The sequence below is a fragment of the Odocoileus virginianus genome, chromosome 7 (genome assembly GCF_023699985.2).
Source record: "Odocoileus virginianus isolate 20LAN1187 ecotype Illinois chromosome 7, Ovbor_1.2, whole genome shotgun sequence".
NCBI lineage: Eukaryota > Metazoa > Chordata > Mammalia > Artiodactyla > Cervidae > Odocoileus > Odocoileus virginianus.
Window position 1 is genome coordinate 43,993,732 of NC_069680.1, and position 121,896 is coordinate 44,115,627.

The window sequence follows — 121,896 nt, forward strand, 5'->3', positions numbered from 1 at the left end:
AATTTACACAAAATGTATTTAATTACTTGCTAGATGAATAGGTCTTTTGGGGGCACAGAGTCCATCTCCTAGGATTTTTTTTCCGCGATGTCAAGCATTATACCTTGCACATAATAAGGTTCAAAAATATTTGTGGGCTCAATGCTCATTTTAGGATATATTGACTTTAAGTGTTAAAAAGGCATCATTTTTTCTGGGGCACCGGTTGATGTCATTTAGGTCTACTTACTTACTGGGATGGTTTTTCCATAGAAAGAGATATTTCCTGATTTCTGATGGTATTAAGATTTTGGCCACATTATTTCTTCTGCTTCTCTAGTTTTGATTTCCTGTGTATTTTTATCTTGGCGTGGTCATTCTGACAGAATTGGACGATAGGAATTCTTTCTTCCCTAGCTATCCTAGAGATCAAATCACTTTGCTGAGAATACACCCACTAGGTGTGTACATATTTAACACAATCTCAAAGCTGTTTGGTACCAACTCACCACAAGACTGTGTAAAGCACCATCTCCCAGAAAATATAGAACATGTAATTGGAAAAACCTTTTACCAATGACACAATTTCTTTTTACCAGTGACCTTTATGTTTTTTTTCTTTCCAAAATTAGGTAAGACTGTCTTGGCAACTATGTAACTGAAATGATTACTCTTAGATATCAGAGATGAGACATGTTGTAGCATCTTACAGCTGTAATCCATAAAATTTATAGAAGGTGAAGATAAAGATCAAAATCTAACCCCTCATTGTAAAAATGAAGACTCAGTCTCAGAAATGTCAAGACTAGCTAGGGTTCAATAGAAGGTCACAGCTAAACTGAGAGCAGAACCCTGTTAGTGTGGATTTCAAGATTGACACCTCTACAGGAGGAGTTTAGTTTTGGAATGGGACATCCAAGATGCATTTATAGGGCAGTTTACAAAAGACTCCGAAAACCAAACAGTACCAGCACCCAAACAGTAGGGGATGCTAATGATGGATGGGGGGGGCGGGGGCAGTGTTTTAACTCCCCTAAGAGATTCCTTGACGCCCTACTTGACATAGATGCTAATGCATATTTAGTTTTAAACACTATATTTCAATGCATCTGTGTCATGTGTAAATGAGTGCTTCTATTGAGATTATTGAAACTCTTATCGACCTGTTTGAAATATAAAGGCATACAAAACCATCTCTTTAAGAGGCATACCATTGCCTATAAAGCAGAGAAAATGCTCCCCGCACCTATCAAACGGGTTGTTGTAAAGATCAAAGCCCTATGTGAAGGCTTCAAAACCCAGGAAGGCACAGGGTAAAAATACAAGGTATTTGTTTTAATACTATTAAAACAAGTTGACAGAGAAAGACTTTTACTTGCTTAGTTTGAAACAGACCTTGAAACCTGCACAGTACAATAAATACTCAATAAATACTCTTGAATGAATCACTAACAAACTTCTTAAAAATCAGTATTATTATAACCTGATGTCTTTCAGGAGTCACATTTTGAAAATCTCTCCATATATTAAAAAAAATGAGTTACAATTATAGGGTAATTTAAATGTTTAACATTTAACAAGTTAACACCTTTCATACCCACAAACACAAAATAATCATTGCTTGAAGATAATACCAACAGTCTTATTAAGTGTGAAGCCTCCATTAGAACCTTCCGTGCTTCTTCCCTCCTGTCTGAGTCTCTGACCACTCTTAACTATTTGTCAAGTTTTTATTTTCATGTCCCATTTGGGACACAGTTATTCTTTGAGAAAATTTTTCATATGTTATGCATTAGGCAAGAATTAGTTGTAATCTTGGACAGAAATGACCACAAACATGGTTGGTCTGTTAATAACCAGTCCTCAAATTAACAACTGGCTCCTAAATCCACAAAGTTCTCTGCCTAGTCCACAAAAAGTGAGGAAGCAAAGGCAAGAGTGCCCCCTTATGGCGAATGAACAACAACAAAAAAATACTTCATTCTCAATTGTGACTTCATGCACATGCACATGGGCTTTGCCCAAGCACACACAAGATCTTGGAGTTCCAAGCTGACAGAATATTAACTAGTCTTTTCCTTGCCCTAGAGGTTTCTGGAGATCTTTGTGTTCTTCTCAGAAGAATATGTATCAAACACAGTGGAAAACAACAGTCAGAACTCCTCCCAACCTGTTACAGGACTTATCAAGGCACAATGTCCAACCTTGTTCTATACTTTCAGCCAACAGTGAAACAAAGCTGCATGAATACAGTAGGGCTGTAACGATCTAAGAGCCTACACGACCACATCAGGAGGAAGAGGCTGACAACAAAGGCAAATGCACCATGGCCCCCAGTCTTTCTGGCACGGGGACTGGTTTTATGGAAGACCATTTTTCCCTAGACTGGGGGTGAGGGGATGGTTTTAGGATGATTCAAAAGCCTTTAATTTATTGTGCATTTTATTTCTAGTATTATTACATTGTAATATATAATAAAATAATTATACAACTCACCATAACACAGAATCAGTGGGAGCCCTGAGCTTGTTTTCCTGCAACTAGACAGTCCAATCTGGGGGTGATGGGAGATAGTGGCAGCCGCCCCCTCCAGCATTAGCATCACCACCTCAGCTCCACCTCAGATCAGCAGCGGGCATTAGATTCTCATGAGTGACAAAACCTAGATTGCTCACATGCACAATTCACAGGCCGGTTGGAACGCCTAGATTTGACAGGAGGCGGAGCTCAGCCTGATAATGCAAGGCTCAGGTAATGCAAGTGGTGGATAACAGCTCTAATTACAGATGAGGCTTCGGCTCACTCACCTACTGCTCACCTCCACTGTGCGGCCAGGTTCCTAACAGGCCATAGATGGTACCGGTCTGTGGCCTAGGGGTTAGCGACGCTGCTGTAACTCAGCTGTAGTAAGAACCACCGTGCAACATCTCCACCTCTGGCTTGGCCCATGTACTGATGAAAAATCCCCAAAGAAAACTTTGGCAAGGAAGTGAAGAGCCAAACGATAAAAGGTGGACTCTACAGAACCTAGGCCCTGTTCATTCACTCTCATGTTCTGGGCAGTGGCAGATTTACTCCCCACAAGTTCACCGGGAGACCTCCATGATAGCAACCAAAGAAGGGAAACCAAATCACCTAAAACCCGGAAGCCGTTCTCTGGCCAGCTCTCTCTCACTACTGGTGGGAAACAACAAAAATAGTTATGCTATTTCTGGCCCTGTACTTAAGGATCTTGTACCTGGTCAGCAAACCAGTTTGCTTGGTCAAAGGAGAAAGTTTTCTTTCTTTAGGGGAACATAAGGCCAGCAGGAAGAGTGTCATCCCCCTGGGGTCATATATCCTTCACATCTAACACAATTTTACTCTTTTCTGTACAATTTTACTTTATTTGCCATGAAAAATCAGAGTGCACTTCAGACCCTCCAGGTGTTACTTGTGCATCTAATTTCATTCAGCTCAATGACCAAGTCTGCCATTTTTCACACATTCTGTCAGTCCACATATATTTATTGACTCACTGATAGTCCAGGCTGTGTTAGATTCTAGGTATACAGAGGTAAGACCTTAAAGCTCACAGAGTAGCGAAAGAGATCACACTAGACCCCCAAATCTATGTTTTGGGAGCCCTGTGACATTGCCTCTACTAGCTTTGGTTGCTTCATTTGTTTAAGGAGAGAGGTTGATGAACAGAGCTTGAATCTAGGGTCCCGTCTGCAGCCACTACCTACAGACGGGGTTCATCAGGGTTTAGTCCCCACTCACAGCCTCGCTCAGCAGACCCTGAAGATTTCCAAACCACTCCCCACTCCTTAGGTTTAAGACCATGCTCCTCCCTATGGGAGAGGATCAAAGGTTCATGGGCAGTATCAATGAGGTTTACGAGGAGTAGGAAGGAGTGAGGGGAAAGACAAGAAAGAAAACATAAGTCCTGCTGAAAGAAGGAGTCCAGAATGACTATTAAATAAAGGCAAACTCACAGCTGCACACAATGCTTCAGGCCTGGGAGGCTGAGTTTTATTAACAAGTTGAAATAAGATCATTTGAATGTTATAAAGCAGTCTCACGTTGTCTGCACAGATTAACCAATACCAAGTATTGTTTATTATCGCAAAGCAGCTCTATCAGAAAACCAGCGCAATTGTCACTGTTCATCTGACAGCACTATAAGGAAACAGGGCTGCAAGAAAAGCAGGTGAACGTGGGTGTCCTGACATAGGTATGCAAATCAGGAGTATTAAAAATCTGAACACATACAAAAGAAAAAAAAATCCCTGAGTTTTAATCTGAAAACAACCATGTTCACATTCACATTTCTTTTGTGTGAAAACGAAGCAGGGCACTCCACCTGAGTGGCCTCAGGGCTTCTGCTCTACACATGCCATTGCCAGGCTCCAGCAGCTAGTGAAGTGAACAATGTAATTTCTGGAAAAACAGTGCTATCGTGTCTTCACAGGACTTTTCTTCTGAAACAAGTGGATTTATTGCCTGCCATACAATGAAGAGTTCACGCATATCAGTGGTTGAATCTATCAGTCAAGTTCAAGTATAGTGGTGATGGTGGTTGTTGTTGATGAATGAATTTTTTTTTTTTATGAATGTAATTTATTTTTTGAAGACTCCAGAAAATTATTTCCCTCAGTCTGAGCAAATTAAACATTTGCTAAATAGCAGCTCTCGCAATTAGGCTTGATAAAATTCATCATAGGGTCATTATAACCGGCACTGCAGAGGTGTCACTGAAGTTGATTTCATACCTACTACATGAGAGCATGAGGAGGTGTCACTTAGATCTCTAAATACAAGGCCATTTGATCGAGAGCCCCTTTAAGGCAAGCAGGTAAGAACTGGGTACTTATACACTGAGCTTCTTTCAAGTCTGTGTCAGATTGTTTACTGATGAACAAGGCATCCTGAATATTCCAACATGGGTCAATGTGTCCTGTATTGAGAGTAAAAAGGCAATACAGTATATTCTAAATTGTAAGGATAAGTGGAATGGTCATGATCGCTTATGAATCAGTGTCATTTTTAAGACTGGTTGAGGCACCACCTTTGTATTCGGCCATGATTAAATGAAAAAAGCAAAAGCATTTCTGATCCTAACTGGAGAGAATCAGGCATCTTCAACAGAATAATTTCCTTGGTTATAAAAATATAAAAGGCCTGGGAAAGGAAAACGAGTATTTTGGAGAAATTAAGCGAACACACTTAACATGACTTGACAGTAAATGTCTCCAGTCTAGTGTTCAATGGTACTTCCTCATTAGATTTATAATTTCATTATAGAGTCTCCACGGGGCATCCAAGCCCCAGATAAAGTCAAGATGATCCCACTCAGGAATGCGCTTGTGGTACACCAGGTTGGAGATCTGCATCTGTAAGAGGGCGACGTCCTTGTCGTCCGCGAGCCAGTCCCGACCTCCGCTCCAGACAGCAGTCTGCACCAGCATGTCTTTCACATTGTAAAGGGGAGGGAAACTCTGTAACAAAAACCCACAGAAAGCTCTGTCTCTGTTGTTTTAATTGACAAAAACACAATCCCCTGAAAACACTGATTAGAAAATCTGATCCAAGAATAAAAGACTAAATTTTTAAAACTGCTCTCAGGTTACTTTTTAACTTACTACTGCCAGATCAAAAAAGAAGCCTAACCCAGAAGACAAAAATACTATAATGACTGCTGGCTATCGAATTGTTACCCTTTGCTGGTAACATCCCTGGGAGGAAGGCATAATTCTCCCAGGTGGTTTATGCCAAACCGCAAAACCAAACCAAGTGGTTTGGAAGGGATTTTGGAGTCATACCCTAAACCTCTCCTCCCTCTGGGGTGTGACACAGTCATAGAAATTCTCTAAGTCTCAGTTTCTTTCACTTTAATAATAATAATAACATCTATGTCACACAGATATTCTGAGAATTAAGTAAGAAAAACATGGGCATAGGGCCTCACACTTTAGACTCCTTAGCACTCAAAAAAACAGGTCAATTTATTTGTATATGGAAGAAAAGGTTTAGGCAATGTAATTTGGCCAAATACCCCCACCACCACCAGCCACCAGCTAACAGTCCTAGATTTGTCTGACTCTAATATCTGTGCCTGATCACTATCCATGACATATGAGAAAGACGGTTGCACACGTAGAGCCAGAGAAAGGACAATGCCCAAAGAATGAACCAGGAAGCTGAGGCTGTTCTAGAATTGACTAGGAGAAAACAAAGGCTACCTAGTCAACCCTCTTGGACATTTCCCCAGCGCCTGAGCCCAGCCAAAATTCTCATAACTCAGGCTGGCTTCTTTGATGAGTTTTCAGCGCCCATTTAAATTCTGAAGACTTTGAAGACTTTACCTGGTTGTAATGAAAATAATTCTTGGCACTGCTTCCAAAGTCAAAGGCTTGAAACTTTTGCAATTTAACAACCTAGACAGAAAATAATTGGGGGTGGGGAGAGTTATCTAACACAGAAATTTGATTTAACATCATAGGTTGCAAGAGGTAGCCGCCTCCCCAGATAACAAATTTATTAGTTCAGTTCAGTCACTCAGTCAAGTCCAACTCTGCAACCCCATGGACCGCAGCATGCTAGGCTTCCCTGTCCATCACCAGCTCCTAAGTTTATACTGAAACCCAGGTTCATTTCCAAACTGATTTAAAATAAAATGGCATTATTTTTCTCTTCATTCCTAAATGACTCAATTTCGTACTGTATGATTGGAAAGTAGCCATTATATGACACAATAAAGCAGCTACACTTATGTGCTGTGAACGATACTGGATCAACAGTGCATCCACTGGATGAACTTTATGATGATGTCCTTACTGAAATTTGAATCTTAAACTTTTCTAAAGAGTTAACTATCTTACTTGGGAAAGGAATACATATTACACATAATATATAGATTAATATACATTTAAACATGATGAATGTATATATATATGGGTAATAGGAGAAGGCAATGGACCCCACTCCAATACTCTTGCCTGGAAAGTCGCATGGACGGGAGAGCCTGGTAGGCTGCAGTCCATGGACTCGCTGGGAGTCGGACACGACTGAGTAACTTCACTTTCACTTTTCACTTTCATGCATTGGAGAAGGAAATGGCAACCCACTCCAGTGTTCTTGCCTGGAGAATCCCAGGGACAGCAGAGCCTGGTGGGCTGCCATCTATGGGGTCGCACAGAGTCGGACACAACTGAAGCGACTTAGCAGTATATGGATAAATATATTTATATTAGTATATAAATATATTAATTGTATTAGCAAACATATATAGCCTAATATTAATACTATATACTTATATATATGTTAATATATTTATATATAATTACATACAATCTCCATCATATTTCCTATATCTATTCTATTTGATTAGTCATGTTCCTTAACATTTTAATAATTTTATTTAATATTTTTCTTGAGTACCAGTACCAGTATAATCACCAAACTGTACTGCATACCAGAACATTTCTAACCACTTGAGATTGGAGCCATGAAATGATGTTGTATATATAAAATTTAAATGTATGCTTATTTTGAATAGCATGATATGAAATATTAATAAAAAGTCACTTATTCATAAATTTTGAAATAATGCAAATTCATACTTCCTCTATATCGCCCAATTAAAAATATGTGGAGAAACAAATTCAAAATGGGCGAACTAAATGAACTGGAAACTGTTCACATTTTGGCCAGAGGGTGGTGCCTAGCAAATGGAAAAAATCTAAAGATATCTGCTGAACTGCTTTTGATTTATGAGAATACTAGAGTGGATAGCCATTCCCTTCTACAGGGGATCTTCCTGACCCAGGAATTGAACCTGGGTCTCCTGCATTACAGGCAGGTTCTTTACCATCTGAGCCACCAGGGAAACCCCAGGAGAAGTTTTTAGCTCTTCTCAACTGCATAAAATTCTACTGTTTCATGCAACAGAAAACAATGTGAGATGAGGTACTACAGGGGAAATATTTAGCATCTGCTTTTGTCATGACAAATGACAGATATTAATATCTGAAGCACATTTCACAAGGAGAATAAGATATGAATTTACAGCACCAGTTAGTGCATCTGTTCCCCAACTCTCATTGTCAGTGAAAATATATGAATGCAAGTTGTTCTGCCCCTGGAGACAGACATCAGTTTGTCCCTTTCTCACATATGTCTCGAAAGGGCATTTTGGAAGATGGGAAATGTGAAGATTATTTATAATAACAAAAATCTGTTAATAAGCTAACATTCAATGACAGATACTTAGTTAAATATATTATGTTACAATATATACATAGTATGCCACTGTTGTGAATGTATATATAATAAAATAGAAAGACAAAACTGTTTATAAACAATATTAAGTGGAGAAAAGTCAGAAAATAAAATTGAACATGCATTATGGTTATACTTAGGGTCAACCTTTCTAAAGTATCTGTAAGTCTTAAAGATATACTTATCTTCTGGTCATTAAGTCTACTAAGACCATAGCCTAAGAAACTCATCTCTCTAAGGTATAGGAACAGATCTCTAATTCAAGAATACTTATCCTAGGATGTTTTATTGCCCAAAAAACACTATCATTGTAATAATTTAAAAAATAATAAATTCAAGCAATAAAAAGCTCTTCTCAGTTACAAATATTTCTAAGTGTAGTTATTGACCTGGAGAAGTATTTTTGACTATGGCACAGACTGCTATTTGTCCCCCCAGGACCCATTCTTGCCTTCTTCCTTTCAGTAATAAAATTTCTAGGTTTTTTTGCTAAGCACCTAGCTGCCAGAGTAGGAACAATATCCCTCATGGGCTTCCTTCATGTGGGCTGAAACTGCCATGAACGTGACCCAGTTTCAACCAGACAGAAAAGGCCAGTGTCCCGGAGATGGGGAGCGACACTGCAGGGGGCACTGGGTCCCCGCAGGACTTCCTGGAGCGGTCATGCCCCCGCCTCCACAACCACGTGCCACTGATGTCTGGACTGGATTCTGAGGAAGAAAACTATTTAGATGCTGTATTTTAGAGTCTCTGATACAGCAACTTAGCCTGTACCTAAGAAATACAATGCTACTTAATTCAATAAAAATAATTAAAAAGTGCATGTAGCATAGTTCTTCTTTTGTAATGGAAACAACTATACCAAAAAATTGTAAGACTACACTGAAAGAGTTCAGGACACGCCAACCCAAAACAGGCCGCTTTGGCATAATGATGGTTTGGAGTTAAAGGCACTTGGAAAACAGCAGATGCCAAAGAGGACACTGACCTTTTTTCTTTCTAAAAGGAGACAACAAAACTTGCATGTGAAAGAAGCCCTCCCTATATCAGGGGGAAGAAGCATGCACAACACCAGAGCCCAAGAGAGGAGGCTGTGGGAATCTATACAGACAGACCTTGTAAAAATAACTCTCCTATCTTGTCAGTCTCTTCAGATAGCTTACTTTTCCACAACTGCTACACTTTGTTCAACCCAGTATATTAGCACTTCAGCAGTTACTTCCTTAGGTCTTCATTTTTTCTTGTGAGGGCTCCCATGAACACAGAAAAAAATCCATATGCTTTACCCCTGTTAATCTGTCCCACAGCAGTCCCAGTCAGAAACTCCAAGAGGGTAAAGGAAAAATTATACCTCCCCTATAATACCCAAATACTAGTAGTAGTTATCATGGGTGGTAGACATATGGCTGATGTATTTTCTTCTTTGTACTCACATATTTTTGAAAATTTCATAATGAACATATAAATGTAATAAAAAATTGCTAAATGTCTCCTACAGTGTTTTGAGGAGCCTAACTAATGCATATTTCTTAAGCAGCAGGTTTCAAACAATAGAGAACATCAGATCTTACAAGGTACTTACTAAAAAGCAGATCCCAGGGCCATATCCTCAGGAATTCTGATTCCCAACAAGTCTTGGATGGACCCAAGTTATCTTAGAGTGCCCTAAGTAATTCTGAGGGCTTCCAGGGTGGCTCAGATGGTAAAGAATCTGCCTGCAATGCAGGAGACCTGGGTTCAATCCCTGGGTCAGAAAGATCCCTTGGAGAAGAGAAAGCCTACCCACTCCAGTATTCTGGCCTAGATAATGCCACAGACAGAGGAGCCTGGTGGGCTACAGCCCACTGGGTCGCGAAGAGTCGGATACGACTCAGCAACTAATACACACACAAGTAATTCTGGACAGCACTGAAAAGATACATTAGGACTTGCCTTCTTCAAAGAGGAGCAAGGACCTGGGCTCTGGGCACAGCCACCAAGGAGATTAGAGATTTTGGAAGAAATCTGAAACACATGAGGCTTATACAAGAGGATAAGATTTTAAGCTCAATTTAAAAATCCAGTAAAGAACTACGTTTAGAATGACTGAGAAGCGAATGCTAATTAAACAAAAGATTCATTTCAAAAGGTACTATGAATACAATGGCCTGTAAGGGCCAAAAAAAGCAACTCTCTTCTTGACAAAGGGATGACACAGGGAACAGAAGAGCAAAGGGCAGGGCCACCTTCTGCAGGGAATCTGGACTTCAGGAAGATTCTTGGGGCACATTCCAATGCAGTCAGGACCTAAAACCACATGGTCACCCCCGGGCCTGAGAGCGCTGCTCATATCCACAGCCGGCAGCTCTGACTCCCACGAGCTGTTTGAGAAAAGGGCTAGACAAGAGCAGGAGCCTGGCTTACAGCCAGTCCAAGAGCTCCAGGCAAATCCAGCACACAGGGCAGGTGTGCAGCATGAAGGAATGCCAACCTTGGGGGCGAACGGGGGAATCTGCCAGCCGTGGCCGCCACACTCTGAGCTCAGCTCAGTCATCCCCTGCACAAGGGAGCGCTGACCTCTGAGATGACAAAAGCTGGGCCTTCCTGAACAATGTCCATTAGGGTTGAGGGAAGAAACGCTCACGCAGATCAGCATATGTTGATGGCAGGGTATACAAGGAAAACCACCTACTACACAGAGATGTGGTTGAAGAGAAAAGCAGGGGCCTGAATGGACACTTAGCAGTGAACATCTGAGGACTTTTGAAGGTTGTAGGACATTACTTCAGAGGTGAGTGTGTGCTCTTCTGCCTGTCACAAGCTCCCTGCCTTGCAGATGCCTCTCTTCTAAGCCAGACTCTGACACCGAGTCACTGATGCTTAGCACTGGGCCTCACAGTCACCATGGTGCTAAAAGCCTCACGCCCCATACCGCCTGGTTTGTAGGGACAAGCCCAAGGGGAGGTGAACCATGGCACTCCCACCAGCCAGGGTTCCTGGGGCATGAACGTGCCAGTAATGTCCTGAAGCAACGGGTCCCAAATCCTGTTGAATAGTAGAATCTAATGGGCAGAATTTTTAAACAATATTTAAATTCTCACCACTCGGCACCAAAGGCAGTCCATCCTGAAGGAAATCAACCCTGAATATTCATTGGAAGGACTGATGCTCAAGCTGAAACTCCAATACTTTAACCACCTCATGTGAAGACCTGACTCATTGGAAAAGACCCTGATGCTGGGAAAAATTAAAGGCAGGAGAAGGGGCTGACAGAGGATGGGATGGTTGGATGGCATCACTAACTCAACGGACATGAGTTTGAGTAGGCTCTGGGAGTGGGTGTTAACAGGGGCCTCTGGGGCTGATAGACATGTTTATTGTCTTGACTGTGGTGATTCTTTTGCAGGTGTATATGGCAAAACAGACTACATTGTACACTTTAAATATTGTATGTCACTTATACCTCAATAAAGTTGTTTTTTAAAAACAAAAGTTTAGCCTTTTCAGTCCAAAGGAACTGTAATCTCTAGGGATGGGACACAGGAGTGTTTGTGTTTTAAAGAATTGTTGTTGTTGTCATTAAGTCAGGTCCAACTCTTTGCAAACGCACAGAATGCAGCATGTCAGGCTTCCCTGTCCTTCACTATCTCCCGGACTTTGTTCAAGCTCATGTCCACTGAATTGGTGATGCCATCCAACCATTTTATCCTCTGTTGCCCACTTCTCCTCCTGCCTTCCTTCAATCTTTCCCAGCATCAGGGTCTTTTTCAATGAACTGGCTCTTCACAACAGGTGGCCAAAGTACTGGAGCTTCAGCATTAGTCCTTCCAATGAATGTTCAGGGTTGATTGCCTTTATGATTGACTGGCTTGAGCTTCTTGCTGTCCAAGGGACTCATAGAGTTTTCTCCAGCACCACAGTTCAAAGCATCAATTCTTCGGCAGTCAGCCTTCTTTATGGTCCAACTCTCACATCCGTACATGACTACTGGAAAAAATCATAGCTTTGACTAGATGGACCATTGTTAGTAAAGTGATGTCTCTGTTTTTTAATATGCTGTCTAAGTTGGTCATAGCTTTCTTTCTAAGGAGCAAGTATCTCTTAATTTTGAGGCTGTAGTCACCACCCACAGCAGTGATTCTGGAGCCCAAGAAAATAAAATCTACCACTGCTTCCACTTTTTCCCTATCTGTTTGCCATGAAGTGATGGGACTGGATGCCAGGATCTTAATTTTTTGAAAGCTGAGTTCTAAGCTGGCTTTTTCACTCTCCTCTTTCACCTTCCTCAAAAGGCTCTTTAGTTCCTCTTCACTTTCTGCCATTAGAGTGGTATCATCTGCATATCTGATGTTGTTGATATTTCTCCCAGCAATCTTGATTTCAGCTTGTGATTCATGCAATCTGGCATTTTGCATGATGTACTCTGCATATAAGTTAAACAAGCAGACAATATACAGCCTTATCGTACTCCTTTCCCAATTTGGAACCAGTCTGTTGTTCCATGTCCGATTCTAACTGTTGCTTCTGGACCTGCATACAGGTTTCTCAGGAGGCAGGTAAGGTGGTCTGGTGTTCCCATCTCTTGAAGAATTTTCCACAGTTTGTTGTGATCCACACAGTCACACAGTCCGCACTTAAGTGCAGTCAATGAAGTAGAAGTAGATGTTTCTCTGGAATTTCCTTGATTTTTCTGATCCAATGGATGCCAGCAATTTGATCTCTGGTTCCTCTGCCTTTTATAAATTTAGTTTGTACATCTGGAAGTTCTTGATTCATGTACTAATGAAGCCTAGCTTGAAGAATTTTGAGCATTACCTTGCTAGGATGTGAAATGAGTACAAGTTCAAAAGCCTGGATTGTAGTTAATCCAATGTCCAAGTGTGATCTGTCATGTCCGACTCTTTGTGACCCCATGCACTGTGGCCTGCCAGGCTCCTCTGTCCATGGGATTTTCCAGGCAACAACACTGCAGTGGGTTTCCATTCATTTCTCCAGCAGATCTTCCCAACCCAGGGATTGAACCTGTGTCTCCCACATTAGCAGGTGAATTCTTTACCACTGAGCCACCTGGTAAACCCAGCTAATCCAAAAGCTCTACGACAAACCTAATCCACTTTATTTTTTAAAAACAGTATTCTATTAAAACGTGTATTTTTAAAGGCAACTCACATGATTCTGATGCAGGCAGTGACTGCCAGATGTTTGGAAACCGCTATCCAAGACACCCACTGCATCTTGGTTTGGTACTTAAATGGTGAGTTATTTCATATTTTAAAAGAGTCTGGGGGGAAAACTGTACAAAAAAACATGCCCCAAGGTAGAAATAAGTCCTTGGCATATTGTCAGGTGGGAAAAAAATCAAGCTATAAGAGAGTAAGAAGAAAATAAATCAATCTATTTCTATAATTATGATTTCTATCTATATCTTTACTACTTTCTGAAATGATATGCAGCCAGAAATGGTACAATGCAGAGACATTTCATATTCCTGCATGTACATTTTCTCTGTGGGGGATTACAGAATGATATTATCTTTCACCTTAAAAGAAACTTTATTATTATAGCCATATGTAATTTATACATTTTCTAGAATAAACATGCATATTTTTGTGATATGCGATCATACAATCAAAACTCTATATTAAAACTCAGTGACTCATTTATATCCATGATTGATTTAGCTGCTCATCCACTGATGTTTCAGATAAACTGTGTTCATGGGTTAATGCTGAAATGCTCCGTGTGCTTAGTCGCTCAGTCGTGTCCGACTTTTGTGACCCAGGGGACTGTAGCCCAGCAGGCTTGTCTGTCTATGGGGGTCCTCCAGGCAAGAATATTGAAGTGGGTTGCCATGCCCTCCTCCAGGGGATCTTCCCAACTCAGGGATCGAACCTGTGTCTCCTGCAACAGCAGGCGGATTCTTTACCACTGAGCCACCAGGGAAACCCTCAATAGCTGTTTGGTGAATTTGCATGTAATGCAGTCTGCCCGAGGAAGGATAACACAGACAACAGTGACAAGAGCCCAGGGCACTGGAAGGAAGGCAGCCCAGATGTGTGAGCAGATTTTCTGTTTCTTGGAATGCACAGAACTTTCCAAAGCTGATTTTCTACAACCTCCCACCACGCTCCTGAAATGCCTACCTGGCTCCAGTGTATCATGTTTTGCACAGAAGTTCCGGCAGGATTGTGTGTTGCATACACAGGCACTCTAGACTGCAAAATAAATATGTGGGAATAAAGAATGAAAATAGCATGAAGGAGGCATTGATAATAAACATAGTTTACACTGGGAAGCATTAAAACTACAGAGCCATAACCTCAAATACATGAGCTTGAGAGCCGGAAAAAATTCTTTGACCACAAATATTAATACATCCTATAAAAATGTGTATAACCACACACACACAAAGGAAATAACAGTAACACAGTAACTGTGGGGCTGTACCAGCTGAGATTACTGGTCATTTCTGTTTTCTTCTGCATGTTTTTCTGAATTTCCAAAGTTTTCTATGACAATCACACCTTGCTTTTTATTCATCAGAAACAAGAAAAATCAACATCCCTTAAACATTTCCTAGAGCCTTCATTTCAGAATTTTAAAACTTATTCTCAGACTACAACACAACAAATTACAAATGTAATTGGTAATTACCATACATCAGCACCTTGCTGGCCAAGGGTTTACATTTTATAAAATAAATAAGTAAACGTTTATAAATGGGTGTTTGTGTGTCAATGCACATTCCAAAATTTAAACACTCCTAAATGTGTCTATTATTTTAAAGAAAAAATTCCTTAGAAAATATAAATATCAGAATTTAAATGATGACCAATCTCCTCACTGCACAGTTTTCACACAGGTGCAATGTAGAAAACTGACAAGCGCTGGCCAGAGGCTAGCCACAGATGCTGTTTCAAGACTTGCCAAGGTGGATTCTTGTGCCTCTGAAATGAGATTCTTGAGAGCTCTACTGAGGTCACTCCTGCCTCTCCCACATCCTCCAACACAAAGGCACATATTCACAGATAAAATAAAATCACTGAAAGTTTAAAGCAAGTGTTACTGTAAACATACATACCATATTCAAATTTCTCTCATTAAATCCACACAGAACAAAAAAGATATTTCCGCAAAGCTCCTTCAGAATGACATGAGTGCAAACACGTGTACTCAGCCACTTCAAAAACGCACTCTGTGGAAAAAATTCTTTGACCCCAAATAAATCCTATAAAATAAAAAGACTCTCTCAGCATTTCATTATGATGTACTGGCCTCCATGTCCCACCTCACAAGCAGACACATACCACCTATCTCCACAGAGGGACAGATGAGAAAGGGCAACCAACAGTCATTCAAACCAGGATACCTGTGTGATATGCTTACTAAGGCAACAGCAGATGTCACAGATGTTAAAGTCTCAAATGCAAAAATGAAGGCAGCAAATCAAATAGGTCCACAGAAGGCTTTTACAGTGGGAAAGGGCCTGAATGATCCCTCATCCCAGGGCCATCCCCAAAAGGTTTCATCTGACGTTGACAGATGGCTAGTGACTTCTGAGAAAGAGTTGAAACTCTAATTGGTCAGCAATGTGTCTCCTCAGAACACATATGTCTAATCCAATTCTACTGGCCAGTGTGCCAAATCCTGCCCACTCCTTTTTGGAGCTTTTTAATACTTGATATAAAATTTACCATTTGAACCATTTTTCAGTGTTCAGTTCAGCATCAGTACATTCACACTGTTGTGTGACCATCACCACTATCTATCGGTCTTCAGAACTCTCTCAGCGTCTCAGACTGAAACTCTGCACCCACTAAGCAATAAAGCACGATGCCTCCTCTGTCAGCATGCTGTTTTTATAAAGTTTTATTAGAACACAGCTAATAAAACACAGTTTTATTAGAACATAGTCTCCTGCTGTCCTCACATGATAATGGCAGAGTTCGGTGGTTGCAACGGCAATGATGTGACCCACAAAGCCAAAAATATTTACAGAAAATGTTTGCCGACTTCTTGTGTACACCAGGCCTGATCAATGGCCCCTGGACCCGTGCTCAAGTATTTCTGGGGTAATCACCATGCCTTCCAGGCAGATCTTCACATATGTACATAATATGAAACAGGAAAAAGATCTTCCTTATAGTGAACTCAAATTATCTCCTTATAATTTACACTTTTGCTAATGCCTATCCACAAGGATAAGCAGAATGAAAAATTTAAACGCTTACAAAGGCAGTTTTATGGGTTGAATTGTGTCCCTTCCTCAAAAGACATTCCCTTTATCTCCCCATGTGACATATTTGGAAATAGGGTCTTTATCAATGTACTCAAGTTACACAGTTGGATACTGTCTATGTTAAAAAAAAATGTTTCTCTCTGGACCTATACAGGTATGTAAATTCACCCACAAGGTCCACAGGAAAAGACCCCAAACTGAGCACCATGAGGAAGGTACTAGGAGAAAACTTGGTAGTTGAAGGTACTGTTTGTAATCTCTAATTGTTTATAATGAAAACTGAAGCTTCTATTACCCAAGGTATTCAAAATAAATCTGGTTAGAGGGGCCCATATCTTATCTGCCTGTCTGACCAGTGGTACAGAGAATCTGGATTCTGAGGTCAGAGAAGGGTCTGTACGTCCTGTGAATATATTTCTTAAATGACCAAGAGATATGTATACATGAAGTATATATTCCTGTATGGGGTTTCCAATGTGTGTGTATAAATGTATCATGCCCAGAATATAGATAGTGCATCTGGCCTCAGCTGGTTCTCAACTTCTCATAAAAATTACTGCCTCCTTGAATACAGCCTGGAGGCTTCACACATTGATCTCTGATGATGTTATCAGCCTGTGCTTAGGGGTCATATAATAAAATATAATAGTAACTGTGTCTTTAGATCACCATCGGTGTGGCCAAGGTCGGGCACGGGGAAGCTCCTGTCTCCCATCTCCTGCCTACTCCTCCATGCACAGGCCCATCCTCCGGAATAAAGGGCAACCTCAAGGAGGTTTACGCTGCCTTTCTCCTGGCCTTCCTCGTGCTCTCTTTCTTGGCAGGTGGGGCGCTGCACTGATGTGTGAACCATGAGAACTGAAGGCTCCAGTGTCGAGTTAAGGATACCTTCACGGACTCCCCAGGATCTGGAAGTAGGGGTGAAGCAGGGAAGAAAAACCATGGAAAGAAGGAAACTCACTGCTCCATTGGCAGGGGAGGAAGGCACGCATTCTTCCACTAAAGGCCAGTTCTTCAGCACCAAAGGACATCTGTGAAGGAAGGGAGTGGGGGTGGGGTGGGTCCAAATACCTTGAAAACAAGATCTGGAATCCGTGCTAATTTAACTAGAGGACTAGTCATGAACTCAGCTGAAGCCACAGGAGCCAGGGCAAAGAACATTTTAATCTTTTTGGCCAGCTCAGGGATCCGTGAAAACGCTATAAAACCTGTGAGAACAAAACGAAAAGAACAGAATTCCATCTTCAGGACTTCCCTCCGCAGAGGCGAGGGTGGGGCGGCGGGGGTGCATGTCGCCCTCTAGTGGCAACTGGAGAACCATGCAAACAATACGAAAGTCGTTCAGGTTCAGCTGTGCCTGACTCTGCCAAGCCATGGACTATGCAGTCCATGGAATTCTCATGGCCAGAATACTGGAGTGGGTAGCCGATCCCTCCTCCGGGGATCTTCCCAACTCAGGGACCAAACCCAGGTCTCCCACACTGGGCTTCCCTGATAGCTCAGCTGGTAAAGAATCCGCCTGAAATGCAGGAGAGCCCGGTTCAATTCCTGGGTCGGGAAGGTCTGCTGGAGAAGGGATAAGCTGCCCACTCCAGTATTAATGGGCTTTCCCTGGTGGCTCAACTGGTAAAGAATCTGTCTGCAATGCAGGATAGCTGGATTTGATCCCTGGGCTGGGAAGATACCCTGGAGAAGGGAACGGCTACCTACTCCAATATTCTGGCCTGGAGAATCCCTTGGACTGAATGGTCCATGGGGTCGCAAAGAGTCGGACACGACTGAGTGACTTTCACTTTCACTACATATTGAGTACAGTTCCCTATGCTATACAGTAGGTCCTTGTTGATTATCTATGCAAGAGATGCCAGGAAGCAAAACTAGAAATGAGGGCCTCTGAATGCCGATGTAGCTTCCCAGGTGGCACAGTGGTAAAGAATCTGCCTGCCAACGCAAGAGACTCAAGAGACACAGGTTCGATCCCTGGGTTGGGAAGATCCCCTGGAGAACGGAATGGCTACCTACTGACTCCAGTATTCCAGCCTGGAAAATTCCATGGTCAGAGGAGCCTGGAAAGCTTACAGTCCATGGGGTTGCTAAGATTTGGACAGGACTGAGCACACATGCACACACAGAACGCCTATGTGTGTGTACTGAGTTTGGTTAAATTAGTAAATCAAGTATTTGTTAAGTGCTTGTTTCAATTTGCAACCTAGATATACACTGGAAGAAATCCAAGTTGCTAGAACCAGGAGACGCTTCCCATTCCTTTATGATGTAAGTCAGAGACTGAAGACTGTATTCCTAATAGATCCACCCCACAGTCTCCATCCCTTCATCACTAAGAACGATGTACAAAGGTATTCAAAGCAGTCACCATGGACTCAAAAGGAACTTACACATTTAGAATCCTCTAGCTCTAAAACCCACTCCAGTGTTCTTGCCTGGAGAATCCCAGGGACGGGAGAGCCTGGTGGGCTGCCGTCTATGAGGTTGCACAGAGTTGGACACGACTGAAGCGATTTAGCAGCAGCAGCTCTAAAATATCTTTTAGCTTCCTCTTGGGTCACTTCTTGCCTTAATCATGGCCCCAGAACGTCAATTTTGAAAGCAGTGGGGCAAAGGACACAAATAAACAAGTCAAGGAAGAAGGAATATAGATGAAAAACTGGTTAAGTCCGTTAATAAGAAGGGCAATTATGTCCGTGTCACTTCTTGCTTGAAGGCTCTCAAGCTGGCAGAGAGGGGAGGGCTGGTAATGAGAGCAATGCTACTTGACCACATATCTGGAGACACTTTAACGCATTTTTACCTTTCATATCATAGTTTCCTTCTAGGAAAGTATTCTAAGGAGATTGTGTGACAGGAACACAAAGATATGAGTCATAGCTTACCCTTAAAGAGGGAATTAAACCAATTATGACACAGGTCTCTAGTCCCTATTCAGGGGAACTCGTTTGCTCAAATTATGGGCAATTTTTTTTTCTTGAAACTTTGCTAAATTTTGTTTCTATTACAATGAACACATATTACTTTTATCATCAGCATAAATTAAAAATACTTGTGAGTTTTAAAAACTGTAAATAAAGTATATTATGGCATCCTTAAAATTAGCTTTAGTCTAGTTCACTTAAAACAATCAGCATATTTCCTTGTTTTCTTTATAAAAGTCCCTACATTTATAAAACTTCTTATCATCTATCTACCCTCTCATATCCCCATAGTATTTAACTAGGAAGATATGTAACAGGCTGTGTGTCTGTGCATGCTCAGTTGTGTCCTACTCTTAGTGGCTCCCTGGAATGTAGCCCGCCAGGCTCCTCTGTCATGGAATTTTCCAGGCAAGAATACTGGAGCGGGTTGCCATTTCCTACTCCAGGGGATCTTCCTGACTCAGGGATTGAACCCACATCTCTTGTATCTCCTGCTTCTCCTGCATTGGCAGGTAGATTCTTTACCACTAGTGCTACCTGGGAAGTCCCATAATAGGCTGTGGCTTACATTAACTCCTTCAATCAAGAGAACCATATACAGCATGTTTACCTATTTATGTTTAAGTCTGAATTTCCAGAGAAGACTCAATTTTACAAAAATTCTTTGCCCTTTTCATTATTTCTGCTTGGCATGAAAAAACAAACACAAAACTCCATCTAAACTAACATTCTTTAATATTTCACTTTTAAGGGCAAACACAAATTTTGTTACAAGACATTTTATCAACCTTCCATTTTTACTATATACATACCTATTGTGGTGCCTTGAGAATGACCCACATAATACAGTTGTTCCTGGCCAGTTTTATTCAGAACGAAGTTAACTGAAGCTGGTAGGTCATAATTTGCCATCTCATCAAAACTGTAATCCAAAAAAAGGAAATCTTCCATGGAGACATTGCATACAAATACAACAGCATACAAATAACAAGTGTGTGGGTCTGATAAGTCATTACATGCTGAACACAGCTGGGTACACCAGTCCTGAGCGCACGAAACAATATTACCAGGATTGCAGAAGCCTCTCTGGGCTTCTTGATAACCATGCCTCCTGAAAGAACCGCTTTCCTCATTTTTCATAAAACAGTGTGATCCATTTTTGAAATTTTCTATGAATGGGCTCAAACAGCATGTATCTTTCTGCATAAGACTTCGTCTCTGTCATTGCATATAGCTGTCAGTTGGTTACTGTGTCAATACATCACACTTTATTTGTCCATTCACTGCTGATGGGCATTTGGGAATTTCCAACTTTTTGCTATTACAAGTAATGTAACAACAAATATATTCCTGGCCAGGCCTTTGGTAAAAGCTCTCATTCTTGTGTTTTACGGCCTTGGGTGGGTTCTGGGAAGCAAGCCCGAAGGAGTCCCTGGTGCTGACTTTCTCCAATGCCTGGAACAGGGACACAACACTGAGCCCGTGTACACGTGTGCCAGCTCCCAACGTGTCAGGCTCTCTGCCAGCCTCTCTCCAGCTTCCTCTCTGTTAAGCCCCCAGTGATCTTACGAGACAGGTATTTATTATCCCCATTTTACAGACACACAGGGCTTCTGCCATATGCATCCCTAATGTCATGCAGTGATTAACTGGTCCAGCTGGAATTAAGAGAGAGAAGAGACCTTCTGGAAATAAGAAAAGTGAACAACATTTGGAGGACATGTTTATGAAGGAAAGGAGAAGGTTATGGGACACAATTTACTCAGCAGAACCCACACCACCAGGAACGCCAAAACAAGAAAAAATTCCTTATTGAATCTAATCCTTCAATGTAACCATTTATCTATAATTTACCTTACTGCTATTTATCAAATTCCTAACATTTGGACTACATGTCTATGAAGGAAGGGAGAAGGTTAAGGTGTAGAACCTTCCATAAACCATTGGTTTCATGTCATGTGATCTTGAATTCCCCATCTATTTGCCTCCCCAATGTTTACAATGAGGGTACCAAGGAAATAGATCCCCTATAATTGACTCAAAAGATACCTAAAGGCCCAGAATTCATCCTGAGAAACTGAAAGAGTCTTGTGTTTCCGAGACCAGGTGTTTCCCCTGCTGTTCCCCATCCACACGTCAAAACCAGCATCTGCCAGGATGAAGCCCAGGCTGTTGTTGGGCAGGTTTGAGACCCAGTTACTAGAGTCTGCCAGCAAGCCATGCTGCAGGAACACCACTGGTTTGGGACCTGGAAGGCAATCATGTTTAGGAGTTAGCAGCACAAAGCGTCAAAACTGACATGATATCATGCCAACCAGATAAGTCCCAAAAGATCACAAATCAAATGATGAAACAGAAACAAAAGACCGAGGTGGTGTTACCATTGAGGGTAACTGTACTGTACATAATGTGTGAAGAGAGCGTGGGGGCGGTTTTTCTTGGGCACATGAAGACACTTCTCACCCATCAAAGGTGTTTTGGGACTGAGCCACGGGAAACGTGAAAGTGGAAGTTGCTCAGTCATGTCCGATTCTTTGTGACCCCTTGGACTATACACTCCATGGAATTCTCCAGGCCAGACTACCAGAGTGGGTAGCCTTTTCCTTCTCCAGGGGATCTTCCCAACCCAGGGATCAAACCCAGGTCTCCCACATTGCAGACGGATTCTTTACCAGCTGAGCCACAAGGGAAGCCCAAGAATGAGTAGCCTATCCCTTCTCCAGTGGATCTTCCTGACCCAGGAATCGAACCAGGGTCTCCTGCATTGCAGGCGGATTCTTTACCAACTGAGCTATCACAGAAGCTCATGGGAAAGATGATTGGACATTAAAAGACCAGGAAGTCAGGCTGACCAAGGAAAGACCTTAGGGGACCAGTGGGGCAGGGCTGCCTTGTTCCAAGAGGCTCTGGGGCTGGTCCTCACTAACAGAAGGCGCGTCTGCGCTCGGTGGTGTCCGCTGGGGAGGGTTAAGCAAAGGCAGGAGGTTAGCACACAGGAAGCGAAACTCCTAGCTGCTGGTTCCAACCTGTGCCTCTTCAGACACTTAATGGAAAACCTGAGGCTGTGTAATAGCCAACTTTGCAGGGCAGAGTCTTGAGAAAGGCGGACGGGTTCCAGGGGGGATGGGAGAGCCAAGGAGGGGAGAGCAGGATAAAGGGTGGGGCAGCCAGGACTGAGTGGGAAGGGGAGGCAGGTGCCAGTTTGTGGGGGACCAGGAGTCAGCTCCCTACCTTTTCTTGAGGGAATATTTCAAATGCCTCTGAAATCTCTCTACACTTCCCTCCCTATACCCCCAGAAGGTTCAAAGGAGAAACGTGGGAGTTGGTGGGTTGAACATATACCAGGAAACTCTTTAAACGCCACCAGTAAATAACTTCTGGATTCCCACAAGCAATTAGGGGCCACGGATGCTTTTGCAAGAGGTGAGCATGAAGCCCAGGAAAGTGCAGGCGGCCAACTAAGGCGTGTACCCACCACACACGGTGGGCTGAGGGGCCAATTATGGCAGCTAAGGGGCTTTCAACAACATCTGCAAATACCTCTACTGAACCCTGAACCTGCCATTTACCCCTGCATGAGGCTTAAAACATTCCCAGACCCCTTGCTCTATAATCCATGGAAGGGTTTCCCAAACCTTTATTTGGTTTGTTATTTACGCTCCTGTATTTACCCCACATGTTGAATTTCCATGGACTTGGCTTTGCCTAAAACCTCTATTGCAATCCATGGTTAAAAAGAGTCTGTGTGTAAGAGAAAAAGAAGCAAAGAAAAGTGTTTCAAAATGAAACAATCCATGTACCTGGATTGCAGTAGTGATCCTTTTAAGCAGGGCAGGGTAGGGTAGAGAAAATTCAGTGACTTGCTAAGACACCAGTCATAGGGGATGGGAGTGGATCAAAGTCACGTTTTTTTTTCTAATTCTCTTTTTGTTTGTTCGGGTCCCCCCACCCCTCACTTCAAGCTGGATCCAAAAGCTCAATGAACCACAGATACAAAAGGTGACACCAGACAGGAAGAAAGGAGTGAATCTGGTCTTTCAAAGTCAGGTGTTATCAAATCTGGAGGATCTGGGCCAAGAACTGCAAAGGGGAGGGCAGACCCCAGGGCTTTCTCCTGGGAAATCCCAGCAGGGGAGAAAAGGGGCTGGCACAGAGAAGCACGTGGCTGAGAAACGGCTCCGCCTGACAGCAACCTCAAGCCTCTGAGCTACGTCCTATTCAACCATCTGAGGAACGTTTACTGAGAGCTTCACTGGATACTAAGCAAAGCACTGGAAGTTAAAATAATAATAATAGTCAAGTGATTCAAAACACACATTACATTTTCTGTAAACCCGTCCTGGTACAAACTCTGTGTCAGTCACTGAGCCAGATTCAGGGATAAGAAAGTGGGTAAGCAGTGCTCCCCATGGAGCTTCATTCTAGTCAAGGAGACAGACACGATTACTTTCCAGCCCGGTGTGGAAAGGGCTAGACCACCACACAGTAAAACCCAGAGGAAAGAGAAAGTTCACTCAGCCAGGAGAGGAAGAGTTGAGACAAATCTCAAGTGACAGACAGACTCCCCACACAGGGCTCGGCAGCCTGGCTCTGCAGAAACCTGGCACTGTATCCCGCGCCTCAGCCAGACGGGACCCCAGAGGGCACTGTAGAAGCTCTGATGCAGAGCGGTTTGGGGAGCCCCTGGCAGGGCGTGGTGCCTTGTCTGATCTAGGCACAGAGGGGATATGAAGGACTTTCTTCAGGGGCATACACCCTTGCAAGTGGGGCCAGCTCCCCTTCCCCCCAGAATGAAAGAGGCCTCTGAGGAAGAAGCCACATAGAATATAACCCACTCAGCTTCCCGTGCCCGTGACTCCACGAGACATGATGGGCCACCAACAAAAAGAAAATACTAACAAATCCAGGCCTGGGTGGAAAATGGGTGCTAAACTGCTTGTCCCTTCCCTCTGACCTTTAGTGAATGCAAAATGGCAGCAGAACAGACAAGGGCACTGGGACAGTCTGCCAGCTGCTCCTACCTGCTCCTACCTGGCTCCCATGAGATGGGGCAGGGGGAGGAAGGAAGGACTGTGTCATCTCTCCCAACCTGCCACCAGTCAAGGATTTGCTGGAAAAAGAAGTTTCTCTCTAGGAGGGTTAAGCCTACTGTCATTCACATCTTCCAATGAATTACTTTAATCAGATTTCTCTTCACCCTGCTGAGAGAAACTGATTGAAGTAATAGCTAGCTATTACTGTGCACCCCTGTGTTCTAAGGCACTGTGATGAAAATCCTATGAAGTCACTACTATTTCCATTTAGCAGAACAAGAAATTATGGCTAAGAGAAGTCAAGTCATTTGCCCAAGACTGGATCAGAGTTAGTAAGTGGGGGAGCTGGGATTTGAACCCACATAAACTAATGCCAGGGTCTGTACTCTTAAACTGTTTTGCTACGGGAAAGGCTAACTGTAAGGAAGCATTTAATGAGAGGCTTCCTGTGTGCTGTTTTGGATCTGTCAGGAACCCTCTGGCCCTTATTGGTTCCTGAATATTCAGGAATTAAGAGGAGAGGCATGCCTTTCCCAGGGCTGAGGAATCCAGGCATTTCTCATTACAGTGATAAGTACCCGCTTCCTTTTTATGAGCCAAATGGTAAAAAATGATTGTTTGCAACTCTCTGTTTGATAGGGGTCATCTTATGTTTTGTAAGTCTGGAATTTTAATCTTTATCTTTGCTGAGAATTACTACAGTATATATGCCCACGCCATGTTGATTAAAACACCTTTGCTCCATCAGAGCATTGGTCCCCGTGTCTTTCTTTCTTTCCTTCTTTCTTTCTTTTCCTTCTCTCTCTCTCTATTTCTGGCTAATTCCTTGGAGCACGGAGGCCCGCTGAGCTCACTTTCTTGCCCGGGCTTCTAAGACCCTCTCGAGAAGGGGCGCTGCGCCTTCACCCGCTCGAGAGGGCGCCGGGTGCCTCCGTGCAGCAGCCCGAGCCCTAAGCACAGGGCTCTATTGGATTTCTGCGTAAACCAGGGGATAGCAGCCTCTTTCTCTCTCTTACTCTCGGAACCACGAGGTTCCGGTCCATTAAAGGACCAACAAGCGCTCTCTCCTACTTTCTTATCGTCTACTCCGGACCACCAGGTTCCGGTCCATTACAGGACCAACAGCTAACAATAGAGAGTCATTCTACAACACACGGAGGCCCTCAGGCAACGACAAGCAGAAGAGGGAAGTTATTCTGGAGGGAGTCAGACCAGGTGCTTTGAAGAAAGAAATCTCCAGTGGACGGACAGAGGAGACAGCATGGCAGGCAGGACCACAATATTCCACTTTGGAAAAAGAAGTTTCTCTCTAGGAGGGTTAAGTCTACTGTCATTCACATCGTCCAGTGAATTACTTTAATCAGATTTCTCTTCATCCTGCTGAGAGAAGCTGACTGAAGTAATAGCTAGCTATTACTGTGCACCCCTGTGTACACAGGCGACTGTCCCAAGGACCAGCCTAGTCCACGCATGCCAGCACCTGCATCTGGTCTGTCTGGGCAACAGACCAACACAATGGGACAAGGGCTGTCTTTCCTGAAGAGCCCTACTGTGAGTTTGTCCAAACTGGCTGTATGAGGGCTGCAGGCTGAGGAAAAGGCCTATGGGCACCTTTAGCCCAGAGAGGGTGAGTGACTTTATCAGTTGCCTACATAGTCAGCGCAAAGCCAGCAAAGAGATGCAGTCCCGTGATGGTCCTAATAGGGCCAAACATGGGTGGGAGCCAGGAAGGGATTACTCAGGCTTCAAAAGTGAATCTGCTGAGCCCACAGCCTCACAAGAGGAAGATGACCGGGTGTCTACAGAAGTTCCTCCCACCTCCCAAGGCACTGGCCTTCTCTACCAGGGCAGTGTCCGGACGGGCCTCCACCACACTGGAAAGCGCTGTGAGAACTCAGCTGAGGTCCAATGAAGAACCGAAAGGAGGAGGTGGAAGAGCAGACCACAAAGATCAGGACATTGGCATGAAACAGTCTTTGGTTCTTACTGGGTGTGAAACCCTATAGGATTTACTCAGCCTCACTGGAATATAGATTTCTTGTCTAAAGTGGGGGATGACACAGTGGTTGATAAATAATAGTGACTCACAATAATAATAATAAAGGTACTAGAGTAATTAATTATTATTAGAACAGCTCTGTGAAGAAAGACGACATGAACAGGCATTCTTTAGCCCCAGAAACATAATCTCAGTTACAGTAAGAGCACTAAGTGTTGACTGCGTCACGTACCATGCTAAACACTCTACCTGCACCATCTCAGATAAGAAACCACACATCTCGCTGAGCTGGGGCAGTAGGCTAAACAGTGGCCCATCAACGATGTTGTGTTGTTTAGTCGCTAAGCTGTGTCTGACTCTTTGAGATCCCATGGACCGTAGTTGACCAGGCTCCTCTGTCCATGGGATTTTCTAAGCAAAAATGCTGGAGTGGGTTGCCATTTCCTTTTCCAGGGGATCTTCCCAACCCAGGGATCGCACCCACATCTCCTGAACTGGCAGGTGGATTCTTTACCACTGAGCCACTGGGGAAACCCATTCCTAGTTCCTGGAACCTGTGAACATGTTACCTTATATGGCAAAAGGAACTTTGCAGACGTGATTAAGAATTTTAAGATGGTGTATCATCCTAGGCTATCTGGTAGGCCCAATGTAACCACTTGTCCCTCTAAGAGGGTCAGAATGAGAAAGAAATTGGAAGATGCTACTGGCTTTGAGGATAGAGAATGGGGCAGGTAAGGTGGGTAGCTTCCAGATGCTGGAAAAGACAAGAAAAGGGATCTTTCCCAAGTGTCTCCAGCAGGCAGCCCTACCTTGATCTTAGGACTTCTGACCTGCAGAACAGTAAGATAAAAAAATCTGTGCTGTTTTAAGCCACTAAGTTTGTGGTGTTTTGTTATAGCAGCAATAGGAAATTAAGGGAATAGTTGGGTGCTAGCTTTTACCCTCACTTTTAGATAAGGGCTCTGAGGTACAGTGTAGCTACGTCATCTGTGCAGAGTTACACAGCTGGCAATCCTAGATCAAGACCCTCTGCAATCCCATGGACTGTAGCCTGCCAGGCTCCTCTCTCCATGGCGTTTTCCAGGCAAGAATACTGCAGTGGGTTGCCATTCCCTCCTCCAGGGGATCTTCCCAACCCAGGGACTGAAGCCAGGTCTCCTGCATCACAGGCAGATTCTTTAAAGTCTGAGCCACTAGGGAACTCCAGATCACTGCACTCACATTTCATAATCACCCTTCTAGAAAGGTCATGACCCTCAGCAGGAAGGAACACAACAGTACTGGGATTGCAGAGCAGAGAAGAAAAATACCCCGTCCTCAGGGCACCTTTCTCCCCAACAGTAGCCATGGTCACGATGATTGCTAAGCAACAAGAAGGCAGCAACCATTCTGTCTCATTCACTGCAGCATCTGTGGCACCTGATGCTGAGTCTGCCTGCATCACTGCAGGTAAATTTGATAAATAAATGCAATAGTGAAGGAATGAAGAAAGGAAAGGAAAGAAAAAAAAAAAACAGTGCATACTCAAAGCTACAGATTTTCCAGTAGTCACATACAGATGTGACAACTGGAACATAAAGAAGCCTGAGCTCTGAAGAAATGATGCTTTCGAATTGTGGTGCTGGAGAAGACTTTTCACATTCTTTTGGACTGCAAGGAGATCAAACTGGTCAATCCTAAATGAAATCAACCCTGAATATTAACTGGAAGGACTGCAGCCGGAGTGCCAATACTTTGGCCACCTAAAGCGAGGAGCCAACTCATTGGAAAAGACCCTGATGGTGGGAATAACTGAACGCAGGAGGAGAAAAGGGTGACAGAGGATGAGATGGTTAGACAGCATCACCAACTCAATGAACATGAATTTGAACATACTCCAGGAGATAGTGGAGGACAGGGAAGCCTGGCATGCTACAGTCTATGAGGTCGCAAAGAGTCAGACACAATTTAGCAACTGAACAAAAACAACAAATCGACACACACACACAGATATATCATGTGCATTTCCCAGGGCACAGCCTTAATTAGAGCTTACTATGTACCCACGATGGCGCCAGACCATTTATGTTACTCTTCCCACATTATAGATGGGGTCTCTGAGGCATAGAAAAAAAGCAACAATTTGCCCCAGGATGCAGATACAATTAGTATATGGTGGAGCTGGGAACCGTGTGATCACGTGACATTAAAGTGCCCATTACCTCCATGCCAAAGTGCCTTTCTGCTTTCCATGACCTTCTCTGTTATCACAGCCTGCCTTTAAACAGAGGTGCCGTGCCTCTGAGCTCAGGAGGATCCTACCCTGCTGTGGTCATCATAAAGTGTAGATGCTTTGGTCAACCCAGGCCCCAGGAGGACCAGGACTGCATTATCAGGCAGATGAAAGCCCTGGACGGGAGAGATTATCAAGTAATCTAAAAAGGTCTGGGCCCTCTGAGAGCTCATAGTCTAGTGGGGAAGCCCGAGATTATAAGCATCATCACCCACATAATACACTATTATTTATTGTCTTAACTGTCTTAACTGCTGTGAGGGAAACACACAGACAGCTATGAGAATGTGTGGCCAGAGGCCTGACTGGGTGTGAGTGGCTGGGGAATTCCTCCCTGATACAACACTGAGATCAAATAGGAGCAAGACAGGGCGTACAGAGGAAGGAAGGGTGCTGAGCCAAGCATCTCCTCTCTTCACTCTGACTCTCTGCTCCTGGCCCCAGTCTGCAAATACAAAAGAAACTGCTATGCAGCTGACACTGCCTCACAGCACTCAGTTAGGCAGAAGGTCTGAACACAGCCCCACACCCAGCGCGTCATCAAGGCCCAAGGGCATGAGCTCAGAGAGCCAGAATCAACAAGTCCAGGCATGGACTAAAGGCCCTATGTCTGTCCAGTGCCACCCCGGGGGGAGGAATTGCATCCCAGTTGATCAAGGCCTCTGTTTAGCTTGGGAGGGCACTGCATTTTGAAAATGGTTTCCTTAGGAATCACATATAAGAACAGAAAATTCAGAAATTGGCTGGAATTCTAAAACATATAATCAAAATTAATTTAAAAAAAAAACCCACAGGCTAATGGCCTTTTCCTGAAAAACCTAACTCACGAGTCAGGTTGTGAATTTCCAATTATAACTCAAAATTCCACTATTGGCGCTTCATCTGATGACCGCTTTAGTTTACAGTTTATTTCGCAATTAAGCAGGAAGTAAGTCTGCCTCACTGATAATTGTTGCTGTTTTACCTATTTGGGACAAGGCCTTTATTCCTGTGTTTTAGCCAAATAAAATAAACATTTTGACTCCCATAGATTCAACTTGCTCAATGCTTATTCAATACACAAGGTCACACACTCCGGCTCAAGGAACACTGAACCTGGAGTCAGACTGGCTGGGCCACTAGCCTTTGATGTAAAGCAAATTCTTTTCCCTCATTGAACCTAACTGTCTTGCCCAGTAAAATGAGGGTGCGCTGCTCGAGAACCCGGGTTCCCAAACCCTAAGATTTTACCTTGGAATCCACTAGGGAGTTGTGTTAAAAATGCAAGCTCTAAATCCTCGCTTCAGGCAGGAATCTGAGATCCTTCCAGTGCCAGCATCCCGTGACTTTCTGAAACAAGGCTCAGCAGATGAAAATATAATCACTTCCCTATGAAGGATGAATTTCTGAATTTCAATTCCCTTACAGAATTAGTGTAAAGGAGGGGGAGCTCAACACTTGAGGGAGAAGGTTGTGTAACACAGAGAAACAGCTCACATGCTCTACGGGTCACCAAGAGCTTTCTAAATACACATTTCAAGCCGCCTAATTCGTAGAGGTCTGACTAGACCAGTAAATGATGGTCTAAATCAGGGGATTCTCCACGGGGTCCATAAACTCTCTGGATCCGAATATAAAACCTGTGTGTGCACAAGTGTCTATTTTATTTTGCTTGAGAGAGGATCTGTTGCCTTCGTCTCCTCCAGAATCCCAGTTCTGATGACTGCCAGACACACCTCTAAATGAGGCCAGCCACACAGACAATATGGCCATGCTGGTTGCTGTGAAGAATACAAAGGTGACAAAGACACAGCCTCTGCCTTCAAAAAGTGGCTGTGGGAGGGACTGGGGGGCAGGGTAGGGAGGACTACACACCTAAGTCAACCCCACAACAGTGAGGAAAGGACCTCAAGAGGGTTGTCAGCAAGACGTTTGGGAGTTCAGAGAAAGTGGTCTCCTTCCTGCTCAGGCAACCAGGGACAGTGGGCAGTTAAGCTGGGTGGGGCTGCAAGGGTGGGGGGAAAAAAGTGTTTTTAAGGAAGTGTAGAAATGAAGACGGTAGGCACAGTGATCACCGTTCCAGTGGGTTGAGTCACCAGCTGAGGCCCAGAGAGAAATTAGCAAAAGGGGAATAACGCATTTGGATTTGAGAGTGTGAAGGAGAGGCTCTTTAATACTTATGAACTGATACAGCTTCAACGATACCATTTGCAATTTGGCTATGGTGCCAATTTAAATCTATGCCAATGAGAAATGAGAAATGTTTCTTAGATGATGGGTAAACATCAATGGTTCTCAAGCACTCCTCATAAACCAGATGAAAGAGATAGTCTATCCCATTCTACCGAATAAGACACCATAGACATCCTATCCTATGACTGTAATCACTAACTTGGGGAATCATGAAGTTCTCTGCACATACCCAAGGTGAACTTCAAAACTCCACTGCTATATAAAATGAGGGTGAATAGTACAGACATCAGCCAGGACACAACATTAAGGAATGGTGTTATCTTTATTTATCATACTCATGAAGATTGTTGAATGCCAGTATCATATGATTATACTTGGGCTCTAAGAAGCTTAATCCTGCAGAACTACGTAAGATGGATGAGAGCAAGGAGGTTGGTAGAAAGGAAAGCAGTTGACATGGTAGAAGAGCCATGCAGCCAAGGCCTGTGATAAAAATCTTCTGATGATCCCCAAGTGAGGCTGTACGTACAATCAGAGGGGGCCACTGAGACAGGGCTGAAAGACGCTCACCACGCAGCTTTAACGAAGGTTCCACAAGGAATGTGGTATCTATAAATAAGTAACGGAGGTGAATTGGCAAGATGGAGAAGGGACAGGCTCCCCACGCCAGGATTCTTGGGCTTCTCTGGTGGCTCAGCTGGTAAAGAATCCACCTATAATGCAGGAGACCTGGGTTTGATCCCTGAGTTGGGAAAATCCCCTGGAGGAGGGCATGGCAACCCACTCCAGAACTCTTGCCTGGAGAATCCCCATGGACAGAGAAGCCTGGCGGGCTACAGTCCGTGAGGTTGCAAAGTCAGACACGACTGAGTGATTAAGCACGGCACAGCACAACCCTAGTCCCCTCACAGAAACTCCAACTTTGCAACCATCTATAGAAGGGTTGTTAGCACCCCTGAACCTAGGAGTAAGGTTGTAGCATCACAACAGAACACAAAAACTGAAAAAAAAAAAAAAAAAAAACTACACTAAGAAGGGCAGGGGCTTCCCTGGTGGGTCAGTGGTAGAGAATCTGCATGTCATGCAGGTTCAATCTCTGATCAGGGAATATCCCACATTCGGCAGGCAGAGCAACTAAGCCCGTCTGACACCACTACTGAGCCTGTGCTCTAGAGCCCTCAAGCCCCAAGTACCGAGCCCACTCGCCACAAATACCGAAGTCTGCCCCCCTGAGCCTGTGCTCAGCAAAAAAGTGAAAGTGAAGGCCACCCAGTCGTGTCTGACTTGTGACAGCATGGACTATACAGTCCATGGAATTCTCCAGGCCAGAATACCGCAGTGGGTAGCCTTTCCTTTCTCCAAGGGATCTTCCCCACCCAGGGATCGAACCCACATCTCCCACATTGCAGGCAGACTCTTTACCAGCTGAGCTACAAGGGAAGCCCAAGAATACTGAAGTAGGTAGCCTATCCCTTCTCCAGGGTCTCCTGCATTGCAGGCAGACTCTTCACCCACTGAGCTATGACGGAAGCCCACAAGCCACTGCAATGAGAAGCCTGCGAACCACAGCTAGAGAGCAGCCCCTGCTCATCACAACTAGAGAAAAGCCCACACAGTAACGAAGACCCAGGACAGTCAAAAATAAATTTTAGAAGAATTATTTTTTAAAAAAAGAAGAGTGGGGAGAACAGCTTCACTTCATTCTCGATAAACAAATTTATGTTTTAAAGGATCATGTAATGACTTATAAATAGTACAGATATATGGCATTATTTTCTTATGCATTAAGAACATTAATTTCTTAAAAGATAAGCAGAATGAACTGCCCTATTCTTGTTTTGAAATTCTTTCTCTCTCTCAGGATTCTGAGTTTATTTATTTCAGATGGCCACGTAAGCAGTCACAAGAGCTTAAGGCAGGGTGGTGGCCTGGCAGAGAGGAAAAGGCTAAACGGAAGGCATGTAACGTGGGAGCCTAGAGAGGACTTGTGAGCTCCTGGAGGATGGGAGTCAAGAGTGACTGCAGTTTCTGGTCCTGGTCATTAGGATAATGAGGGTGTTATTAACAGAAGAGGAAGTCAGGAGAGGAAGAGGCATGGATGAGCCAGCTTCCAAGTTTGGGTGTGAAGGATTTTATGTATTCTTTCTGTCTATCTGGCTTAATAAGCCAAACTAGCACCACTGACAATGCTGCTCCAGGATGGGAGTGAAGGAGAGGCAGAACCTCAGCTCCATGCTCGGCCTTGGAGCATGGAAACGCAAACGGTCAGAGAAGCAGCTATGCCATTCTGAGGAGAATCACAGACTCCTTTAGATAACTGACCACCTTCATAGCCTGCTTCCAGACTTGTCTCTGAGCTTAGCTCACAGCAGGTGTTACATACACGTCACTGATCGTCTCCAGGGAGGCCTCTGCAGAGCAGAGGAGAAGGGTTGGGGCTTGATGCTACTTCCAGACTTAGAGTGCCTTCGATCTGTTCCCCATTCTGAAGACCAAAGATATCCACTGCCCCAATCCACATATCCCTGCCAAAAAAAAAAAAAAAAGGAATCTAACCCATACAACTAGGAAGAAATAAAGACTAACAGGGAACTTTGAGATCATCTCAGGCAATCGACTGTTTTTAAAAACAAAGAACCCAAGGCCTACAGAGGTGAAAGCACAAAAGTACTTATGGGCAGGCAGAATTCCCCCATCTCTTCTTCCTATCACCTGAGAGCAAGTCAAGAAGGATGCTCACCTCCTAGGGTACAGCAATTTCACCTGCAGTGGTTGAGATAAATACCACAGGAAGGTACCTGGCACTATTTGCTTTAACTGCTATAGGAGAGAAAAGCTTGGAGGTGGATATGGAAAAAGGAGGCACATTCTCTAAGCTTGTTTTCACTGAGGTTTCCTGTATCTTTTAACAATAGCTCACATTACTAATTATATTAGTCAACTAGCCACTTTTAAGAGCAAGAGTATCAACACATATCTTTCTTTATATTGAATCTGAAATCTGTATACAAGGTTCACTTTAAAAATAAAAAAGAGGAAGGAAATCAAGATCATATGTTCACTCTGAAATGTTTTGTGTGTTTTGAGCAGAAGAAAAATAGAAGCCCTTGTTGTAACTCATTTCTCATTTTGTAACATACATTTAAGAGGATCTATAAATCATAAAACTCTCAAGAGTCAGAAATTAAATTTCAAAAACAGCACTGGCTGTCTTCACCAGGTAGCATCATCAAAAGACTCATTATGGCTAGAATTTATGGGAGAAAAACATAGATGAATCAGATTTTATTAAGAGAAAAATAGACAATGATATAAAGCTCAATTAACACAGAGGGCTTTTAAATTCACTTTGAATAAAAATTTTCTACTCACATAAAATTTTGAAGAAGACACAGTTATCCATTTACCTTAATCTCACCTTGGTAGCCTAAGGAAAGTTTCTAAACACAAAAAGTGTTTTAAAAAAAAAATCTATATCTACAGAGACAATTGACTAAGGCTCAGATCCTTATTCTGATGTCTGTTCAGTGATTACAAGAAGTCTATCTAGAAATTCCTCAATCTGCACTGAAAACCACAGTTTTGCTTGAGTTATGAGACACAGAAAAAATATGCATATATTTTAAGCCAAAGCTATAAGAACTTTCAAGTATTCCTAAGAAGCATAGTTACCAGTACAAGACCACATGGAAAGTAATTTAACAATATCTGGGTCCTCTCTGGTGGTTCTGATGTTAAAGAGTCTGCCTGCCAATGCAAGAAGACTTGGATTTGATCCCTGGGTTGGGAAGATGCCTTGGAGAAGGGAATGGCAAACCACTCCAGTATTCTTGCCTGGAGAATTCCATGGACAGAGGAGTGCTGAGGGCTACAGTCCATGGGGTCACAAAGAGTCAGACATGACTGAGTGACTAACACACACATGTCAAAATCACAAATCCACATATTATCCTCTGACCCAAAAATTCTATTTCTGAAAGTGTCTTATAATAAACTTGCACACAAACAAGGTTATTTACAGAAGCAGTATTTGTTAATAGAAGAGTAGAAATAGTCCAAATGCCACTAAGAGAACACTTGCTAAATAAATCATGACAGTTATACAGTGGAATACTATGTATTGGCAGAGATGAATGATAAAGTGCTGTTTGTACTATATGAAAAATAGTCAAAACATTAAACAAAAAAATTCAAGAAACAAAAATGTGCGTTATATGCCACATTCTAAATTAAAAGGCAAGCAGGGAAAATAATAATTTATGTTTGTCTCTAAAGACACTTTTTTAGAGATAGAGAAATTTAAAATAAAGAAATTTTGGAAGGATACATAAAAAAACTGGGAAGGTAAAGAATGAAATAGGAGGGAGGTATTTTACTGCGAGCTTTTTATTCTCTTCAATTTTTGAGCTATGTGACATTACCTACTCAAAAAATTAAGTAATTTTCAAATAGCAAGAGCTATCTACTTAATGTTCAAATCACTTTGTTAAATAAAATGCTTTGTTATAACGATGACATATTTTAGCATATTCTCAAGCAAACCTGACCTTTGAATCCTTAAGTGAAAATGAAATTAGATGATTCTTGTCCTTGCTTCTTTAAAAGAAGTGTTTTAATATACCTTGCATAGATGAAATATGTTGCGTACTTTGGTCTAAAAGACAATCCCATTTCAATGTTTTCAAGTTAAATCTGAATTTGTGACTGATATAAAAACCAGCCAAATTTCAGCAAAGCAATTAAAATTTCAGAACTTTCCTATCTCACCACTGAAAACACCCATACCTTTGTCCGAACGGTTTTTCCTCCCATGGGGAATTCGATTAAGGCAAAGAATATACCCATCTGCTGTCACAACCTGATGTTCCTCACTAGGGTATCCCCAGTGCAAGATAATTTCACTCTGTGGAGCAAAGGAGAAGATAAAAAGTCAATGACCAAGTTTTATTTAAGAAACCAATCATTACTGAAATTTTAGTCTGCTCAATCTAGTAGCCAATCTCCATCACAAGAGTAAATCCTCCACTTGTTTTACCCCTGCATTCTACTCAGAGATGCTTAGTTAAACCTTGGTTTCACCATTCTAACATGTTCTGCACCAAGCATGCCTTATTTTACCATAGCTTTGGGCTTCTTTGGTTCCATCCTGGCTCCCAGGCACAAATAAACACGTCTTTCTTTCTTTTCTAAATATGCCAGTTAATTCTGTAATCTACAATTTTCCTTGTTTTAAGAGATCCCATCCTGGGAAATGAAGGATAAAAAGCATTAATCTGTTTTTAATCAATGGAACAATAAATCTACACTAGAATGTCAAGGCAGAGTTGAACAAGATAAAATGATACAGACCCAGAGCAAATCACTATCTTATACATCTTAAACTAATGCAATGCTATATGTCCATTACATCTCAATAAAACCAGGGGGAAAGATGAAAAGAAATAATGATCAAATTCACATAAAGAAAGATCTATGGGGCAATTAGGTTTCCTTTCTTTTTTTTTTTTATCGAGGGGATGCTCAAACTACTGCACAATTGCACTCATCTCACACACTAGCAAAGTAATGCTCAAAATTCTCCCAGCCAGGCTTCAGCAGTACTTGAACTATGAACTGGGTTTAGATGTTCAAGCTGGGTTTAGAAAAGGCAGAGGAACCAGAGATCAAATTGCCATCATCCACTGGATCATCGAAAAAGCAAAAGAGTTTCAGAAAAACATCTACTTATGCTTTATTGACTATGCCAAAGCCTTTGACTGTGTGAATCACAATAAACTGTGGAAAATTCTGAAAGAGATGGGACTACCAGACCATCTGACCTGCCTCCTGAGAAATCTGTATGCAGGTCAAGAAGCAACAGTTAGAACTAGACATCGAACAACAGACTAGTTCCAAATAGGGAAAGGAGTACGTCAAGGCTGTATATTGTCACCCTGCTTATTTAACTTATATGCAGAGTACATCATGAGAAACACCAGACTGGATGAAGCATAAGCTGGGATCAAGATTGCCAGGAGAAATATCAATAACCTCAGATATGCAGATGACACCACCCTTACGGCAGAAAGCGAAGAAGAACAAAAGAGCCTCTTGATGAAAGTGAAAGAGGAGAGTGAAAAAGTTGGCTTAAAGCTCAACATTCAGAAAACGAAGATCACGGCATCTGGTCCCATCACTTCATGGCAAATAGATGGGGAAACAGTGGAAACAGTGACTGACTTTATTTTGGGGGGCTCCAAAATCACTGCAGATGGTGACTACAGCCATGAAATTAAAAGACACTTACTCTTTGGAAGAAGAGTTACGACCAACTTAGGTAGCATATTAAAAAGCAGAGAGAGACATTACTTTGCCGACAAAGGTCCACCTAGTTTAAGCTACGGTTTTTCCAGTAGTCATGTATGGATGTGAGGGTTGGACTACAAAGAAAGCTGAGTGCCAAAGGATTGATGCTTTTGAACTATGGTGTTGAAGACTCTTGAGAGTCCATTGGACTGCAAGGAGATCCAACCAGTCCATCATAAAGGAAATCAGTCCTGAAAATTCATTGGAAGGACTGATGCTGAAGCTCAAACTCCAGTACTTTGGCCACCTGATGGGAAGAACCGACTCATTTGAAAAGACCCTGATGCTGGGAAAGATTGAAGGTGGGAGGAGAAGGGGACGACAGAGGATGAGATAGTTGGATGGCATCACTGACTCAATGGACATGAGTTTGAATAAACTCAGGGAGTTGGTGCTGGACAGGGAAGCCTGGCCTGCTGCAGTCCATGGGGTCGCAAAGAGTCAGACACGACTGAGCGGCTGAACTGAAATGATAGTAGATGTTTAATGTAAGTTTCAGGTATACAACACAGTGATTCATAATTTTTAAAGGTTAAATTGCATTTATAGTTATTATAAAATATTGTCTAGATTCCCTGTGCTGTACAATATATCCTCGAAGCTTCTTTATTTTACATATAGCAGTTTGTACCACTTAATCCATCGGGCAATTGTTAATTAGGAGCTCAGTGGCATACAGCTAACTCAGTTATCCAGAACACAATGTAAATAAGTGCTCGTGATTCTCTCTACCATGAATACTTGAAAGGATTTAAGTTTATCATTCTTACAGTAAGAAATTAAAAAGGAAAAATGTTTTTAATTTTAAAAACCTTAAAAAGAAAAAATCAGGAACAAGAGATAAAACGTGACCTTAAGACCCTGATAACAGGTTGCACTCTCTTGACTGACTATAAATTTATCAAAATCTCCAAAGCCGCCTGATTCTTCAGTTGTGTCACTGTTTTAAACCTGCTGTTTTCTGTAGCAATCTATAATTTCCTGATATTTTATGCCTAAATAAAGTATCTCCAGATTTAATTGTCTGCTTAAGATTAATAACTTTGAAATGCTTTCATTACTTGAGGGATTATTTTTGCTTATTCGTTCTAATAAAATTGTTTTCAGATACTTTGATTTTTGGACTGAACTATGAACACTGTCATCTGTCCTTGTTCAACACATTAAGTATTAACATTCTTCGGAAGTTTTAACACTTTTTTCTTGTTGTTTAGACAAATTCAGTGAGATTTAAAAATGAAATGAATGTCTAAAAAATCACTTATCTTATTAAGTATGATTAACTACTTATGATTAAGTACTGATTTCATCAGTAAAAAGAGGTTTGTAAAATACACATTACCTAGTGGGTAAAGTCCAGCTAACTGAACTGGAGATTCAGAGAACATGAAAAACATAATGAGATATAAAGAGAATGCAGTTTGTAGCTTCATGTACCTATGTAATTGGATTTCAGAAAATAACATTGATCACAGATGTGTTTTAAGAAGGAGATGCCTTTAAGAAACTTACCACATTCATATTTGTTTCGGGATCCACAGGTGTCTGCTTCCATCCAGATGCCTGGGAAGGCAGGGTCCCAAGGACCAAACAGACCAGCAAACCCCAGAGCCACATTTTCATTCTGTATAAGACAGTCTGTTGTTATTTGCCTACACCAATTTTACTACACAAAATTACATTGGTAAATAATGCTCCCATACAAGGTTCTTAACCAGTTTACGTCAGGTAAAAGGCAAAGGACAAATACGGAACAAATGACTCAAGCCACACCTCAAAGAAAAAATTCAGGAATTCTCTTTAACTAGGAAACCTCCCACCCACCACCCTCAGTTAATTTGTGACACATGGTACCCACAACACCCACCCACCTCCTCACCAAAAAGTTAAACGTAATGTTCCTGGAGCAAGAGTGGAAGAGAGGACTCAGAAGAGAACATGTTGAGAAAAGGGAAGATCACCAAAATTCCAGAGCCTGTTAGCCTCCCATCTTTTCCTCTCTAACTGTGATTTAAATGTTCTGAAGTTCAGCTGATATTAGCTCCTATTCTCGCTAGTTATTCACTTCCCTTCTTGCACAAAGTTACACGTTAGGATTTGAATTTGTCACCCAAGGGGAAAAAAGTGAAATGAAAAAGATAAGAGAGCCTGCACAAGAAATAGAAGGAAAGAAGATTGCCCCTCTCCGCTTCCGAGACCCTCTCCAGGGATCAACACAGACTATATAGTTCTAACAGTGATGGCACAAAATCACAGCACAGCAAAGACCTCAGGGATGGATATTAAAGGCAAAATGAAGTGACTCTTCCAAGGACACGCCGATGGTTAGAGGCAAAAGTGGGACTACAGTCCCAGCCTCCCACATATTTTAAAATAAATATAGTCCCTTAAAGATATGAATGATGGCAGATGAATGGACAAGGAAGCTGTGGCACATATACACAATGGAATATTACTCAGCTATAAAAAGGAACACATGTGAGTCAGTTCTAATGAGGTGAATGAAACTGGAGCCTATTATATAGACCAAAGTGAAGTCGCTCAGTCGTGTCCAACTCTTTGCGACCGCATGGACTGTAGCCTACCAGGCTCCTCAGTCCATGGGATTTTCCAGGCAAGAGTACTGGAGTGGGTTGCCATTTCCTTCTCCAGGGGATCTTCCCGACCCAGGGATCAAACCCGGGTCTCCCACATTGTAGGCAGACGCTTTACCGTCTGAGCCACCAGGGAAGCCACACAGGCCAAAGTAAATCAGAAAGAGAAACACCAATACTAATACAATATTAACGCATAAGTATGGAATTTAGAAAGACGGAAACAGCGACCCTATATGCAAGACAGAAAAAGAGGCACAGATGTAAAGAACAGACTTTCGGACTATGTGGGAGACGGAGAGAGCGGGATGATTTGAAAGAATAACATAGAAACATGTATATTACCATATGTAAGACCAGTGCAAGTTAGATGCATGAAGCAAGGCACTCAAAGCCAGTGCTCTGGGACAACCCAGAGGGATGGGGTACGGAGGGAGGTGGGAGGGGGATTCATGATGGGGGGACACACGTGCACCTGTGGCTGATTCATGTCTATGTATGGCAAAAACCATCACAATATTGTAAAGCAAGTATCCTCCAATTAAAATAAATTAATTAATTTTTTAAAAAGATATGGATGAGTGCATCCCAATACAAAGACTTGTATAAAGATGTTCGTAATAGTTCTATAGGCAACAGCCAAACACGAGAAAAACCCAAATGCCCTGAACGGGTGAATGGATCAATATATTATGATATATACTTACTATTCAGCAATAAAAAGGAATGTACATAAATAACATGGATGAATCTCAAAATAATTACGGTGAGTGAAAGTCCACAGTCCCAAGCACATGATGTGTGCAGTTGCTCAGTCGTGTCCAACTCTTTGCGGCCCCATGGACTATATAGCCTGTCAGGCTTCTCTGCCCATGGAATTTTCCAGGCAAGAATAGTGGAGTGGTTTGCCATTTCCTACTTCAGGGGATCTTTCTGACCCAGGGATTGAACCTGCATCTCTTGCGTCTCCTGCATTGGCAGGTGGATTCTTTACAAAGCCAGATCAAATAGATACATATGATTTCATTTCTATAAAACTCTAGAAAATGCAACCTAATCTCTATTGACAGAAAGCAGATAAACGGCTACCTGGGGAAATGAGGGTCAGAAAGTAAGGATTGCAAAGAGGTACCCAATGCACAAGGAATCTTTTGGGGGTAATGGACAGGTTAATGACATTTTAACAATCATAGTTTCACATGTATAAACATATTAAAATGCATAAAATGTACATTCTAAACATGTCCTGCTAGTATTGTACGTCAGTAATTCAACAGAGCTGTTTTTAAGACGGGCTTAAACCCAGTATTCCACAAGTCTTAAGAAACTGGTTCTCAGATGATGGCAAAAGAGAACTAGCTCCCTTCGGCTGATGCATCTCCTGCTGGTGATGGAGTGATTTCTCCCAGAAGTGGTGAACCTGCAATTTCTAGACAGGAATGGATATTATCTTGAATCTGTACAGGCAAAGTCACAGGTTTGCATTTCTTTATGGTGGTTAGGAAGGGCTGTACAGTTCAGGTCTACCTTTATCATAAATACAACCTTCAGAAAGCCCATTATTACTAGGGAATACCAAGTAGATTGAAAAAGAAAAGTAAAAGTTTGTAACCATAGCTTCAAATAGTAACGCCTCCAGTGGCAGCTGCCTTTCCACTCAGTGCCAATGCTCCCGGATCTGGGGCAGCTGTCCACAAAGAAAGCCCCAGAAGGATAATATCTGAAGCTACTCAACTAGAAAAGTCATCCAACTGATTTTTCATTCCAACAAAACACTAGACAGTTTCTCAACCTATCAGTCAAGTAACTGTCATAGGATGACAACTAAGAAATTCAAGAAGAAAAAGTCTCCTCCAAGATGGATTCAGTGGGCTCTGCAACTTTCTCTCAATTCTTTTGGTACTGTTAACAACCCAACTAAGTACTTGTCTGTCTTCATTTTACACCAGCCTGAGGGCAGAGCCAGTCTCTGGGTCAACTCTGAACCCCCCAGGACCCAGCAAAGGGTGGACACACAACAGATTCTGAAAAACAGGATTGGGGCAGTCCAGAGTTCAGTAGCTAAAGAAAAGATAAGCTCCAAAGCAGCTCGTTATTCAGCTAACAATAAAAACAACACTAATAATTTCGACTCCCATTTAAGCTCTTGCTATGCTGCAGATTTCGCAGGCAGTGCTTCGGTCCTACTATGTTCATTAAGCCTCCAACAACTCTCTGCAGTACCGTTCAATTCTTTTTCCAGGAAACTCAGGCTCACCCAGGTTTATTACTGGAAGTAAAATGTCCAGTGGTTAAATCGTATTGCCGGGATATTCACCAGGACAGGCATCAAGCCGTTCCTTGACCACGCCTTTGGTTAAAAAGTAAGCGAGGTTTGGGGGCTGCCTGGCGGAGCTAATGCGAGTAACGGACGAGGAGGAAGTGGGGGAGCTGGGAATCAGAAATCCTGGGTGTCACTGCAGCCCAGGGAAAGATGAGCAACGTCAAGAGAGCCCTCAACTCCCGGGTGCCCTCGGGCGCTCCGGGGACCAGCGCAGAGGGATCCTGCAGAGGATCACAGGCGGTGTGACTGAGCACCCGGGAGGGCGCGGGGCCCTGGTCTCGGAGCCCGCGGAGGAAGGCCGATGCTGCGGCGCCCTCACCCCAACAGTGCAGCAGGGCCGGCACTCACCTGCAGCCGTCCTCCCGGGCCGCTGTCCAGAGCCGCAGTGCCGGCTCGAGAGGCTGGGGCGGCCGCAGGGAGCCTGGAGGGGGCGGAGCCGGCTGGACCCGGGGCCCGCGGCCGCGCCAGGCTCAGGCAATCTAGCGCTCCCAATCAGATCCGCCTGCTGCCGGGAAGTGCAGCGTAGATTCCTTCGCTTCCGAGCGGGCTCGCGGCTCCCGCGGAGCATGCGCCATGGGCGCGCTCGAGCGGTGCGGCGTCCCGCCGCCGGCTCCCGGGCGGAGCGGACCACCAGCTCCACCCACAGGCCGCGCCGGCCGGATCTCAGAGGCTGCGCGGGCTCCACCGCAGGAGCTCCTGCAGAGCCGCTAAGCTCCGCGCCTGAAGCAGAGAACCTGGGCTCTGTAGATGTAATTATATGCTACTTTTGAATTCCTCAGCGGTGTGCCTAAGGCAAGGCAATCTTGCTGTACATTTTATTTTTATTACTAAAATGCCTAGCATTACGTGGGTAAAGAATTTGCCTGCAGTGCGGGAGAACCGTGTTCGATCCCTGGCTTGGGGAGATCCCCTGGAGCAGGAAATGGCAACCCACTCCAGTATTCTTGACTGGAGAATTCCATGGACAGAGGAGCCTGGTGGGCTACAGTCCATGGGGTCACAAAGAGTTGGACATGACTGAGTGACTAATACTTTATACTAGGGGTATAGCAACCAAATAAGAGCCTTCTTCTCCTGCTTACATTCTAATGGGAAGACACACCATAAATAAATATAAAAATGAAGTGGTGAAAAGTGCCATGATGAACAATAAAGGGATAATGAAGGTGGGTGCTGTTATGTTTAAAGTAACCAGGAAAGTACCCTCTGATGACACTTCGAGCACAAACAAAAAGAAGGTGATTTCAAACCATGTGGATACTGGGAAGGAGCATTCTGAGATGAGAGGATAGCAAGCGCAAAGGTCCTGAGGCAGGAATATTCTTCAGTTCAGTCGCTCAGTTGTGTCCGACTCTTTGCGACCCCAAGAATCGCAGCACACCAGGCCTCCCTGTCCATCATCAACTCGCGGAGCTTACTCAAACTCAAGTCCATTGAGTCAGTGATGCCATCCATCCATCTCATCCTCTGTCATCCCCTTCTCCTTCTGCCCCCAGTTCCTCCCAGCATCAGGGTCTTTTCCAATGAGTCAACGCTTCACATGAGGTGGCCCAAGTATTGGAGTTTCAGCTTCAGCATCAGTCCTTCCAATGAACACCCAAGACTTATCTCCTTTAGGATGGACTGGTTGGATCTCCTTGCAGTCCAAGGGACTCACAAGAGTCTTCTCCAACACCACAGTTCCAAAGCATCAATTTTTCAGCACTCAGCTTTCTTCACAGTCCAACTCTCACATCCATACATGACCACAGGAAAAACCATAACCTTGACTAGATGGACCTTTGTTGGCAAAGTAATGTCTCTGCTTTTTAATATGCTATCTAGGTTGGTCATAACTTTCCTTCCAAAGAGTAAGCGTCTTTTAATTTCATGGCTACATTCACCATCTGCAGTGATTTTGGAACCCCCAAAAATAACAGTCTGACACTGTTTCCACTGTTTCCCCATCTATTTGCCATGAAGTGATGGGACCAGATGCCATGATCTTAGTTTTCTGAATGTTGAGCTTTAAGCCAACTTTTTCATTCTCCTCTTTCACTTTCATCAAGAGGCTTTTTAGTTCCTCTTCACTTTCTGCCATAAGGGTGGTGTTATCTGCATATCTGAGGTTATTGATATTTCTCCCGGCAATCTTGATTCCAGCTTGTGCTTCATCCAGCCCAGCATTTCTCATGATGTACTCTGCATATAAGTTAAATAAGCAGGGTGACAATATACAGCCTTGACGTACTCCTTTCCCTATTTGGAACCAGTCTGTTGTTCCATGTCCAGTTCTAACTGTTGCTTCCTGACCTGCATATAGGTTTTTCAAGAGACAGGTCAGGTGGTCTGGTGTGCGCATCTCGAATATTCTTAGTGGTGTCTAATAAGTGGAATTTGGTCAGTGTGACTGACCAAATCTAGGCAAGGTTGAAAGCAGTAGACCATGATGTCCCAGAGGTAATTGGAGGTCTTGGGGACCAATTGTAATGACTCTATTACTTCTTACCAAGAAGAGAAGCTATTGGAAGGTGTTCAGGAAAAAGCAACATAACTTTGTTGGCCATGTCGTTTGTAACTATTGCCACCTGTTCCATACATTGTCCTTTTGTCAGTTATGTCCTTCGTTGTGCAAAAGTTTTAAGTTTTATAAAAATAAGGTCCCATTTTTTAATTTTTGTTTCCTTTGCTTCAGGAGACAGATCATGTATATAAAATATGATGTTATGTATTATATATCTATATATTGCTGTGATTTTATGTCAAAGAATCTTCTGCCTATGTTCTCTTCTAGGAGTTTATGGTTTCAGGTCTTACATTTAGGTCTTTAAACCACTTTGGTTTATTTTTGTATATGATATGAAGGAAATGTCCTAATCTCATTGTTTTGGCTGTAACTGTTCAGTTTTCTCAGCACCACGTGTTGAAGAAGCTGTCTTTTATCCATTGTATGTTCTTGCTCTCTTTGTCATAAATTGGCCATAGGTGTATGGGTTTATTTCTGGTCTCCCTACTCCATTTCCTCTTAATAGTTTAACTCTTAAGCAGGCCATTTTTCACTTTATCACAAAGAAGGGGACGGTTGAGTCAAGCTGAAGGAAATAGGGAGCTTGCCCTGACAATATCAGAGCAGCGGCACATACCAGGTAGAGATTCAGAGAATGGCAGTGATGGGGGTGAGGATGGGGGAGCCCATCATTTATGTATGTGAAGGGAAGTGAAGTGAAAGTCACTCAGTCATGTCTGACTCTTTGTGACCCCATGGATTATATAGTACATGGAATTCTCCAGGCCAGATTACTGGAGTGGGTAGCCTTTCCCCTCTCCAAGGGATCTTCCCAACCCAGGGATTGAACCCGGGTCTCCCACATTGCAGGCAGATTCTTTACCATCTGAGCCCAAGAATACTGGAGTGGGTAGCCTATCCCTTCTCCAGGGTCTCCTGCACTACAGGCAGATTCTTTACCAACTGAGCTATGAGGGTAGATTGTATTCCCACGGGAATATACAGCCTTGACGTACTCCTTTCCCAATTTGGAAACAGTCTGTTGTTCCATGTCCGGTTCTAACTGTTGCTTCTTGACGTGTGTAAAGATTTCTCAGGAGGCAGGTACAGTGGTCTGGTGTTCCCATCTCTTGAAGATTGATTCCCATCTCTGTGAAGAACTGATTCATTGGAAAAGACCCTGATGCTGGGAAAGACTGAAGGTAGGAGGAGATGAGGATGGCATCACTGACTTGATGGACATGAGTTGAGCAAGCTCCGGGAGTTGGTGATGAACAGGGAAGCCTTATGTATGTATGGTCACATAAATCCTTGTGAGAACTTTGACTTTTATGAATTTGGAAACGTTCTTGTTGTTTTAATATTGGTTATTATTGAGTTTGCAGTTGTTCTATAAAACATGATAATTTTAAGCAATGAAATTGTGCTTATCTTATATCTTTAACATTTGTCTGCAGCTTCTTCAATACCCCCTGTAACAGTATAATCCACAAATTTCTGTTGGAGTTCTGTAACATATTATCATTTTTAAAATGATTCATGGTTCAAAGCAAAAACCAGACAAATGAAAAAAGGCAATATTAAAGTAGAGGGACAGTAGGCAATTACATTTTTTTGTCTGTACCATTTATTTCATTATAGAGAAAGAATCTTCCAAACAAGAGAAGAACCAGGCTAAATCCGTGGGATCCTCAGGAGAAAAAGAGTGAAATGGAGCAGATTGAGACCTGAGTAAAGACTACAGTGGTCAGCAGTCCTGGATTCTTCAACAAGATTCTGGTTAACGGTAAACCCTGGGAATATGGAAATCAGTGTCAATTCTAAGTGCCAATCAGTTCCAGACAAGCCAATCTCACAATTACACTCATGAAATTTGTCTTTTCAAGTATTGCAGAATTTATTTGCATTTTATAGAAAGCACAGATCTGAATATAGTTAAGGAAGCAACTACAGACAGAACTAGCAGATGCAGTGTTAGCTTTAAGAGATGATCTGCTGGCTTTTTCCTTATTTGTGTAAGCGACTTTCTAGAATCTCTTACTCTCCGCCTCCTCCTCCCAACCCTTTCCTGTGTGAGTCAGAACTCAGCTGTTAGAGCAGAGAATTAAAGGCTGTGTCCTTGCCTCAAATTTCAAAAAAAAAAAAAAAAAAATATATATATATATATATATATAGAGAGAGAGAGAGAGAGGGAGGAAGGGAGGGAGAGAGAGAGAAAACTTTTGTATATTATCACCATCAATCATGTTGGGTACAAATGAAGAAGGCAGATGCCTCAAGGGAGAGGAAGAGTGACCAGGTCATGACTTGTGGTGTTTGGCTATTGACTTCTCATAAGTTGCAAGTCTTCAAACGTCTGTTCTGCTCAGACTTGTAAGAGTTCAGTAGTTAAAAGAGAAAGGCCTCAACATCAGAGGACTGAGGAAGCAGGGAAGGAACTGTGTTATTATAGCTTTATGTTATCTTGAGTAGAAGATGAGTCCATAAAACATTTTGATTCAAGTCTGTCTCAGCTTCCATTTTCTGTTTCTGTTTCTAGAGAGATCCTATCTAATGACCTTGTAAATCTGTTCCAGGTGAAGAGCTGTCTATAAAATGCTCTATGACTCAATGTCCATGTGTGTCACAAGCTCTGTAAATTGCTCTGAAAACCACTGTGAGAATTACTTTGATATAATTACTTTTGACACCGAGATTGCAAAACTTCAAAGCGCATCTTGATCACCATGCAGCATGCTTTACAGACATCTCTACAGCTAGTCTGTCTAAAAGAGGAAAATAAGAATGGAGAATAAGATGCAGGTGGCCAGGAATATGCAACTTAAAACACCTTAGTTTGTAACCATCAACCTTACTCCTACAGATGATCTCTTTTTATAGTCTTCGGCTTTCCTGCTCCTGAGGTATATGCCTCAAGTACTCTATGTCAGCTTTTTAAAAACAGGGATCACATCTTGTATCAGTTTGGATTCTAACTAGGACACTTAAAATGGGATTGAGAGAGCTGATTTAGAAAGGGACAATTTAACTGTGGTTGGATAGGGAACACAAGATAGCACAGCTGTTAGCCATCCCGAGGCCCAAAGAGATGAGATAGTTACTGGAAAATGGAAGGAAAGAGTCTCATAGAAGCCCCCGTGAAAGAACAGAACCCTTCTTCAGAATGATACAGGCCTTAGCCTCTAGTAGGGAGAGAAATAAACCCTGTGCCATCACTATTTCCCTCCCTTCAGTCTTCTGCAAAGCATTCCCCATTGACAAAACCCAGCCAGTAGCTGGAGGATCAAGGGACCTGTTAATATAGTTCATCCCATAATCTTCCCACTTTACAAGGCTAGATGGAAAAGGATGAAAAGTGGAGTCAGAGAGGGAAATTCAAGATAATGTTCACATGATCTTTCTACATTCTATGTTGGCAAAGTAGGAGAAAGTCCGGAATTGTGGTCAGGAGTGCGGACTCAGGGGTCAGACAACTCAAGTTCAAGCCAATATCAACAATTTGTTAGCTGTGCAAAATTGGGCAAGATTTTTAACTTCTTCTTCTCAGTTTTCTAACCTGCAAAATAAAATTATAAGGGTCTAAGACTATTTCAAAGTTTAGACAGGATAATATGTGTAAAGCACTTATAATCAGTCTGGCATATAGCACTCAATAAATGCTGGTTAATTTTTTTTTAAGTTTTTTTCTTACAGTAAATTCCTTTCTATAAATTCAATTTATCTTATTATTAATGGCTTTTAGTTATCATATAGGTTCAATATATTTCCACTTGTGTGTATACATCTAACCCTATTCTCCTCTGCATACACAATTTTACAAAACTGGGCTCAGACCACATATATTATTTGTCTGCTTTATTCCCACTTAATATTGACAATCTTTCTATGTCATTCAACATTTTAAAAATCGTTTTTAATGGCTCCATGTATGATACTGTTATTTGGAGTCACAATAATTTACTAACAAATCTCCTTTGTTGTATGTTTAAGTTATTTTTACAAAGATTGAAAATCTAGTGTAGAGGTTAGACTCTTTGAAATACAATATTTAAAAACAAAAACACACAAAAAAATTTAGAACTGTATATGAAGTTCAGTTTAAAAATAGGGTTTCTCTCTCTCTCTCTTTTTTTTTTTTTTTGTGGCTATAGTGAAATGAAAATGAAAGTTAAGGAATAATAGAGGAGTATTAGAGGACTCTAAAAGGAAATAGGAGAGAAAAACAAGGAAAAGAAAAAAAAAGAAAGAAAAGAAAAAAAAAATTTTTTTTTCCCAAATAAAAAAATCGTAAAAATATATGAAAATGAAAGTTGAGGAGTAATGGGGGAGTAATAGGGAATTATAAAAGAAAATAAAAGAGAAAAAATAAAAAATTTTTTAAAAAAAAAGGGAAAGAAAAAAAAATTTTTTTTTAATTAAAAAAAAAATGTACATATATATCTAGGAATTTCTCTGAGGTTGTTGCAGTCAGCGTAGGTTCAGTTCAATTTCAGATAGCTCCTCTTTCCAGCTTACACTTCTCAATATCTGTAGGCCCCTTCCCGTGTAGTCGGTGTTACCTTCAGGGATTTTAATCTGTTGCACCGGTCCTTTCTGAAGCGGTTCCCTTTGTTTATTTGGCTTCTGTTTGCCGTCTCTTTGGTGTCTAATTTCCGCCCTGACACAGGCGGGCAGAGGTGATCTCTTATTTAGGTTCTCTAGTTCAGTTCAGTCCTGGTACGGGGAGGGCGGGGCGCTGCAGACAGACACCGCTCTGTGTGGATAGCGCTCACCGTGTTCCGGCCACACTGGGCTTGCCCCGCTCACGGGTGTCAGCGCTTTCCCTGTCTACACTGCTCAGGCTCCCGGCTGCTCTATATGGAGCGGGCCCTGCGTTGAGTGCGGTTCCAGTTTTCGGGTACTCCACAAAAGCGCAGATTCGGTTGCTCCTGCGTTTTGTGCCTTCCCCGGCCTGAGCGGTTCAGGCAGCCAGAGGCTTGGGCGTACTCTTCCGGGTGCAGCGCGCCTTTTCCCTCCGCGGCGAGCGGCCCAGGCAGCAAGAGGCTTGGGCGCACTCTCCCTGGGTACGGCGCGCTTTTCCCCTCCGCGGCCCCAGCACGCACCGCCAGTCGGGTCTCAGGAAGTCTTTAGCTAGAACCCGGAGGCCTGTTTGCAGTGTGGGAGGGGGTGGCTTCTCAGGGGCTGAGTTTGCCCTTTTCCCCTCCCCCCTGCCTCCTACCTCCAGCGGGGATGGGCCGGCTCTTCTCTGGAGATTCTCAGTCCCTTTGTTTTGCGAACCGCCGGCAGTGTGTTCGGGCCGGTTAATTTTGTCCCTTGCTATCCCACAGTTTAAAAAAGCTCCCTCCGATTGCTCTCAGGGTCTTCGGGCCGGACCTCACCCTAAGCAATGCCGCCCGCTCCTCTCCGTTCCACCCCGCTTGTTGCTGGCGGGTACGGGCGTCTGGGGTTCTTTTCTGCTGGGAGTTGCTTTTAGGCACGTAATCTGTGGGCCTTGTTTAATTTTTCCTCCCAGTTAGAATGCAGAAAACTTCCCCCAGTCCCGCCAGTGAGAGGGTTTCCTGGTGATTGGAAACTTCCTCTATTAAGACTCCCTTCCTGGGACGGGTCTCCGTCCGTAGCTCTTTTGACTCCCTTATTATCGTTTATATTTTTTTGTCCTACCTCCCTTCGAAGACAATGGGCTGCTTTTCTGGGCGCCTGATGTCCTCTGCTAGCGATCAGAAGTTGTTTTGTGAAATTTGCTCAGCATTCAAATGTTTTTTCGATGAATTTGTAGGAGAGAAAGTGGTCTCCCTGTCCTATTCCTCCGCCATCTTGGCTCCTCCTCCTAAGTTATTTTTAAAAACCAATATCACCTACTTATCCATGGTAATTCCATTAGGATAAAGTCTCTGAAATTAAACTTGTAGGTCTAACATAAGCTCTCCTTTAAGAATTTTTCTTATTCTAATTAATATTTTACAATTCTTTTAACATTGTTCAAAGGTGCTGACATATTAGATAAAGAAATCTTTGGTAACATAAGTGTTACCTTCTCTGGAGACAGCCATATAATCCATTAAGATGACATGAAAGTGTGTATAAGTGAGACTGAAGTTTCTGTGGCCTAGATGTGTCCCCCCTCTTTGGGGAAAATTTAAAATGATATATTGGCAAGATGACAGTTCAACTGTAGCTTTTGAAAATATTTTCTTGCCAAATGTTAACATCCAGTAAATGAACATATTCCCTGTTAGATCAAAGAACTTAACACAGGAAAAATACAAGCTTGGGTATTCCCTTCACCTCCATTCACCATCTAAGACTTTTCTTATACTCCTGGCCGCTTTAGAAAAATATGATCACCTAGAATGATCCTTCACCTCTAGCTCCTATTGGAAATACTCCTTATTCCCAACAAGATGCAAGATGACATTCTTCCTAAGGGAAAGCATATTTGTTAATATGTCTTATGAGTGTCTTCCTAAGTACCTCACATCCAGTATTTCAATAACTCCTTGCAAATATGCATACAATTCTCTAGACTGCTCACTTCTTTATGCAGAAAAGAAGGATGCTATCTTTCTAATTCATCTTGGGTGACACATGGCACAACTAAGTATTTTACTGAAAGGTAAGTAGCAAGTTTTGGACTTACTTGCTTTCATTTGGCTTACAGTAAAAAAGAAAATACTCTATTAAAAGCAGTACTCAGGACTTCCCTGGTGGCTCAGTGGTAAAGAATCTGCCTCTTAATGCAGGAGACACAGGTTCAATCCTTGATCAGGGAAGAGTCCACATGCCACGGAACAACTAAGTCTGTGCACTGCAACTGTTGAGCCTGTGCTCTGGAGCCCAGGAACTGCAACTACCGAGCCTTTTCTCTGAAACTACTGAAGCCTGTGCACCCCAGAGCCTGTTCTCAGCAGCAAGAGAAGCCACACGCAACTACAGAGTAGGCCCTGCTTGCTGCAACTAGAGAAAAGCCCACACAGCAACAAAGACCCAGCACAGCCAATACATTAAAAAACTAATACGTAAAATTATGTTTAAAAAAGCAGTATTCAGACCAATGCATGATATGGCACAAAACTTTAATACACTACTTAAGGACATGAAAGTCATCTTCTGACTGATGAACTGGGAATTTTTTTCAAGTTTCCTTAGTGTGACCTTATAAAATTCTTACTTTCAAAAGTATCTGACACCGATCTTGATACTTGCTGAAAAGTCTGAGATACATCTCTACAGTGATTTAGGAGATTATCCTAAAGCCCATCTTCTGAACACATCATCAGAGTGTAACAGAGCAGGATGAGCACAGTCCTTAGCAGGCAGCCATTGCTGCGCCTCATTGCCGCCCCCCTCATCTGTTACTAGGCAACAGGACTTGCTCAGCCATTGGTCAGTGCCTCACTGGCCCCACCCACAAGCAACCAACTATCAATGAGACGCCCTGTTAGTTGTCCTGCTCAGCTATTGTTCAGTGCCACAGTGGGCTCTGCTCACAAGGAACAGTCAATGATGGACCATTAGGAAAGTGATTGAGCCAAGGGTCAGTGGTGTAGTGGTCATCAGGTGGAAGGTAAGAGGCAGATTCAGGCCTTTTCCAGGAAGCCCTCCAGCTCACCCAGGTTTGGGCCAGCAGGTGAGCAGGAGGGCCCAGGGAACAGGCTGGACACTATTTCCTGCAGGGCTCCAGAGCCCTCACTAAGGCCTTCTACTAGCCATAGCCCAGCCCTTGAGGTAGCGGTGAACCTCTCCCCCATCCCTGTCTCTGTGCTCTAGTAGCAATGAGTAGCAATGGCTGTCTGCATGGGTTGCACTCTGTGAGACCTGGTCTCACCATTCGGGTGGGCCTGAGAAGACTGAGGGCCAGTTGTGTTGGGTGCGTGGCTCCCTCAGGGATGGCAGCTGAGCAGCATGTGGGAACCTGGCCCTGAAGGAGCTGTCAACTGAAATCTGCCTCCTCTTAGCCAGGACTGGGACCTTGGAGGGTGAAAGTTGTGTCTTGGGACCTTGCCCTTTCTTGTCAAGACAAAGAATAACATTCCTTTAGTAGAGATTTATGGGAACATTATTATCTGACCATGCAACGACTCAAGAGCAAAAGATCTGGCATCAAGAAGTTTGCAACAACTAACCACGCCCCTCCCTCACGTTTTGCTTTTAACAGGGATTGCTGAAAGCTTTCTGTAACATCGGGGTTCTTAGTGCATGAGCCACCTTGTATGAACCTGTAATAAAACCTTTCTCTGGTCCAGACTCCAATGTTCTAGTTTTGATTTGCCTCACAGTGCATCAGGCACTCGGACTTGTCATTTGGTAACCAGAGAAGTGATCACCGTCTTCATCCCTTCTTGGGATTTCCCCCACAGTCTGATTACAGGTCTGCATTTTAATATCCGATCTTTCAGCTAATCTTTGTCCTGTGAGCTTGGTTCTCATCTCCACATAACTATTTTTGCTCTTTCCGAAGTGCCAAAGATCCTTCTAGAAAAGCAGCTGAGCAGGTGTGTGGTGAAGTGTTACAAATCCGGCTGCTGCGATGCCATCAAGATGCTTCTTCTCCCTGTGCCCTTCTTCCTCAAAGGAAACAGGAGTGCCCCTTCTCGCATAATGGCAAAAGGTGAATACATTTGATTTAAACGTATGCGGAGGGGGCATTGCGTGTGGGGTTCAAATTCCTAGAACTTCCACGGATGAGGCTTCTTCTGGGCCCCACTATGAAGGTAGAGTACAGGCAAGGTAGAGTGCTTGTGCTTTCTGCCTGGTGATGGTCACCTCATGATCCTTTGTAACCCGTCAATACAGGGGCTGTCAGAGCTGGAGTCACTTCCGCTTCGCTTGAAGGTGAATGCTGAGGGAGGTGCTCACCGGCTTCAGAAGAGGAAGGCGCCTGGGTTCTGCAGCGGGAAGGTCCGCGCTCGCCCTCGGGGACTCGCCTCTGAACTGTCTCCACCGCTTGTGAAGGGGACCTGCAGCCCTGTTGTGTGAGGATTTTTTAGACGACCTGCTGTTCCTGCAGAGGAACAACCAGAGGCTGTAACGAAAGTCTCGAGTCGCTGTCAGCGCCCTGGGCCTTCTCCGTGTCCACATCCCCCCTCAATGGCTCTCGCCTCGGCGCACCGTCTCCAGGGTGAAACCCTTCGCTCTTCCTCCGAGCTCCTCGCCTTCTGCAGTTTGGCCACAGAGTCGAAGCTCTTCCCACCCTCAGTGGGCAGCTTGTAACTGAATTTGTCGTGGTCACAGTCTCCCCTGGCGCTTCAGTGCCTCCCGAGCTCTGCCGGGCTCCGCGGTCCGAGTCCCTGGAACTGAGGCTCAAACGCGGCCGGCGGACCCGGGGTGATGCCAGAGGGCAGTGCGCCGTCTGAGCCGGTAAGGATGGTGATTCGTTACCCAACCGCCGGCTGGGAAGCCGGTCACGATTCAAACATCCATCGGAGATCAGTCAGTTATTGAAGGATTGTATCATATTTTGGGCACCTACTTTTGCAATCTCTTAATATTTCATATTGGAAAGAAGGTGAATTTTTAAAATTTTCTTTACCAAAAATTGAGAAGTCCTTGTAATGAATCTGGAGAAGGAAATGGCAACCCACTCCAGTGTTCTTGCCTGGAGAATCCCAGGGACGCGGGAGCCTGGTGGGCTGCCGTCTATGGGGTCGCACAGAGTCGGACTTGACTGAAGCGACTTAGCAGCAGCAGTAGCAGTAATGAATCTGCAGGTCCAATTTGTGATGGCAACTGGATATGATTACAGAATTACCGAGGTCTTATGATGTAAGGACATGGGCTTAGACTTAGGAGCCATAATTCTGGTGGGAAATCAAAATGGGGCAGGGATGGTCTTCTTCCCTGCAGGCCGCTGGCTGTCTGTGGTCCTCCACCCTGGCCCTGATCCTCCCCCAGATCTGCCTCTTCCTCCAAGTGCTCTTGGTAGCAGTTAGAGGTGGGGATGTGGTGCTTGCCGTTGGCTGGGACCCTGTGCAGGTGGGTGGGCAAGGAGGGCTGCTGTTGGTTAGATTGGCCGATGGCTGAGGCTTCAGGGTGATGGGGCAGGCCTCTGGCCTCAGATCTTTTATAACCTGGGAGCAATACTGGAATATTACCTCTTATTTCTGGCCTATCAGTGAGTCCTGGATCTCCAACTCCTCGTGAAACTGTGGATGCCAAGAAGTCAGTCTGCCCAGTCCTGTGGCTCCATGTAAAGCTTTAGTTCCTCATATCCATGACCCACAATAATCCTCAGATCCTTCACAATCTGCTTAAAGGGCCTCTCTAGTTGGGATGGAGAATGAGAAATTTCCCCAGCAGATTTTTCATTCCATTGACAAGAATGGAATGTGATATGTTCTGCTCAGACCCTGCGTCCATAGCTCCTTGAGTTTCCATACTTTTAAAGGCAGGGAATCTCTTGCCGGGGTAGACAGGATGACTTCCTATGGTTCTTCCCTGAGAGAGTTCTGGGGCAGCGTTAGGGGGACCACCCCAGAAGGTGTCCAGTTTGTTGTAAAAGGTGGATTTGCTGCTGAAGCCAAAGCATGATGCTTGTGTTCACATCCAAGAGCAAGTTTTCTGCTTCTAAGTCTCTGTAGCACCCTCCTGGTGACCAGTCACACAGAGCACTCTACCGGTGGACGCTGCCTTCAGCCTCTCTGCTTTCCTACTGCCCTGAGCCACGGGTGCTCACACACCTCTCCTCCACTAGCATCCTCTGAAGGCAGGGAGTTTCCTCCCCCTCTGTCACTTCAAATATTTCACTATGTTGGGATGATCCAAGCCTTCATGATTCCTGCTTTGTGGCACAGTCAGCAGAGATTGGAGAGTTCTGCAGAGATCAGTGATCTTTATGGCTGTCGCTTTCCCATCTAGGACACGCTGGCCAGCTTCACTGGAGCCCAGTCTCCCTTGCCGACAGTCTTGAGGGCCTGGAGGAGACCGTGTGAATCTGAGTGTCTCCTCAGCAGAGAAGGCTCAAAGGGCCCTTGGCATGGTGGACTCGCTGCTGTGCTTGGAGTCAGTCCTAACATCAGCTTATATTTGGGAAGAGCTGGTGAGACACCTGGTCTAAATCAAAACAAAGTCAGTTCAAAATTCACCCCATGAACTGGTCTTTATGATGAGTCAAAACACAATGCCAGACAAGAATAAAATAAGAAACACGGGAGGTCCAGTGACTAAGACTCTGTTCCTAATGCAGGGGGCCCAGGTTCGACCCCTGGTCAGGGAACTAGATCCCACATGCTGCAACTAAGACTTGGTACAGTTAAATTTTTTTTAAAAATTTAAAAAGAAAAAAGAAAAATGGGAACAGAAGTAAAAGAATAAAGAAAAAAAGAAAAAATAAGAAGAAAAAAAAAGAAACAGACAAAAATGCCAAAGAAGAAACAGGGTACCTTTGGTCAAAGTCTCTCAGGTGACTGAGAAGCAGCTACCTGAGCCAGAGGACTGACAACTTAGGCCCAGCCAGGGACTTAGATAAGTGCTAGGAACTCCAAAGCAATAGTTATCATATGAGGTCATGGAAAGACATGAACCTATCAACAAGGCTGGGCATAATCCATTGTGATTGTCTCACTGTTTGATTTCAAAACCTCCTTATTGTTAAATATTAAGGACCTTGGAGAGCTTTTTACCTGGGTTAAAGTGACATTACCTTATTAGAAACTGAAACATATAGGATGCATCAGTGGCCTTTTCTAGTTTGGAAAGATGGTATTATTTTTGGCTTTTGAAAGCCTCATAAAGGTCTACACTTAAAATATTCAATTTCCTTTAAATTCTGAATGACTGGGCTCAAAATAACATCACAACCTAAGTGACATTATAAAACTGTATGAAACACATGTGATACTGTATGAAGTGCATCAGACACAATACAGAACATTGTTAGTATCTCTAAAGCCAAGGGGGAGCTAGCAGACATCATAGTTTAATTTCTTCTTCACAGATCTGCCCGTTTTCTTTGAAGTACATTTCTCTTTTCCCACCGTGCAACCTCAAGACTCTGCACTAGCTCCTACGTCTTCCTGAAATGTTCTCAGAGATCCATGTGGCTGCCCCCCCCCCCACCTCATTTGCTCCCGTCACTTTCTTAGACTCTGGTTACAGTAGGAGTATGAAACCAGTTACATTTACTGAAAGCCTGTCATTGATGAAACTCATTGAAAACAAGCCTATTTCACAAAGCCAACGAAGAACTTGTAAGAGTTGTTATAATTTAATGAAATTGATCAGTACAAATAATCCACCTTGAATAGATGTGAGGTTTTGTTGTAACTTGAGTTACAAAACCCCCAGGACTGGAACCCATGACGGACATCATATACTTTCTTCTATTTCCATCATAACCTTGCAGTCGTATGGCCCTCCTCTGTCGCTCCTGTCTCTCTCAGCCATCTCAGACCTGTTAGTCAGAAGGTGTCCAGTATCTGGAAACATTTCAGCCTCCCAGGCCTCCACTGACCCAGCAGCTGCTTGCAAAAGAGCAGCTGGGAATCCTGGGGATCAGGGACTCTCACTGGGTCACCATGAATTATGAGGAAATGTTCTGGCTTTTCCATCAAGTGCTGTAGTTACCATGATCAAGGCGCTGTGCTAGGCAGAGTGGGGAACTCTACGTCTCCACACACCACCTTCCACCTTTAGGAGTGTTTGGGGAGAAAGAACACACACTGAAATTAGAAAGGAAGAGAGGGGCATCCCCGGAGAGCCAGTCTTTAATAATCCACCTTCCAATGCAGGGGATGCTGGTTCGATCACTGGTCAGGGAACTAAGATCCCACATACCACAGGGCAACTAAGCTTGCATGCCACAACCAAGACCTGATGAAGCCAAATAAATTAAAAAAAGAAAAAAAGGAGAGAAGAAAACAGAAGGACAATGTCAGGTAGTGTGTATGTTCTGATGTAGTCTCAGTTGTTTACTTTTGCTTTAATGCTTGTGCTTCTGGTGTCATTTCCAAAAAAATCATTGTTAAGACAGATGTCAAGGAGCTTTTTCTGCAAGGAAAATTTCTAAGAGACGCTGGAGGGGTCGAGGGCGCTGTCCGGTTTGCCCACTAGGGGGCGGGCTTGGTTGACTCACTGGAGCCTTGTGAGCTGGGCTGTGACGGCCAGTCCGTCTTTCCCCACAAAGGATTCCACACGCCCTTTCCAGAAGCAAGTACTTGGAAAACATCGCCATTTTTCTTCTGTAATTCTTACTTGAAAATGCATACTCAGAAAAAAAAAAAAAGAAAATGCATACTCAGAAAATTAAGAAAATATAGAAAAACATAGAAATAAAAATTATCCACAGTCTTAGGACACAAGGATTCCAGTAGCATTTTAGTGTGGAATGAGTTGAATTTTCTTTTTTAAAGTAACAACTGGCATCACAATCCTTCTTAGCTGGGGGATTCCATTTTCTTTTTCTTTTTTTGAGAAAAAAAAAAACTGGCACATTTTCTGAATGCAGGTGGGAGGACATCTGTGTCCCCGGGTAAAGGAAGGAGAGAGATGCGGTGTGGGGGCTGGGTGTCCTCTGACAAAGGGGATTCATTCAGAGGTGGGAGTTTGATGACCTGGCTTTTATTGCACCAAATGCAAAAAGTGTTGAATCGTGTGAATGCATATTTTAGGGGTGCTGTGTGGAGGTGATAACTTCACATCTAGATCAAAACAAACAGTATAAACACTATGAACGTGGCATCCTGGAAGTGGGGACTCCAGATGCCACGAGCACAGAAGCCCACATGAAGTTGCAGAAATCTGGAGCAGGGCGTTTGGACTTCTACCCTCCGTGGAAAACTGACAGGTGTGAGTCACTATACCCGACATTTGGGGAAGGAACACATCCAGTTGAGTTATTCAGTGTCGTGCTAGAAATACAGTATTAGGTTCATGCTATTATTTTATTTGGGATCATGCTGTTATTATATACACACACCACGATTCCTTCCTGTGACCGTGAGAGACATCACTAGCTGATTGCAGTGTTTTTTCCCCTTGTGCAGACACGAGTTCAGAATCCTTCCCAGCAAACCATTCTAGTCCCTTGCTACCAGTTCATGGGAGTTGATGCTCAAGAGGAAATTTTCTGCTCAGCTTGGCTTAGCCATAATATACATTCTATTGAGGCCAATTCTCTTACAATGCCTTTGATGGATGATTCAAGGCTTCCCACATTTGCCTCCAACTTTTCTCTCTAGCTCTAAACAATGACATGCCATCAAATGGAATGCTTTCTGGTGGCCAATACAGTTCTTGTATTACTGTGTAAGTCTTTGGAAGTCTCCAGCATTGCTCCCATCTCAATAACATTCCAGAATCCTTCAGCCAGCATTTAAGAGCTGCTTCTGCAGCAAAGTCTTCTAACCATTTAGGTCTCACAGAATTTTATGTGATCACATCATTTAAATATTGACAGCACTCCACACCTTTCAGTAAACGCTAGTGTTTTGCCACCAGATTTCTTCCTTGGTTAATGCTTTTTGTTTCCTATTTAAGAAACCACATCTGCCCCCAATTTACCTAAGTATCAATAAAAATGCTAAAAAAAAGAGATGACAACTAATACATTTTTGACACCCAGGAAAGAGGTCTGCTAGGAAAAATATTGTAAAGTGGGGAGCAGCGAGGAGCCTGCTAAGGAGAGGCTCAGGTCACAATTGTCAGGACTATATTGATCACTTGGTCAAAAGATTTAGCCGATGTATAGATGGAGATGGTATGCTTGGAATGTTCAATGACATTTTCCTGAGCTGTAGGTCATTTGTAGTAATAACAGAAATTTGAAGCCAAAGGAGGTAGAGTGGATAATTGGTGCTGTGCTGTGCTCAGCTGTGTTTGACCCCATGGACCACAGCCAGCCAGGCTTCTCTGTCTGTGGAATTTCACAGGCAAGAATGCTGGAGTGGGTTGCCATTTACTTCTCCAGGGATCTTCCCAACCCAGGGATCTAACCCATGTCCCATGCGTCTCCTACACTGGCAGGAAGATTCTTTACCACTGAGGCACACTAGGTCCCATTTCCTCAAGATGCTCTGTGACTATGAACAACATATTGGGCCACAGAGCAAGGACTAACTCCCAACAGCTAGTGGACTCAGTATAGTCAGCCACTTGCTTATGTAAACAAGTTTTACTGGAACATATATTGTCTATGACTGTATTTTCACCTTAACAACAGAGTTAAGGAGTTGAGGCTGAGACTGTGTTGCCCACAATGCTAAAAATATTTACCATCTGGCCCTTTAAAAAAGTTAGAAATCTCTGCTAGAGAACATTATTATAGCTGTGATTCCCATTTCTGGGATCCTTGAGACTCGCCATATGGTAGAAACTGCTGATGGTGTGCTAGTAATCCCTGGACAAAATACAGGCACTCACTGAGGTACTTTTTGGCTATTTGAAATGTTTCAATGCTTTCCATGAGATATAATTTAAGTAATAACAAGAATCTAAAATAGAGCAAGGGATTATCCCTGGTCTTGCACTCTACTGTAAGAATATTTTCACATTTGTTGCTTTGAATTGTCTTTGTTGAGACAAGGGAATGAAAACCCAAATGAAAATGAGAACCATATATGGCTGTAGTCATTGTCAGTCATTTGGGGATAATTAAGAGAAGTGGACATGACCTTGAGGGAAAGGACCAAATTCATGGACATAGGATACATTCATGGTACCTGAGTCCAGATAGCCTTTGGTGTTGGTCCTCTTAAAAGGGGGGATATTCAAGTCTCTGCTCTGCTCAGTCCTCAAAAGCAGCTCACAAATTAAAAAGAGAGACCTCTGCATTGAACAGCTAAGAAACCAGAGCAGGTCATTGTCTATACTATCTTGATTAGGAAAAGAGGGATTAAAAAATTTTTTTTTCTTTGATTGATGTCTGCCCCTTAGCATCCTAGATCTTGTATTCACTGACTCATCCAACAATACTGTTTATGCTACTGAAATCTGGCAAGATGAATATTTCTCCTGGTCCTTGGACCATGACAAGAGACTATGGATAAGCGTGGGGACCAGGGCTCCCAGGAGCAACTGTCACTTCTGTGTCTGATGGAAGGTAAGTGACTTCATTGAGGACAGACTTCCTTGGAGTTTTCTTCCGCTCAGAACCCACACAGATGCAGAATAATTGCATCTGTTGGTGCTACGGCTATCATTAGAAGAGGCGTCTGGTGCTACGATTTCTTTTCATCATCCCATTGCTCAACAGTGATCTTTCTTTCCCTATATTTTGTTTCACTTTTTTTCTGAAGTTCAAAGAGACAAACGACTTTCTTTCTCTTAGGTTTCTTATCTCCTTCTCAGCTGTAGATCCTCTCCATATGTTCAAACACTAGGTAAGCTGTCATTTTCACCTTTCGTGGAAATCACTCACAGGACCCACTCCTCTCTACACTGGTTGCTTTCCAGGTGACTGCAAAGTAGCAGATATTTCTGTCCCTTCCCCTCCATCCAGGGTTCTCCCTCCACCTCCCTTAATTAAGGTTTTAAAAAATATTTATTTGACCACATCAAATATTTAAATATTTAAAATACTTATTTATTTATACTTATTTATTTAGCTGTGCCCTATGGGTCTTTCTTTGTGGCACATTGACTCTCTAGTTGCAGTGCCTAGGTTTAGTTGCCCCAGAGCATGCAGGATCTTAGTTTCCCAGGACCAAACCCACATCCTCTGCATTGTAGGGTGGATTCTTATTGTATGAACATTCTCTCACACTGGGTCTTGTGTCTCCTAAATTCTATTTCTTTATTCACTTGGGTTTACGCCTAATTTTGATGGGACAATTCCTCTCAGCTTCCTGAAGAAGAGGGCATGGAAAGGAAATTTTTATTTACATGTATAAAAGTATATTTTCCCCTCATATTTAAATAATTATTTGGCTATGTTTAGAATTCTAAGTTAGAAACTATTTTCCCACAGTATCTCTGAAGGCATTTCTCCATTGTTTTCTAGCTTTTAGTAGTTGTTGAGAGGTCCAAAAACATGTGGATACTTGCTTACATTAATCCTTTTTCCCCTAGAACTTGTACAATTCTCCTTGTCACCAGCATGTTCTAAAAGTTTACAATCATGTAGTTGGGGACAATTTATTTTTATCCATTTGGCAACATATTGCTCAGCTCAGGGAAATTTTATTGGATTTTTCTTGAAAATTTTTTCTTCCTTTCATTTTCTTTCTCCTCTCTTCCTAGAACTCTTTTTGGTTAGATGATGGTCCTCGTAGTCTGATTCTCTAATTTTTATTTTTATTTTATTTATTTTTTTTTTCTTCCATTTATTTTTATTTGTTGGAGGCTAATTACTTTACAACATTGCAGTGGTTTTTGTCATACATTGAAATGAATTAGCCATGGATTTACATGTATTCCCCATCCCGGTCCCCCCTCCCACCCCCCTCTCCACCCCATCCCTCTGGGTCTTCCCAGTGCACCAGGCCTGAGCACTTGTCTCATGCATCCAACCTGGGCTGGTGATCTGTTTCACCCTAGATATACATGTTTCGATGCTGTTCTCTTGAAACTTCCCGCCCTCGCCTTCTCCCACAGAGTCCACAAGTCTGTTCTATACATCTGAGTCTCTTTTTTCTTTTTTTTTTGCATATAAGGTTATCGTTACCATCTTTCTAAATTCCATATATATGTGTTAGTATACTGTAATGGTCTTTATCTTTCTGGCTTACTTCACTCTGTATAATGGGTTCCAGTTTCACCCATCTCATTAGAACTGATTCAAATGAATTTGATTCTCTAATTTTTAAATTTTATATATGTTATTTTCCTTTTTTAGTCTGTTTTTCTATTTGAAAGAAATTTTTTCTGTTTTGTTCTAATCTTTCTTTTGAGCTTTTCCACTTAATTGTTGCTTTAATTTCCAAGAGTCCCTGCAAGTTCTTTAAATGTTCGACTTTTTTCATAGCATTCAGTTTTATTTCATGGATGCAATGTCTTCTCCAGTATCTGAATTTATTGATGGTAGTTTGTTGTTGCTGCCTCAACTCTTCTCCCTTCAAATCGCTTGTGCTTGGCCACTGTCCTCTATGTTCGAGGCTTTCTTAAAATATCTGGGGATCCTTTCATTCCAATTCGGAATTAAGAGTGGAACACTAACAAACTGGCCAGAAGCATGTGTGTGGGCTAGATGACTGGGCTTCCTTATGAAGTGATCTCACTGTGCCATTTTACTGAGGTCACGCTGAGACCATGATCTTTAGGCTTTTTCCCCGGACTTCCCTGATTTCCTTCATTGGTTCAGTTCAGTTGCTCAGTCGTGTCCGACTCTTTGCGACCCTATGGGCTGCAGCACACCAGGCTTCCCTGTCCATCACCAACTCCCGGAGCCTGCTCAAACTCATGTCCATCAAGTTGGTGATGCCATCCAACCATCTTATCCTCCATAACTGTCTTCTAATCTCTTGCCTGGAGGGAATAAGTCTGGATGCAACATCTGACTCGGGAAAAAGATGTGGTCTCAAAATTCGATATGCAAACATATATTTAGCACTCTTGTTTTCAGTATAGTATCCCAGAGTTTCAGTGCCTGTAACCCTAGTCCAGGCCCCTTCATTTCATCTTCTATCTAGAATAAACCTACCATCTTCTACATAAATTGGGGAGTGGGAGTTGCAAAGACTAGAGGGAGAGTCTTTAGGTATAGATTCTTCTTAAACTTTTCATCAGTCCTCCTATTCTTAGTTTCAGTTCATCCCTACACATACATACACATTCGATTGATTGAAATGGCAGTGTATTTGCTTTGTGATATTGTGTAAGCAACTAGCTCTTTCAGTTTCACATCTGAAAATGGGGATACTGACCACCTACCTCCTGGGGCTGCTGTGAATATTAAGTAAGATCAGCCCCGTGTATGGCCTCATTTGATTAACATAACTTATTGTTACCCATAGAGATAACAATACTAATAAATAACATTTTCAGATGCATTCTATGTGCCAGGCAATGTTAAAGGCACTTTTTATGTATCTCATCTCATCCTCACAAAAGAGATGAGAAATCTAAGCTAAGAAAGGCTAAACAACTTGCACAAGGTCACGAAAATTTCATGTAATTTCATCTGCGAATTAGTTCTCAGGTTCTGAGTCCTGATTTTTAAAGTTTCCTTCCTTTTTCTAAGTCAGATTCCTGGCAAGAAACTGATAAACTCAAACTGAGTCATTAAAGAAAGCTGAATAAGGAAGTCCATTGAGAGTCCCTTGGACTGCAAGGAGATCCAACCAGTCTATCCTAGAGGAAATCAGTCCTGAATATTCATTGGAAGGACAGATGCTGAAGCTGAAACCCCAATACTTTGGCCACCTGATGCGAAGAACTGACTCATTGGAAAAGACCCTGATGCTGGGAATGATTGAAAGCAGGAGGAGAAGGGGACGACAGAGGATGAGATGGTTGGATGGCATCACCAACTCAATGGACATGAGTTTGAGTAAGTTCCAGAATTTGGTGATGGACAAGAAAGCCTGGCATGCTGTAGTCCCTGGGGTCATAAAGAGTTGTACACAACTGAGCCACTGAACTGAATAAGGAAGTGGCTTGGATTTAGAGATAAGAAGAGGTGACATAATACCCTGGGGCTACTAACAAACTAAGCCCCACCCCAGAGGGTCAAGAGGAAGGAGAAGTTATAGGAGCCTAAAGAAATAGAGGAAAACAACAGAATGGGAAAGACTAGAGATCTCTTCAAGAAAATTAGAGATGCCAAGGGAACATTTCATGCAAAATGGCTCAATAAAGGACAGAAATGGTTTGGACCTAAAAAAAGCAGAAGATATTAAGAAGAGGTGGCAAGAATACACAGAAAAACTGTACAAAAAAGATCTTCACAACTCAGATAATCACGATGTTGTGATCACTCACCTAGAGCCAGACATCCTGGAATGTGAAGTCAAGTGGGCCTTAGGTAGCATCACTAAGAACAAAGTTAGTGGAGGTGATGGAATTACAGTTGAGCTACCTCAAATCCTAAAAGACAATGCTGTGAAAGTGCTGCGCTCAATATGCCAGGAAATTTGGAAAACTCATCAGTGGCCACGGGACTGGAAATGGTCAGTTTTCATTCCAGTCCCAAAGAAAGGCAGTGCCAATTATGGTCAAACTACCGCACAATTGCACTCATCTCACACGCTAGTAAAGTAATGCTCAAAATTCTCCAAGTCAGGCTTCAACAATACGTGAACTGTGAACTTCCAGATGTTCAAGCTGGTTTTAGAAGAGGCAGAGGAACCAGAGATCAAATTGCCAACACCCACTGGATCATCGAAAAAGCAAAAGAGTTCCAGAAAAACATCTATTTCTGCTTTATTGACTATGCCAAAGCCTTTGACTGTGTGGATCACAATAAACTGTGGAAAACTCTGAAAGAGATGGGAATACCAGACCACCTGACTTGCCTCTTGAGAAACCTGTATGCAGGTCAGGAAGCAACAGTTAGAACTGGACATGGAACAACAGACTGGTTCCAAATAGGAAAAAGAGTATGTCAAGGCTGTATATTGTCACTCTGCTTATTTAACTTATATGCAGAGTACATCATGAGAAATGCTAGGCTGGATGAAGCACAAGCTGGAATCAAGATTGCCGGGAGAAATATCAATAACCTCAGATATGCAGATGATACCACCCTTATGGCAGAAAGTGAAAAAGAACTAGATAGAGCCTCTTGATGAAAGTGAAAGAAGAGAGTGAAAAAGTTGGCTTAAAGCTCGACATTCAGAAAACAAAGATGATGGCACCCAGTCCCATCACTTCATGGCAAATAGATGGAGAAACAGTGGAAACAGTGACAGGCTTTATTTTGGGGGGCTCCAAAATCACTGCAGATGGTGACTGCAGCCATGAAATTAAAAGACACTTCTTGGGAGAAAAGTTACGACCAACCTAGACAACATACTAAAAAGCAGAGACATTACTTTGCCAACAAAGGTCTATCTAGTCTAGGCTATGGTTTTTCCAGTAGTCATGTGTGGATGTGAGAGTTGGACTATAAAGAAAGTTGAGCCTCGAAGAATTGATGCTTTTGAACTGTGGTGTTGGAGAAAACTCTTGAGAGTCCCTTGGACTGCAAAGACATCCAACCAGTCCATCCTAGAGGAAATCAGTCCTGAATATTCATTGGAAGGACTGATGTTGAAGCTGAAATTCCAATACTTTGGCCACCTGATGTGAAGAGCTGACTGATTGGAAAAGACCCTGATGCTGGGAAAGATTGAAGGCAGGAGGAGAAGGGGATGACAGAGGATGAAATGGTTGGATGGCATCACCGACTCAATGGACATGAGTTTGAGTAAACCCTGGGAGTTGATGCTGGACAGGGAGGCCTGGAGTGCTGCAGTCCATGGGGTCGCAAAGAGTCAGACATGACTGAGTGACTGAACTGAACTGAGAAAGGGAATTGTAAACTGATGGCATCAGTGGGCTTCAGGAGAGGAAAGTTCTGCAGTGTGGAAGCCCCAGAAGTAAATACTCGAGGATACCATTCCCTCTCTCTGAGATCTTGTTGTGCCTCCCTTTGGCCAAACCCATTGGGAAGCCAGAGACCGTAGAGCTCCTTGTCTGATGGTGACAGTCAGGTGGAGAAGGATGCAGAGTGGAGCTGTAGGGGCAAGTAGAATCTATCATGTCCCAATTCCATGGACTCATAAGACCTACATTACTTATTTTTCAGAAATGCATGCTCAAAAGCAAAAACTTAAAGGTGGAGGAGAAAAACACAGAGAAGTAAATAAAGATGAAAAGTATCTTCATCAAATACTTTCATCAAAGTACTTCACCAAAAGTATATTTTGGTGTGAAGCGAAAGTCACTCACTCATGTCCGACCCTTTGCGACCCCATGTCCATGGAATTCTCCAGGCCAGAATACTGGAGTGGGTAGCTGTTGTCTTCTCCAGGGGCTCTTCCCAACCCAGGGATTGAACCCAGGTCTCCAGCACTGCAGGCAGATTCTTTATCATTTGAATCACCAGGGAACATTTTGGTGTAGACCTTCCCTAAGAAGCAGACTTAGAGAATCACCCTCATGTATCACTACCAAATCTTTTGCCTGTGTAAATCTGTGCCTTCAGCCTGCCTTCCCGTCCATAATTTGGATGAATTATCCCTAGTATTTTTTTTTTTAAGTCAAGCATCATAATTTTGTTCTAGTTCACATCCCATTTCACCTACTTAAGGACTCCTCTCCAGCAATTATCAGCTGTTTAGTATCCCAGTTTTCCATCTCTGTGATCAGCACATATACATTCATTAGTATCACCTAATTCAAAAACAATCTCCCCTCAGTCCTCTCCAGTTTTACCCTCCCAAGTTTCTGCTTTTACAGTGAAACTTAGAATTGTCTCCTTACTTCTTGTTTTCTCATTTACTCATTCCAAACAAGCATTTGCTTCATCACTCTTGATTTACACACAGTTACCAATGACCAATGTGATGCCACCTTTCTGTCCTTGTTGTGGTTCTTTCTCAAGAACTAATTCTGCAGCTTCCTCTTTGGAACTTCTCTTTTTAAACTGGTTCTTACAGCAGCATCACCTTCAGGTCTTCTTCCCTCCTCACTGGCCACTCCCTACCTCATCTGCAGTTTTTCATCCTCTATCCAATTTCTCTGACTGTCACTGTGTACCAAGTCTCCATGTGGGCCAGCCCTCTCCTCTACCTCTGCAGTCTCTCTATAGGTAATGGCTTGCAGACGCAAGGCTTTCAGAACTACCCACATGCTCAGGAATTCCAGATTTATCACTCCAGCCTGGACCTTTGAAGTCTTCTCTCAAACATCTAGCTATTGCCTTAATAGTTACACTTGGATATCCAATAGACATCTCAATTTGATGATTTCAAAACAGAACTCTTAAATCTACTCCCAAAGTCTACTCTTCTCCCATAAATCTGCTATTCCTGTTTTCTTCATCTCAATGTTATCAGGGCCCATCAAGTTGCCCAAGTCAAAAACTCACTATAATCCCAATTTCTCTTTTTACCTTATACCATATAACATCAGTTCAGTTTAGCTCAGTCGCTCAGTCATGTCCGACTCTTTGCAACCCCATGGACTGCAGCACTCCAGGCCTCCCTGTCCAGCATCAACTCCCAGAGTTTACTCAAACTCATGTCCATTGAGTTGGTGACACCATCCAACCATCTCATCCTCTGTCATCCCCTTCTCCTCCTGCCCTCAATCTTTCCCAGCATCAGGGTCTTTTCCAATCAGTCAGCTCTTCACATCAGGTGGCCAAAGTATTGGAATTTCAGCTTCAACATCAGTCCTTCCAATGAATATTCAGGACTGATTTCCTCTAGGATGGACTGGTTGGATGTCTTTGCAGTCCAAGGGACTCTCAAGAGTTTTCTCCAACACCACAGTTCAAAAGCATCAATTCTTCAAGGCTCAACTTTCTTTATAGTCCAACTCTCACATCCACACATGACTACTGGAAAAACCATAGCCTAGACTAGATAGACCTTTGTTGGCAAAGTAATGTCTCTGCTTTTTAGTATGTTGTCTAGGTTGGTCATAACTTTTCTCCCAAGAAGTGTCTTTTAATTTCATGGCTGCAGTCACCATCTGCAGTGATTTTGGAGCCCCCAAAAATAAAGCCTGTCACTGTTTCCACTGTTTCTCCATCTATGTGCCATGAAGTGATGGGACCGGATGCCATCATCTTTGTTTTCTGAATGTTGAGCTCTAAGCCAACTTTTTCACTCTCCTCTTTCACTTTCATCAAGAGGCTCTTTAGTTCTTTTTCACTTTCGGCCATAAGGGTGGTATCACCTGCATATCTGAGGTTATTGATATTTCTCCCGGCAATCTTGATTCCAGCTTGTGCTTCATCCAGCCTAGCATTTCTCATGATGTACTCTGCATATAAGTTAAATAAGCAGGGTGACAATATACAGCCTTGACATACTCTTTTTCCTATTTGGAACCAGTCTGTTGTTCCATGTCCAGTTCTAACTGTTGCTTCCTGACCTGCATACAGGTTTCTCAAGAGGCAGGTCAGGTGGTCTGGTATTCCCATCTCTTTCAGAATTCTCCACAGTTTATTGTGATCCATACAGTCAAAGGCTTTGGCATAGTCAATAAAGCAGAAATAGATGTTTTTCTGGAACTCTTTTGCTTTTTCGATGATCCAGCGGATGTTAGCAATTTGATCTCTGGTTCCTCTGCCTTTTCTAAAACCAGCTTGAACATCTGGAAGTTCACAGTTCACGTATTGTTGAAGCCTGACTTGGAGAATTTTGAGCATTACTTTACTAGTGTGTGAAATGAGTGCAATTGTGCGGTAGTTTGAGCATACTTTGGCATTGCCTTTGTTTGGGACTGGAATGAAAACTGACCATTTCCAGTCCCGTGGCCACTGATGAGTTTTCCAAATTTCCTGGCATATTGAGTGCAGCACTTTCACAGCATTGTCTTTTAGGATTTGAGGTAGCTCAACTGGAATTCCATCATTTCCACTAACTTTGTTCTTAGTGATGCTTCCTAAGGCCCACTTGACTTCACATTCCAGGATGTCTGACTCTAGGTGAGTGATCAAACCATCCTGATTATCTGATGTTACCATATAACATAGGGAACTATATTCAGTATCTTGCAATAACCTATTAATGAAAAATAATATGATATATACATATATTATATATATAACCGAATGCCTTTGCTATATACCTGGAACTAACACAATATTAATTACCCCCAAAAAATGTGGGCTTTCAAGCTAGACTGCCTAGATCAAATTCTACCTCTATCAGTTAGTAAACTATATGACCTTGAACAAGTTATTTAATGCCCCATCTGCAGATAGTAGCTCCTTCCCTACAGAGTTGTGAGGATTACATGAATTAATACAAGTGAAGTCCCTAGAACAGTACCTGGCATATAATTAGTGATCAATAGATGTTAGCTCTTATTTTCGTTATCATTATCTATCTTCTTTCTCAAAGTTCTATTATATTTTACATACAGTAGAATACATGATATCCTGCATTTGTTTTAGTCATGGACTTTGACCATTTCTGCACACCAGTTAATGCACTTCTGCATGTTTAATAAATATTCTTAAACGCCACCTGTCTTGGTGTGAAGAAGGTACACTGTGGGACTTTAGGAGGTGAAAGAGTTCAAAATCAGTATAAAATAGATTTGAGTATAACATTAAAAATCCAGGCTCTTTAAAGCGGTGTCTGCTACGCCGCAACAACAGGCAGGAAGAGTATGACGTGGCAGCCTCTTGCCTCAAGGAGCTAAGGAACAAGGCTTGTGACATTCTGGCCGTTGATAAGTCCCTGGCACAGGTCACCCTGCCTGGCAGAGAGTATCACCACAGTGGATGACGATGGTTACTTCTGTGTCTTCCTGCCAACACTAAGTCTGTGGCTTGGCTGGGAATGAGAAGTGGACACGCAATTCAGTTGGAGGTACAGCTTGGATTACACAAGAGTCCTTCAACAGAGATGAAGGGTTGAAGTGGAAGAACGTGGCCAGGCAGCTGAAGGAAGACCTATCCAGCATCATCCTGCCATCAGAGGAGGAGCTCCAGATGTTTATTAATGTCCTGTGTTTAGAGCTGGCTCAGGAACTCCTCCAAAGTCATGTGGCAGTCCAGGGGCTCCAGAACACCCTACAGCAGGGGCTTGACCAGAAAGAGGAAGCCTGTCAGTCCAGGCAGCTCCTGGGACTTTACCCCCAGGCTTTGGAGAAGGAAAGTGGCATCTTGTTGAAGCAGCAAGAGTCCAGAGCTGACCTCAGGGACAAGAGGGACGCGGTTGACACCGGTATTAGAGAGAGCTCCTCCGAAGTTACACCTGCGAGCCAGATCCTCTTAGTGCTGCAGGAGAAACCTGCCCCAGAGCTGAGTTTGTCCAGTGAGGATCTGGAAGTGGACGAGCACCAGGGACCCTGACCTTTGCAGGGAGACACTTGTATCGGGGTTTTTTCACCTCTGCAAACCCTGAATCATAGCTGCCAATTTGCCTATTATTATGTGCAAAGCTTCCCTTGTAGCTCAGTTGGTAAAGAATCTGCCTACAATGCAGGAGACCTGGGTTCGATTCCTGGGTTGGGAAGATCCCCTGGAAAAGGAAATAGCAACTCACTCCAGTATTCTTGCCTGGAGAATCCCATGAATTGTAGCCTGTCAGGCTTCTCTGTCCATGGGGTCGCAAGAGTTGGACATGACTTAGCGACTAAGCCACCACTGTAACACTCAAAATAAAGATCATTCTTTGGGCACAGAGTGAATTTGTGAGCTAGTCCTCTTCCTGGTAAATGTGCTTGTCAAAAAAAAAAAAAAATGTGCTTGTCTCCCTTGTATGGTCACTTGATAAAGCAAACACTTTTCTCTCCCCCTCTCCCCCTTTGCTTCCCCTCTTCCTGACTCTGTAGATATGAGTTTGTCTTCCTTTCTCTCTCTTTCTCTCTCTTGTCCCTAGACTGATATGCATGCATTTAGAAAGACTAATGGAAAGAATTCAATCAAATCTAGGAATGAATCAAATCTTGGTGAATAAAATGGTCTCTCGCACATGAATTGATCTGGGAAGGACTGCTGAGCTAATTTTTAGCCACTGTTGTCTGGAATGAATGCCAGCTCCCTAATTAGTACAAGAATTTATCCTTGTTCAATGTCTGGTCTATCAGGTAATATCTTAACACTATCTCCTCCAAGACAAGTTGAAACAGCCTGCAAAAGAAACCACAAGGTTCATGGTTCACCTTACTACTGTGTGAAGGTAGCTAAAAGACTATAAACTGGTACATCTTCTGTATATTTAACCTCTTCTCAGAAGTGGCCCAATGCCTACACTTTAAACCTGTTACTTTGTACATCTGCTTACTCACATTCCTAAATGTTCACTTCCCTTAGCTACTGTGAAATCACCACACATTCCTTAGAAATTATCTTTCTACAACTGAAATGCCATTTTACCTGGAATGTACGTGGTGAAGAAAGCTCCTTAGATGATTTAGAAGACAGAGGATATGATCAGGTAGAGTTTCTAAATACAGAATTCAAAGCAATCATGTACAATCTGTTTGCCTGTATTAAACACTACAGAGGCCAATACCGGGTGGCTCTGGAATATTTAGAACAAGCAGAGGACTTTATCATGCACAGACAGGATCACCAAGGCAAAACTGGACATCTGGTCACCTGGGGAAACTATGCCTGGGTCTGCTATCACCTGGGCAGGCTTCTAGAAGTACACACATCTATGCATGCGTGCATGGTGAGTCACTTCAGTCATGTCTGACTCTTTGTGACCCTATGGACTGTAGCACACCAGGCTCCTCTGTCCAAGGGATTCTCCAGGCAAGAATACTGGAGACACTTACATCCACAGGGTGGGAAATCTTTGCAAGAAGTGCACAAATTCCTATAGAATTGAATGCCCTGAGACTGACGGTGAAGAGGGAGAGGCACTTATAAAATGGGGAGAAAAAGTACTATTAACAGGCTATGCAATGTTTTGAGAGGCTCTGGAAAAGAAACCCACCAACCCAGAATTCTCCCTGGGACTGCTCATCACACTGTATCGTCTGCATGACAAAGCATCAACAGAGAACACCATTCACCTTCTGGGCAGGCCATGGAGTTGGAGCCAGATAACTGGTACATTAACATTCTCCTGGCTCTGACTCTTCAACTGATCAAGAAAGAAGCAGAAGGAGATGACCTAGTAGATGAAAACACCAAGCCCAACAGACATACTCTGCAGTGCGGCCAAATATTACTGAAGTAAAGGCACTCTGGACATAGTCATAGAATCACTGATACTTAAAAAGGCCTTAGAATCAGTGCCAAACAACATTGATTAACATCTCTAGGTTGGATGCTGCTACAGAGCAAAAATCAGATGAATACAGAAACCAAATAAATGTTCAACAAATTAGGATGGAGAACCACAGGAAATTAGGAAAAGCGCTGTGAATCATTTTAAGAAAGTTGTTCAGTTGAATATTAACCCCCCTGTACCTGCTCAGACCTTGCCTGCCTCTACGCATCAGATCGGTATGGTGAGGCAGAGTATTGCTTCCAGAAAGAATCCATTAAGGATCTCTCTCCAGTGGACAGACAAGTGCTCACCTGCTCTATGAGCACTCTCAGAGGCCAGCAGATGTGCAAAGACACCACCATCTGCCATTACCCAGAGGGCTGCACCACAACCTCAAGTTAAAACTGAGAAGGAAAAACTGATCCTAGACCTAAGAAGACTTGCCAGACTCTGAAAACGCCTCAGACATTGTGGGCTGGCAAGTCTCTAGATTCCTTCCTGAAGTGACTAGGAAAGGGCACCCAAGAACTGATGGCTGTTGGACCATCCAGCCTCCAACCCTGGCAGATTTGTCCCTTCCTCATCTCTGGCTGAAAAGGGCAGTAAGGAAATGGTAGAGGGTGCAGGTGGGCCCATGACTCAGAAAAGCAGGAAGCCCTAGAAAGGCCATAAACACGCCTCTGGGCTTCACAGAGAGAGCAGGGAGAGCAAGAGAGGCCTGGTATGGTGGGCACGAAGGGGAGGTTAATAGGGGAGACAGAGAATCTGAAACCTCACAGGAGTGCGCTGAATGGTAGGACATTTCATTTTGCTGTTGCTTTTTCCTGGTTCTGAAAATTCTCTCATCCAAATCTGGAAATTTGGAATCACATTTCCTCTGCTATATAGATATTTTGGGGGCTTCTCTGGTGGCTCAGAAGATAGAGAATCTGCCTGCAACGCGGGAGACCCAGGTTCAATCCCTGGGTCGGGAAGATCCCCTGGAGAAGGGAATGGAAACCCATCCCAGTGCTCTTGCCTGGAGAATTCCATGAACAGAGGAGCCTGGCTGGCTACAGTTCATAGGGTGCAAAGAGTCAGATATGACTGAGCAACTAACACTTTCACTTTCACAGAGATTTTGAACAAATGCTGCCTTGAGGGAAAGGACTTGCTTCGGGACTATATGATCCCGGCTTATTCTGTTTGTGTCATCCGGATTTCCCAGCTCTCACACACTCAGTGACTTGCACAAGGCCTGACACACAGCATACACGCAACATTCGCTGAGTGAATGAGTGACTAGAACATCACTCTAGGCTGGTCCTCTTTCCTCACTCTTTAAACTCCAAAATAAATTCCATGCACATCAAAGTTTTAAATGTTTAAAAAACAGAAATCATAAAATTACTAACAAAGTGCTTGAGATATTTGTAATCATGGGGTCTAGAAGTATGAAAAAACACAAAAGGGCATAAAATATTAATACATATACATTAAAAACATATTTCATAGAAGAGATACCTTCAGAAAGGCAAAAGATAAACAACAAACAAAAATACTATCTCAACACATTACTAGGTAAAGGACTAATTTCCTTAATGCTGAAGTAGTTTCTGTTAATCAATAAGGAAAAACTCAGTGGGAAAATGAACAAAGGTCAGGAACAGACAGGAAATGAAGAAAGCTTGTAAACATGTAAAATGATACCACTATCACTTTTGTTAAGAGCAAAGTAGGCCAACACTACAAGGGAGACTGTCTCAGGTCAACAAAGAAAACGCCTTTCCTAAGCGTATACTAAAAAGGACTTGGATACAGGCTATATCATGCACTGCCATTGAGATTAGAAATTGTATAGGTAGAGGGAATTTGTTGATGGTTATTAAGTGTTTGTGGATCTTTCCACAGCAATTTCACTCATTAATTTACTCTGTATTTGCATATGTATGCAAAGATGTGTACATGGATGTTCATGAAGCTTTGTTTATAATAACAAAGGACCGAAAATAACTACCATCATTAGGGGCCTTACTTATTCAATATTAACATTGCATAACATGAAACAGCATGTCCATATTTTTAAGAAAAGAATTCTAAATGTAATAATACAGAACATTATAGCTAAGATATATTTAAAAAATAAGAAAATGAAAGTGCAGAAAAGTGTGTACGGAATGCTAATGTTATTTCCCAATATTAGCTTCGTCCATCCCATATGCTTTTCAGTTTTGAAGGGCTCACTTCTCTGTCATCAGATGTGTGAAAGTTTAATCTTGCAATCAGATTGTAAACTCCAGAAAGGCAGGAACCAGGCTTTTTATTTCATAGTGATACTTAGCTTCCCTGACTTTGAGGGGCAATTTTAGCTGGTATTGCTTGGGCCTCACATGAATCTTGGGGTCTCTGCCTACAGCGCTGTAGTAAGCACAAAAGCAGTCTAAAAGTAGGTGCACAGATGGGCTGGAATCTGTGAAGAACCCTTGAAGCTTTGCCCAGACTGGGGGAGGCAGCTGGCAAGAGAGGTGAAACTGCTCCTGCCACTAATTTCAAAAACTTTCTTCAAGAATTCATATCCACACAGAGGACACTCAATCCACACATTTCCTCTAATTACTCTCGCTGTCTCTTGTACCTTTAAGTGGTCTTTTTCATCTCTCTTTTACCTACCAATGCTACCATGAGATTATGTATTTTTCAAACTCTCTTTACACTCAGAACCAAACATTGACAAATATCTGAGGCATTCTTTGAGAGTATTAATATTTTGAATATATTAATATTTTGAAAATATTAATACTCTCCTAATATATTAGGAATGCTATCAACAAAAGTTTTGTGTGAGTTTTGTGTGAGTATAGGAGTCTCTGGGACCAACAAAGTGAAAACAGAATGTCTAGGTCAGGCAGGAGAGGTGAGAATAACAGAGAAAATGAATGAACTCCCAGAGGTTGGAGTCAGGGATATGCAGAACAATGGCAAAATTGTTCCCATCAGAGAGCAGAATCAGGGTCTAAGAAACTTCCACCATTGCCAGGATAGAGGATCTTCAGAATACCTACCCATCAGAATGTCATCATTGCTACAGACTTCCGCCTTCTGAGATTTTTCCATGTTCCCTTTTTTCAACTGAGAGTATTTATTACAGTTACCATGCCCCACCATTGCATGTGGTACACATGAATTATCTTATCTAGTCTTTTAGGTTTTTTAATCATCAGACTGAAAGGAGTCACACCCAGATCATTGGGGAGAACAGGGAATCACCCACAGATCCCTGATCATGAGCTGGGTGCAATGACTGCCTTGATTCCCAAGGGCTGACTCCCTTGGAAAGGTCTGAGTATGTTTGGAAAGAAGGATACATCTTGGGTATTTAGGACCAGAGCAAGATAATCATGGTCCAAACAAATTAGGGCTCCTACTTGCACAGTATGAAGTTGTCATTGGTAAAAGCGGTCCCCAGTTTGAAACTACATTTTTCCAGCCTTCCCTTACATTTAATTGGTCCCCGAATTGCTGGTCCATGAATTCCACCTGAGAATTTCTGGTCCATGAATTCCACCTGAGAATTTCTGATTCATTTGGTCTGGACTGGAGCCTGAGAATTCACATTTCTAGCAGGGCCCAGGTGATGCTGATACAGCTGGTGGTTGATAACAGTGTTCAAACTAAGGCATTACACCACTTTGTAGCTGATACAGCCCCTGATGCATTCCTATTGTGAAAGCATTATACACAGGCACTGGCCACACAGATTTCTAAAGAACAAACCAGCACCTCTACACTTTGAAACACAGTGAACATTTACTTTCTCTGTGCCTCTCCCCAACCAGGACCTTTATTAACAAGACTTACACATTTCTATCCTATAGTTTTCTTGAATGCAAATTCAAAAACCAAAAAAAAAAAAAGCCACAGTGTTCTAGTTCCCTAATCAGCATTTCTTGTACATCTGACTTGCATTTCTATAAATACATCATAGAACTTGTACATAGAACTAGAACTTGTAACTCTTGAGTGGGACCTACAAGTAAGGGTTACCAGCTTAGCTGTAATCCTAATGAAATGGTAGGGAATTTCTAAGAAGCATAGGTTCTGCTTCTACCTTACCCTAGGCAGAAAAATCCACCATAAATAATTCTTTCCCCAAAACTGAAAAACCTGCCTTAGCAACCTCGGTTTAACTGGGAATGTTTCACCTGTTCTCTGTGTAATTTCCTGACCTCAAAGACAGTTGGTGTGGTTACCTTTTCCCTCTTGGGTCTATGTAGATTGTAATTCCTTTATGATTAGGGATAGGCATAAGGATAAAGCACATTTCCTCTGTTATAACAAACCACTCTGGCTGCAAATTGTATGTGCAGATGCTGAATTCTAAGATGACTCACAGGGATTCAAAATGTGTAGCTCAGGAAAGCCAAGAATGTGTAGAGATGCTAGGAATTGTTTTTCTTTGGTTAATGATTCACTCCATGATGGATCGTGGAATGTCAAACTGAGGCTCTGGAAAAGGCAAATATCAGAAGTTTCCTTGATGGTCTCTTTGGTTCATGAGTTTAGTTATTAATTATAATAAACACTGACACTTATTATGTTCCAGGCATTATTCTAATGTATTAAGCCATTTGATCCTCACAACAAACACCACAAGGTAGTGGTAGTATCTTCATTTCACAGGAAAAGAAACTAAAGCACAGAGACATTCAGTAATTTCCAGTGTCACCACATATAAATGAAGCCTGGTTTCCAATGCAGATAGACTGACATCAGAGCCCACAGTTCCAATCACATATACATTCATTCAGCTACTACTTTGTGAATGCCTGCCATGTGCCGGGTGTGACTGCAGGAACCGGAGATTCAGTACTGAGTAAAATAGAAGAAAAATCCTGCCCTGTGGAAGTAACATAACTTCATCACAGGGACCAGCAGGACTTCCCAAGTGGCGCTAGTGGTAAAGAACCCTCCTGTCAATGCAGGAGACATAAGAGACGTGGGTTTGGTCCCTGGGTAGGGAAGATGTCCTGGAGGAGGGCATGGCAACCCACTCCAGTATTCTTGCCTGAAGAATCCCCATAGACAGAGGAGCCTGGCGGGCTACAGTCCATGGGGTTGCAAAGAGTCGGCTGAAACGACTTAGCACACACCCAGCATGCACAGGGGCCAGCAGGTCATCTTGCTGTTAATAGTGGACAGAGTGAAGATGGGTTAACATTCCAATAATGAGGCAGAGTGCTTGGTAACTGTATCCTTCCCGGAGCTGGGCTCAGTTGATAGCAGCTGATGTTAAGACATCAAAACAATTCACAAAGAACTGACTCACTGTGGGGGGAGGGGGAGGAAGGCACCCTATCAGTTTGGCTCTCACTTAGCACTCAAGATTCATTTCCTCTTCGAGTCTTGTCAATTTCAGTTTCCAGTTTCATTTTCTCTTTCCTAAAGTTTATTTAGGCAAAGGAATCTGGTGATGCATTCATATATAGGTCTCTTAACACTCCAACTGAAGCAGAGAAGGAAGATTTCTGAAGAGCGCAGTAGCCTGAACTGCAGCCTTTCAGAACAGCTGAGAAGTGCACGGCAATCATGAGGTAAAAGACTCTCTCTTCTCTGACTGTGTTGAAAATGCTTAAGCCTTCTTGTTGTGGAAACTGAATTGTCAATAGCCATGCTCCTAAAAGGCAAATTTCTAGGTTGTTTTGCTTTAGTTTAGATTATAGCCTTATGACTCATCTATCTTCTGTAGGTCTTTAGGATTTTGGCTTGTTTACTCCTAAATTATTTCTGCCTCACACTGTCTAGTTTCCTACAGGGATCTCTCACGGAAGCTGAGAATTGAGGCTGGAGAACAATGAGGCAGGAAGGGAGGGGCAGAAGGGGAGAGATTAAAGCAGGCAGGTGCTTCACTTAAAGGTGGATCTAGAGAAATTGCTCCTGCAGACTGCCCTATGTTTCTTATCCAAAGGAATAAGTGAGGGGCTTTTAATAATATTGTTTTTTTATGATCTAAATATTTTTCATTTATTTTAAATGAAACAAAAATGAATATTTTAATGATAAAAGGTACAATTCACAAAGAAGATAGATAATCATAAATCATTAGACACCCAACAACAAAGAAACAAAGATACATGCAGCAAAAATCAGAAGACATATAAGGGAAAAGAAAAAATATATATAACCACAGTGAGACATGTCTCTTTTTAGCAGATATTGTTAAAAATGTACTCAGGGTAGCAACCTCACTTCATGCTAAGGTGGAACATTTTTAATGTGTTCATGCATCTCAGATTTGCATTAAGGCTGGCAAAATAACAAATATTTTCACCCCCAAATTCTACTGACTGGCTAGCATCCTCCTACCTGACATAAGAATTGGAGATGAACTGCTTGGAGAAAACAGTCCCCACCTCTAAAATCTTCTCATATCCCAGAAACATCAGATTTCCCTGGGGAGGAAGAGTTCACACAGTGAGTAGGAAGAAAGATTTCTATTCTATTTTCTCCAGTTTAAGGGTCAAAAAGTCAGACTATATAGCTAAGCCTCAGTCCTAGGAGCTCCAGAATCTAGGAATACCAGCCCTGGTACTTACTTCCTAGAGGAAATATATTTTTTCTGCTAGTTTGCACCTCTGTCTGATAGGAAGAAAATAATAATTTGAGATACTTCCAGATGTCTGTTTCTATAGTAACTCAGAATCTTTAGAAACCTTCTTCCTGTTTCTTAGAATTTTAATATGTCCTTGTCTTAGAATCTTTCCCATTAATAATACTGACCCACCAGTTCATCTTCTCATTTCCTTTGATTCTTTAGCTATAGGGATTGTCATTGGGCATTGCTTCTGTGGTCTAAGAGAATGGTCCTCAAACTTGAGCCTGTGTAAGATTCACAGAGAGCTTGTTAAAGACTGATATTTGAGCTCAAATACTAACCTCCCCAAATCTCAAGACTGATTTGGTAGGTCTGGCTTGGGATCCAAGCCTGTGCATTTCTAATAGGCTCCCCCACCCCCAACCCCACCCTGGTGGTGCTGGTACTGCTCTAAGACAATGTGGGGGCGGCACTGGCTCTGAGCCTTGGCAGACAGTGGGATTGTGGCTTTCATCCAGACAAGAAGCAAGGGGAGAAATTGTTTGCTGTGTAAATACTTGGAATTTCTAGGGGCATCAGGAGCACAAATCTCACAAGTCTAAGTTCAGGACGCAAGGATCTGGGACCAGCTTCTGATTTACCAGTAGAAATAAAAACTCAAAACCGCACAGTAAAATTGGATGCCTTTTGAATGACTACTCAAAAGAATTTAACATACATGTATATATTAAATGTATTTATCTTCCAAATGTAGAGTTGACTATATGTATTGTATGTGAGAGATAATCTCCACTGTATTCACTGTCTCTGCTCCTTGTACACAATGAGAAAAGAGTTAAAGAACCCATGTGCTAATAAGTAAGAGAATCTTCCCATAACCTCGCTAAGAAGGAAGAGACCAGATTGGACATAAACTTTTCAAGGAGAGGCTGGTGTCATTACAAGGTCAGATAGCAAAAGTGAGGCTCTCTCCTGGCCCACATCCTCTGTGTTACATCAAGAGCCTCAGACAACCTTGATCTTCATTCAGATCTTCCTGATCCCTGGTTCAAGAATATCCCCTGGAGGAGGGCATGGCAACCTACTCCAGTATTCTTGCCTGGAGAAACCCATGGACAGAAGGCTTTGAAAAGACAAGAGTTTGTCCCTAAGCAGAAACTCCTACCCATTTTCCCTCCTATTTTTTGTTTATTCTACTTGGGTAATTGTAGCTCCATTTGTTACAAGTAACAGAAATGAGCAGGAACTGATTTAAAGTTCCTAGAATGGCCCACAGAACCCGTGCACAGGACGCTGATGACCCCAGGAGGACTAGAACAGGACACTGGTGAGCTTGAGGGACCCAGTCACTGAGTCTTCTCCATGTGTACCTGGGTCACTCTCTCTGCAGCAGGTCAGACAGAACATGTCCACCATCAGACCCCAGCGTGCACAGCACTCTTCTTAACATATGAAGACTCATGAAGACTCACTGACTCCCTCTCAGTTCCATTTCCAGCTCCCACTTGAATCTGGGTACCTGGCCCTGGTCCAATCAAATTGAGGGGAGGTATAAAAAGTGAAAGAGAGTAGGAAAAATGAAAGAACATAATCTTCCGTTTAGACGATTATTTCAAAAGTGATCCTAGCCACATAACAAGACTTCCCAGACTTCTATTGGTTGGCTATGTCAGAATCCATAATATATAGAATATCAGCTTCTGATAAGAGAACTGATTAATGTATATCATGAAAAAAATTTTTAAGTGAGAATAAACAGCATTTCAGGGCCCCTAATACATAGACAATATTGAAAACAATTTTAGGTAATGAATTATTTTTAACCTACTCTTTTCCAAATTTATTCAAGATAGGGGTTTCATTTGATTGCTTTTCTGTTGGTTGGTTGTTGCTTATTTATTTACTTGTTTGTTTATTTAGTGGACTAACACAAAGGAATAAAAAAAATCTTTCCAGAAGAGTTGCAAAGGCACCCTCAAGGAGAAAGAGCATTTCTCATAATGAAAGATGTTAGCTACCCATCACACTCCTGTAGCCCCTTGCTTGCTCTCTTTCATGAAAGTGTGTGTCAGTGCATAGTTGCTTCAGTAGTGTCTGACTCTTTGCGAACTTATGGACTGTAACCCACCAGGCTCCTCTGTCCATGATGGGATTCTCCAAGCAAGAATATCGGAGTGGGTTCCCATGCTCTCATTCAGGGGATCTTCCTGACCCAGGGATCGAACCTGTGTCTCTTATGTTTCCTGCACTGAATCTACTGGGTCTTGATTGCTTTCCACTCAAAACAATCCACTTGCCAAAACGGCACATTTTGGGAAGACTTGTTCTAAACTCCTTCAAAAGCAAACCATAGGAGGGTCAAAGTTAAATTTCAAAGGAAAATTAAAACAAGTACAAAATTATTAATAGATCAGTTCAGTGAAACATGTTAAGAAAAGGAATTGCCAAAGAAATAACACATTGAATGGCTCTTCGTTTCTGTATTTCCTTCTTCCCGAGCATTTACTTTTGTATTTTGAAATTTCAACTGTATAATTTTATACTTTTTTACTGTTTTAATAAGGACATCCTTATTGTGCTTCTGAACTTCAACTGTATTTTCTCTTTGATGTTTTAAATTCTTTAGTTCTCCCTACTTTGTCTTTTTTTTTTTATTTCTATTACTTCGTGTTTCCTGTCTAATTACGTGAGCTTGTCATAAATCCTTAAGTGATTTTCTTTGTCTAGCAAACTTTTGGAGCTTTTATCAAATTGGTTTTGTTGGTTTGTTTGTTTTTTTTTTTCCATTTATTTTTATTAGTTGGAGGCTAATTACTTTACAATATTGTAGTGGTTTTTGTCATACATTGACATGAATCGCCATGGAGTTACATGTATTCCCCATCCCCATCCCCCCTCCTGCCTCCCTGCCCATCCCATCCCTCTGGGTCTTCCCAGTGCACCAGGCCCGAGCACTTGTCTCATGCATCCAACCTAGGCTGGTGATCTGTTTCACCCTAGATAATATACATGTTTCGATGCTGTTCTCTCGAAACATCCCACCCTCGCCTTCTCCCACAGAGTCCAAAAGTCTGTTCTGTACATCTGTGTCTCTTTTTCTGTCTTGCATATAGGGTTATCGTTACCATCTTTCTAAATTCCATATATATGCATTAGTATACTGTATTGGTCTTTATCTTTCTGGCTTACTTCACTGTATAATGGGCTCCAGTTTCATCCATCTCATTAGAACTGATTCAAATGAATTCTTTTTAATAGCTGAGTAATATTCCATGGTGTATATGTACCACAGCTTCCTTATCCATTCGTCTGCTGATGGGCATCTAGGTTGCTTCCATGTCCTGGCTATTATAAACAGTGCTGCGATGAACATTGGGGTGCATGTGTCTCTTTCAGATCTGGTTTCCTCGGTGTGTATGCCCAGGAGTGGGATTGTTTTTTTTTATTATTTTGACAGTCTATATTCTTTTTCCAAATATTCTTTTCTATTTTGACCATTACTTCTTTAAAACTACATAAAAATCAAAGCTGAAATCAGTTACCAAGGATCTGGCTGCTCCTGCAGAGACCCTCGGGCTTCCCCAATGTCACTAGTGGTCAAGAACCTGCCTGCCAATGCAAGAGATGTAAGAGACGCAGGTTCAATCCCTGGGCCGGGAAGATGCCCTGGAGGAGGGCATGGCAACCCACTCCAGTTTCTGGCCTGGAGAATCCCATGGACAGAGGAGTCTGGTGAGCTGTCCAGCCCATAGGGTCACAAAGAGTCAAAGTGACTTAGCATGCACACATGCACATAGAGACCCTCGCAGAAAGCCAAGAGCCAGCATTCCTAACAAAGATTCCCTTATTCGGGAGAGACTGGACTCAGGCTCAGATTCCTGCCCCACTGCCCTCTCCCTAATTCTTTTTAAAAAATATTTATTTATTTTACTGTTGACTGTGTTGGGAGGGCTCTTCCTGCAGCAAGCAGACTTCTCTCTAATTGTGACCTGAGGGCTCTGTGTTGCCCCAGGGCACATGGGATCCCTGACCAGGGATCAAACCTGTGTCCCTTGCATTGGAAGGCAGATTCTTAACCACTGCACCACCAGGGAAGTCCCTTCCTAATTTTTCTGCTGCCCGTGATCACCCCATTTCTGCTTCCCTGTGTATTTACCACATATACCAAGACTGGAAAAAAAAAAAAAAAGGAAAGGATATTCTTTTTTTTTTGGATGCACTACGCACAACATGGGATTAGTTCCCTGACCAGGGATCAAGCTGCAGATGCCCCCTGCCGTAGAAGTATGGAGTCTTAACCACTGGACCACCAGTGAAGTCCAAGGAAAGGATACTCTTTTTTTTTTTTTTATTATTGGAGTTAACACTGTTAAGGAGAAGGAGAATCCTATTTGTCATGCTCCCCTTTTCTCGTGGGTGAACCTGTGCTATGCCTTAGAGTGTTCATTTCTGTTTTTCCTTCACAGTGAGACCACCAAGAACTCCTTGGAGCATAGTCTACAGCAGCTCAAGAGCCATTTCACCTGGAACTTGGTAGAGGGAGAACATTCTTTGGATGGTTTTGAAGACAGAGTATGTAACCAGAATGAGTTTCAGAACAGTGAATTCAAAGCCACGATGTGCAACATACTGGCCTACATAAAACACCGCAGAGGCCAGCATGAGGCAGCCCTGGAATGCTTACGGCAAGCCGAAGAGTTCATCCAGCTAGAGCATGCTGACCAGGCAGAGGTCAGAAGCCTGGTCACCTGGGGAAACTACGCCTGGGTCTACTATCACTTGGGAAGATTCGCAGAAGCTCAGCTTTATGTAGACAAAGTGAAACAAGTCTGCCAGAAGTTTTCCAGCCCCTACAGAATTGAGAGTCCTGAGCTGGACTGTGAGGAAGGGTGGACACGGTTGAAGTGTGGAGGAAACCAAAACGAAAGGGCCAAGGTGTGTTTTGAGAAGGCTCTGGAGAAGAACCCCAAGAACCCAGAGTTCACCTCTGGACTGGCCATCGCGAGCTACCAGCTGGATAACAAGCCACCATCTCAGAATCCCATTAACCCTTTGAGGCAAGCCATTCGGCTGAATCCTGATGACCAGTATGTCAAAGTCCTCCTGGCCCTTAAACTTCAAAAGATGAATAAAAAAGATGAAGGAGAGAGATTAGTTGAAGAAGCTTTGGAAAAAGCCCCATTGGCCACAGATGTGATTCGAGGGGCAGCAAAGCTGTATCGAAGAAAAGGTGACTTGGACCAAGCTATAGAACTCCTGAGAAAGGCTCTAAAATGCATGCCCAACAACACCTACCTGCATTGCCACATTGGGTGCTGCTATAGGGCCAAAGTCCTGGAAGTAGAAAAAATGGGTGGGGAGAGAGAGGAATTACAGGAACTAATAAGACATGCTATAGATCATTTAAAGAGAGCTGATGAGAGTAATGGAAATTTCTTCCGTATCAGCTCCTATCTTGCCTGCCTCCATGCACAAGTCGGTCAGTATGAAGAAGCAGAGTGTTACTTTCAAAAAGAATTCAGCAAAGAGCTTCCTCCTGCAGCCAAACAACTGCTCCACCTGCGATATGGCAACTTTCAGCTGTACCAGAGGAAACAGGAAGACAAGGCCATCCAGCATTTCATAAAGGGTGTGAAAATAAACCAGGGATCAAAGGAGGGAGAAAAAATGAAAAACAAACTGCAAAAATTTGCCAAAATCAAGCTCTCGAAAAACAGAGCGGATCCTAAGGCTTTGCATCTCTTGGCGTTTCTTCAGGAACTGAATGAAGACATGCAGCCAGCAGAGGAAAACTCTGAAAACCTCATCCCTTTAGCATCTTTAGCTGAGGAATGAGGACCTGGAATGTGGTACCCATAGGGCTACTGCTAGAAGGGAGCTGAAACCCCTCCACCAAGTTGGTATTCAAAATATTTAACAATTGGCACAGGCGTGGATTTAGACCCTGGCCACACAGTAGTACTTGATCAAGGTTAGAAAGGAACTCTGCTGGGCCAGTGTTTAGAGATCTAAATTGTGTTCTGGGAGGGGGACTGGACTGGGCGCAGGTCCAGGGGCTCAGTAAAGGGGCTATTTCCCAACTGACCTCTTGGGAACAGTTGGCATTCCCTCTGTCGAGTGATATCATGGCTATGTTTCTATAAAGTAATCAGATGTCTCACACCTGTAACACTGTGGTCCCTTTCAGCAATGTTTTTCCATCTTTGGAGTCATTTTAGATCCTGTACAGGTTGGTCCTGTGATACAGTTCAGGGCAGTCTTCCCTCAAATATGCCAAAATGGCATTTTGATTATTTTGAAGTTATTACTTGAGAAAACAGCCAGTGCAAGGAGAACACTCTGACCCTCCTCTCAGAGCAGGAAATAAATCTTCCATAAGAAAAGTACCCTCACTATGCCAGGAGGCAGAGAGACATCCTTGTCACTGGCCGTAGGGAATTGAGGGCTGGGAAGGCTACATAAACCAGCTCTGCTTAGCCTCTCCACTAATTAGTACCCAGCCCAAGTTTCTTTGCCTTGCCAGTTCCTCATGAATTTATTATTTCTTTGTCTAAAAGCTGCCAGGTTTGGTCACTTCTTAGGCTGTATACTAGGAGACCTGCATATGTATGAAATTAACTTAGATTTTCTCCTGTTAATTTGTCTTGCATCGATTTAATTATTAGATCAGCCAGAAGAACCCTGAAGGGTAAGCAGAAATTCCCCCTTCCCAACACCCTGCACAGACACTAATGTGCTTTGTCCATCCAAAGGCTGGGGGATAGAAGATTGGGGAGGCCTGGGGGTCCTCTCTCCCTCCCTTCTGCCTTCTGCCCCACCTCCCCAGACAAGTCTTAATCTAGGACTGTTTATACAAACTCTATACAACATGAGTTCAAGCGTCCCATTAACTGAAGGGAGGAAAGAGGTTTTTAAAAACACACACACACACACACACACACACACACAAACAAAAAAAGAGAACAGGTCAAATCTGGAAGGAATATAGCTAGAAGAAGTGGGGTCAGGTGACCACAGTACAAGCGTTTCAGGAAGCAGGTGGGGAGGTTTCATCTCTTCTCTGTCCTCCCTGTAACCACAACACAGCAAGTGAGAGTAAAAAGGTAGATTCTGTACGTTAGAAACCAAAATAATGCTTTTCTTTAAAATATCTTGAATTGGTTTATAGTGCTTTTCAGGTCTACTATATCCTTCTACTTCTCTGTATATTCATTCTTTTAATTTTTGAGAATTTGATATTGACACTCCAACTAAAAAAAAAAAATCTTAATTTATCTGCTTGAAAAATAATTGTAATATATAGTGGAACTACATGTAACATCTGTATGTAATGTTCTGTATTTTCCAAATCTCCTGTAAATGTGTTATACTTTCATAATTAAAAAAATAAAAAAGAGAAAAAATTCTGACTCTTAAATTTGCCCATGGGGGTTTGAATAAAAAGAAAGGGGGAAAAAAATGTGTATGGAAAGACGTCTTACCAGTAGGGAGAGGGAAAGAGTAGGCGAAAGGGAAGGAGAGAAGAATGCCACTTTGTCATTGTAGATTATAATCTTGTATGGAGAAGACCTGTTTGATGAACTCAGTTGCTTTGATGAGCCCAGATTCAAAATGATAGGAAAGCAGGACAGGGGAATTATTTGGTGATTAAGGACCTAGTGCACGTTTCTGGGAAATGTCATCAATAATGGAGGTTTCCCCCATTAGAAATATTGTGTATTAGGTGATATAAAACTTCATTTAATCCTGAAAGTCTTCAGGGAAACCATAAAAGGCATGGTTTGCCTGGGGCAATTAGGATTTTCTGGGTAAATACTGAATGACCAGGGACAGATATCAAGGTTTGTGTGAACCAAAACAGTCAGGTGACCCAGCAAGAGACCATCAATCACCCTCTGGGTTGCAAAATGATTGCCTCTTGGAATTAAATTTAGATGGTAGTTATCAGGGGCTGGGATGTGGGTGAATAGGAGAGATGTAGTTTAAGGGTATAAACTTACAACAGGTAGATAAATAAGACTTGGAGATTTTATGCACAGAATAGTGAATATCTTTTGTATTAAAAATAGTATAGTGTGCACTTGAGATCATCAGTATACATAGCGTGGATGCCTGAAAAAGTCATTAATAAATAACTTAGATGTGATCAAACATAAAGGTGTGTTCTGATTTTTCTGAAATTTTGCTGTACCTTAAATCTTCCAGACTCAGCTACTGAAAAATGCAATGTTACACTGGGCATAAACTGGTTCCAAATAACACAGACTGGCCTAGCATTGAGAGGATAACAGACAGGAAGGCCAGAGGTCGCCAAGCGGCTGGAGGAAATAAACTGCAAGCTACAGACGTTGTTTCCCTTCTCTCTCTCTCTCTACACACACACACACACACACACCAAGGCCTGTTTTAATTCTGTGTTACAACACTTGGTTCTGCCTTGAGCTAACCAATGCGTTTTTCTTATGGAAAGGTTTTTCTTAAAGTATGTTAATAAAACCATGTGTTTGTTTTGGAATTTGCCTTTCTTCAAAATGGTTCCACCTAAGACTGACTTTTTTTCTCTTCTCAAACCTTGGGCTGATAATAGCTCAGCAAACCAGTATTCCTGTCAATTGTTTTATGGCCAGGGGATACACACCTGTGACATCCTATCTCAAAGTGCATAATGGGGGAGAGGAGCCTGGTGAGACTCCCTCAGTCTTGAGGTCTCTTATCTGATTAATAGTTCCCTAACAGACATAAACGGAGAAGGCGATGGCACTGCACTCCAGTGCTCTTGCCTGGAAAATCCAATGGATGGAGGAGCCTGCTGGGCTGCAGTCCATGGGGTTGCATAGAGTCGGACACGACTGAAGTGACTTAGCAGCAACAGGCATAAAACACCTTGCTAAAAACTAGCAAAGGGGCACTCTTTCTTTCCCCCTCTGATGTCTATGTCAGAAGCTTTCCCTAGCTCTATTATACTTTAATAAAACTTTGCTACACAAAGTAGCAAGCCACATTCTGACCCCAGATTGATTCCTCTGGAGGTCACGAATCCCAGAGTAATGCACAGCTCCCAGCAGCAACCTTTCAACAACCTTTTCACTGAACAGAATAAACATTTTTTTCTACAGCTTTTACAGTCCAGGGCTTTGTCTTATATCCTGATACCACCACCAGGTACCTTTGTGTACATAAACACCCTACCCCTGCCCTCCACGGAAGCAGATCTTGTTACATCTTGTGCTTCCATCCATGTTCTCTCTCCTTTTCTGATGTCCATTAGGGGAAATGAGGAAGTATCTCCAGTTCTGTTTAAGGCCCCATCCTGGAGACAATCTAAACACATGTGGGAGAATTTTTCCTGTTAAGTAAAGAATAGAAAGAACATGAAGCTGTGAAGTCTTTGTTTGTCAAGAGGCTTCTGATGGAAAATACAATTCACATCAGCTGCAAAGGTAAACTCATTCCATTCTACTGACTGGACAAGTATCCATTTCAAAAGAAGGTGTTAGCATACTTGGCCTGAGTAACTTATCAGATCTGGTGCCTGGGGAGAAAAACTGGGAGTGTACTTAGTGGAAGGTAAGAGGGCAGGCACGCTGACCCTGAGAGAGGAACCCTGGCACCTATAGAGTGCTAAAGAAGGCATACCAGGTATCTGTAACCTCGTCCTTGCAAGTCATGCCACCAAAACCTTTGCTAGAACAGAAGCCCCAAAAGAAAAAAGGAAGAAAGGGTAGAGAAGAGACATATGTCATGTTACACTTAATATTTATTTGAGGACTTAAAGCTGACAGAAATGATTGGAAAACAATCAAGAAAATTACGTATATAATTCATGTTTCCTGAAATCTCACTATCCAGGAATAACAAACAGAAACACATTAATTGGAATTACTTTAATCTCCTGGTTCTTGACCACATCTCTCGATGTATCTCCCTCCCCTCCAATACCAAGGAGTGAGGAGAATCTCTTATCCTGGTCTGGGTTCTTAGTAATGCCAATTACTTCTCAGCAAAAGATTTATCAGCCTCTGTCCCCAGCTCCCCCTTTTCACAGAGCTTTCCTCTTTCTTTCCCCATCATGTCCACTGACCTGCACAATTGTGCACAATGTGTGTCCAGTGCAACTGCAAGCGTCGAAGTGTGAGAATCCTGAAGATAAACACAAACAGGACTGTGTCAGGATCCCTACTATACGCACAGTCAACCTGGGATGCCAACCTGAAAAATGTGGGTTCCAACTGGAGACCACATGCTCCTGTTTTCTCCCTTCCTGCACCACTTCTCCCATCATCTCTTTTGGGAAAGGAGGTAACTCGATGTCTAATTGCAAATTTTCCTTATGATTTACAGCACAGCTGCCTCATTACTGGTAGTCTACACCTTCTTAGGAGGCAACAAAGAGAGGGACTGACTAAAACCTTTACTATAAAAATGGTGCAGTGCCTTTGGAAAAACCGCTTAGTAGTCCCTCAGTTGGTTAAACATAGAGTCACCACCTGACCTAGCCATCTTATTCCTAGGTATATAAAGAAATGAAAACATACATTCATACAAAAACCTGTACATGAATGTTTATATCAGTGTTATTCACCACAGCCAAAAGGTGGATCCATCAACTGATGAACTGATGTATTAAGTATATCTTTACAGTGAAATATTATTCACCAATGAAAAATAAAGTACTGTACATGCTACAACATAGACAAAATTTGAACATGAAAGAAGCCAGTCACAAAAGGTCATATATTGTATGATTCCATTTATATGAAATGTCCAGAGTTAGCAAATTTATGAGATAGAAAGTAGATCAGTGGTTGTCGAGGACTAGGAGGACTGGTTGTTATGCTTTGTCACTCAGTCATGTCTGACTCTTTGTGACCCCATGGACTGTAGCCTACCAGTCTCCTCTGTCCATGGAAATTCTCCAGGCAAGAAATCAAGAATGCCCTCCTCCAGGAGATCTTCCCAACCCAGGGATCAAACCCAGGTCTCCCACATTGCAGGTGGAGTCTTTACCACCTGAGCTATCAGGGAAGCCCAAGAGGACTGGAGGTGATAGCAAGGAAGTGTAGATCTCCTCTTTGGAGTAATGAGAATGCTCTAAAACTGACTATGGTGGTGGTTGTACAGCTCTGTGAAATACTGAATTGTATAGTTTCAGTTCAGTTCAGTCTCTCAGTCGTGTCCGACTCTTTGCAACCCCATGAGACTGCAGCACACCAGGCCTCCCTGTCCATTGCCAACTCCCAGAGTCTATTCAACCTCATGTCCATTGAGTCGGAGATGCCATCCAACCATCTTATCTTCCGTTGTCTCCTTATCCTCCTGCCTTCAGTCTTTCCCAGCATGAGGGTCTTTTCAAATAAGTCAGTTCTTCGCATCAGATGGCCAAATTATTGGAATTTCAGCTTCAGCATCAGTCCTTCCAATGAATATTCAGGACTGATTTCCTTTAGGATGGACTGGTTGGATCTCCTTGCAGTTCAAGGGACTCTCAAGAGTCTTCTCCAAAATGGGTGAACTGTATGGTATGTGAATTATATTTCAATGTAACTGTTTAAAAAAAGAATGAGTGTCCTTGTTGTTAGTTAGTATTAATGTCAGTCGCTCAGCCGTGTCCGATTCTTTTCTGACCCCATGGACTGTAGCCCACCAGGTTCCTCTGTCCATGGGATTCTCCAGACAATAATACTGGAGCAGGTAACCATTCCCTTCTCCAGGGGATTTTCCCAAACCAAGGACTGAACTCAAGTCTCCTGCATGGCAGGCAGATCCTTTTACCATCTGAGCTCTTAGGGAACCCATCCTTGTTATAAATGTACATAAAGAAGGCAAGCTTTTCTTTCAACACCTTCTATTTTTAACCTCTAAATTTGTTGGCGCTGTGTTATGCCCTTCTTATTATTTGAATTTTAACTACCATCATTACTTTTGCACTCAAGAGACATGCTGGAGAAATTTTATATTCTATTTTCTAGATAGGGTGTGGATATGAAAATCTGGTCCCACTTGATTTTATTTTTAAACACCCATTCTCAGGAACCATTCATCAGCAAGTTGGCACAAAGGAAGAGTTTAAAAGCAGAAGAAAATCTGACTCAATGTGTAAGTCTAAATCTACAGGTGTACAAATTTAAGCACACTATGAATTTCTTAACAGGCATAATGTTATTTAACTACCATAAGCAGCTGTTGCAAATACCATGCTTATTCATGAGCACTTTATAAGCCAGGGATAAGGACAAGAAGAGAAACAAGAAATGGGCAGCTGGTGCAACTGCTCTGGAAAATAACTTAATACTGTAAGATTCCAGTTGGGATGAGAGGAAGCCTTCGGCCAGTTCAATAAAATTGCCTTTTCTCTGATCTAACCACTTCTGATCACTTCTGCCTTTCAAAATAGTGTCTATCCCTAAAATCAGCACCCTCATAACACAGAAACCGTCATGACACAACTTCCTTTCTCTCTGAGCAAAGAAGGCAAAAGATAGAGACACATTTTCCCTGGGCTGGATGTTTAGGGTTTCATGTCTGGCTATGCCAGGATTAAGCACTAGATTCTCAGTAACAGAGATGCCATGTGTTATTTTTGAAATGTACATTTTGTTGGGAATTCCTGGCGGTCCAGTGGTTAGGACTCCAGTTATGTGGTGCAGTCAAAAAAGCAAATAAATAAAAATTTACATTTTATGTGTCTGTGGTGTGTGGGGCCCTCTAAAGCACGGGGCCAAATTCAGGAGCCCCTTTTACCTGGATAACACTGTAAAAGATATAAAGGTATGTTACTTTATCACTACCAGCGTAACATATTGTTAAGTAAGACAATCAACAAAATTACATACTTTCCCAGGTACAGGTTACTTTCACTGAACATAATACAATCTCTGAACTTGAAGTATTCTATGATGCTCCCTTTGTTGGGAAAAAGCAAACAAGTGTCAGTCCTGTTTGCTTTCTGCAGCTTCAGAATAGACGGAGTCTTTCTCCTAGGCAACTGACATTCCTTGATCTTCAAATCAGCCTTGAGAACTATCCTCCCTCTATTTTCATGGATATTTACATCATAGGAAATTATATTTAAAAAAAAAATCTCTCAGGGTATTATCACTCCTTCAGAACGCAAAGCATAAATACATAAATTTATCAGCTAGGCAGCTCACCCAACAATATTACATGTGTTACTATTTCCCGGTTTGTAGCTGGGAAAACTGAAGGATTGCTTTGGATTTCAGAGATCCTAAGTGCCCAGCGTTTATTCCAGGGCTTGGCTTCTTATATTTAGCATGGGGGCAAAAAAACTCAGGCTCAGTGATTTGATTCATGGATAATCCCAGAGATAGTAAATAACACAATTAAATCCAGGTGACTCATATGATAAAGAATTTACATGCAATGCAAGAGACCTGGGTTCGATCCAGGGGTGGGGAAAATCCTCTGGAGAAGGGAATGGCAACCCACTCTGGTATTCTTGCCTGGAGAATTCTTATGGACAGAGGAGTCTGGCGGACTATGGTTCATGGGGTGACAAAGAGCCAAATATGACTGAGAGAATAACCATAGTGGGGCCTGAGCCACACACATCAAGGTACAAATTGGCTCCCACAGGTAAGATGACTTGTCTAAGCTACTTTTTACAACAGTATTTCTTGAGCAGTCTTTCACATCATGTGCTCCCAGAAACCCTTACATAAGAATCTCTCCAGTCCAGGTTGGATGCATGAGACAAGTGCTCGGGGCTGGTGCACTGGGATGACCCAAAGGGATGGGATGGGGAGGGAGGTGGGAGGGGGGTTCAGGATGGGGAACACATGTAAATCCATGGCTCATTCATGTCAATGTATGGCAAAAACCACTACAATATTGTAAAGTAGTTAGCCTCCAACTAATAAAAATAAATGGAAAAAAAATTTAAAAAATAAAAAACTTAAAAAAAAACAACTCCCCCCAAAAAAGTGAAAGTGTTAGTCACTCAGTCCTGTCCCACTCTTTGCAACACCATGAACTGTAGCCTGCCAGGCTCCTTTGTCCATGGAATTCTCCAGGCAAGAATACTGGAATGGGTTGCCATTCCCTTCTCCAGGGGATCTTCCTGACCCAGGAATGAAGCCGGAGTCCCCTGCATTGCTGGCGGATTGTTTACCAGCTGAGCTACCAATGAAGCCTTCCCTTCTCCTACATACTATTAAATAATGCAGTTTCCTGGGACGCACCCTAGCATTCGGGTTAGATTCCTGAAATCGCGTTATTTATTTATTTGCCACTACACACTGCTTGCGGAGAAGGCAATGGCACCCCACTCCAGTACTCTTGCCTGGAAAATCCCATGGACGAAGAAGCCTGAAAGGCTGCAGTCCATGGGGTCGCTAAGAGTCGGGCATGACTGAGTGACTTACTTTCACTTTTCATTTTCATGCATTGGAGAAGGAAATGGCAACCACTCCAGTGTTCTTGCCTGGAGAATCCCAGGGACAGCGGAGCCTGGTGGGCTGCCGTCTATGGGGTCGCACAGAGTCGGACACGACTGAAGCGACTTAGCAGCAGCAGCAGCAGCAGCACACCACTTGTGAGGTCTTAGGTCCCCCACCAGGTATGGAACCTGCACCACCCCCACCCCACCCCCAAGATGCTCTGTTCCCCCAAGTGGAAGGCGGGAGTCTTAACCACCAGACTGCCAGGAAGGTTCTCAGTCATGATTTTAAAGGATTTGCTTCTACTGAGTCATGATAGATTTCAGCTTTGTTTCCTTTTCCTCGTCTTGATTTCAACACAGCTTCACTTTCCATTTCTTCTTCTGTTTCATAAAGGCAATCACTCAGAAACTGAGAGAAAGCATCAGCTGACGCATTCTCCCCACCCCACTTCCCTTTTAATAGCTCCTTCAGTCTTTACTTGAGGCAGACTTGGAAGAGTTCTGAAGAGCAAATCAGCTTGGACCCCAGCTATTCAGAACAGCAGAGAGCAGATCGCCATCATGAGGTCAGTGAGATAAGATGCAGGCGGCCTCAATGTTGAATGCAAATTGTAAGCCGAGCTTCTCGAGTGCAGGCAGGTTCCAGAGTTTGCCCTGTGCTTGTGGACTAAAGTTCCTGTATCAGTACGGGCACCTTTTATTTCTGTGACTTTTTCTGGTGTATGCACTCAGACTCCCTAAGCTTCACGGGGAGGGGCTGGGAGGTCGGAGCTGGATGAGAGGGAGGCTTGGCAGGAGTGATTAGATCCAGTCAGGCACTAAGTTTACAGATTCAAATTTAGATCTAAGCAAATTACTCTTTGGGGGGCTTTTCTGTTGTTTTCTTTAAAAGAATGAAGAGGGTTTCTTTTTGTCATTCTAAAAGGAAGCATTTCTTTTCAGCAGATGTTATTAAAGATGAAGTTGGTAGTACAAAGCCAAGTCATGTTGGAAATTCTGCCCTGAAAATTTGATCACTTCAAGATGGGAAGTGGAAAAAACAATCCTTACAGATGGACTTTTTTTTCCATTTCTTATATGAAAACAAACCTGAAGCTCAGAGTTTATTTTTATTGCTGTAATGAGAGCTTGTGAGCAACAGAAAATAATTTTTCTCCAAAACATAAGGACATAATTGCTTTCTTGTGTGTGTGTGCTTAGTCACTCAGTTGTGTCCAACTCTTTGCAACCCCATGGACTGTAGCCCGCCAGGCTCCTCTGTCCATGGGGATTCTCCAGGCAAGAATACTAGAGTGGGTTGCCATGTCCTCCGGGGCCTCTTCCCAACTCAGGGATCGAACCCAGGTCTCCCAGTTTCTTTCCTAGTACTGATCTAATTTCTAATGAATGAAAGCACAGCAATGATTGCCTGTGGATGGTGGAGGGTGGGATTGGGTTTGACTAGCAGGGCACACCAGGGATGATACAAATAGCCTACAAGAAGGTAGTGGTGGTGGTTACATGGGTATATCCATTTGTCAGAATTCATCAAGTACACTTTAAGTGGGTACATTTTAGTATATGTGAAGTATAATCTTGGTAAACTTGATTTTAAAAGATGTGCATAGATCTGCCTGAGTTCTACCATCAGATAGAGCCTCAGGAAAGAGACAGCTGGAAAAAAGGGAAAACTTTCCCATCAAGCACCAATGGGAGGGAATTGAGAAACCGACGGACTGAGGAGGGGGCATCCTAGTGACCGTTCAGGGAGCAAGCACAAGGAGCCCAGGGCCCCCAGACGCTCTGCAGGCCTGTACCTGGGGATGGTGGCTAGAGGGATTCACCGCCAAATGCCCAGACCGCCTTCCCTGTATGACGGGCTCCAGTTATGAGTGTGTGAACGGTGTCTGCATTAAGTGAGTTGACCAGAAAAACCCAGCCCTGCCCTGTGCCTTGGTATCCCGTCTGCCTGAGAAGTTTGGCAGTGACCTGTGCTTGGGTGTGTCCAAAGCCACCGACCCAAGGAATTCTGAGAGAGGCTCTCTGGACTATGGTGGACTGAAGCCCACTGACCCAAAGAATTCTGAGAGAGGCTCTCTGGACTATGGTGGACTGAAGCCCACATCAATGTGCCTGTTCCCAGTTGTTGTCGTTTAATTGCTCAGTCATGTCCAACTCTTTTGCAACCCATGGACTACAGACTATAGCCTGTCAGACTCCTCTGTCTGTGGAATTTTCCCAGGCAAGAATACTGGAGTGGGTTGTCATTTTCTTCTCCAGGGGATCTTCCCGACCCAAGGATGGAACCTGGGTCTCTTGCTTGGCAGATGGGTTCTTTACCACTGAGCCACCAGGGAAACCCTGTTCCCAGAGGCTGTGATAAAAATTGCCAAACTGGGAAGCCACCTGGGGAAACACCTCATACCTGTGGGCTGACTGATGAGTGCCTTCATCTGCCCAATCCACTGTGGAACTGTTGGTCCCCTTGCACATGCAGAATTCACTTAAAATGATAACACTGATATGCCAGTGACCATAGCAGTAACAGTTTTAATGTGATCAGTAGTTGTCAAGAGGTCTACACGCCTTATATCATCCTACCAATACCGCAGGAAGGGAACCCTATTATTTTTCACTAGCCTCATTTTGTAGATGAGAAAAATGGGTCTCAGAGGGAAAATTACTTGGCCAAGAGGTCACATAAAAAGTAGGTGTCAGAGCATGGTCATTATTCAGGAGACACACTCCAGTGCTAAGCATCTTCTGACTCTGGTCAATGGGGCAAAATGTCTTCATCATGCTTATGTTAGAGAGGAAGGGCAGGGACTGGAAGGTCTAGGCCCTTGGGGTCCCTAGTTGGAGAGGGAGGACTATTCCTTTGAGTGCTCAGAACCATGCCTTAGATAAGGGTAAAAGTGGATCTCCCTAGGGCACGGTCTCCTATCATCTGGTTGCAAGAAAAAAAAGATAATTTAGAAGATATCTTCTAAAATGGCCTGGAATAAATTATAATTATGCTGATTCGGTGTTTGTTAATAGATTAAATATGTATTTCTTAATTTGATAATAAATCTATCTTACCAGTTCATGCATTTTCATTTCTGTGGCTCTTTCTGATCTACAGAGTCAGGTGCTAAGGACGTCCTCCCAGCAGAGCCAGCATCTGGTAGCTGAGAAGGGATGGGAGCTAAGGAAATGAGGCTAAGTGATGTGATTCAAGAACTTTCCCAGAGGCTGGTCAAAGAGAAGACTGAAATCCAAGCTTTCTGGGGTTATTTTCCTCTCTTCCAGATTGTCTGACTCACTGTTTGATACATTACATGATCCCTCATAAGTAAATGGGAAACTTTTCAAAATACCTCCAGGGACTTCCCTGGCGGTCCAGTGGGTAAGACTCCACTTTTGCACTGCAGGGAGCATGGGTTTGATCCCCCAGGGAACTAAGATCCCACAGGCCACACAGCCGAAAACCCCAAACCAAAACAAAATAAAGGAGCTCCAGGACTATGCTCCTCAAAATGTGATACAGGGACTCCTGCAACAGAACTTCCAGGATGCCTGTTAAAATGCAGAGTGCTGAGCCCAGGTCCACCCCCAGGCTGCATCTGAGTCTCTGGGAAAGAGCCTGTAATATGCACAGCATCCACAATGCCTTCTTTCAAACTTACAAGCAGTTACAGAAGCTGTGTAGAAGGGCACTCCCAGCAGGGAACTGAGCTCAGCTCTGCATATTCAGTTTCAGTTTCTCCTCGGCAGGAATCTCACTAGCACTGCCTCAGTTTTGTTTTCCTTTTCTGTTTTATAAAAGCACAGACCTAGCAGCTAGCTAGCATCCTGAGTGGGAACCTCCTCTGCATTTGCTTGTGATCCACAAGCAGAAAATAAAAACCTGCCTGAACCCCAGCTTCTCAGAATTGCAGGGAAACAGCCATCATGAGGTAAATATTCTCTGCTTCTCCGATAGGAAGTTGAGAATCTCGTCCAAATCTTGAGGGCGATGTCCTGAAGTATGCTAATCCAGTGTTTGCCAATAGATCACACATGCATTACACTCATTAGATCGTAAATCTCTTGCCGTGCACTTTTATCTCTGTGGCTCTTCCTATAGAGTCAGGAGCTAAGAGCTTCCTCCCAGCAGAGCTAGCAGCCGGTGGCTGGGAGGAATGGGGGGGTTAAGACAGCCTAGGAGGGCGTGCTCAGATCCCTTCAGCAGCAAAATCTGCTCCTTGGGAGCTGGGGCCTGGAGGAACGTTGCTAGGCGGGCCCTGTTCCTTCTTTTGTTTCTATATTTGAAAGGACTAAATCAGAGGTTTGTGTGTTTTGTTGTGGCTATCCTGGTCATTTTTAAAGCATTTCCTTCTCAGGAAATGTGCTAAGGATTAGTTCAGTGCTGTAAAACTTCATGACAAGACTGTTTTTGCCTTGAAATCTGCCCTTTCGGGACTGGGGAAAATGTCTCTCTGAACGGTCTTCTTACTGACCTTCTAGACAGGGAGTAAGTGTCTCAGAGACACAACTTAGTGACTAAAAAAACAACAACTATATACATATATATGTGTATATGTATATGTGTGTGTGTGTGTGTGTGTGTGTAGAGAAAGAGAGAGAAATTATTTAAAGCAACTTGCAAAAACACATGAGCTAAAGGAGTAACTGAGGATACTTTGGCAAGTGGAGTATTGGTTTTTGAAAAGACAACGGTATTTTTTTAAATTAAGTCAGAATTATCTTCAAATGTTTTATTTTGATCTACTCAAATATGTTAACATTTTCATAAACATCAATTACATATGACACATGTAAACATATCAACTAACATACAGTTAATATGTAATAAAAAAACAAAAGATTTTGGGGGGAACTGAGTATTTCATGTACCTAAACTATATAGAAGTGACCAGAATGTCTAAGATAATTCTTTTTTAAAATGTTTATAATTGATATATAAAAAAGTGCACACTCTAGTGATTTGATATACATATACGTTGTGAAAGGATTCCCCCATCTAGTTAATTAACATATCCATCACCTCATATTTGGGGGGGGGTGAGACCATTTAAATTCTACTCTCTTAGCAGATTTCAACTATACAATAGTGTTATCAAGTGTGATCACCATGTTTCACATTAGCTCCTCCAACCATATTCATCTTATAACTGAAAGTTTGTATTCTTTCACCAACCTCTCCTTATTTCCCCCTATTTCTTTTGTATATTTATCATAAATTTTTGCTTTGTGGTTACAATGAGGCTTTTTACAAAACATCTTATAATAGTCTATTTCAAGCTGAGAGCAAGTTCAAACACATACTAAAACTCTACCTTTTTAACTCTCTCCTCCTCCCATAGTTTATATTTTTGTTGGCACAATTTGTATATTTTTACCTAGTGTGTACATTAACAAATTACTGTAGTTATAGTTATTTTTAAAACTTTTTAGTTTTAATCACTAGATTCACAAATGATTCACCCACTAAGGCAACAGTATTTTTTTTTTTTTTGTATATTTTATTGCTAACCTGTAACCAAACCCTTCTCCCAGCTGTGTAACCTTCTCTCAGTATTCAAGCACATTGCTGCTGCTGCTGCTGTTGCTAGCCACTTCAGTCGTGTCCGACTCTGTGTGATCCCACAGACGGCAGCCCACCAGGCTCCCCCATTCCTGGGATTCTCCCTCCAGGCAAGAACACTGGAATGGGTTGCCATTTCCTTCTCCAGTGCATGAAAGTGAAAAGTGAAAGTGAAGTCGCTCAGTCATGCCCGACTCTTAGCGACCCCATGGACTGCAGCCTACCAGGCTCCTCCATCCATGGGATTTTCCAGGCAAGAGTACTGGAGTGGGGTGCCATTGCCTTCTCCGAAGGCAACAGTATTTTAACGCTAACCCCCATGACACTGGCTCTGGGTTTCATGTTTTCTTCTTATCCAGATCTCAGGACTCCCAACCCAATATACTTTGCTCTAAATCATACTTCCAGAGGAGATCAGGTAGCAAATATCTAAGCAAACTGGCAACCCAGGGCGGAAGGCTTAGGGAAAATCAACAGAGCTGATTTCCAACATTCAATAGATTTTGTAATCATGAAGCCACATACAGAGCTGGCTACCCTCTTGAATAAACTGTTCAGCATTACCACACATTTCTTAACATGGCCAGCTTTAGCACTGGTGAACTCGTGGTACGGATGGAATATCCCCAGGAGTTCCATACTCCAGGCTCTCTCACAGGTTTAGGAATATTGAGTGGGCTTTTCTGCTTGCCCTACTTTCTTGACAATTGAGATCTTCTGAAGTTTATGACAAGACTGGAATATGTTTCATCTTGGAAAAAGAATCTTTACCAATCAGTGCTTTTAAACTTGATTTGCAAAGATCCCTCTGGTTCATCAAAGCCTGCTGTCTGCCCCTACGGTGCACCCCCACTACTACCCTTGGGGGGAAAAACGTGTTATCATACTGGCAAGGTGATTTCTGGTTCTGCTGAAATGAAAACACCCAAGGTCACCTGTCTTTCTGCAGACTCACTGAGAAGTTGGATGTATATTCTCTGTTAATCCTTAGAGTATTCAGCTGTTGTTCTCAGGCACTTAGATAATACCTACAAATCTGCAGACACATTTTATTGATCTGAAACTCATGCTTTTTTTCCCTCTAAACTTCCTAATTGGGCAGTCAGCAAAGTTAACATGTGTTGAAACACTGAAATGCCTTTATAATGCGTTAATTGCATAACAGCTATAGACAAATTTGTTCACTGATTATCTTTATAATCAATATTATTTATTGATTATATTTATTTTCTAATATTGCTACACTTGATCAATACTGCTAACCTGAGTTTTGACCTACTGTCCTTCATACACGGCAGCTAGAATCCCCAGGAGAAGCCAAATTGAAAAACCCTAAATGGAGAGGGAAGATTTTAGCACTGTGGTGCTCTAGCAAGGGACCAAGACAGTGAAAAGGACTGCCCAGAAAAGAGGCACACACATAAAGGGATGTCTGCATAGACAACACTCCTCGCTTGCCTTACCTTGGGTTGATTCCCTTGCCTCTGCCTCTCTCACTGTAAAGCACGCCGCATGCAGTCACACTGCATCACAAATGCCTTAGGTGAACACTGCGGGAGAGAGACAGGAAGTTGATCAGAGCCCTGGCAGCAGTGGTGTGTGGGCCACTGCTGAAAGGTGACAGTGAAAGTCACTCAGTCATGTAGGACTCTTTGTGATCCCATGAACGACACAGTCCATGGATTTATCCAGGCCAGAATACTGGAGTGGGTAGCCTTTCACTTCTCTAGGGAATCTTCCCAACCCAGGGTTTGAACCCAGGGCTCCCACATTGGGCTTCTCTGGTAGCTCAGCTGGTAAAGAATCCGCCTGAAATGCAGGAGACCCGGTTCAATTCCTGGGTTGGGAAGATCCCCTGGAGAAGGGAAAGGCTACCCACTCCAGTATTCTGGCCTGGAGAATTCCAGGGACTGTATAGTCCATGGGGTCGCAAAGAGTCGGACACGGCTGAGCGACTTTCACTGCAAGGGCCAGTGCCGGGCCACGGTAAACTGCCAAATACAGTCAGTGGTTCCTCTTACAGAAAAATGCATTCGACAATTTAAAGAGCTTTCCTTTATTCGGAGGTTATAGTCTTACTTCTTCAGTGATAATAAAAGAGCTTTCTTTCCTTTTCTCTTTTTTAGATAAAATTTTAGCAAACACAGATGGTTGGTGCCTTTTCAGATGAATTTTCTCCCTAAGTCAGTGTTGCCAATAAGTTGGCAGCCCTGTTTGTTTCACAACAATTTTCCGAAACTCTGCTAGTCCGTGAAATCCGAAATTGTGGACAATGGTGGGTTTAATGATTCTGGAAGTTCTTTCCAATTTTATGGTGCCAATAATCTACTGATAAAACAGGAAGAGTACAACATCCATAAACTATACCCCAAGCCCTAGGAAAATATAGACATGAGAACACATTTTGAGAACATAGGTAATTTATTTAACTAATTAAGGCAAGTGATTTCCCTTGGTATCTTCCAACTACAAAACACAAATGTGTCCATTTTGTCATTTTTCAAAACAAATTTATTCTCTCTGGGGATCTGGCCTGTTTAGAGTGACTGCTTCAATCAAACTGAAACCAGGCCTTCATGGGTCTTTGTGTCATTGTAGGGAGGTGTGGAAAAGAACAAAATCATGTAACACAGTGGCAAACATCCCTGGGCTTTTGCTTCTTTCTTTACATGGTTCCTAGCCAGACTGTGAGCTCTGAGGGTCAGAGATTACCTCTATTTTTCTCAGCATCCCTAAACACTACCAAAGTGACGCAGAGAGGTAACCTTGTGAAGGGTCACTGGATGGCTAAATAAACCTGACTTCATAACTGAAACAGGCAAGAGAGACCTCAGTTCCTCCAGCTGTGGTGCTCTCCTCTTATCCACCTTAGTTAACCTACTTCCTGCGCAGCTGCTCACACGACAGAAGGGATGGGCTTTGTGGGTTTCCTGAATAGACCATAGATGTAGAAAGGTAAATCTAGGAAGCAAGACAAAGTACCGTCTCCTCTGTCTTGGAAAACTTAGAGGTATGTATTAGTGAGAGCTACACACACATACTGCAGGTTGATGTCAGCCCCAACTCACAAAGGCTGGACACAGGCAAAAGGCATTTGCCAAATGCTGTTGTTCCAGGCTCTCCCCATGTGTTTGCTGGCCAAGAAGTAAACTATATTGAGCACTGCAGTGGTGGGAATCCATTCAGCCAGGGATAAACCTAAAGTTCCATTCTGGGTTCACTGCTGAAAAACATACAGAATAACATAGGAAAACCAGCTGAGATCAAATGTGTAAGCCCATTCCTGGTACCTTCCCACTTGAGCTCTGAGGAAAGCTGATGACCACAGTGCAAGGCAAAGCTGGTAGGTGGGCAACCGAGAATTCTCCGTCCCAGGAATCCATCCTACATTAAGGATGTAAAAGCTAAAAAAAAATAGAAGACTTTAGTGAATTTTGAGCTCAAAACTGGTTTTTCTATGTTATTCTGTATGTGACACCAACATGGATCTTCAGCTTTATCCCTGTTCATTGTAAGGGAAGAAGTTGTATATAATTGGACACATTTTGGTTTACCCTCATTGAGAATTTTAACCTGTTTTTGTATGATGCTACAATAATTTTATAAAAATTTTATTTATTTATGGCTGTGCTGAATCTTCGTGGCTGTGGAGGCTTTTCTCTAGCTGCTGTGAGGGGGGCTACTTTCTCAGAGCATTGGCTGCTCTTGTTGAGGAGCATGGGCTCTAGGACATGTGGGCTTTAACAGTTGTGCCTCCTAGGGTCTAGAGCACAGGCTCAGTAGTTGTGGCGCAGGGGTTTAGATGCTCCACGGCATGTAGGATCTTCCTGGATGAAGGATAGAACCCGTGTCTCCTGCATTAAGAGCCAATACACTGAGCCACCAGGCAAGCCCAATAATTTTTAAACATATTTATTTTACCAGCTTAAAAAAACCAAAACTTTTCAGGACAAATTTCTTATACTCTACTTATTTGTTCAAATAAAGATTCTCAGCTAATGTTGGTTAACATACACACACACACACACACACACACACACACACACACACACACATATATATAATGACAGAGACAGCATGAGGGCAACAGAGAGATTTACTCTAAGGAACTGGCTCAAGTGATTATGAAGGCTGAGACAGTCTATGATCCCCTGTCCATGAGCTGCAGATCCAGGGAAGCCAGTGGCATAAATCCAGTCTTGAGTCCAAAGACCTGAAAACTGGAGGGCTGACGGTGTAAGTCACAGTCAGAAGGGAGGAGAAGACCAAAGTCCCAGCTCACGCAGACCGGCAGAGGCAGCAAAGTGACCCTTCCTGGGCCTTTTTGTTCTACTCCGGCCTCCAACAGACTGGACGATGTCCAGTCACACTGGGGAGGGTAATCTGCTTTACTCAGCCAACTGATTCAAATGCTCTTCTCTTCTGGGAGCATCCTGGCAGGCATGACCAGAACATGTTTAACTTGATAGGCTGGACACCCCAGGGTGCAGTCAGGTAGCCACACAAAATAACCCGTACTTGCATCTCAGGGTGCCATGCTTGGCAAGTGCACATCACAGTAACTGTGTTTACTTTCTCCACAGTGAGGACAACAAGAATTCTCTGGAGCAAATCCTTCCACAGCTGAAATGCCATTTCACGTGGAACTTATTTAAGGAAGAAACTGTCTCTCATGACCTCGAAGACAGAGTGTGTAACCAGATTGAATTTTTAAACTCTGAGTTCAAAGCTACAAAGTACAACTTGTTGGCCTACATAAAACACTTAAAGGGTCAAAACAAAGCAGCCCTGGAATGCTTACAGCAAGCCGAAGAGTGCATCCAGCAAGAGTACGATGACCAGGCAGAGGTCAGAAGCCTGGTCACCTGGGGAAACTATGCCTGGGTCTACTATCACCTGGGAAGATTCGCAGAAGCTCAGCTTTATGTTGACAAGGTGAAACAAGTCTGCCAGAAGTTCTCAAATCCTTACAGTATTGAATGTCCTGAGCTGGACTGTGAGGAAGGGTGGACACTGGTAAAGTGTGGTGGGAAAAAAATTGAAAGGGCAAAGGTGTATTTTCAGAAGGCTCTGGAAGAGAAACCTAACAACCCGGAATTCTCCTCTGGACTGGCCATCGCAATGTACTACCTGGATGACAGGCCAGAGCAGAAGTCCTCTGTGGACATTCTGAAGCAGGCCGTTGAGCTGAGTCCTGACAATCAGTACATCAAAGTTCTCCTGGCCCTGACGCTGCAGAAGATGAATGAACAAGCTGAAGGGGAACAGCTGGTTGTAGAGGCTCTGGAAAAAGCTCCTTGTCAAATAGATGTCCTTCGCAGTGCAGCCAAATTTTACCAAGGAAAAGGTGATCTAGACAAAGCAATTGAACTGTTGCTAACGGCACTGGAATCCATACCAAACAATGCCTACCTCTATCACCAGATTGCATGCTGCTATATGGAAAAAGTCAAACAAATTCAACATACAGGAGAATCTGAAGCTAGTGGAAATGGAGAGAAGATTGAAGAACTAAGGGAACATGCTAGAAACTATATGAATAAAGCGATTGAGAAGGGACTAAATCCTCTGCATGCATATTCTGATGAGTTCCTGGAAAATGAAGAATGTTATCAGACAGCTTTCAGTAAGGAGCTCCCAAGCACCAAGGAAGAAGAGCTCCATCAGCACGATTGCAATCCTCAGGAGGATCGTGAGATATCTGAAGACACTGCAGTCCAATGTTCTTTAGACGGTTTACCCATAAGCACAAAATCAACTGAGAAAGAAAAGACGAAATTCCAGCTACAGAATGTAGCTAAAAACCGGCTACCACAGAATGTAGCATATTCTTGGTCTCTCCAAGGCTTAATTCACAAGATGAATGAAGAGCTGCTGCAGGCAGCCGAATGCTATGAGAAGGCACTGGGCCACCTCCTAAGGAACAGCCCTTCGGGCATAGGTAGCGTTTTCCTGCCATCAACTGAGCGTGAAGAAGGCAGTGAGGAAATGGAGCAGGATGCAGACAGCTCTATACTCAGAGAGCTTCCTGACCCCTGAGCTGAGACAGAGAGGAAGAAAAGGAAGAGAAAGTCAGGGAGCGGGAAGACTGACATTGTAGGGAGGGGGCTGGAAAAGCACATCCCCAATCTGAGCTTACTGAGCAAGATGGTCCTGCTTATCGTTTTAAGGCATGTTTCTAGAGAGTAGCTTGCTCACGACTGTCTTCCCTGTCCATACCAGCTACACACAGTTCTCTGGCCTGCAGGTCTTAAACTGCCAGCAGAAACAGTGCTTCAGGCCTGCATGAGGCATTCCGTTCTCCAGACAGCCCTGTGTCTGCCCTTCTTGCCAAGGTCATAACTGGCGACTATCAACATAATCTCATGCTCTCATCATCCAGGCTTCTGGGCCCCCTGGAAGACTAGCTTCTGACCAACCCTGAAATGTTCTTTATGTCTTGCTTTTGGCTTCAGCTATATGTGATTTTTGTTAGTGATACTACAATAAATATATATTGTTGATTTGCTGTTGTTGTTTAGTCGCTGTATCCAACTCTTCTGTGGGCCCAAGGACTGCAGTCCCACCAGGCTCCTCTGTTCATGGAATTTCCCAGGCAAGAATACTGGAGTGGGTTGCCATTTCCTCCTCCAGGGGAATCTTTCCAATCCAGGGATAGAACCCGTGTCTCCTGCATTGCAGGTGGATTCTTTACCACTGAGCCTTCTAAGAAACCAATATGCTTGATAGTAACACTATAATCAATTTTAAAATTTCAACTTGGGATAGATTTAATTGTATGGTTTGTGTGTGTGTGTGACTAAGAGTAACATCAGTTCTCAAGCTTTCTCTTACAATGGATGGTAAGTAATTGCCACAGCCATCCTAGGCTATTCTCAACACACCCATTTTAGCTTCTCTTTGGCACTGATACCCTCACCCTGTAGCCAGTCCATCTGTGGGCTCTGGGAACTGGGACTCTCATTCCAGCCCAGGGGCCTCAGCTGGGCCCAGTGCCCAGTGAGCATCTACTGCTGTAGACCAAGGTGCACCAGAGTGTGAAGGGTACCAAGACTAGGCTGGCCAAAGATCTTTAACCTCCAGGGTGAATGGAAACATTCAAGTATTCTCCTCTCAGCTGGGAATCCACAAGGGCTGTTTGCTTCGTGCAACCAAGTGATGGACCAAGACCCCTATCAACCTCCACTCAACCCACTAAAAGGCTGGTGCTCATAAACTTTTCCAGTGATATCCTCTGATTGACTGTGTGCAGAGGAAAATTGTTAAAGTAATATGCCAGATCCCAGAGAAGACAGAAGTACTGGCATTCCCACTTGGACTGTGAGTAGAAAGCCAGAAAGCTGAATCTTTGTCATGCAGCAGAGGAATCTGGCTGTAGGAGCAGCAGACTTCGGTGAGGGTGCCCCCCACCCCTGAGTTATCTGCTGGCCCCACCAAGGCTGGGGAGCCATTAGCTGTCCAGCAGTGAACTCTTGACTCCAGGCCAGCCCTGACCTGGAGCAGCACTGTCTCGTGTGACCAGTTCCAGAGGGGACACTGGGCCCCTATGGGGGTATGACCATGGAGACTAACACTGAAAGCCTGATTGAAGCAGAAGAGTGATTGGGGATGAAGGCAGGGACTGGCTATTTCTTGCCCTCAAAGATAGCTAGAGCTCTGGGGTAGGCGAGAAATTACCTATCTTTATGCCAACACATAGGGACTTCTCTGATAACTCAGCTGGTAAAGAGTCCTCCTGCAATGCGGGAGACCTAGGTTTGATCCCTAGGTTGGGAAGATCCCCTGGAGATGGGAACAGCTATCCACTCCAGTATTCTGGCCCGGAGAATTCCACGAACTGTATAGTTCATTAGGTCGCAAAGAGTCGGACACGACTGAGCGACTTTCACTCACTTCACATGCCAACACATATACTCAAGGACACAAAGAGTTTGGATACCCAGGGGAAATTGGAGGCTTTCTGCACAGCTATTCCAACAGGGGTACCTAGTCCCATCCTCAGACTATATAGGTAGCTGACTCACAGAAGGATCATGGACACTGCCCAACGCTGTCCCTCTGCACTCGGAGGGAGTCTCATTCACCCTCCAGATGGTGCTGAGGCTTCCCAGAAAACGCAGCTGACTGGTCCTGACCTACAAACTGGGCTGTGATTTATTTTTCGCCTGGATAATGTTATTGAAAAGATGCCTGCACAGCGACAATCTACCTTTGTCCAAGAACACATCCTCAACCCGCGTTTCCTGGTGTGTGACTCTGATCTCAACAGGTCTTTGCCTCGAGAGACACAGAAGGAGTCACATGAACCGCTGGTGTTCACTGTCATCAGCTCCTTCTTACTACCTGGGGCCATACTCAGTGTTACCCAATTAGTACCCAGTGGGGACTTCCAGATCAATGCCATTTTACCTCCACCCTGACGGTCACAAATATCTGTACGGCAGGTTTGACTTGCTGTCACATAGCATGTCCCGGGAGCTTCTAAGACTGTCCACAGAAAGACATTTGGAGGAGTGGGGTAAACCTCCACAAAGGCAATCACCGACCTCTCCCCTAAAGTGTGTCAGATCAAGGAGGCAGGGACTCCATCTCCTTTGCTCACAACTGTGTGTGCATCCCCCACAACAATGCCTGGAATGAATTAGGCTCTTAAAAATTTTTGATGAGCAAAGGAAAGTGTGTGCATGCTCAGTTGGTTCAGTTATGTCCGACTCTTTGAAACCCTATGGACTGTAGCCAGCCAGGCTCCTCTGCCAGGGTCTAGCCTCAGCAGGATCCAGGGGGTACCCTTGGGATGAACGGCATCAGCGAGAGAAGATGTGTGAGATCAGCCTTGATAGGGCCAAGTCTGCGAGGGAGAGAGAGAGAGAGAGAGAGAGAGTGACCAGACAGGGGGTGCAGCATAGTCTGGCAGGGCCTGGCCATGCTTTATTTTTTACTGTAGCTTTTGTACCCTAAATTAGTACATTTCTAAGGGGAAGATAGTTTAACATTACATCAGCTTGTCCTTCACGAAACCAGGGTGTATTCTGCATACTTTTTTGTTTATGAGGGTCTTGTACATTATCTTCTGGCCTTGGGGCCTATTAACATTTTATGCAAGTCAAGTGAATGTAAACCTATTTTCTGTTTTTATGGTGACCTTAACTGAAAGGTTACAGTCTCACAGGGCAACAGTACAGCAAGTCACAACATAGTAGAAGTATAACCTTGTTAACAGAAAAGTCAATTCTTCTGTAGAAGTTGTCAGATGAATTTATCTAAGAGGTTTACCCCACTCAGACTCTGTGGCTTCAGTGAGGCAGCTTCTGCCTAGCACTCCTGGCTGACAATTAGCAACCATCTCATTGTTACCACACTAGGGCTAAGCTCTTATTTTTCTAGATTTTTAACTATATTAACAATGGTTTCCATAACACAACCTTAGCACATTAAGAGCAAAAACACAGCAAGCAAATGTTAACCCAATAACCAACTTTAGAATAATTTTTCTTATATTTTCTAATAGGACTCCTTCACCCCCCAAAAAGGCTCTACGTCTATTAGGGCCTTTATATGATCAGGTTCTTTATGCTGTTTTATGATTAGGGTATTATGAGCAGTTACGCATATTAGTACCAAGGGCATAAACGCATTTGCCAAACAAACTAAAATACCAGCAAAGGAGCTTAAATTAAAACACTCCTTTCACCCTGGATAATCTCATAAAATACCACCACGTGGAAACTTATTGATTAAAGTTCTAAATTGATTCTTTTTTGGAAAGAGATCGGGGAAGGCCTTCTGCCTGTGTCACAGAAATTAGGGAGTAGTCTACTGAAGCAAGCATCAGAAGGACAGATATCATCTTTAAGGTGAGCACTGGGGGCAGCTTTTCAGAATCCCTGAAAACCTGATCTGCCTTGCCTGTCAGGTTTTCTCCCTCATGACCTTGTCATGGGTGGGATCTCCTGTGCCGGCTCCCGGCACTCCTCTGTCCATGGGATTTCCCAGGTAAGGATACTGGAGTGGGTTGTCATTTTCTTCTCCAGGGGATCTTCCTGGCCCAGGGATTGAACTTGCATCTTCTACACTGGCAGGAGGGTTCTTTACCACTGAGCCCTCAGGGAAGCCCTCTAAGCCCATTGCCAGCACCTAAAACTGGTAGGGAAGTTACAAGGCTCAAAAAGGTTTAGTAACTAGCTGAGGCCACACAGGAACAGAACTGGCAAAAAATGATTAAATAAAGGAGGAATGACGGGCGATGGCCTTGCAAATTGCCTTCTTTTCTGAAGATGTGATATAAAAGGCTTGAGAGTTTACACTACTATTAATTTTTTAAAAGATGTATTTTTCTCCAAACATTAGAAAACTGATATCCTCGATATCACCGCAGTAATAGCCATTACCATATGTAAATGCTTAACATGCAGACTTCAAGACTCCCAGGTCTCCATGAATTTGACTTTAGAATGTGTTTCTATAGAGACAAGAAAGATCACTGGGGTTAGAGAATGGTCTCTGGTGTCAAGCTCCAGCTTGACTGATGAAGGATGTCTTGATGTTTTCTTCCTCTCTTCCCTGGCCTACTGAATGAAACTGCACCAATTCCAAACATCTTCCTCTCTGCAAAAGAGGATATTCATGACATTTTCTGGAAAAGGGACAGTTCAATTGAAGTATATTTCTAGATTAACAGCAGGCATGGCTGCCTACCACCACTCCTTTGCTTGTCATTCCAAATCAAACATCTAACAAGTTAAGAAAAGGGACTCGAAGGTAGCCATCTGCCAGTGAAGTGACAGTCAGATCTACTCCCTGACCCTGAGGATCTCTTTACTTGATTCAGTTTCAGAGTTTTTACAGCATCAGCACCTGGGTCCCTAAAACTGTTCCTGGCTCTGAATCATTGACTAACCTGGTCCTGACAGTTGTCCAAAATAAAACAGTATGTCAGAAATACAATTCCTGGGTAAAAGCAAGCAAAGTTGCTTTTCTAATGACGCCTGTATTCTGTATATATTCTGGACCCAGCATCCCATCTTCTCAAACCTTGAACTGATAATGGCTCAACAAACCAGTACATCTTACTCATGGAAATGTTTTTCTTCAACTGTGTTAACGAAACTATGCATTTGCTTGGAAATCTGCCTTTCTTCAAGATTCATGTCAATTGTGTTATGGCCTGAGATGACTCCCCTTGTGCCATTCTATCTAAAAATGCATGTTGTGGGAGAGGGGCCGGGTGCAACTCTCTCAGTCTTGAGGTGTTTCTTTTATCTGATTAGCAGCTTGCTAACAGGTATAAAACACCTTGCTAAAAACAATCAAGGGGGCACTCTTTCTGTTCCCTTCTGATGTCTATGTCAGAAGCTCTCTCTATCTCTTTTTATACTTTAATAAAACTCTGCTACACAAAAGCTCTGAGTGATCAAGGCTTGTCTCTGGCCCCAGATCAAATTCCTCTACTCTGGAGGCCACGAATCCTGGGGTCATTCACGGCTCTCAGCCACAACCTTTCACAGGGGTGGGGAGGGCACTGAAACCAGCTATTAGCTGGAGCTAATTCCTAACATCCAGGAGCAGTCAGGAATTCAACCACTGGATGATGCCTTTACAATCTTATCATAAGAAAAAGCACTGATATACTTTGCTTCCCTGTGACTGGCTTAAGGGCAGGTGAGCAGCAGAAAATATTTTGCCCTGGAAAGTATAGTGACCTGAAAAAATCATCAAAGGACACAGGAGAAGAAATGAAAGGTGTGAAGTTAGGGACCGTGATAATAAGCTCCAACAGTGCAATGAAGAGAGATGAGATCAGTCAGGGAATAGATAGGGAACTTGCCATTAACAAAGGGATCAGATTGGAGAGCAGGGCCTGACCCCTGTTTCTTCCCAGTTGCTCTATGGTGCAATATTAGGTGTAGGGCTAGTCCAAGTATCACTTAATGAATTTCATCAAGATTTTAGAAAGTGCCCTGGTGTTGGCTCTAGACCTATTTGAGTCTCATCTCCAATCTGCAGTGTTGGGAAAAAGTATTTTTACTTCTGTGATTCTAAAATATCCTGAAATAAAACCTGGAAATAATTATCCCTCCCAGTGTTTCATAAAGATTAAATGGTTTCTTTACCAGCATTAAAGTAGACCAGATATACAAAGAATAAAGCCTATATAACACAATAAAAACATCTGGGTAGTATGCAAAACTTATCTTTATAAATGCCTAGCTGCTCTGGGAAGAGACTAGAGAATTCCAGGAAGTCCAGAAATAACAAGAAAGAGAATGCACATGAGTAAGAACTCACTAGCTCTGCTGATACACATCTCTTCCTGTGGTTGAGACCATTAGTTTGAATAGATCATTGTCAAGGAAATGACCAAGCCCGGGACCCACACACGGGAGGTTGTATCATAGAGCCTACGTGAAACCTGGGTCCACGCGAAGGATGAACTAGAAAAACTAACACCTCACAGACCTGGATGTTGGGGAGACACCGGCTTTTTCTAGGTTTGACCCTAGATGGAGAAGAAAAAAGTCTTTCCTCCCTAGGTGAAGGGTATTGACTCCATGCTAAACATAAGCACCATACCCCAGACTGGGGAGATCTGGGCTGGAACTCAGAGTGGGGAAGTTGGTGAGGGGGCGTGTTATGGAGGAACTTATCAGAGCATTATTCAGCAGCCAGGCTCAAGAAATGACTGCATCTGTTTTTTTGTGTTTTTTTTCCTTTTTCTTTTTCCCTGGGAACTGATTTAACCTTTTCTTCCTCCTAAATAGCAATACTTTTGGTCCACCCAAACTCAACTTCAGGAATGTTTCAGCACTTTTTCCTCCCACTTGCAGGAGGGAATTATTATTATTATTATTTGTTTATTAGAGCTTGCTTTATTAAGGATAAAAACTGGTAAACATGAAAACTTGGATGTCTAATAAAAGCCCAAAGTAAACTGTTACACAAAGGTCCCAGAATCTTGGCTGTATCCAAACAGAAATTACATAACATGTACATAAATAGTATGAATTTGTAGTTTGAGGTAGTTCTTGAAGATGTAGATAAAGTTCTTTTATTTTAAAAAGGTCTGTGAAATGCAGCAGATTATTTTTAACCATGTAGAAAATAGCTATTAGCTATCATCCAGTAGGTAATATAACATGGTTTTTTTTTTTCCATTTATTTTTTTAGTTGGAGGCTAATTACTTTACAGTATTGTAGTGGTTTTTGCCATACATTGACATGAATCAGCCATGGATTTACATGTGTTCCCCATCCCGATCCTCCCTCCCACCTCCCTCTTGCAGGAGGGAATTAAAGCCTAAGGAATCGCCTTGCCAGCGTGTTTTTCCCCTCACTCTAGCCAGCTGGGCCTAAAGAAGCCAGAGAATCCGCAAGCCAACTCTGTTGGGGCTGGATTTATCATTTTCAAATTCCACAGGCAACTGTTATCTCTTACCAACAAACAGGAGGTCAGCTGCAATTTTAGACAATTAGAGGGAGGTAAAGAGCTTTTCCTATACCTACTGACTCTCAATTGTCTTTAGCTCAAAAATAATCCATATGCCAAAGAAGCATATTTTAGGGTGGCACATTTTGGTACCCTTCAATAACACTGTAATAGAAGATCAATAAATTTGCAGAAAAATAATGAGACAAAGGAAATGAGTTTTATGTTCTTAGGGGCAGTCAACTGTGGGAAGGTAAATATAGGGAAAACTAATGGGAGGTAGGACTTCCCAGGTGGTGCAGTGGTAGAGAATCCACATGCCAATGGAGGAGACACCAGTGATGGGGGTTCAATCCCTAGATTGGGAAGAAGACCTGAAGTAGGAAACAGCAACCTGCTCTAGTATTCTTGCCTGCGAAATCCCACAGACAAAGAAGCCTGGCGGGTTACAGTCTGTAGGGTCACCAAGAGTTGGCCACAGATGGATGACTGAGCACACACACAATGGAAGAAGATAAGGGTTACTTTGGCAGGGTTTGTCTGCATAGACTCTCTGAGTGCCATCTAATCTCTGGTAATAAGGTTGCAACCTTCTTCTTGGTACAAGAAATAGGAAGGCAAAGATCTTTTCTTGTGTCTGCTGCTTCTTAACTGATTTCAGCTCCAAATAATCTTTATGCTTGAATGACATATTTGGGGGTAGGATACTCTGACCCTCTTCAACAACAAAAGGATACAAAGCAAAATCAGCAAGAGAAAGGCATGTGAAGAAAACCAAGTAGGATTTTCCAAGAATCTTTTCCCAGTGGAGTCACACAAGATGTGCTTAATTCCTGCCGCATCAAATTATGACAACACATGTCAAGTTCTTGTCTACCAGAAAAGCTCACTAGAGACCTAGCACCCAAGGCTTCTCAAGGATGTTGGCAACATAGGCACCGTCTATCCAGTATGTACCCAAATTCCAGACTCTCAGGAGGATAGCACGAAGTTGCCATAAACCATAGTGTTTGTACAGTTTAGGCACAGTGAAGCTATTTGTATCAGAAAATAGTGTTCCCAGAAACCAACCATCAAGTAGGCTTTTCTAAAAACAGTCTCAAACCTGTTAACTCTTTTCTGCACAGAGGTGTATCTTCAAGGAGACACTTGAGCTGAAGTACTTAGATCTTAATTTCAAATTCCCCAGGGAAGGGGCAGCCAGATGATCAAGACCTACTCAGAGCTTATTAGAAATCTACATGAATGTGTAGTAGTTGGACAGATAACAACTAAGATGCCATCACTAACATGAGCCTAGTTCCCAACTCAAGCCCCAGCATGAACAAGTCTCTCTCCTTTTCATCACATACATTAGGAATTGGGCCCCACAGCAGAAGGTGAGCAGCTCACCATCATTTGCATTACCGCCTGAACCATCCTGCCCCCTCCATCCATGGAAAACTTTTCTTCCACTGGTCTGTGGTGCCAAAAGGTTGAGGGCCACTGACATGCATTATAAATTTCGTGACAGAACGGTATTTGGGGATCTGGGAAAGTTTTCTGTAATCATTCTCCAAAAGTCAAGGTATTCAGTAACTACAGATTATATACACAACTGTTTAAATGCAGAGAAAACATATATGATCAAAAATGAAAATATTAATTGATTTGATAAAAATGGCATTTTTTGTTCATGGGTGCTTTAATTACGTTTAAGTTTTTTGATGAGAAATGGAGTATTTCCTGCCATATCAGTAAACAAGTATGTCACAGTCATCAGTGAAACCTGCCCTCAAAATGTAAATTTCTGAGCCCTAGGCACAATCAGGAAGGAGAACAATACCTGTCCAATATGGCAGCCATCAGGCTGCAGCCAATCCCTATGGTGAGCACTGAGGAACTCAAGCTGTAAAAAAAAAAAAAAAACACAGGAAACTGGCCCCAGATAGCTGAGATGCATATGAAAGGAGTAATTTCAGTGAGCCCAGACTCCTGCATCTTCCCATACATAGAAAAGCAGTAAATTCCTTAACTTGAGCTATCTGAAAGTGAAAGTGTTAGTCACTCAGTTGTGTCTGACTCTTTGTGACCCCATGAACTGTAACCCACCAGGCTCCTCTGTCCATGGAATTCTCCAGGCAAAAATACTGGAGTGGGTTGCCATTTCCTTCTGCAGGGGATCTTCCCCACCAGGGATCAAACCTGGGTCTGCACACTGCAGGGAGACTCTTTGCCAACTGAGTCACCTGGGAGCCTGATCTATCTGATTTTCCTTGACAATAATCTTTTGATGTTCAGATTATTTGCTCCTTTGTTGCGAACTTCTATATAACCTGACTCTCCACCCCCACCTCCTTGGAGCAGTTCTCTCAGGATTACTTGAGATGCCTTCTCCCAGTCTTGACATCCTAAAATTCCTACCGAATGAAACATGACTCTCAACTTTTAGGTTGTGATTATCTTTTAAGTTGACACTGAAGGCAAAGAGTTTAGAATCATATGTGTGATCTTTAATAAAAGAAGAGGCTCATGAGCCTGGCAGGAACTCTTGTATGTTATCCAACAGGTTAAGCCAACAGGTTAAAGGGCTGAGGCTTAGCCCGTTTTCTCAAGCAGAGATGAGAATCAGTGGGTCCTTAGGCAACTGAAACTCTTCTGATGAACAAGGAAATTTTAGCTCTTCTTAAGTAAGAAACACTAGGAAATAAGAAAAAAGCACATGAAGGCAGGTTCATATTTGTAGAAGAACACAGGTACTGCTGTATCCACTGTCTCTTCTGTGCTTTAGGAAGAGGACAGAGGTATTGTCCATTCTCTTGATGGGGGCAAAAAAGGCCAAAGAAAATGAAGTTTCCAAAGCAAGGCCTTTCAGAATCAGGGCTACAAATATGGTTCCAGGTTATATTTTCAGGAATTGTAAGCTCTAAAGGATCATGAAATTTCCCCTAATAACTTCTTTTGTTATAGTGATAAGAAACTGAGGCCCAGAGGATGAGAGCAAGTGGGTCACCACATAGCCTATTTCCACAGGCCACCTAGCTCTAGGTCTGGTCCTCATTCCACAGTGCTGCATATTCTAAGTTCCAGTACTATTACAATAAGCCACTTTGACCCCACAGAGAGGTAGCATGAAAAAGCTGCAACTCACAACTTCCCCCTCAGACAGTTTAAAGTTTTCGGTTTCATTTCCTTCAAACTGGCATCTCCCTGCCATATTTGTTTCCTTTTTTGGTTACAACATTCCTGCAGTTATTATAGGTCTTTTCCCCCATCAGATAAATCAAATCTGACACCAACTCTACATCTCTCAGATTCTCTGAATACCAAATGGTTGTCCAACAATTCTACTCTGTTCTAATGCTAACTACCTAGAGTTAGCATCAGTCCCCACAAGTCTAGGGTGCAATCCAATTAGATTATCCTCTCTTTAGTCACCACTTACAAGTAGTCGGTCCCCAATTTATTTTTACTTCTGTCTGACTTAGCTACCCATTCAGGAGTTCCCATAAACCCTTCCTCAGTTTTGATAATTCACTAGAACCACTCACAGAACCCAGGGAAGTGTTTTACTTATTACTGCCAGGTTGTTCTAAAGGATGCAGCTCAGGAAAAGCCAAATGGAGAAGATGCACAGGACGATGTGTGGGGGAGAGTGGCATGGAGATTGCACACTCTCTCCTGGTATACCATCTTCCCATATTGCCTAAGCTGAATCCTCTCTGAACCCCATCGTGCAGGGATTTTTATGAACATTTACATTACACAGGCTTGATTGATTATATGGTATCACTTATATGTGGAATCTACAAAATAGTACAAATGAACTTATTTACAAAACCAAAACACTAACAGACATAGAAAACAAACTTATGGTACCAAAGGGGCAGGAGGGTGGGATAAATTGGGAATATGGGATTAACAGACACACACTACCATGTAAAATAGACAAATAGCAAGAACTTCCTGTGCAGCTCAGGGAACTATAATTCAATACCTTGTAACAAACTATAATGGAAAAGAATCTGAAAAAGAATATAGCTATTTACATGGAACTATACATATATATATAATTGAATCAATTTGCTATATACCTGAAATTAACACAAATTGTAAATCAACTATACTTCATTTAAAAAAACAGAATATGCAGAGGCACATTTCTTTCTATTTTTTAAATTGTAGTTGATCTACAATGTTGTGCCAATCTCTTCAATACAGCAAAGTGACTTAGTTATACATATAGATACATATACACTCTTTTTTTTATATTCTTTTCCATTATGGTTTATCATAGGATATTCAACATAGTTCCCTATTCTATGCAGTAGGACTTAGTTGTTTATCCATTCCGAATGTAATATTTTGCATCTGCCAACCCCCAAATACCAGTCCATCCCTCTTCCTCTGCTCCCCCACCCTTGGCAACCACAAATCTGTTCTCCCTGTCTGTCTGTCTGTTTCTGTTTTGTAGATAGGTTCATTTGGATTTTAGATTCCACATATAACTGATATCATATGATATCTGCATGTCTCTTTCTGACTTACTTCACTTAGTATGATAATCCCTAGTTGCATTTGTGTTGCTATAAATGGCATTATTTCATTCTTTTTTATGACTCAGTAGTATTCCATTGTATATATGTACCACATCCTTACCCATTCATCTTTTAATGGACATTTAGGTTGTTTCCATGTTTTGGCTATTGTGAATACTTCTGCTATGACCACAGGGGTGTAAGTATCTTTTTGGATTATAGTTTTATCCAGGTGTATTCCCAGGAGGTGGATTGCTGAATCACAGGGTAATTCTATTTTTAAGTTTCCTAGGGAACCTCCATACTGTTTTCCACAGTGGCTGTACCAACTTACATTCCCACCAACAGTGTAAGAGGGTTCCCTTTTCCTCACATCCTCTCCAGCATTTGTCATTTGCAGACATTTTAATGACAGCCATCCTGACTGGTGTGAAGTGGTACCTCATAGTTTTGATTTGCACTTCTCTATTAGTGATATTGAGAATCTTTCATAAGAAGCACATTTCTTAAATGTCCTATTACAAAGCTTCCTTAGTAAGAGCAGCAGCGCTCTTAAAACAATGAATGGGAAAGCTATCTTAATTCCAAAGGAGATAAAACTTGCATAGCACTTTCTAATGTAGTGACAATTTCTCAGGGGACACTTACAGACTGTTCACCAGAGAACAAAGACCTGGGTCAGGAGGGGAAACAGGCATCGGGCTAGTCTTTGATCCTTTCAGGCTATGTTAATTAAATCCAAATGGGAAGAAGCAGCAGCTATTCAAAAATGGTCATTTTTGTGTTATTGATTCAGTCTAGGGGTTATTTCTTCACTATGAAATTGTCATTACTGTGAAATTTGCTTTTCACTAAATCAACTGTTCTCAGTGTGGTCCCCTGACCAGGATCATCAGCATCACCAAGGAACTTATTAAAAGCGGAGATTCTCAGGCCCCATGCTAGACCTACTGACTCAAAATCTGGGGTGGGGTCCATCAATCTGTGTTATAGGTCTTCCTGGTGATCACGAGAAGCCAATCTACTAGATGTTAGAAAATACGAAATCTTATTAGAGTTGTGATGCCTTTGATACGACCCTCTCTTTCTTGGTTTGGTTAGAACTGGGAAACTGCAGGAAATATCTTCTGCTCAGAAGTGTTCCTGTCTACTAGAGTCCTCCCATCTGACATGGCAGTCCGTAGGAGAGGCAGGGCTTACAGTAAAAGAGCACCTGCATCAGGATTCCTCTTCTAGCGCACATCTCTACCTTGTCTCGTGAGGAGGCTGCAAGGAGGGTCTGCAACGGAATTCAGCACAGAAGTGTCCAGGTATCTCTTTGCAATAAAACAGATTGCTGGTCATGAAATGATGTTAGTGATGTCTGCACTGAGAGCTAACAGGAAGCAAGCCCTCCCGCTCCCCCAGCCCTTAACAAGGCCCCCAAGAGACTTTGCAGTGGGCCATAATTATGCTTGCAGACCTTCCTAAACTTAGGCAGACTGAAGGGGATCTGGACCATCCTGGAATGAATAAAACCCACATGAAAACACACGTGATACCAGTGGGACAGGGATGGAGAAGCAGACTGAGCTCTTCCTTCCACTCACGCTCACTGATCAAAACAGCTTAAGGGAAAAGGATCCAGGAAAAAGGGAAAATGCCTGACAATTATCAGTAACATATTTCTGTCACATACACAGGAGGGTCAGGTCACCACACACATGTACCCACTTACAACTTCATAATAATACTTTCAATTCAGTTTAGTCACTCAGTCGATTCTCTTTGCGACCCCATGAACCGCAGCACACCAGGCCTCCCTGTCCACCACCAACTCCCGGAGTTCATGCAAACTCATGTCCATTGAGTCGGTGATGCCATCCAACCCTCTCATCCTCTGTCGTCCCCTTTCATCCTGCCTTCAATCTTTCCCAGCATCAGGGTCTTTTCAAATGAGTCAGCTCTTTGCACCAGGTGGCCAAAGTATTGGAGTTTCAGCTTCAACATCAGTCCTTCCAATGAACACACAGGACTGATCTCCTTTAGGACGAACTGGTTGGATCTCCTTGAAGTCCAAGGGACTCGCAAGAGTCTTCTCCAACACCACACTTCAAAAGCATCAATTCTTCAGCACTCAGCTTTCTTTATAATACAATTCTCACATCCATACATGACCACTGGAAAAACCACAGCCTTGAGTACACGGACCTTTGTTGACAAAGTAATGTCTGCTCTTTAATATGCTGTCTAGGTTGGTCATAACTTTCCTTCCAAGGAGTAAGCGTCTTTTAATTTCATGGCTGCAGTCACCATCTACAGTGATTTTGGAGCCCCCAAAATAAAGTCTGACACTGTTTCCACTGTTTCCCCATCTATTTCTCATGAAGTGATAGGACTGGATGCCATGATCTTAGTTTTCTGAATGTTGAGCTATAAGCCAACTTTTTCACTCTTCTCTTTCACTTTCATCAAGAGGCTCTTTAGTTCTTCTTTATTTTCTGCCATAAGGGTGGTATCATCTGCCTATCTGAGGTTATTGATACTTCTCCTGGCAATCTTGATTCCAGCTTGTGCTTCTTCCAGCCCAGTGTTTCTCATGATGTACTCTGCATGTAAGTTAAATAAGCAGGGTGACAATATACAGCCTTGACATACTCCTTTTTCTATTTGGAACCAGTCTGTTGTTCCATGTCCAGTTCTAACTGTTGCTTCCTGAGCTGCATACAGGCTTCTCAATAGGCAGGTCAGGTGGTCTGGTATTCCCATCTCTTTCAGAATTTTCCACAGTTTATTGTGATCCACACAGTCAAAGGCTTTGGCATAGTCAATAAAGCAGAAATAGATGTTTTTCTGGAACTCTGCTTTTTTGATGATCCAGCAGATGTTGGCTATTTGATCTGTGGTTCCTCTGCCTTTTCTAAAACCAGCTTGAACATCTGGAAGTTCACGGTTCACGTATTGCTGAAGACTGGCTTGGAGAATTTTGAGCATTACTTTACTAGCGTGTGAGATGAGTGCAATTATGTGGTAGTTTGAGCATTCTTTGGCATTGCCTTTCTTTGGTATTGGAATGAAAACTGACCTTTTCCAGTCCTGGGGCCACTGTTGAGTTTTCCAAATTTGCTGACATATCGAGTGCAGCACTTTCACAGCATTCTCTTATAGGATTTAAAACAGCTCAACTGGAATTCCATCATCTCCACTAGCTTTGTTCATAGTGATGCTTCCTAAGGCCCACTTGACTTTAACAGGATGTCTAGGTGAGTGATCACACCATCGTGATTATCTGGGTCTTGAAGATCTTTTCTGTACAGTTCTTCTGTGTATTCTTGCCACCTTTCTGAATATCTTCTGCTTTTGTTAGGTCCATACAATTTCTGTCCTTTATTGAGCCCATCTTTGCATGAAATGTTTCCTTGGTATCTCTAATTTTCTTGAAGAGATCTCTAGTCTTTCACATTCTGTTGTTCTCCTCCATGTAATAATACTTACGTGACTATTAACAGTACACTGCGTGCACTCACTGAGAACAGGAAGGCTTTAAATTCCCTGCATTCCTGTCTCAGACAGTGAGGATACCTCTGTGATGACACTCTGCTCCATAGTCTTCCCCAAGCATGAGGCAAGAACAGGCGAAAGATGACACATGTTGATGAATCACTATGTATAAGAGCAAAGATTCTCTTCTGGCAGGTTGGCAGGACAGCCCTGTAAGGCAGGTGTGCATTTGAAGTTCTGTAGGGCCACTGAAGGCTGAAATTCAGATTCTATGTTCTTTGTATAGTCTATATTTGAGTGGAGGTAAAAAAAAATCTCAGGCTTCCCTCGTGGCTCAGGTGGTAAAGAATCAGACTGCAACACAGGAGACCAGGGCTCAATCCCCGGGTCAGGAAGATCCCCTGGAGAAGGGCATGGCTACCCACTCTAGTATTCTTGCCTGGAGAATCCCATGGGTAGAGAAGCCTGGCAGGCTACAGTCCATGGGGTCACAAAGAGTTGGACACAACAGGGCAACTAACATTTTTTTTTCATTTCAGAAAAACACAGAGGTAACTTATGCAGTAGTAGAAGGTGTGAGGCAAGGAAGCCAAGGGAATATAAACCTTACCAAGAATTTTTTTAAAATATGGGGCAGGGTGGGGTTTACTTCTATAGGCCCATGGAATTAAAAGGTTGTCATGCTATCTTGATTCCTGAGAGCTGGAATTGTCCAGTGGCAGAGGGTGAAGGAGTCTGGGTGGGTCATTCAGATGACACCTAGAGAACACACAAGTAACACCATTTCAACTTTGTGGATACTAAACAGAGCAGATTTATTAGATCTAGACAGAAGAAAACTACTGGAGCAGGCATACCATCTTTTCCTTGTAAACAAGGTCTGACTAAGTTAAAACAATACATATGTTGAAATGTTTTATCGATTAATCATACTGATTATCTTCTTAAACAACAACAGCAACAAAATAAGATAAACTGATGGGTAGATCCAGAAGTTGATGGCTAAAATGTGACAAAGCAAACATAGTAAAATGTTAACTGTAGAATCTAGGTGGTGAGTACATTAGCATTTGTTGGAAAATTCTCTGAACTCTATGTTTAATGATGTTCATAATAAAATGTTAGAATAAAAAAGTAAAAAAAAAGAAGAAAGTAAATCAAAACAAGGAAAATGAACCTATATGTGTGTGTGTGTGTGTGTGTGTGTGTGTGTGTGTATGGGATAAAGGCTAAAACCACATAGAGAAGTATTCCAAGTGATTTTTTTAACACATTGTAATTCAACTTTTTAAAAGGATATATATTGTGGACAAAAGAACAGCAAATAAGCAGTCATTTTTAACTGTTTTGTTATTCTGAGACTTCTTAGTGTATTGTGGAATAGAACATATGTACACTGGGATCACTTAGAAACGATTTAGTCAATTCAGGAGAAAAGAAACAGAGATATAGGATCAATTAGGTTAGGTAAAATTTTGGTAAATCTGAATTTGTAAGATGAAATCACAATACATTTTATCTTTAAAATATACACGGGGCTTTCCGGGTAGTTCAAATGGTAGAGAATCTGTGGGAGACCT

The 121,896-nt window shown here is 42.8% G+C and overlaps 3 protein-coding genes and 1 pseudogene across 4 annotated transcripts; 3 read left to right on the forward strand and 1 right to left on the reverse strand.

The window, feature by feature from the left end:
- Positions 1–3,963: 3,963 nt before the first annotated feature.
- Positions 3,964–100,384, reverse strand: LIPA (lipase A, lysosomal acid type). 2 transcript variants are annotated; one of them, XM_070470635.1, is made up of 10 exons: positions 100,360–100,384; positions 38,726–38,837; positions 35,654–35,771; positions 21,439–21,637; positions 20,202–20,311; positions 17,531–17,667; positions 15,302–15,448; positions 14,364–14,435; positions 6,327–6,398; positions 3,964–5,459 (listed from the first exon to the last, which is right to left on the reverse strand). In XM_070470635.1, exons 2-10 carry the CDS (start codon positions 38,834–38,836, stop codon positions 5,226–5,228), a joined length of 1,200 nt encoding a protein of 399 aa, XP_070326736.1. In that variant the 5' UTR covers position 38,837; positions 100,360–100,384; the 3' UTR covers positions 3,964–5,225. The 2 variants fall into 2 exon arrangements, with proteins under 2 accessions (XP_070326736.1, XP_020770281.2); XM_020914622.2 differs by lacking the exon at positions 100,360–100,384 and adding an exon at positions 42,479–42,662.
- On the forward strand, positions 60,588–70,906 carry LOC110137851 (DNA fragmentation factor subunit alpha pseudogene; annotated as a pseudogene).
- Positions 77,698–86,350, forward strand: IFIT2 (interferon induced protein with tetratricopeptide repeats 2). The gene is made up of 2 exons (XM_020894506.2): positions 77,698–77,946; positions 83,414–86,350. Exons 1-2 carry the CDS (start codon positions 77,942–77,944, stop codon positions 84,780–84,782), a joined length of 1,374 nt encoding a protein of 457 aa, XP_020750165.2. The 5' UTR covers positions 77,698–77,941; the 3' UTR covers positions 84,783–86,350.
- IFIT3 (interferon induced protein with tetratricopeptide repeats 3) lies at positions 97,000–105,399 on the forward strand. Its single transcript, XM_020894452.2, has 2 exons — positions 97,000–97,265; positions 103,480–105,399. Exons 1-2 carry the CDS (start codon positions 97,261–97,263, stop codon positions 104,933–104,935), a joined length of 1,461 nt encoding a protein of 486 aa, XP_020750111.2. The 5' UTR covers positions 97,000–97,260; the 3' UTR covers positions 104,936–105,399.
- Positions 105,400–121,896: the final 16,497 nt, after the last annotated feature.

Bases quoted from the DNA above. Each gene is read 5' to 3' on its own strand.
- LIPA (XM_070470635.1), bottom strand. From the start codon at position 38,836: ATGAAAATGTGGCTCTGGGGTTTGCTGGTCTGTTTGGTCCTTGGGACC. The intron at 17,668-20,201 runs GTATGTATATAG...TTGTTCTCACAG, and splicing joins TTCTCAAGGCACCACAATAG to GTTTTATAGCGTTTTCACGG. The intron at 6,399-14,363 runs GTAGGCATTTCA...TTTTCTGTCTAG, and splicing joins ACATGATACACTGGAGCCAG to GTTGTTAAATTGCAAAAGTT.